Here is a 144,179-nt window from a genome sequence, read left to right as displayed (position 1 = left end):
TAATTGCCCTTCACCTTGGGGAGGATCATAAAATTGGACCTCCAGTGTGGACAGCATACATTTTGAAGCAGAAAAAGTTATATGCTTCTGCTCCTATCACAAGCAACTATACCTTCTGAAATTTTTTACTGAGGAAAGAACTAATCACTAAAATATTTTTGATGATTCACCACCATCCAAGGATGAAGTCTAAGCCCCTTAAGATGGCAAATGTCCTTTGTGATATGAATCCTGTACACTTTGCTTCTGTTGGTATTTCTTTACCAGCAGATGTACCATTGACATCTCCATTACTAAATATTCCTAAGCATGACATCCATTTTCATCCTTCTACTCCCTTCTTCACGTTGTTATCTATGTATGGGGCCTTTTTTTTTCTCTTCAAAATCATCTGTCTGAGAAGCTGCTAACCTTGTGAATTGAGACTCTGTGAAGACTTCCTTAGTTTTCTAAAAGCAGATTCACGGCTCCCTTTTCTCTAAGCATAGATACAGTATTGTAACTCCCTCCATCACCCAAACTCATAAGTTGCTATAAGGATCAATCAAATGAAAATACATGAAGGTATTTCTGAAACAATCAACAACAATAAGATTATTTTGCAGTCATTAGCCAGCTGTGTTCTATAACAATCCCTTTGTCATTGACATATGATGTTTTCATGATGTATTACCATTATTTATTTAATTCTGCCATTGCAGTCCTCCTCCTTTTGTTCTGTCTCTGGGAAAGCAAAGAGTGGACTGTTAATCAGAAGAGTGCCACCTGGAACAAAATTGAAAGTGTGGGTGCTGAACAAAGTATTATTAACAATGTGGGCAGAAGCAAAGATCAGAGAAAAGTTTTCTTCCTAGAAATAGCTCCTGGGCCCTCCTTCACCTGGTTTGCACCTCTAGGTGTTAGTGATGTGAATTTCAAAATATAGGAGCAAAGCATTTCAAACCTTTCCTGTCTCTTTAAGTAAAGGGGATCCTAAATGTCTAATCATGTCCACACCATTGTGTAGATCCATTCAATATGATAACTACATATTACCAGGTCTCCTGTTGGGTGAAGTAACAAAACATAAATAAGAAAAAGCCTCTGATTTAAGAAGTTTAATTCCTAATAAATGAGAAGGAAACAGACCCAAGATGACACTGAATCAAGCAGAATACATTTCATAGTACAAGCAAGTATAGCAAATGACATAACTAACAAAACCCACAAGGTCAGAGGCAAGGAAGAGGTCAAGAGAAGCTTTCCAGGTGTGAAAACATCCAAAGTATAGTCACGAGTGTACTTATACAACTTTTAACCACAAACTTCTTTTTATCCATCCCTTCCTTTAGAGCATATGTTTTATGAACTTATCACTTGGGAAAAAAAAAAGGTTCTAAATTTGGAAAAAAAAATACCATAACCCATATTTTGAACTACCAGATAATGCTTCATTTGTCCTCTCTTGCTTTCTGTCTTGCTCAAACTTAAATAAACTTGAGGTGTATTTAAACCAAACTTGAGGTTATATTTAAACTTATTACTGCACATGTTGCTTTTTTGACCAAGAAATTTCTAATAACCAATTATTTTCAATAGTATGGCATTCAATGTCAATATCATTTATTTATAGGTTAAATTAATTTTAATTTAATTTCAATTCTAAGTAATTATCCACACCTTACTATTTTCATTTCTGCATTTAAAAACTATCAACTCTTTCTGGTCCTTTGGAAAAACTGAAGATTCACTTAGGAAGAGAGAAGATCATACTAAGTCCCATTACCATATTTAATATTGCCATAAACAGACATTGAAAAGTGAAAGCCAGAACCCAAGGCGGCATAAGACCCTGACAAAAAAGGTCATTTTATGAACAATTTTGGTCCAATTCTTAAGGTTCTTATATATTTCAAAGAATTTTAAAACATCCTTCTTTAGAACTGATTCAATAAACACAATTTATCTCTACTGATTAATGACCTATCAATGTAACAGACAGGAAATTGGAAATAAACTTATAAAAATTTTGGAGGAAACTGATAAGATAAAACCCAAGTGGAAACTAACACCTCCAGGAAAAATCCTCAGAAAAGTAAAAGATGACCCTCATTTTGTTGCTTCCATTTGGGTAGCTGTCCTGGGGGCATCCATATGAGCTTGTCTGATGGCAACTTTCCAGATCAATTTTAATATAAAACCCCTCTTTTGTTTGAATCTGGTCACCAGTCAAGCAAGCAAAGCCTCTTCCCTGGCTACACACTGGCCCAGCTTCAAGTAGTAAGAAACATGAGAAAACAATGAGGCTAAACCAGAATGAGAGCCAACAATCACAGCGAGTCTCCCAGGGTGAAGAGCTAATTTAATACTGCTCTTTTACAACAGGCACAAGTAAATAGTTTTCATTCATGCTTTAATTAATCAGATTAATGTAAGCACTAGTTGGAGGGAATAAATGTTTGTCCTTTCCATTCTTGTGTGTTATGATTTGCTTATTGGTAACTCAGCTCCATTTCAGATAGCTTAGAGGAATAATTCTGCTTATTCAAGCATGCTGGCAGAACTGGTTCCAACACAAAATATCTCTGCATCTCAGAGTATGGCTCAAAGGTATCTGCAGAGAAAATATCATTTCTATTAAATCAGGCAGGAACATTTGTCCCAAAGAGATGAAGTAAAAGAGCAATCTCTTATAGGGCCCACATTGGAGGTTGTAAGAGACTATTTCCTTATGCAATGCTATTCTTTGTGCAAAACACCTCAACCCTCTCTTAATCTCCCCCTAAGATTGGGGAGCAAGAGTCAACTCTTTTTTATCTTGCCTTGACTACCCTAGCCCACATTGCTTTTCTTCTCTAATGTATTTTTGTGTTGGTTTTTACTTAAATAATAGAATAATACTTCCATGTGTGCTTATGCTAAAAGTGCATGTTTTGAATAGGGCAATTCTTAGGTGAAATCCTGATACCAATATTTACTAGCTCTGTGACCTTGGGTACTTTTTAAAACCTTCCTAGTATAGTTAATGCTTTTGTGATATTCATCTGTAACTACCTTACAAATTTGTGAGGATTAAGTAAAGAAAAATGTAGGGTGTCTAAAACAGAATAGACGCTCCATTAATGTTATTATGGTACCTCAACAAGTGATATCATATAGAATATAATAAAGAAGCTGCATTCATGTTAAATATCTTTTTGGTTAGAGAAAGAAATACATGTTTTAGATATAACTGGTATTCAAATTTTATGCATTTCTATACTTTTCCAGTAAAACTACATCCAAATACAGTCCCCCAAACCTCTTCTGAAATATTAACAGATTCATTTACTTGTTCCTTATTTAAAAGACCATTAATTACTTGAACCTCCCCCTCAAAGTACAAGGAAATCAAAGAATGCCTTACCCTTCCTATTCTCTGCTCTATGCAATTCAGTTTCATGTCAGCCTTTCTCCATCCCTTTTATAGGATCACTTTCCTCATTGCTGTTACTCAGTCCTTGCCCTAGGTTTACTTTCTTCCTAGAGCAAAGAGGTAGCTTCTAAGAACTCAGAGTTATAGCCAATGAAAAAGTGAAGAATTGCTTTTCAGAGTATTTTCCTTTTAAACTTCTAAATCTCTATGTCAAAAAGTGGTCCTTTTCCTGAAAAAAAGGACTTTTAGGCATCCACATGGAAAAATTGGGGAGATTCATTCATTTTATCTCTCTCTTTCTCCATATACATTTATAAAGAGTTGGGGTGGGGTGGGAGAGATATTGCCCAAACCCAGTGAGAATAAGGTCCTAAACTAAGGCAGAGGCAACAGAATATGAAGAAGAGCAGGTATGATTAGATAGACTGTCTGGCTTTGAAGATGGGTGCCAGTCTTGATTAAGAAGTCCTTGGGTAAAGAAGACCATGGCATAGTATGAGGAAAGTATCAACACTTCACTTTAACCTAAGCCTTGTAATATGGGTCTGGGCAGAGAGATAAGGAGAGGAGGTGACTTCCTAACAAAGTAGGAAAGTAGACCTCAAACTATCTCAGTTTCTGAGAAAAATGAGTCAAATCTTACCAAAGGAAAAAAGAGAGAGAAGGGAAGGGAAGGAAAAGGAAGGGAAGAGAAGGGAAAAGAGAAAGAAGGAAAGAAGGAAATGAAGGAAGGAGAGAGGGAGGGAGGGAGAAAGGAAACAGAATGGTGAATAGAATTGAATATGTCTCTGGATCTAGCTTTAAATTTAGGATAAGGTGGATCAGGTTTAATAAAATTGTACCTGAAAAAGAAAAAAATGTGATATTATGGCTACTCAGAATACATATTAAACTAAAACTTTTTAGAGGCCAGTCTGACTTTTTTTTATAACATTTGATATTTATGCAAGGCAAATTTAGTTTAGTTAATGAAATAGGAAGCACTTGGGTACTATTTCAGATGCAAGGACCAATGGGTAAACAACCTAAAAATTACAAGTTCTCATATGGTAAGTTGTTATTGTTATTTCTAATCAGAGGTGTATCAAGACAAAGGAATATGCTGCTCTAATCGTGAGATTATCTGTGACAGAGCATTTGCTACAATTGCTATCTGAATTGGAGTCAGGGAGAAGGGCTGTCCACTTGTTTGATTGTTCAGTTGCCCTTAAAAAATTGCTTACAGGAAATAATCCTTCAAGGAACCACTTCTAGGGAATAACAGTGTAGTGATTTTTTTTTTTTGATTTTGAAACAAGCCACCTCCCTTCGCTTCACCACCCTCTTCTGGTATTAGTAGGAACTAATCCCTATAGCAGACATTTGCTGTTCTTGCACCCTGTACTCACCCCTCACCTTCTCATACCTGTCTCATAACTTTTCACAAGAGAATTTTCCCACACAAACTCTCATTACCAGCAACTTGACTGACACAGTCACTGCCTTCGGCTTCTGGCAGAGATGTGTAACTGAAGCCTGGTCAAGACCTGGTTCTCCTCTATCATCAGGTCTGATTCAAGATTGGACATGAGTCCTAGTCAAAGCCACTGGATTGGAACATAAAATCTTGGAACTACTCAAAGAGGAGCCTATTTCCTTTTCAACAGGACTATGATTGTAAGGAAGTAAATGGGGGCCAGCTTGGAACAAGAGAGGCCAATATGCCTATAAATAAAGCCAAAACAAAGTAAATGAGATTGTTAGTGGAGAAATTATGCCCAGAAGTCACAGTACCCTGAGAACTTTCCAGTTCTGTGAACCAAAAGCCTCTCTTTTTGCTTAAGCCAGTTACATGTGGGTATTTTGTCATTTGAAAGTAAATAGTTCTGATTTTTACATCACTGTTTCTAAAATGTCTGCTTTTTGGCAAGGAAAAAACAAAACAAAGCAAAACAAAACTGAGCAGTCTTTCCTATAGACAGCCAAGGCCTCACACAAGAATAAATAAATCATAAATTGAAGCTGGCTTAACAAATATCTTTTCTTTCCAAATGATGTTGATTATTAATGTAATCGATCTAACTGACTAAAATGCATAAATGGAATAGCACTGTATTAGAAAAACCTTTTTATTTGCTAAGTGTTCAGGGAAAACATTACTGGATATGTGATAGCTCTCAGAAAGTAGTTTTTAATTTTAGCACTTGAAATTCTTGCATTTAATTACAAATTTGGCTTATTAACTGACAATCTTATTTTATTTGCTCTTATCCATCATACTTGTCCTAGTTTTTGCTAATATTTAGGACACACCCTATGAATTAAGCTTTTAAGAAAATGCCTTTAATCTTTCCTGTTGATATACATATTTAAAGTGGCATAAAAATTGTCTTGCAGACATAATGTGTTACCTAAATGTAAGGTTCCTCACAGGTGGAGGAACCTGTGAAAGAGACATAGTAGGAAACCTTACCTTGTCACTTTGTTTATCTCACTCAGATTTATGATTTACAGAATGGAGTTTCTCAAAGCTTTCTTTTTAAACAGTCAACTTTCTGATTTGATATAAATATGGGAGCGAGGAGACAGGAGAGAAAGTTGGAATTGTCTACAGCCTAGATCATTAATCTTTCTCCAAGTTACCAAAACTGTAATCCCAACTGACTTTGTATTCTAGCAGGTATTTTCTGTCTATGTCACTAGAGGTGATTCTCATTCACTTCCCACATGGGAGAAGGAAAGTGTTCCTGTTGGAGGGATGGACTGGCTGTGAAGTAAAAGCTATGAAATTTATACATCAGAAATAAAAACAAGGGCTGGGGAGATAGCTCAGCTGGTAGAGTGCTTGCCTTGCAAGCACAAGGCCCTGAGTTCAATCCCCAGTACCACGAAAAAAAAAAAAAAAAGAAAGAAAGAAAGAAAGAAAAACAAAAGGCAAGAATATCTTAAGAGCAGAGGCATGACCTGTTGAGCTGTCCAGAAGGGTCTGACTCTAACAACTAACAAAGAAGCAAACTGTGCTTGCTTTATTTATAGCAGTACAGATCAAAAGGAATGGGTAGAAACTTTTTTGAGGAGAAAACAGGATAGGGTGGGAGTAAGCAGGCTGTTTGACTCTAGCAGGTCACTCCCATTTCTGGTACTTGTACTTGAACCCGAGCAGTGAGTTAGCACAGGATACTACTGACTCAGGTGTTCTCAGAGGGTGATATCTGACTGTGAGTTCAGAGGCCAGGCATTCCTGGCTAATGGCTCCAGCTGCGACAGGTTGACAGGTTCTCGCACCAGTCATGGATGACTTCCCTCAGGTGATCAAAAATTTATGCAGTTTTAATTATGTCAGTCTTTCAGGGCTGGGAGGTAGCTTAGGAAATGAAAACTCTGGTGCATGTTTATGTCTCTTTCTTTCTCACCAAATTGTCCACTTTTAAGACTCTTTATAACAGTTACAATTAATAAATTAAGTTGAGAAATAAAGTTGATTCTCTAAATGTCTTTTTTGTTTAAAATTACTAAGAAGAAAGAGTTCTAAGTTTGAAAATTTGTATAACAAATTTCTAATTAATGAAGAAAAATTCATGCTACTTAATCTTAAAAAATGACTGTGAGCTGCATTATTGACAGTTATCACCATTTATATCATGCTGCTCATTTGTGATGATATAAACAGTGCTAGTCCAATTAATCTACAAGCACACAATTCAAACAGAGGTGCACTGCAAGGACAAGATCATTTGATCAATTTTACTGATAGAAAATTCAGTAGATAATAAGGATGTTGGAAAGTAAATGACACAGACTGTTTTTGTTGTTTTGTTGTTTGTTTTAAACAAGAAAGGTAAAGCAGATATTTTAAATGAAAATTCCAACCACGTTACAAAAATCAATGGATGCATGTATTCCAAAGAAGATTCCAGACATCCATCTTCTAATGAAGTGTCACCAGTCTCAAAACCTTGCATCCTCCACAAAGTAACAAAATTTGGTATGTGTTGTTAGAAATATCAGGCAAAGGGAAAGGCTGTAGTTATGATTGGAAGACTGAGGACAAAGGGAGATATGTGGGGAGAGGGGACTCAAAATGGCTGCATTTCAACCACGCGGTTTAGATTAGAGCAAACACATTTTTGTTCTACATTAGGAAAGTCAGACTACAGGTTTAACTTTGAAAGAAAAGAGAACATTAATCTTACAGTGCACACTAAAGGGGATTTGTGAAGAGAATTTTTTTGAGACCTCTACATTTTTAGTTCTCAACATATCCTCCACTAAAAGAAAAAAGGGAGAAGAGGCATTCTCTCCTTAAGGGTGGTGAAAAGGGCTTCAGTATGATCATTTATTGAGCCTGACACAGTTCCCAGTATTTCAACAGACACAGGACACAGAGGAATCTAAAATGCTGCTTCATACAGGGTGCTTTTGTAAAGCAAAAAGATGATGGTTTCTTCATTGAGATTGGTGACACCCCTGGAAATAGGCAAAATAATTCAGGAGTTTTCAAATGGTAAAAAGAAAGTCCATCTGGAACCAGTTCAGTTGTCCATCTGAACAGGCAATGAGATGTGAACAAATAATTTGCTTGAAGTAGATGACCAGAAAACAGGAGCTAAGGAATGCAGTTTTTTTGTTTTTGTTTTTTGTTTTTCAGGAAATATAATGCATTGTTTCTTACCAAGGGAAGGGTAGTCAAATAGTCTCAACTATTTCTCTAAACAATAATTCATGAAGGAAAGAATAACATCTAAACATTTGTCAATTGCTGAAAAGACAAAGTCATCTTACACATTTATCATCCAAATAAAAATTTTTCTTTTTCCATTTCATCTCCTTCCAAATTTAATTCTACAAGGCCAGAAGCTAAGGATGGAATGAAGAAAGAGAAGAGGTAGAATTTTAAGGAGAAAGAGGAGAGGATTGCATTCCTATTACCACAAAAGTCAAGGAAATTTTTAAGTTTAAATCAAGTTCAAATTTTTTTTCTAAATAGGTCAATATACTTATACCTACTGAATTGAAAATATGTTTGTGATAAATGAGACTATAAGATTTTATGTCATTTAAGAGTGACCTCCCAAAAAATGATTGTGCATATCTGAGTTTGGACCATATGTACAGACAATACTTCTACCATGCTTGCTTTAAAAAATGGTAGAGATAAAAGTAGAGTTGTCTTGGAGATTACACTGTGTGAGTCCTGCTTGTTTATAGCATTATTTGGCTCTGCATATTTTGTAAACAAATTAATGGTCTGGTATTTACAGTGTCACTGTATGTATATGGATACTTATTAAGGTTCATGAATGGGAATTGTTGCATATCACTTGTTCAGGCATTTTAGAAGGTACCCAGCTATCAATGAATGGTTGTCTTATTTCAAGGGCTTCCAAACAATAGAATTGTATTATCCAACTTACAGATGACTAGTAAATATAAAGAGTCAATGGAGGGGCTGGGGATGTAGCTCAGTTGGTAGAGCCCTGGGTTCAATCCCCAGCACCTCAAAAAAAAAAGAGTCGATGGAAGCCAGATGCAGTGGCATAAGCCTATAATCCCAGCAGCTCAGGAGTCTGAACAGGAAGATCATGAGTTCAAAGCCAGCCTCAGTAACAAGAAGAATTATTAAAGATGAGAGCATAAATAATTTGCCTAAAGTCACACAGGTTTTTTTTTTCATAGCAAAGCCAGGACTAGAATTTGGCTCTGTGGGAGTTGAGTGTATATGTCCTCTTGACTGGGACACATTTTGTCTGCATGTCTGTGAGGTCATTTCTGGATAGACTAACATTTGAATTGAGTAACTGAGTAATGCTGATTGCCCTATGCTATATAGATTGGCCTCATCTGATTCACTGAAGGCCTTACTGGAATCAAGAACTGAGTAAAAAAGATTTATCTCAGCTTTACTGTCTTTCATCTGGGACACTGATTTTCTCCTGCCCTGGGATCAGAAATGGACTAGAACTTACATCATTGGCCTTCTGAATCTTGTTAGCTGCAGATCTTGACTCCTTAGCCTTTATAATTGCACAAACCAGTTCCTTCTATCACCACCCCCAGCCATCCACCCATCCTACAGGTTCTGTTTTCCTGGACATCCCACACTAACACAAGGTCTTTCCAGGCTCTAAAACAGAGATGTTGATTTCAAATACATATCGGAAATTTTCTCTAATATCTTATAAAGCAATAAGTTTTAGTTTCTAAGAGTAGTTTTGGAGGTTTATCAGAGAAAAATTGGTGATACTTAAAGACTCACATGGGTCTATAATTATCTCAAAATGAAATGTGCAATTAAAAAAAATCCAAGGGGTTTTGTTAGTTGGATTACCAAGATGTTATTCTCACTTTAAAAAGAGTTCCCCAATCTCCCATCTGTAACTACCTCTAAAATGCATTCGGTTCATCGGTGAACTGATTTCATTTCCTTCTCTAAAAATGGACATGTAACCCAGGTTTGGTCATCTGTAGCCTCACGTTATCCTGGTTCCTGTGATTAGTCAGGGTTGGGTATTTAACCTAAACAGAGGCCATCAGAGTTTTTCCCAGGATTTGTTCTGGAACACTTGGTAGTAAAGTGTATTCATTCTCATTATTCTTGAATCTTGTTGGATGAAAACCAGGACATGCAGAGTATACCTTGTGCATATGCCTAATAAAGAAGGAAGCATAGGGAAAATCTGGCCAGTGATGGAGAAAAACATTCCAGTTGCCATCATTTGAGGACCTACACACAGAAGTGTCCAAAGCACCTCTTGCTCCTGAAAGTTTTAGTTCCATGAGGTTTTTATTGATTCTTTGTTTTAAGTCTTTTCCAATTACAGTTCTATTGCTGATAGCCCCCAAAGTCCTAAAATGTACCTGGTGTCGATATAGCCATGCAATCATCTTTGAAACTGTTTCCCAGAAGCACTCGTTAATGCCTTTCACAGAAACCCTTGTATAAGATCATTGACTTCAAAACATTTTCATTTTTAAAAGCTCCTTTATTCCATTTTCAAACTGTTTTTATTGCACAGAAAAAGAAGGGATGATTTTTTTTTTCTCTGTGGAAGAGTCCTAATCAAGTGCACCTCCACGTGCATACGCGCATTGTGTTGAAATTGCTGAGTTCTCTAGTTAGTCTCCTTCCACAGCCTGTGAGATCCTTGAGCTCAGGGATGGTATTTCATTCTTATTTGTGCCTCACCACCCATCAGAATGGGTGGAACACATTAAGCTTTCAATGATGTTGAGTAAATGAATACCTCAAACTTTAATATTTTTGAAATACCCAAACTATTATCATTATTTCATGAAGTTTCAGGTGAGTTTTTCTATCTCGATGTGCCCCTTGTGATTTTGTATTTTTTCACCCAAAACACTGAGAATTTTTGTTTCTCATAATAATCAAGTGTCACAGATGAATGACCAAATTCTAACCCTGAAGTGTCCACAACTATAAAAGAGAACTAATCAGGGCCTTTGTTTTATTTATGTTTGCAAACCTACACAGATAAAGTGAATGACAATCTCACTTTAACCGTGGCTGTTACTTCTGCAGTGATCTTAAGAGTGAGTGAATAAATAAATAAGTGGCTAGATAGAGTAAATCAGTAGCACCTATCTAAGGCTAGGAAACGGAAGGCACTCTTAACACAGTGAGAATAAATCAACAACTAATATTTATCCAAGTGCTCACAATTGTCCAGTCAACGCAGAGCACCTGCATTGGTGTTACCAGCATTTAACTACTGTGTAAGCAGGCTGCCAGGCCCTACTTAATTCCAGGAATTGTTTTAGAACCTAAGATCTGTGTTTGCATTATCTGCTCTTCTATTTGGCTCCCTCCTGAGCTTCCCGTAGCCCCTGCCCGCCCACCCACTCAGTGAGTCTGCCTGGGGCAGAGGCAAACCACTATGCTAAGTCCATTTATTTCCTGCATGACAGCCCACTCTCATCCCACCTGCTCCACTTGAGATTTAACAATTGAGTCCAGGTGTGTAGTGACACAGAAAAATGGGACCAAAGCCAGGGCCACCTGTCTAGCTAGGTAACAGAGGGAAAGATTTTTCTAGACGACTACACATCGTCAATTTGGCATGAATTATGTGTGTAGCTGGAAGAACACTTTTCAAGGGAGGCAAAAGTACTACTTTTTATCCAAATGGAAAGTAAGAGAGGAAAAAACAAAACAAAACAAAACAAAACAAAACAAAACAAAAAAACCCTGTGTAGTTAGAGTTGACCTATTGCAAGAAAAATAAAGATGCAGTTGTCTGCTAAAACACTTTAAAAGATACTTAGTGCTAGTTATCAAGGAAGATAAAATAATTTTTTGGATCTTTTCATACAATTGAGTAGACCTATGGTAAATAAATAGTTTTTCTCCAGAGAACCAAATTTTATATGTATAAGGTTTTCCCCAAGTCTTTCTGTTCTCAGAGCTTAAAACACTATAACACAATAGATATTTCCCTATAGGATTTCTACTTCTCTAACAATTATGCCATTGCTACTCTTTCCTTTGGGTAAATAGTGAAAATCATTATCCATAAACTCTGTAGTTTTTTTTTTTTTTAAATTAATCATCTCCACATCTAGTAATTAATTTTTTGGTATGACTGTTCCTGCTGACAATGGCTCTTAATTTTAGCACTTTCTTTTTTTTTTTTTTTTTTTTTTTTCTAATTTCATGATTAGGTCTCAGGTTAAAATTGCCATAGCATTACAAAATGCATTAGTTCTTCTGTTATCAAAGATATCATTTTTTTCTCTCAGAGATCCTTGACTGTCATTTCATTTCATGATTTCGCAACATTCCCTTTTGTAATTATTTACCATACAAACTATTGTGTCCAAGAGACCATATGAGAAAACTTAGTGATTATAATGATAAGTAAGATATTTAAGCTATCATGATATTAGAATCCACTAGGAGATATATTTAACAATTATTGTCATATCCATACTTAATAAATGCTAAAAGGGAGCAATTAAAAATGTGATTGGGTTTAAAATAGGGGAAAAGTGCTACTAGGGATATGAAAAATAGGTAGCATATACAATAGATTATGAAATTTATTATCCTTTATTACTAATCATATTATAAAAAATTAAACTGCTCAAAAGCAGAGAGTAAAATGCATTCATCATATATAACCATTATCAAGATTTTATGAAACTTGATTCATCTTTTTTTCTGAATTATTTTAAAACAAATTTCAGATTTTCATGACATTATATCTCTCTATTATCTAGAATGCATTTTAAAATGTGCACACATTTTTCATGTAAATTAACTCTAGTTTTCATTTAATAATTAGTCCATATTCAAAATTCAAGTGTTTTAGATTGACTAAGTTTGAGAGTTTGAGGTTGACTTTATTGATTAACAACAGGAGACTGGAGCTTCTTAAAAGTTTTGTTTAGGACAATGACCTGCTGAGAATGGTGTTCTGGGTAGCATCTGTGGCAACAGTGGATTTCATTTGGGTGACCAATCAGGAAATGATGCAGTATCTACTCTAAGAGCCGTGAGAACTTCGTTCTGATGATAGCAGTACCACACTGCTGGTTAGAGAACTATTGTGATCAGAACTTGATCAGATTTATGAAGTGTGAGAAAAGCGTAGGTGATGAAAACATCTCCAGCTTTTCATTGTTATATAGTTATAGTGCTATCATTAAAATAAAAATACATAAAAATATAATGAGGAATATTTATTGTACACAGTGCAGTGACTGTCCCTGTATTAAGTGCTCCACTTTTTTTTCCCACTTAATCCTCACAAGTTTATGAGCTAAATGTTGGTGTTGTCTTTATTTTAAAGTTGTAGAAACTAAGACTTCAAGCAGTCAAGTTAATTTGCCCAAGGTTACATAGTTGGTGAATACACAATAATTAATAACAATGTTACCGAGGTTTCATTCTTGAAGAAAGGGAGTTCATGGAAGAGCTGGGTTAGGCTGAAAATGGTGAATTAGTCCATTTCACATAAGCAAGCTTTTAGTGAGTACAAAATTTCTCTCAAGCACAGGACACTTAACAAAAGCATATGATAAGATCTCACTTAGTTGTAAAACTTCTAATATACTTGTTAGAATAAAACTCCAAACATAAAAGTATACACAACCAATAAAGAGGGGTGGTTCATGTTAATTTCATAGTGAAAAGTTCCTTTGACTTTAAGACATGTTATTGATCAGAAAGGATTGGTCCTAGAGCATTAATGCATGATGTCAAACTTGATTTAGACCCTGGGAAGAAGGTAGTGATCAGGCTGCGCAAAGGCAATAGTAGAAATAAATAAAGGTAGAGAGGCAGAAATGAGCAACGGTTGATTATGATTCAGTGAGTAAACCAGGGTGGCTGGTGGAAGAAGTAGGTAAAACTACATCTGAGTACTGGGGACACATTTAACATGTATTAACAGGAGTAAGACAGGGTTGTTTCCAGCATGATGACCAGTTAAGTTTTAGACATGTCAAGTTGGTGGCAGTGGCATCATAACAGACAGATACTTCTTTGGAGACCCATTGTTGATGATCAGAGGGTAAAAATTCAGGCTGCAAGGAGACTTGAGAGACATAAACTAAAAGCACTTGCTGAAGGCACAAGACAGGGTGCTGCTAGAGCAACTTCCAAGGTTAGGAAAACTTTCCTCTCTCCTGCTCTCCCTCCCTCCCTGTTTCCTTCCTTCTTTTTTCCTCCCTCCCTTCTTTTTCTTGTTTTCTGCTTTTATACTGAGACTTGTTTGTAGTCAGAGGAATTTATGCCATAATCGAATTAGTGATTGCAGAAATGAGGTTGGAGGAAGGTTCCATAATAGAGCAAGTTCTGGGCAGCAATGGAAGAACTAGATTCCTGAAACATGGTGGGAGGTCAGAAACAGATGAATGATTTCATCTTCTCTGACTCATGGTTTTCCTCTGAAAGCTCTTTTTTTTTGTTGTTCCTACTAATTGATCTAAATGTCGCTGGACATTTCTATTTGGACAAGCACCCCAAACACATAAAGCCTTACACTAAACACCTCATCTTCACACAAAACTGATCTCCCCAATGATTTATTAATCTTCATTAAAAGCAAAAAGTCTCTCTCTTTTCCTTGAGTCCAAAACCCAAGGGTCATCTTACTCTACTTTCTGTTCTCACTCTCCTTCTGAGCCTCAGAATCATGTGGCTTATTTTTACCTACTCAATATTGTGATAGAATTTGAATTCATTTTTAGTATGAAAAATCTACTTAATTTGAAAGCAACTACTTATCCCTACTCCTTAATGTTTTAGCAGAATGAAGGATAATTTCTCCAATCTCTTGTGAGGGTTCGAAAAAGAAGCTTTCCTTGCTCTTAATGAAAGGAGTGTGGTTTTTTTTTTTGTTTGTTTGTTTTTTGTTTTGTTTTTTTAGATGTCACAGATTTTAAATAGAGATATAATGAACTCTGAAAAGCTGTTTGGAAAAGCAGTTTGGTGGAAAGAAGGTGTGTGCCTGGGAGCAGTGGTTAAATGCTGGAGGGGTATCCCAATTCAGAAAATTACTCCAAATAATGGGAAAAGGAATAGGTTTGTGTAACCCTGAGTAGAAGAAAGAAACTTCCTTGGAAGATCTCTGGAGAGATAATATTATTTGACCAAGGAATGGCTTCATGATACGTGTTAGGAGATAGGACCCTAGACACCAATTTCCAGCTTCATAGGAAATCATAGTATGTAGATCTCACATGAAATTTCAGGGTAGACAAATCAATGAAAAACTGAGAGGTAAATTGTTTGGGTAGAAGACTAATATCATTAGGTATGACTTTGGAAACTTCACTTGTGGTTTGAGGAAGAGCAATATACATCTTAAAAATAATAACTAGGATATTCAGTGAATTTAGTGGGGTAAGGGTATGAATATCCAAATCACATGTGTTTGCAGAATTTAAAAAGTGTGATATTTCCTTCATGCCTAGGTTGTAGACTCTGACTTAAACTTATTACCTACATCAAAGTTGATGCCATGGAGAGCAAACCCTCCATTTCTGGGTTACATTTTCAAGGCAATTAGTGGCCATTCAATAAAGCAGATCCCTACCTCATATTTTGGTATTTGTTTCTAGTCCAAAGGAAGGAAACCTGGTCCAGATGGGACATCAAACAAGAGAAAGAAGATGAACAAGGAATTTGGAGAAAACACAGTTTGTAGCAAATACACCTCAATACTGATCCCAACTACCATAGCTGGAAAACTGTAGAAAATAGTAAGTTACAAAAGTACAGTGTGAAGGAACACGAAGGAGAGCCAGGTTCAAAAGAATAAAGAGAAACCTAGAGAAAAGAGAGACAAGGAAAGATTTCTGCAGAGATCCCTTGAACTGGGACATAGACTGAGAATAATAGATATTTGATAAACTTAGCACTAATCACCTTAACATATCGTTTACTAATTTATATGATAATTGTTTTTCTCTACCTTCAAAACATATGCTTCTTAGAAGCAAGGTATCTTTGTTTCATTTATTGAATATTCTAAACACCAAGGATACTTTCTGGCAAACAGGAAATGTTTATTAACGATTGTTGAAAAAACAAATCCTTGTCACCTATGCAAACATCTGACCAAAGACTGAAATTCTCACTTCCCTTTCATGTTTGGGCCTTACTGAAGACTCTGGAGCTTTGATATGTTGGGTGGAGGTACCCTAGTAATAATCGAAGTTGAATTACAGTTAATACATTATTTTTCCACACACATGTAGATTGAAATTCACACTTATGAAAAGAACTCAATAATTTTATTCAAATATATACACTTTTATCCATCACCACTTCCAACAACTCATATATAATATTTTTCTCCCAGGTTTTCTCATTTCTTTTCTTATTTTTTGTAGTAGATGCAGTTCTTTAATAATTAGTCCCTTACTTCCTCTCCAGCTTCTTCATTAGTATCTCCCAAATTCCCTCAGCACCCTCCATCCTTCCACTCTTCTTAATAACTCCTCTCTTTGCCCATAGTGCATTATAAAGTTGTCTTAATCAATGTACTTTTGTGAACCTAACAGGGTGGTCTTCTGAAATATGAACACAGAAATTTCAATTATGATTAATCAGATTAAAAATAATTCTTTCATTTTTCTCCACTAAAAAAGCAAACTTATAAACTGTGAGAGACTTTTCGTTGTTGTTAAATGTGTCTTTTAAATAGAAAAACTGAATAAAAAGTACATCTTTCATAAAATATATATTCAAAACATTACATCCTTTAGACTCAAAAGTCATATGGTCTAAAAATGGTTTGCCTTTTTATTGTTTTAGTATTAAATAATGCAAAATAAACTAAAATATAAGTCAAGCTATAAATAAAATGCAAGTCAATATTTTCTGAAAATGTATAGACATATTAAATAAAAATTTTAACTCTGCTCATATTAATTTTATCATGTATAGATGTGAACATTGATAGTTACTTGCAGGCACTGAATTTTAGAAGATAGAATGAGAGATTGTATAAATGAGTTATCTTAAAATACTTGTTTATAATTAATGATGATAGATACTAAGGCTTCATGGAAAAAAATATTTTTTCCGTTTGCTTGAATGATCTGACAGTCTGACAGTGTCACACTAACAAAGTGTGTAGGGGAAAAAAAGGCCTGTTGCTTAGTCACAAAGCCCTAGAGTGGAGAGCATGTGCATATGGGAAAACAGATCATCTGGCGACCATTCCTGAGAGGAGCAGAGAAGTACATCTCCCAGTACCTGCCCTTAACTGCTTCACACCAGTGAATAAAACCCCATCATAAATAAAGGGCATTTACAAGTACCTAAGAATATTTAGTCCTTTGAATGGCTGAATCATTTTCACTTCTAAAAGCATGTAAAACTCTATAATAGGCAGTAAAGTTAAGTTGATACTTGCCCAGAGGTACAGGTTACATGGGATGTTATGCTATTGATAAGGTGGAGCAAATTGTCTATTTTTCATAAATAGAATAGAATTTTGATCTAACTCTCTGTTAGATGACAAAGATTTCCTTGTTACTGACTTTCTAAATGGGAGTGGTAAGCAGCATAATAATATGTAGGTGGTGACACAATGCTTTCCCACCCAGAACAGATATCTTGAATTCCTACTGCTACATGTCAGGAATTGGATTAAGTAATTAAAAAAAAAAAAAAAAAAAAAAGAAGGTATCGTGCTTGCTCTCAAGGAACTTGTTGTGTTGTGTGAGAGAGTGTTGAAGAGGATGGTGGAAAGCAAATATGGCAGTATGTGCAGTGTCATCTGATAAATGCCACCACATAATGCTTGGGGAATACAGTAGAGGGTATCTTAGTCATTTATGGGAAGAGTAAGGCAGGATGTCAAGTTTATTACTCTGAGTATTCCAGAACAAATAGTAGTTGGCCAAGTGTTGGAGAGAAATGGTAATGAGAATGGCAATGAAGGAGAGTAATTTCAATAAAGATAACAGCAACTAAACAGGTGCAGTGGTTCAAGACATCTTTACAAAACTGCAATTACCTAGCTGACAGTTGAAGCACAGGAGCTATTCTACACTGGAAGTCTCATGGAAATTATGTGTTACCGATTGTTCTTTTATAATAAAGGTTTAAACTTTTTGATGATACTGAATTCAAGTACATCTAATAAATAATATTTTGACAGTTATTATATCTGGCATATTTGAGTCCTTGATGTATAATCATATTATCTAGTGAGTAGGTTTTAAACCGAAAGTTATCTTGATTTTTATACCAATTTTTACCACCGTGCAATTTTTACTTTTCTGTATCATTTTCCAAATGAGAAGCGTAAAATATATCTATATTTTTCAAATTCTAAAGATGTTATAAAGAGAAAAGATGCAATAAATGCAAAAGCATGCCATTGCCCTCATCAGACCATTTATTCCTTTTTATAATCCATGACAACTTATATATTAGTCACTGAGCAAAAATAAGTTAGTCTCAGTATTTAGCATCAGGAGATTCCAATCTAAAGTGCTCAGTAAAGCTATAGAGGTATAGACAGCATAAAGTAAGCCAATTTATGTTCACTTAGCATAAATGCAAGCACAGTGGCAGGTAACTTTTTCATCAAGGTGACAGAATACAGAAAAATAGAAGCTGAGTATTAGTTTAAATGAAGATGGATTCCAGGGTGGACTCTACTTAAAACAGCAGAAGGGATCTGTTCTATATTCAGCTTGAAAAAGGAATAACTGAGGGACACATGAGTATAGAGGGTATGAAGGTACATATTTAATGTATTTTACTATCTTAAATTTACTTTTAAAAATTACACTAATAAGAACCGGGTGTGGCCATGTGCTCCTGTCATGCCAACTACCTAGGAGACTGAGGCAGGAGGATCATGAGTTTGAGATCAACCTGAGCAATTTAGCAAGATTTCCAGCCTAAAAAAAAACAAAAATCACACTAATACACTAATGTATAAGTGCACAATTTTGAAACACAACAGAAATATATAGACAAAATCCTGGAAATTCTGGACCTTTCAATTTCATTCCCTTTCCCACCTCAAAAGTGACAAATGTTAAAACATTGATGTATGTGTGCTTTTGTCATTAGAAAAATAATCCACATAAAACAAAAGTATCCAAAGCGTAAATATTTGGCTCAATGAACTATCATAAATACCTACATAATTACTCCTCCAAGTCAAGAAATTCTATCATACCAATCCCAGAATTATCCCTATCTTGACCAATCTTTGCCAAAGACTATCTTATCTCAAGAGAAACCAATATTTGTACTCCTAATATTAGAACACATTTAACCTATTTTTAAGTTTTTTTAATTTTTTATATAGACACAATATCTTTATTTATTTATTTATTTTCCTGGTCCTGCTTTTTTTTTTTTTTTATTGTAAACAAATGGGATACATGTTGTTTCTCTGTTTGTACATGGCGTAAAGGCATACCATAGTTTAATTATTAGAATCACGTTTTATTTATGTCTGTCTCTTTTCTTTCTACTCCATCTTATGTTTGTGAAAATCACCATGTCTCACTGGGTATCTGTAGTTTCTTCATTTAATCTCTGTATGATATATCATACCAATATACCATATCTGTATGGCACAACTATACCATAATTTCTTTATCCATTGTTCTATTGATGAACATTTGGGTTCCTTTTCAATTCTGCTGTTTTCATTCATGCCACTATGAACATTCTTGCTCACACACATACATTTCCATCAGCTATTTGCCTAACACATCCCTTGCTCATAGGGTACACTTGTGATCAGCTTTAGCTTAACAATGCCAAACTATTGTTCAAAATGATTGTACCAATTGACACTCTCATCAGTTTTACAAGAGAGTTTCTGTTGCACCATTTTCTCATACATAGTACAATTGGTGTTTTGAATTTTAGCCATTCTGGTGGGTGTGTTGACATACTTTATTAGTTCATCAGGACAGTAGTGTTCTTCTGAACACCATTTGGGAACTAAATGGTCTAAAAAATAGGAAAATAGGGCACACATCAGAATTTATTCACAGGGTCTATAGATATAATGAAAAAAGCACTATTTGGCTATGAAAATTTTAAAATCAAAGACCTCAAGGAAACAGAAGTTGAAGGGATGAAGAAATCAATCCAAAGATCTTAACTGGAAGTGTTAGCTCTCTACTGTTCTGAGTATTTCTTATTTATGAAAGATATGTTTATAAAGTACAATCAGATCCCACTAAATTTCCAGAAGCTTTATGTATGTAGCCAGTAACTATTTTCACCTAAGCCTCACCAGGATCCACTTACTGAGGACTTGAACATTAGCTTGTGATAGCATAGCTACATATTTCCATATTTATGTGTGATTTCCATATTATGTACCACAGCCACGGTGAGGTTAGCATTATAACATCACCCTTCTGGTCACTTCTCCTTTTTTCTATTTTCCTATTCAAAATGACAATTTCTGCCCTTCTAAAGTAAGTTTCTCTAACAACACAGAGGAAAGGTCTCTTTGCTGGCATTTACTTATTACTCCTTCTTGCTATGAGGTATACTGACATGATAATTATAGCTTTTCTTATTTTGTTCAATTCAATTCTTATTAAAATGTGTCTTAATATTAACCACCCCCCAAAATTAGCTCCCCAGAAGACACAATGGGGAACTGTTTTGAGTATCCAGCTTCCCAAAAGTGGGTGTTAGAATGAATATACTACTAAATATTACTACTATTGCAAAATTAGTGTGCAGTGCTTGGGACTGAAAGAATTAATGAACATTTAGTTAAGTGATGGTGAACAGGAATAATTTGTCAGTGACTAGACAAAAAAATGTTGAAGTCCCTAAAGCATAAATATCTCTTATAATAGAAAACTTATACAATGACTCAATAAGATGTCATAAATTTGCATTAAATGTATGGGTAGCTATGGCCTAAATTATGGGAACTTACTTCTTTAAGATTTTTCACTTCTGGTAAATATTTGTAATATGGGAGTTGTCTCTCTCTCTCTCTCTCTTATAATACTTGTGCATTCTAGTGATATGTGAAATACTGACTGGTATGTTTTTACTTCCCTCCATATTTCATTGCTTCTTCATCTGTACCTGTGGATTACATATTTATAGGTGAAGATTCAGTGAATATATAAAAAGCATTTACAATGGTGACTGATACATGCTACTAATAAATGTCAATTTTGTTACTATTTTTACTATTGTGAATATTTACAATATTACCTGAGGCTTTTTTCCTCAGCCCCCCAATGTCCAACCCCAAATTCTAGCCAAATACCAAGACTATTATGGTCTAAGTGAAATTGTCATTGGAAAGAATCAAAAAAATCGTCATATTCTTGTGCTTTAAACTTCAAATGTTCCAATATAGATAGTAGGAGTTGAATTATGTTCCCTCCCTCTGAAAATATATGTTGAAATCCTAATTCCTAGTACCTCAGACTATGCCCTTTTGAGAAAAAGGATCTTCACAGAATTAAGCTAAAATTAGGTCATTAGGCTAGACATGGTGGCTTACACCTGTAATTCCAGTAACTTGGGAGGCTGAGACAGGAGGATCAGGAGTTCAAAGCCAGCCTCAGCAACAGTGAGGTGCTAAGCAACTCAGTGAGACCCTGTCTCTAAATAAAATACAAAATAGGGCTGGGGATGTAGCTCAGGGGTCAACTGCCCCTGAGTTTAATTTTCTGTACCAAAAAAAAAAAAAAATAGGTCAGTAGGGTCAAACCTCATTCAAAATAACTGGTACCTTATAAAAAGTAGAAATTAGGGCATAGTGATAGATATTCACAGAGGGAGGACCATGTGAAGAGATGCAAGGAAATCACACATAAATATGGAAATATGTAGCTATGCTATCACAAGCTAAGAAATGTCAGAGACTATCAGGAACTGAAAGAGGAAAGGAAGTATCTCCTTCCCCTTTCATAATAGCATGTGTCTTCGGAAGTTTGATTTTGACTATCTAGCCCCAGAGCTGTTAGACAATAAATTTCTGTTCTATGAGTTACCCAATATGGTACTTTGTTATAGCAGCATAATATACTGACACCTTGAGTATAAGATGGAAAGATTTAAGAGGAAAACTGTGGATCCAATTCACTACTACAAAGAAAGAAGAAATCCAAGCAAAACCTTCTAAGGCTAAAAAGGGAGTTTGTGAGAAAGCAAAGGAGTCTAACACAAGTGTAATCTCTGATAAGGGACCTGTAAGTATTTTACTCACTCAGTAAAAAGCTGGAAAGATAAGAAGTAGGAATTTTTTGGGTAAAGCAAAGATTGCACTTCACTTGCATAAGCCCACAGAGTGCCTTACATTCCTTGGGTTGGAAACAGAACAGAGATGGCTGCCTGGGACAGGGAGACCAGCTTCAATCAGCCAATTACAACCTGGAATGACACTGGAAAGACGCTATTTGTTTTTCTTCCCTTCATTGCCAAGACCAGAAACAAAAGTTACCTGAGAAGAGGAGCTGATGAAATCTGAGCTAAATAATAGTTGCGAATTAAGGATGCTACCATGTAAAGATGAATTGATGATGCTTCTGGGGCCAAATGGTGTGTGGATGCATTAGTAGATGTGGAGGGGTGGTAGTGCCCACGGATCAGACTGGATTCTAGACCTCAGTGAATGCTCAGATAGGAAGGGAAGGGCCAGGGATCACACTGTGCATTCTCCATATATGTAGGTTTTCCTGAACCTAGATCAGCCTCCATGAGAAGAGGTGGAAAAGAAAAATCATGTATGGGTTTAGTGTAAAGCTGAAATCATTGGGAAGAGCCTCAAGTGATTCATTTTGACTAGACATTATTTTTTTTTTTTTGCCATCAAGCAAAGTGTGGGCTATAATTTAAAAGTAAGTAAATAACATTTCTCAAGCACATTGCTGAAAATATGTTGTCAGCTATATTTGTCTCTCTTTGTTACAAGTAAGCTCCTTAAAATGACAGACACTGTATATTTCTGGCTTTGTCTTCAAAGCTAATAAAGTTCTTGACTTAGTTGTTGTCTATTCATGCAGTTGTTCCATCAATACAAATGCATTTAGTTAATTAATGTAAATTATAGTTGTTTGTTGAAAGTAAATTTGAAAAGTCAAATTTAAAAATCGCACTTGGATTGAGAAATCTCCTAACAGATAAACTATTTTCACATTGATTATGTATGTTTCAATATCCTTATAAAAATATGTTTTTAAAGTATTTAAAAACCTGAATATTAAAATAGTCTGAATTATCTTCTGTAGAATGAATTCCAACAGTTCCTTGTGTCATACAAATACACCATGATAACCAATGATCTAAATTAACTAGGCTTCCCCAAGGTAAAGAATATTTTTGTAATTTCTGGTAAACATATTATCAGAAAACAACATAAAAAGACTAGCCCTGAAAATTTATTACACTTTTTTCTAAAAGTCTGGTTACAAACTTTGAAATAATTCACTCCATGAAGAGAAAATATTTTCAGAAGACCAGAGCAGGTCACAGGAGAGATCATGTAACACTCTACATGCAAGGTGTAAGTTGGCCTATAAGTATCATTTCTGAATAGAAATCTGAAGATTTTTTTTAAAAACTATTAGTAATTTATAGGTGAAAGAAGTTTCCAAATTTGTAAAACTTAAAAAAAAAAAAGTGCAAGAGGTTTGGAAATAACTGAGCATGCAAAGGGATCTCTTTGTGCCTTCTCGGGTGTGGTAGACAGGCCACAGATTTTGCAGCTTGGGAAGTTTTACTGTCCTTCACCTCACTGCTGTCATCTTGCACACTTTGATGATTCACAACATTTCCACACAGGTTTACCTTCTCCCTAGATGGAGAATAATGGGAGTGTTCTGTCTTTTGTTCGATTTGGCAAGTCTGCCAGTAGATGGCGGTACCACGCTGGGTGCTGCCAGCCTTTCTTTTTCTTTCTTCTTCTTTTTTTTTTTTTTTTCAAAGCTGTTTTCTGATATATGTTGGGTACCATAGAGTGAATCTCAGAACAGGAAGCGGAGGCATAAGCAGAGAGGATTCTGGAAAGGTCTCTTTGTTTTCTTGTCCATAGAGAAAGCAAGAAAAAAATTTGTAATTAATTTGCAAGTCTGTGTGGCCAAAAATCTGAAGAACTGCAGGGGAAGGCGTGTTACTGTCTAACCATCTTGGATGCTGGGCTTTGTTGTGCTGTGATTCCTAAGGCTTTCTATCAGGTAAGCTGGCAAAACATATAATTTTTTGCACCATAGACTCTAGCAACCAGGTAATTTTTTCTCATCTTAAAATCATCTTCATGTTATTTTTAATCCAGGGTTTAAATATAAATTACAAGAACCAAAGGCATCTTTTGATGTGTAAACTGCTTACTATTCTTTATCTCTCAAAGGAAATAGAGCTTCTGTCTAGAAATGGTGATTTACAGTACAGACTAGGCATTAATGATTTTGTGTTTCTGAAACATGCTGATGTTGATTATTCATTGTATTCTGAGAAAATGTTTTATTACACAGAAAACTAACCTAATGGATTTCATGGCTGTATCTCACTAATTTAAATGTCCAGTGTGTCCAGTTTCTTTAAACATCAATATACAGTGATATTGGAACTATCTTTTTTATGTTTTAGTCTTTTATTTAGTAGCTTCGGAGATACCATGCGTATAGGAGTGATAACAATACAGAGGTGGTTGGCTGTTAGAAACACACTATCATTTTTCTCCAAAATCTGTTTTCATAGAGCAAAGGGGATCACCAATAGTAACCATTAAAAAGAGATTTAATCTTCTATAATAAAATGATCCCTATATGTTCCACAACGTGCTGTTTCTTTTTCTTTTAATATACTCACCTTACGTTAAATATATACCTTTTAATTCACTGATTTAAAGGGTATTATATCTTCTTGGCAAATTGTCCCATAAGCTTGATATATTTCTGTTTATTTTTCTCTACATGGATTTAGTGATTGGCTATTATTATTATTACTATTATTGTTAGTTGCCAGGAAGAGCCATTTGATCCTAAAGGACAATAATTTATCTATGGTCTATATTTTCTGTAGGTGTCTTTAAAATATTTTATACCATAACCATAAGTGTTCCATTCAGACAGCAATTACATACTTAGTATAGAAAATTGTTGACAGAAAATCTGTGGATATTAATTGAAATACAAGTTTTTTAAACAATAAAGGCTTTTTAATGTATACAACAGGTAGTACACTGTCACTTATGAGGACAAAGATAAAGGCATACAGGCTTGTAGGAATTTGCATGGAAGTGTCTCATGGCATTTGCTCCAAAGAGTGTCTGCCCTTTATGAAATAAAGACCTGTGATTTCAACCTCGGTTTCTGGTCAGTACTAGCTGAAAGGGCCTCAAAAATAGAGGTGTCTGGACTATAATTTCTAATAATATGGTAAAAAAAATTGACATCTCACTTAGCAATTTACATTGAATGGCACTAACACGCCCCTTAAAAGCATTTAAAACAGTGGTTGCTTCTGTGCAAAGCCCTGGTCTTGTGTATTTTAGAACTCCTACTATAGGACATAAAGAAAACTGTTTCTTTTGGAAAGGGTTCTCAGAAATAAAGGTGAATTGGCTTGAGGGTATTGTGCTATACAATATACTGCCCCACAGGTGACTGATGTGAGTAACTTTGTTCTCTGTAAACAACAGAGCTGGTTGATTGAGGTGGTTTACATTTATGAATGGGTATTTGCTTTCTGGCCCTGAATGTTGCCCTTTTTTTCCTTAGTTGCAATGATCTCTTGTTTGTTCATCTATACGTGCAGTCATGATGTAAAAAGCAAATGCACCAGACTCTTCGCAAAATGTGCCCCGTGAAATTTTTATAGAAATGAAATTTGCTTTGATTAAATGACATATAAAACAAATTTGAGTATTTTATTTTTTATAAGAATTTAGTGGTGATTTCATTTGTAAGGTCAAAAATGATATTGTCATTTATTCATATAACAGAAAAGGTTGAGCTCTGAAGTGGAGCTCTAGGGATCTTGTTCTAGTTCTGCTAATAAGGAGCTTTGTTGCCTCAGAAAAGATACCAAGTATCACTCAAGTATTTTCCTTCCTGTAAAAGATGGAATTGAAATCAAAGATATATAAGGACCCTTCATTTTAAAATTCTTTAATTCAAATTCATCTAGATTTTCTCCAATTGATTTCTCCCTTAAGTATAATCTAATACACCTCTGTCTCTCACTGAGTTGCAGATTACAGTGTAATAAGCATGAGGATAGAGATGTTTTCATGGTCCTTGGTCAGTTCCTTCTGTATGGAAACCAGTGGGAAGCAATATGGAGAAGTGGTTAAGTGAAAGAACGTGGCGGGTTGAATCCTTGCTCCAGTGTTTAAACTTTCTGAGCTTCTATTATATCATCTGTAAAATAGTAATAAAAAGCCTACTTACAAGAGTGTGGATATGAGATCATGTCTATTCAGCGCGTAGCATAGAGCCTGGAACATGATTACCGCCTCCTTCTCTCTGTCTGCACCTCCATAAACACCCCAAAAGGAACAGGTATCATTGTTAATGTTAGTGCCAGTGGTAAACTATCTTCTGCCACAACCGGAAGGACAGAATGAAACTGCCAAGAATTTCTGTAGCTGAACAGTGAAAAATTCTCATCCTGGAAGACTGCCCTTGCTGAAACAACAGCAACAAATTTGTCACCTGTAATAATGCCAATTAGTGGCAGCATTCTGGGCACTTTTTGGAGAGTTCATAGAACTCTCGTAATACCTTCTCACAGACATTTCTTTGTGCCCAGAGATATTATTATGTACTCCATTCCTATGACTTTTTTCTTTTTAACAAAATAAAAGCAAGGGAATTGATTTCAGTTTGCCTCAGTAGATATACAGGTTCTATAAAAGGCCTCTGGGACGATTCACAGAGGCAATTTAAGTTTCATCCAAAATCACATTTAAATGCCAAATAATTTCTACTGTGAGCATCGGATCACGGAACCTCAATTCCAGAAATGTCTTGACTATGTAATCAACTCACAAACTCTTTGCTGCTTAAATTGCACTAATGGTACATTAGAAAGTAGAAAGGTGAATGGAGCCTGATGAAATTGTTGATATACTGCAAGATCCCTGTTTCCTTTCCAAAGATTTTCTCGAAGAGCAGCTCCATGCTTCTGACAGCTGTGTGCTACTGGGATCTCTGGGAGCTAGAGCTGGGATGGCCTTTCAGCACCCCAGGCTTCCTAATCCTTCCCTTCAACCACCCTGGGCCTCTTTAAACAGACTCAAGTAACTGTGCTGTCAGCTTCATCTTCATGGCAGCTCAGATGACTTAATGGACTCATGATCAGACAGATTCGAGAGACCTGAGAGCTCGGGAGGCTTGGAAATAGAAGAGTGAGGTTTCGGTCAGACTAATGCTATGCTTGGAATTTGCTGCTGGTCTCCTCCATTGGTTCTAGGTCACTCCTAGCTTTTGTAAGTCCTTATTGTTACAGTTGAAGTTAACTGAAAGCATCCTTAAATATAAGAATGCAAAGACAAAGCCTCCTTAAATATAAGAATGAAAGTATCCTTAAACATAAGAATGCATCCTTTCACTAAAGAATGAACTTGTGATTAGACAGTGAAATTTCTTTGCGCTAGTGGCTGTGCAGATTACTATTTTCTGGTCACTCATGTAGAAATATTGTGAACTCATTGAAGGTTGGGAATTAATGTTTGACTTGTCATCTAAAAACATATTATTCATTTCTACTTAATTTTGATGGTTGTTTTTACTGGTTTTCCAAAACAATGAGGATTAATAACCCACCTATGCCTGAAATATAACTTACACCTCACATCTGTATTTTTAGGTTCTATTTTTTTTTTTTACTTTGACTAATTTTAGTTCTAAATTATCTTTTTTGTCCCATAAAATTTTGTCCCATAAACAATTTTCCTGGAAAATCAATATACCATATGACATCTAAATTACTAATCTTAGAGTGATTGTTCTTTGAGGTAGTCAAAAAATTTGGGACGGAAGAGAACCAGGCATACTGTTGCTTTGCCCTATAAGTGCTTGTATTTATCTTTGACCAAAAGGCTACTTTTGCAGTTTGGCTTTAACTCACAATATTTTTCTCTCTGGGGTGAAGTTAGCACATTCTTTAGTTACATTTTAATGAGATATAACAAGTTTTAGACACCAATTTCAGAGCAGAATAGGGCTAATTTTCATTTACTTAATAATACAGCAATAAATAAAATATTTCTCTCTTGCTACACAAAGACATACTTTGTTCTTTGAACTGCCCCAGCTCTTTAGATATTGAAATTTGAATCTAGATCTAGACATATAATTAGACACAGGAGAATTCTTTAAAATGAACATGAGTGCTTGTTGAACTGGATACCACAAATTTCAATGTGCCAAGTATTTATTGATTGATTTTTTTATGCTCCCTCTTTTTCTTCTCTGAACTTGAAGTGGTAAAGGACCTTATGGAAAGAATTTTCAGGAAGTTTTTATCTAAGATATGCAAATAAAGAACAACTGCAAAATAGCTTACAAGCAGGTTGACAATATTAAAATGCAGTGTATATAAACATACCAGGAAATGATTGTTGAAGGGAATTTTCAGAGACTGTGTGAGTTCAGATAACTTTGGAAAGTCTGGAGTTATTTCTTTAATAATTGAGTTAACCTTTCAGAGACTGTATATACTGATATCTTCATGTGATTAAGCTCTGTGCTGAAGCAAAGTAGGAGAAATGAAGGTCCCTGAATTATTGAAGAGTGGTTTAATATTGTTTTATTCAATGGGTGAATTCAAAGATGGGAAGTCACTCTTTAAATAACTTTGGTCATTTTCTGCCACGAAGTTCCCTTTTGGGAATTTTAATCTCCTGATAATCAGAATATACTTTATTCTTACTTGAGTTGTACAGAACATCTTGTCCTTTTTCTTTCCCAGAAGCCTGAACTAGAATAATTCACTAAATCACAACTCTTACTGCTAAGAAGCCACATTGTGCTTCTAGAGTAGAACACCAGCATATTGGTGCATGAGTTTTAATGAACTGTGTTTTGTGTGCTTAGCCTCAGTTTGAGAGTTGGTCACCTATTTGTTACTTTCTCTGTCTCCTTGGTGCTTCTGCTTGTGATGTTTACTTTTCTTAAGTTATTTTTGTCTGTCCTAACCAAGATGGCCAAAGTATTTTGGGCATTTTTCTGTACATGGAGTTTAGGATTGGAAATGACCTTGAAGAATAAGTTCTAGAGTAAACAAATCCAAACTCCTACAGGGCAAAGTGAATTAGGGGACAATGAATGGAGCTGCTCAGGTTGAAAACTGAAGAACCAGAAAGTTCATGCTCTTCCTAAAGACAGGAAGTGCCCTCTCAGGACTGGGAGGTTTTTGAGTGCAATGATTTTTCCAAAAAACCTGAAAAGTCCAGATTTTCAGTAGAATGCTGTTGATGGTTGTCATCTATTTCAACTTAAGACTGGATAGATCTGATGCATGATTGCCTATAGACAGAATCCGGTCACAGCATGACCAGTTTCTTTTTCTCAATCCAACCAATATTCTTGCCAGTGAGCGAAAATAAACTTCATGTAGAAGAAATGACTTGACCATATTTGGAGACACAACTCCACTGGAACTCAGGTTTTTTATCTAGTCCTCTAGCCTCAACCTACCGCCAACCCTTTCTCCATCTCTTCTTTTTTAAATTCCTGAATAATCCACACATAAACTCCCAGGTTTCTGTTTTTCCTGCTAACATTTCTATCACCATAGAACTTTAACATCGTAGAGTCTTTCTTTTCTTTCTGTTGCCACTGATGCTTCCCTCGCTGTTGATATCTTGTGCCTGATATATTAGTTGGTTCCATATAATATATCCACACCTGCTGTGTTCTGAAACTATTGAGATTTATCTTTAAAGTTTAAAATTCAGAGGAAACACAAGTCCTTTGTGAAATTGGAAAATATTGTTGATAGAATATTTACATATTCTCCAGACCTATGTGGCCTCAAAGTTCTAATACTTCATATTATCTTAATTATTGTCAATAATGAATACAGTTTAAGTAAATTCCTTCTTGCTTCTTCTATTTATTTACAGTATGTTAGGCAAGTGGGCTACCACGAATTTACATTCCCACCCAGTCTACTAAATGGTCTCCCTCTCCCTCATTCTCTCCCTCTCTTCCTCTCCTCTTTTTTTTTTTTTTTTTTTTTTTTTTTTTTTTTAATGTAGTGCTGGGGATCAAACATGGGGCTTCATGCATGCTGGGCCACCAGTCCACCATTTAGTCACTGGGTTATACCACCAGTTCCTCAAAATCCTTTCTTATTGTTCATTTGTAACAATTGCTTTAAGTTCTACTATCAATCTCCACATATTTCATAGAGACTATTAAATTAGCATTGGAACAAAAGGCAAAATTATAATTCATGATCATATTGTGAATCTTCCAGTAACATAAAACCTGGGTAATATCTGATAAGACTACAAATCAAATACAAGTACTTGGAATAAGAACTTCCTTGATCAATAAATAAGGAGACAGAAAGAAAAAGCCAATTGATAATAAGAAAAAAAATTTATAAAACTTTAATAATCAAAGTGACAGGAGGATTAAAAAAAAAAAAAAAAAACAGCTTAAAGGAAGAAAGATACACAGACATGCCCAGAGAAAAAAGAAAGAGGTGCAACACCAGGAACTCATTCAGAGGGGCCCACCACTGAGGATGTGCATTTAACCAATCCACTGGAGGAAGGCGGAGAAAAACAAGAGAAGCTAATGAAAATGTGGCTAAAGAAGTGAAAGATAGTTGACAAATCCCTCTTGAAATAATTTCAAAATACTCAGAGTAGGCATCTGTTAAGTAAAGGTGTTAAGATACTTAAGAAAATAACAAAAAATACACTCATAGGAAGGAAACAACAGAAAAGAACAAGTTGGAGTTTATTCTATGTTTAGCAATTTTGTATTTCAAATAGTTGATTTCTTACACTTAACCGTATTGAACCAGGTGCTTTTTATGGCAAATTTTGCAAAGTAACCATACAAACAATTGTACATACTTAAGAAAGCATCGGTAAATTTCAACGTATACCATCAAGGATTCACCCTTGTTTTCCTTCTGTATCTCATAAATTGGCTGTCTTGAGAATTAAGTCTTAAATAATCAAACAAGAGCAAGTCTATTGAAAGACAGTCTGAATGTCCAGGTCATCCTGAACAAAACACTTTATTTCCAGTATTTTTAAACTGCAATCTTTGGAAGATGTAGAAAAAGGCAGTTTCTGTAAATTGCAATTTTTTAAAAGCCAAAATGCATTTTAAAATACATTTTCAGAGAGTGATAATTGTGAGATGGAAGTGAATTAACCTAGTGGCTAAGTAGAATTAATAATTAATTTCACTCTTTAAAAGGAATTCCATCATTAACGTGAGTCAGCATCTTCATCTCTTTAAGGAGGCACTTCCTGGGTTAACACCTCGGTTGCTTTTCTGTGTTGGTTTCCTGCAGTCCTTTCCACAGTTGGGGGGAAACCATGATAGCCATTAATAAAACAATTCTTTATGTCCTTGAGAGTAGATTACATCCTAGTCTTTGCTCAGGGGATCATCATTTAATATTACCATTTAACTAGCCTTTCTTTACCAACGCTAACATTCTGTTCATCTGGTCAATAAAATTATCAACATATAGACAAGATCTATAAAATCTCAGGATGAGAATATCTATATTTTGGAGCAGGTTCCTGGTTCTTTGTTGGCAAAGAGAAGGAACACAATATCATGTTGAGGACCAGTCTTATGATAAATGTCTGTGACACAATGCTTGGTTCTCAAACTGGGACCAATCATTCACTTAAAAAAAAAAAAATTACACCCTTCCACAATAAATAAAATATCTGAGCAGGCCACAGTGAAGAAACAAATAATATAATGGTATGATATTAATAAGAATGAAAGCCTGAAAAGGATCAAATAAGCATAGACAGGGAATAGTTCATTATTGATATGACCATTCCCATCCACCAAAATGGTGACGACTATAGGAACAAACTTGATACTTTTAGGGAGAGCATTGCAACTTTTTATCAATACATTTTGAGAAAGAAAGCATAATAGTTAGGAGTTCATTAGAAGTGGCAGAGTAAATCCAAATATGATGCAGTGCTTCAGGTAAATTAACACAACAGAGTGAAGAACCAGAACAATGGTCAACTACCTCTTATACATTAGTAAGATATGATTTTTCCTTGGTACCTTAACATTATCCTTTTAAGACACATTTCTTTTGAATGTCCCACCAAAGATATCACAATGGTGCCAGTTTTCAGACAACACCTGAAACCAATTTAATCAGAAACTAAACACTTTTTCAACAATACACAACTCTCAGGAAAGTTTGGGGAAGTTTTACGCATAACAAAATATTTTCTACTTAGTCTCTTAGCTTCTTTCTGAATAAAAAATTTGAAGACTAAATATTTAAGACATAAAAGGGGCATCTGATGTGGGAACTCTCTGTACTTTCCAATCAATTTTTCTGCAAACCTAAAATAGCTCTTAACAAAAGGACTCTATTAATTTTTTAAAAGGGGGGAGCACTTGAAGAATGAGCAACTTCAATGTCCCATTTGCACAGGCAATTTTATTAGAACCCTGAATCATCCATGTCCTTGAGGAGACCCCTGGCACTTGGTAGGGTGTCTGTGCTCCCTGGCTTCTTTTCCCTTCAGCTCGTCTTAGTTTTCTCCTCTCCATTGCTGCCCTCTCTAGCCAGCGTGTCTCACTTACTAGATCCTCTACCCTTGGAAGGGTGGAGATAGGCCAGTCTTCCTGGCTTTTGTTAGCAATTTGGTTGCTATAATCCCTGTTTAAAATAAAATTTTGCATCACATGTAATCTTCCCTTACCTGTAGCATTCTGACTCTCCTTTGGCTTCAAAAGAATTGAGCATTGAACAGCATCCCTCCTGCCTTTATGAGAGGAGACCTTCCACTCTGCTCCCTGCTGCAGTAAATGGCATCATCACACCTAAATCAGGGCAGTGCGCGCAGTCCCTGGCTCTATTTTGGTACCGATGATACGCTCCACGACTAAAGGAAAAACACAGACTCTCTGGGTTCTGAATTCAGATCTGAGCAAAAACTCCCCTCCCCCTGCATTTTCTTTGTTTCAACAGGCCTTATTTTCAGGGGATTTAACCAAGTGTCTGGTTATAGTTCACCGAAAATCACACTTAAAATTTTGTGTTTTTAAAAAACTGCAGTTTTCGTAGTTTCTAAGATAAGAAAAAATTTAACAATATCATTTCATGAGGAAATCATGCATACAGAATTGAACATCTATAATTAGAAAGAAAACAAGGGATAGTTCTTTTCAGCAATTATTCTTCAACCTGTGTTCTATTCAAGGTGCTCAAATTATTTTTTCATAAAAAATAAGTTGAAGTTTGAGTTGCAAGCACCCAGTTTATCAAAGTCTTCTCGATTTGAAGATATCCTTTAATAGGTATAGCCCTCCCACCTCAGTACCATGATTGGTGCAGGACCCAGTGATCTTTGTTCAAGGTTCAGGGTATTGCCCTCAGGCTCTTCTCCATGGGGAGATAAACACAGGAAGTCAAGTCTGAACACTGACCTGGAGTTTCAGTGATAAAAGAAGCACCATAAATTAGCTGGTCAGTTTCCCTCTGTTCTCTTCATTTATTGCAGATGTGGACACTAAACACCTGAGATCTTGAGTGTTCAATACATCACAGTCAGTGAGAGCTGAGTCTAGTCTAGAACAAAGGTTGCCTAAATTACAACTGGTTTCTCTTACAACCAGTTTCTTCCTCCTCTTCCCATCTTTTTTGTTAAATCTTCTTTCTAAACAGCATGGGACAGGGCATGATTTTCTGATGTGTCACCCTGTCTTCTGGGGCACCTCTCAAGGTGACCCACCTATTCACAGAACATGCTTAGTAGACAAGGCCTCCTCCTGTGGTTATGGTTGGGTTTCTACTAATGAAGAATCACATGATAGATGAAATCCAGAATCTCCTACATCATCCTGTGCTCCAGTGGAGTTTGCCACCAGCACTGATCTGTGGGCAGTGATTGAAACCTCTCTGCTCCTTGCTGCATAAATCCTAACCCTCTCAAAGGAGTGCAGATATCTCATGGCGGGGGTCAACACCCCATCTTGAAGAAATACAAGTTGTACCTCAAGATCTCAGTTCTAAATTTCCCTCAGGTTGCCAAGTAAAAAAGGCAATCAACTCTCAGCACTCAGTTGTGAAAACAGTGGGCTGTCATTTTGATTACAGTCAGTAAACAGTCTGTGTTTGCCTGGAAAGAAACTGCCTAAAGCACACGGTACCAGCAAGCGGGAGGAGAACTACAGCTGAGGGTGACTCCCAGGGCTTAATCTTATGACTTAAGGTGGGAAAAGGATGCCGGATTGGCTATTGGTCTGAGAAGTCTGTTTGTTTTCTATTTGTCATAGTGCCAATTTGCTTCAAAATAGAAAGCTTCCTATAATTCTGTTATAGTCAGGTTTAAATGTGGAGTTTGCTTTACTGCACACACATAGAGAACGTTTGCTTATGGGCAGAGGAGTTTTGTTTTGTTTTTTCCTTTAAACAGGAGCTGGGTTTAATAGACTTAAAATCTCTTAAAGTGCTATATGGCTTAACAAAGATTATTGAAAAAAGAGACATTTCTTCATTCAAAATCCTATAACCAAAGGACAAAAGCAATAATCTTACAAAGCAAAATAGAAAGCTGTCAATCCAGAGGGAGCCCCCTCCCTTTTGTAACATCTAAACTAGGGAATTGCCTTTTATAAATCATGCATTTGTTCACTCGTGGAGGAGGGTATTGGAAGATATATACAAGATGAGCACCTCCAATGGAAATACAATGAGACCCACATATGTACTTTAAAATTTTCTGGATGCTAACATCAAAAATAGGAAAAGGAAAATGGAAATTTTAATTTTATTAGTGATGAATTTTATTTAAGACAATATGCCCCAAATAGTATCATCTCAAAATTTGGCACCAATACACATTCTAAGTACCTGGTTCCTACATGAGGTTAGTGGATACCATATTAAACAGGAAATTTGTAGAATTTGTTTTAGGTAATTATATTCAACAGATTCCTAATAATTTCCCTGCTTACTACAGTGAGTTTTATCTTCAAGAAATTTAATAGTAAGATATCTACTCAATAACAATAGAAACAGAACATTATAAAACATGGATGAATTTTAAGGACATACAAGTATTCCAGGAGAGTTCAGGGGAAGGGGAAATCACTTCTGACTTGGAATTGGTGTATGATGGACCTTGGAGGGTAGGCAGGATTTTAATAAACAGTGTTAATATTATAGGCTGGGGGAATATTTTGAATGCTAGAGACTGTGGACTTTCAGGGAATGGCAAATACATCAGTTCAACTAAAAAAGAGCATACAGGCAGAGCATGAAAGATGTCGTCAGAGAATATAGGTAAAATTATTTTAGAGACTGGTCACTTTTTCCAAAGAAAAATGTCATTGGATTTGGAAGCAACATTTACTAGCCTTGCGGCCTTGAACAGGTTACTTTTCCTCTCTGAACCTTAGGGTTTACTTATCTGCAAAATGAGAACAATCATATTTATTATGTATGGGCTGATCAGGGCCTGGCATATAACAAGTGCTGAAGCAAAAGAATTATACAACTATCTTTGAGGTAGACAGAATTTTGGGGGTGATTTGGTACTTTACTGCTGAGATATATTCCCAGCCCTTTTCTATTTTGAGACAGGGTCTTGCTAAGTTGCTGGGGCTGGTCTCAAACTTCCGACTCAGCCTCCTGAGCCACTGGAATTACAGGCACGTGCCATAGCACCCAGCAAACAGGATTTTTAATGTATGGATTTTGATCAAGATTAAATAGGAATATATTATTAAGGCATATAGTACTTATAGGGAACTTGACTTTCTTGTCACTACATTGAGTCATTTTGTATTTTATTGACCTAATGATTGCATTGTGCAAAAACTAAGTTACCTGATTTACCTAGCCAATTTCCTATTAGTGGACATTTCGGTTTTTACTAGAGATTGCTATTAGAAAATATGTTCCCATAAATAGATTATATGACTTTCAAAAGGGGTGGGATGAATATTCAAATGGTAAATCTAAACAAAAACCATTAAATTATTTGAAAAACCAAAATGAAATATCTCAATAAGTCAAAAATATTTGTTGAGCACCTACTATGTGCCAGGGACATGGGATTCACTGATGAACAAAACAGGCCCCAAAATACAATACTCCAGCCCCTGTGAGGTTTATGTGCCATCTAAGAGAAATAGAAAGTAAATAATAATCACTATAAGTAAATGATATGGCATATAATATAAGTGCTTTAGAAAAAACAAAACAAGGTGGGAATTGGAAGGGAAACGAGCAGGTCTCATGAAGAAGGGACATTTTGTCAGAACTTGAAGGAGATGAGTGAGTTGATCATTCAGCTTATTAGAGAAAAAGTATTCTGGTGAGAAACCCATGAGTACTTCCAGGCATAGGGGACAGGACAACCAGAGCCAGTGGGTAAGGGAGGAGTAGAGGAGTCAGGCAAATTCAACTAGTTAACTGAAAGGTAAGTTCAACTAGTTAACTGAAAGGCTGGCTCACAGCGACTTGCAGGCAACTGTAAGGATTTTGGACTTTTTTCTAGGTAGCTACTGGGGGCTTCTGGGCAGAAGAATGACACTGTTTGATTATGCTTCTCCCAAGATCACTCTGACTGGTGAGATGAAATTAGGTAAGATGGGAGTCAGATTGAAAGCAGGGAAATAGAAAGCTACTGCAGGCCTCTGTGATATACTGCCACAAATCACTTCAAGGTTCAGGTTCAGAGAAGTTACATCAAGGACATTGAATGAATGAATAAATGAGACTGTAGAAGTCATGATTGTCATCCTTGAGAAATAACTAAAATGAGAGCAATATGATTGATATGAATGTTTCTAACTGCAAAAATACAAAATGTTGAATTCCTTAAGCTAGTGATGGTGGCAGTGGGGATCCTGTGCATCTGCCCACTGTGCACTTGATAGAAATGCAAAACTGAGCCCCACCCCTAGCTCCTGACAGGCAAGTTTGGGGTGGGGCTAGGAAAACTGTGTTTTAACAAAAGTCCTCCAGGTGATCCTGAAAAAAAAAATCTTATGACTTGGGCTTGAAATGGGAGGGAGTTTTTGCAATCCTTAGTACCCATTGGAAAGAACAGTCATTTCTGTGTAGAGCCTCACACTCCAGTTGAGGTCTCATGCTCCAAGCTTGATTATATCTTAATAAGATTTCTATCTCATTCTTCTTTAAAAGCAGGCCATGGCTGACATATTAATTATAGCATAAAGTGAGGCTCTATAACGCAGTTCAGAACTTCAACATCAGAATGACTTGAGCTACTTGTTAAAGATTCAGATTCAGAGGGCCAGGGCAGGACCCTGGGATCTGCATTTTTAACTAGCTCTCCAAGTGAAGTTAGTGTAGATGGTACATGGACTACAATTTGAGAAAGGATGCTACAGAGGGAAAGAATACAGCTTACTAGAAATGTTGTATGAGGACTTTACATTATCAAAGTTGAAATTAACCTCTAGTGTAAACAGAGGTTCTAAGAGAACATAGAAGCATATTGGGTCACGAGGATTTTATTCTATTTAAGGAAAAGACTAAACAAAAACAATGCTGCAAATTGTGTGTGAAAAGACAAGCTTATTTCAAGAACTAAACTGAAAAGAAATTTGCTTAGAACAAAGCATCAGGGACAGTCAGTAATATGCTCAATAGATATCTTACATTTAATTTTGCGAAGACTTACACAATATTTAATCAAATCGGGCTTCTACCATTGGCTAAAATTAAACTCAGTTAACCGCATTTAGAGGGTGTAAGATGATTCAGAAACTTTGTTTTCAGGTGATCTATTATGTGTATTGAATTTAAGGAGCCCCCCAAAATGGTTAGTTTGTCTTTGAGATTAGAATTTCATCATTTAAGTAATTTAGGGGAAGTTCTTCATTCCATAGTTGAGGAAGTGGTAGCTCAAAGAGCATAACCAAAGTTTTACTCTAAACAGGGTGAGTGATAAGCTGCAGACTCTTGAACAAAGTTGCTTTACTTTAATTTTTCTTAATTTATTCTAATTTTTATCATTAATGCTAGCACTAACATCAACAATTAAATTTTCTAGAATTTTTGAATGTTTTTACACCATTGTGTAAATCAGTGATATTCTTAAGGACAGGAAGAAAAGTGTCACCTCTCAAGCAATTCAGAACCTTGTGGAATGCATTTTCAATGTCTGCTGTCCCACTCCTCCTCATCATATTTGGCAAATGGATGTAACTCATATTCCTGAATTCGGTACTGTAAAGTATGTACATGTTTCTTTTTCCATTTTGGATATCCAGACCTCCCTACCTCACCCACTTCTGTATCCCCAGTGAAAACCTCCAAAATACTTAAGAAAATATATTCAACATGATGTTTTGGTTATTTAATATCTCAATGCATGTCAGGCAGGAGGGCAAAATATTTAAAATCCAGTTACTTGTGTTCTGTGAAGCCTAGGAAAGTAATGTTTATCAAGCTTGTGATTATGAAATAGAGGGTACTAACTTATTGAATGGATATAAATTTATTTAACAATCCAATACTCAGTCTTTGATTCACAGGTCTGTCTGATGGTGTGTTAGCTTTCTATCACTGTAACAAAAATACCTGAAAGAAGCAACATATAAAAAGGAAGGATTTATTTTGGCTCGTGGTTTCAAAGGCTTGTCCATGGACACTTGGGCCACTGTTTTGAGTCTATGGTGGCACAGTACATCATGACAAGAGGGCAAGGCAGAGGCCTGTTTGCCTCACAGTGGAAAGGAAGGGAAGAGAGGAAGAGAAAGGGTGGTCTTACTTACCGTTTTTAGAGTAAAGCTTTGGTTATGCTCTTGGAGCTATCACTTCCTCAATTGTGGAATAAAGAACTTGCCCTAAATTGCTAAAATGCTGACATTCTAATCTGAAAGACAAGCTAACCATATTACTTTCAAGGGTACAACCCCAATGACCTAACTTTCTACTAGGCTCCACCTTCTAAAAATTCCGTGGGCTGGGAACCAAACCTTCAATGCATGAGCCTTTGGGGACATTCCAGATCAAATCTATTATAGATGTGTATAATTGCTAGAATTACTGTCATTCTACAAGAAATAATAAGTGTTATACTATTGTTACATCTAATAATGCCATTAAAACCTCCAGTTTTTATGGAAAACCAATTTTATGCCAATTATTGTTATGGAGCTGGGGACCTCTGAGAAACTGAGGCAGCATGAAGACTCCCTCTTCAAATGCTGATTCTTACGACCAAGTCAGAAAGATTTCAGACATGTTGCTCAGAATAATAGGCATGAGTTTATAAAAGGGATAGGGAAAAGGAAAAGGGGACACTCTCAAGGGAGAGAGTGGGTTCTCTCAGAGAGGAGAGGGATAATGTGCTGCTCCTACACGCCAGTTTTATTGGGATCTCAGAGAAGGTTCCAGAGAGTCTGGCCCAGGTTCGCCTTTTGACTTTTGACTGACAGCAGGGTGATATCAGACTTCCCAAGTCCCCACTGTCATGGCAAATCTAGGTCACCTTGACCCATGCTGACCAGATTCTAATTGAATTCTTAATCATAAATTCTTACAGATTTAATGGTTAGGAATAACTATCCTTATCTGCCAGAGATTCAGGATCTGGTCACAAAAGTCTCCTTCAAGGAAACATGGGTTCCTCTTATCAACATTATTTGGGGCCTGCATTTCTCCTGCAGTGAGCAGGTAGTTTACTGAGGAATGTGACATATCCTGCCCATTTAGTCCGGGCAGTGAGTGCTGCAGGTAAATTGCTTCTTAGAAAAGAAAACATGTGATGGGCTGGGGTCGTAGCTTAGTGGCAGAGCGCTTGCCTAGAAAAGAAAACATGTAGGGGTCAGTACAGTAGATCCCTTTTAGAGAATTATTCTTTTTTTAAAAAATATTTTAGTTGTAAATGGACACAATTCCTTTATCTTATTTATTCATTTTTATGTGGTGCTGAGGCTCAAACCCAGTGCCTAATACGTGCTAGGCAAGCACTTTACCACTGAGCTACAACCCCAATCTTAGAATTATTCTTTTAACCTTGTGTTCCCACCATTCACATCTGTCTGTCCCCTAATATTATGATATAAGTAAATTCACACATACATGTGTACGTATGCATATGCATGTAGTAGTTTAAATTTTTCATCTAATGTTAACTAACCTATTTTGCTAGACGCAGTTCCCACTGACATATGGGGAACTAGAAATCGGGCTGGTTAGAAAACACATTCAACATCATGGCCCTGGTCGCTGGCAGGCTCATGTCTGTGTTACCACAAAGTAAGAGGTGCAGGGTTGCGGGGGAAGGAAGCAGATGCCAGGTTATGATGTCACTTCACACTGTGATAAAGTGACTCTAAGTTGCTGAAGGACACTGACAGGTGTTAATAATATTCTGTCTCCGGTGACAGAATAGAGAAAAGATTGGTAGCTTAGGGGGAGAGTTCCTCTGGGGATAGAGATTTTAATACACTTTGTATAAAGTTTAAAAACTGAGATTTAATGATTCTTTTTTATCATAATAAACGGTCAAGGGAGATTTGTTGGTGAGAATCTATGACCAATTAAATTTATGAGTATGGTGTAAATGAATTGAAGTAAATATTATTTTAAATATCAGTGGCTGATTTTTGAACACACATATCTTGTCTTTTGAAATCATTGTTCTTGGTTCATCTGTACTAAGCCATGGCTAATGTTAAAACTGAGAGGAGACTGACATCAGTTGTTATATTCAGAATAATAATTTGATTCCACTTAGCATGCTGGTTTTTTAGCATGCTAAAATTTTACTGTTAGGAGCTATTGAATGAAGTTTGCTTGGCTTATCTTCATAAGCTAATAAAATTGGGTTTTAGGTGGGGAGGAAAAGGAACCAGAATAATGATCCATGGCACCAAACTGGAGCACATGTTCCCCTAGTCTGCTTCTTTGGTCTTTGAGGTATTTGAGGAAAAGAAATAAAGGGGAAGAAGAAAGGACAGGCAAGGAGAGCAGGAAGTACAAACAGAAAGATGCCCCCATGTGATAGGAACTTACAGAAACTGCTTTTGCTAAAAGAGTGACTCTTTAGGTTCACTCAGTTAGGCCTACAGGTTCCTGATGGGTAAGTAAAAGCAGGATAGCGCTTGTCATCTCTGCCTTCATATTGGATCAGGTCCTTACTCAGCTCTGCACATACTCATGTTAATCACTTGAAGAGTGTTCATCTAAAATCTAGTAATACACGGTGTATTAGCCCTAAATTTATCTAACATATCTCATTATGCCCCAAGACTGAGGCAAGATTTGCAGCATCATGTTTCAGACTCCAGTCATTGCCCTACTCAGTCTCGCCCCATTAAGGTTAAGCAGAAGCAGTCATCTCCTGGGAACTGAATTGCCCCCTTCCAGAATCATAGGTCTAATGCATAAACATCCTGACTAGCAAATGGAAATTACCCCCTCAAATGGTAGGGACTTCTCTGAAGCCATCTCACAGAACCAGAATAGAAAATGATCTACCAGACCACAGTTTGACAAAGACTGATTATGCATTCCTCTCGTCCCCTGCGCTAGTGCTTCCTCTGTTTAAACCTACAGCTCTCATCAGAAACCATAGACGGGGCTGAGTGCTTGACCTTGCTTTGCTTTCCCAAAACAGTCAGGGTGATTAAATTTCCTTCCCGGCCTCTCACTGTTACCTTTCTGCTTGGTTTTGCAGGCAGGTGGCTAGATCTGCTTTGTTAGGACCACCCCACAGCCTACTAACAAAGAGTGCCTGTACACTTTTTTAGAAAGTAAATGAATCAAAGCAGTCAAAGAAAGGATCCTGTCAGTGGATCCTGGCTGGCCCCATGCACCTTCCTTGAGCATGCCGGGCACAGTTCTCTGGAGGGTCAAATATCCTGCTCTGCGCTAGCTATCCTTTCTTCCTCAATGGCTATAAGTAAACAAAGGACCAACAGCCAGAGCACCCTCTGCATTCCAAATGCCAAGGATGCCGGGCTAACTTGACTATATTCTCTTTGTACACAGATCATGGAGCAAGAGAGCTGAAGCCGAACCATATCAGAGTTGGTCAGCGATGAGAAATCTGTCAAGGATTCATGGCAGAGCGGTTTATTGGAAGAAAAACGCAAAATCTCTTCTAGGGATACTGCAGAACAAATGAGATAATTCCCAGAAGAGGCCTGGAGCTTTGCTGAAAAAGGTGCTGTGACTATCAGAGGTACCTAAACTGCTACTTGGCCATAAATTTGTGTTTGTGGAAAGTAAATTGAAATTTCTATTACCAACAAGGGCAGCTGTACCAGGACAAAAAGAAGGTAGAAGTGTGATTCCTCCCCGCTCCTCAGTGTGTTCCTCCAAACAGGCAAACAAATAGATGGAGAGTGGCAGATATGACCTCGGGGAATGGAACCATGCCAAAGGCTATTGATGCAAGAAAGAGATTAACCCAGCTTTTTATTTCTTTTCTTTTAAGAGGGACATTCATGTTGTGTATTTAGTGAATTACCTAGGATTGTATTTACTTTGAATTTTATTATATTTATTTGGTAATTGGATCCGTAGCTCACCTGCTTCTACTGGAAAAAGGACCTCCAAGCTTGTGGTTAATATTTGGTTTTGAGCTGGCTTCTGGGCTGGCCAAATTTTTGAACTGACCAAAAAGTACTTATTTATTTGGTGTATCAGCTGCCACTAACTAGAAAAGCTGTCTAAAATTGTCTTAGTCAAGAAGGATGTTTATTGAACATAACAAGCAGTGCAGAGGTTGTTTGGGTCCAAGGGCTGAGCGATCCATCAAGGGCCCAGGGGTAAATCTGTCACTGAGATCTACCACACTCAGTGTGTCAGCTTTGCCCTCAGAATGGCATCCATCTGGTTGAACCTCAGTTGGCTGAAATAGTGCCATTTCTTATACCTTGATGCAAAAAGGTCCAGAGGATAGAGGATACTGTCTCCTTCTCTCTCTCTCTTTCTAAGGAGTGAAGAAACCTTTCACAGACATCCACATGACAGAACCCCTTTACCCGCCACACACACCTTGCATTGGGTCACATGCCTATTCCTTAAGCTCTGATCACAAGAGCTTGGAAGAGGTGTCCAGAGTGGAATAGAATGGGGAACTCAAACACACTATCTACTTCAGTTTGCAAACATACAGTAGAAAACTTTAAGAGCCAATGCCAGTGATGTTGGTTTGTCTATTACACTGTTGGTTTAGTTATTGTCATTAGTTAATAGTTGTCTCCTCAAATCTATAGTTTATATGTTAAGGACAAAGAGAAAATATCAACCTCCAAAATCTGCTTAGTATTTCCAAGAAAATTGTTCTGAATACAGAAATGAACTTGTGTTGTCTCATTTTGTTAATTTTTTTGAAAGATGTATGACATGTATCCAGGTAGAAGAAGGCAGAAATAAACCCTCTTTTTTGCGGGGGTGGGTACCAGGGATTGAACTCAGGGGCACTTCACCACTGAGCCACATCACCAGCCCTATTTTGTATTTTATTTAGAGACAGGGTCTCACTGAGTTGCTTAGTACCTCACTTTTGCTGAGGCTGGCTTTGAACTCATGATCCTCCTGCCTCAGCCTCCCAACAGAAATAAACCCTCTTATCAAATTAATAAATATCCATATTTTGATAATCACATATTCAACTGGTATAGAGGGAACAATAGATAAGAAAACCTAGATTTCATTTGTATTTGGTCATTACATAGGGATATTCTTGCTAAAGTTTGCTTTATTGATGGGTTTATTCAAGCTAATAGTAATGCCAAATTTCTTGTCAACACACTGAGAGGAAGAAATGTGCGATATATAAAAGCTGGCCTAGACTTAGTTTACTTTAAATAACTCCAAAGTGTTTAACATGCATGTGAAAATATATCTATCAGATGTGGATTTTATTTTTGCTATTAATTCATTCCTGTTTGCTTTGTCTTCTACATTAAAATGAAGGTGAGGGCTATATCACTACACTTCTTAACTTAGATACTTTATGCCCGACATAGGGCTCTATACATAATAACCTTCCAATAAGATAATTAGCTTATCCTAATTCCATTTCAGCAGACACTACCTAAGAATCTTATTTCCTAGGCTTAGAAATTCAGGCTTTTTTCCCTGTACTATCCAGGTTTAAATCCTGGTACCTCAGTTTATTAATTTTGTAATTTGGACAAGTTATTTAACCTACCAGCACCTGCTTCTTCATTTGTAAAATAAGAATAATAATAGTATCAATTTCATGAGATTGTAATGGTGATTAAATGAGCTAATATGAGTAAATTACATGGGAGTATTGGAGACATAGTAATCATTCAACAGAATTTTGTTGATTATTATTCTTTCATCTTTAAGGTCAACTAGTTATGAAAGGCACACCAACCAGATATTATTTCAGAACTCTTGAAATACATAAAGTAGCACTTAATATGCCTTGGAGTATGTCCAGTGGTTGTCATTACAATGTGCCGAATCCTGTGTGTATGTTTTCAATAAAATATAATGCTGTTGGTCGCATACACTATCTGAGAATATATGATAAATACCAGACAATGATTAGTCCTAAATGAAAATCATATTGGAAAAAAATTGTGTTCTTTAGTAGAAGGGTAGTTAATTGGTCCATCTTATCTTCTAGATTATGCCCTTCCTCTGACAGTCTGTTGTGTTGATACCAAGAAAAACACAACATCTTTCCCTTGGCAGTAAACCACATTTTTTCTAACAACTCACTCTGCCATCATAAGGACAAGAAAATACATCATGAATTTTTGTTTCTTCTGATAACTCACATGTGTGACATAGAGCACCTTTCCATCCTTGAAGATGACAAATTCACAGCTTTCCAACATAATTTTGTTTCTATGGGAACAGACCAGACCTAATCAATTTTGTCTGCAATTTAATCATAAAAAATCCTTGGGAAGGAAAGGGAGAGATTGCTAACAGGTTACAGACCAATAAAATTTGCAAAATTGTCTGCTATTCTGGAAAATTAGGCAAGATGAGAACCCACAGGTCATATAACTAATGTGAGAGAAGGTACTTGCCAAATATTTGCTATGCAACTTTTCTCAGATTCCAATTCATTAACAAATGTTAGTGTTTGTACTCATTGTATTGGTTAGTTTTACATACTTTCATAAGTTTATGATACTATTATAGAACACTGATATGTGAACCTGGAAGACTAAATATATATATATAAATCTATTTTTTCCTGTAGTTATTGACATATAGCTTAAATCTTCAGATTCAAATCATACATAGCACTATTCAGGACAAATATATAAACTTTAATAGGAAAAGTCAATGAAGCATAGAAGGTATAGAAAATGTTTTGCCTCAAAGCAACAATTTGTGTTTATCAGCAGATATTTCAGTGAAAATTACTTAGCTTCTTTGAGCCTGTTCTTCATTTATTTTAAAAGCAAAGAGTGACTAATTGTCAAATCCACTATATGCCTTTTAATTAGCATCCTGGAAATTCCTCTTTTGGGGTCCAGGTAATCATTCTGACTGCATTGTCTAATATCTTCTATGTTTCCTCTCTTTAAAGCTTGACAGTCCCACAAGGTCTACCTATTCACCTTTCCACTTTACTCCTAGGCAATGTCAGAAGGATTCCCAGCTCAGCTTCAACCCATGACCCCTTAATCAACATTTCTCCTGCTCAGACAGCTTCCCTGCATCTCAGACACATATTTTTAATTACCTACCAGATATCCCACAGGTATCTTAAACTAAACAGGTCCCAGACAGAATTTATTATTATGCTAACAAATCTTTTCCTCTTCTCTACTGGGTTAATGTCAACCAGTGCTTTAAGCTGGAAACCCAGAAATGAGATTAACCCCATAACACTTCTTCATTCTTTGTATCAAGTCAGTACAAAATCTCATTGATTTTCTACCTCCTATGATCTTGCCTTGAATACACTCTTCGGTTTCAGTTTTTCCTATCTTTCTGATGGCCTACTATCTTCCAGGTACTATGTTTAGCCAATAGTGCACTTTCTCATACGAATGTCGTATTGACTGCAGAGAATATGCTTTCATTACTATGAGCATCTCCATTACCCAGTGAGGGAAGTTGAAGATTATAAAGGATTTTAAAGCTGCTAAAATGTAGCACAGCCAGGGCTTGAGTCCAGGTCCAATGCCAAGTTCATGGCTATTAGCACCAGAGCGGTAGTCAGATCTTCTTTTCTCCTTTACACCAACTGCTTTCTTCTAGGGCAGCTGTCCTCCAAGTGTGGATTTTAAGCAACTGGAGGTTCCTGGAGCCCTTTGGGGGAAAGAGCTGTGACTGACTAAGTTATTTTTGCAATAATACTAGGATACTACTGCCTGCTTTCACTGTTTGGGCTTTTGTACTGGTAGTGCAATAGTTATGGGGGTAAAATAGCTACTGCTTCAGCAGGGGCATCAAACTGGAGGAACCATCCTTGTTTACTTCACTGTCATACCCTCTAAGAAAAAAAAAAGTGAGTTCACACGTGAAATCTCTGATGAAACAGTAAATATTAATTTTGTTAAACTTCAACCCTAAAGAACACACATTTTTAGTATTCTGTGTGATGAAAGGGAAAGAGTACATAAAGTATTTCTGGAGCAGACTGAAGCACCATGGTTCTCTCAGAAGCAATTCTGTGATTATTGGAGTCAGGAGCTGAAAAAGTAGCTTTATTTCTTTATTTTTTTCATGGAACACCATTTTCACTTGAAAGAATAACTGACAAACGACGGTTATTCAGACTTGGATATTTGGCACATATATTCTCAAAAATGAACAAAGAAAAAGCCTGCCACTTCAGGAAAAGCAAATGACAACATTTGTTGTCAATGTTAAAACTAGAGCTTTCAAGTGGAAATTGGAACTTTGGAAAACTTTCACCTGCCACTGGGAGCCTGACAGCCTCCCCAGACATTATGGCTTTCCTCATGACGTCACTGGTGATATTAACAAATGTGATTCTTGGGTGTTATATAATGAAATTTGTCAAAACTTGGAAGATATGCATAACAATGCACTGATATCTTCCACATGACCCATGCATGATGGTACAGAATCATGCATAATGAATTAAAAGATGCATTCAAAAAGCAAGATTGATCAAAAGTTTATTGACATGGTTTCAGATTCCACATTGAAACCAATTTAATAAACTACCATTTCTAGAATCTTGATGTGTTATCAAAGAAGAATATTACCTGGAAAGGAAATTATTTTTGTTCCATGTTCACTAATAATTTTAAGAGTTCAAAGGGACACGAAAACCAAAGAAAACTATTGCTTAAGGACTACACCCTTCCTGCCCGCCCTTCATACTGCTGCCATCTTTCAATCTTCAAATTGACTATGTCACTCTTCTTTCATGGCCTACCCTAGTGTGTTGTACAGACACTTGGTGACCTCTCCCACCTAAATTTCTGGTCCTATTTTACCCCACCCCCTTTTGTGTAGGTTGGTGTACACCCATAAAGAACTGCTTGTAGTTCTCTACCCTTTTCCTTGTCTGTGTCCACACACATATGGCCCCCACTGCTTCGTGTGTTTCTACTGATACGTCTTCCTACATCCTTTCACCCACTCCTACCACCAACAACCCCTGTCAAGTTCCATGTAGCAAAACCTACTCCAATATTACTTTCTCAGGGAAACTCCCTGAACCATAACTCTTCTTTCCTTCCCTTGGCAGAATAAATTGAACCTTTAATGACTTCAGATAATAACCAGCTGTACATAATTGTATTATAATAATTTGTAAAAGCCTCTGTCTCCCCCATTGAACTGCCAGCTCCATAGGAGAAGGGACCTTTAAGGCCTGGTTCAAGCAGTTTAGATACATAACTATACTTCAAAATTCTTGAATAAACAACCCCAAGGTTTTTTCCAAGTTTGAAATGCTATAGTTGAGTCCTATAGCAGATATCTTGAACCACAGTCTTTTTATTAATTAACAGAGGGATGCATTTGATTTACTCACACAGTCATGCAATGTAGGTTTTTTGTTTTGTTGTTGTAATTGTTGTTTTGGTTCTAGGGATAAAACCCAGGGACACTTAACCACTGAGCCACACCCTCAGCCCCCATCTTTTAAAAATGTTTTATTTCAAAGCAGGGTCTCACCCAGTTGCTTAGGGCCTCACTAAGTTGCTGAGGTTGAATTTTAACTTAGGATTCTTCTGCCTCAGCCTCCTAAATCACTGGGATTACAAGCATGCCCAGACCCTTCATTTGTTAATCAAAAGAATCATTTTCTTAGATTTTTTTCTTATCTTTTTTGTTCTTGAGAAGATAATTCTGGAGAAACTTTGGTATATTAAATATGATGTATTTTAATAAATTATAATGCACATATACTCATTAATAATATATATTCCATACCAAGGCATCAGCATGAATTAATTTTTAAAAGTCTGCTTTAATATGAATATAAAGTTATGTAAGAGCTCTGTATAATAAGCTCACAAAGGACAAGAAAGAAGAGAAAAAAATTAAAACGGAACTTCCAAAGAACCATGACAGGTTTCTGAACAGCAAAGCTATAGATGAAGCTATGAGAAACTCTACCCACTGAGTTCTTTAAAGTCACAGCCTACCCAAACATTGGAAAGTCCCAATTTCCCTTGTAGGGAAAAAGCTGAGAATCTGGAACTAGCCTGTCTGCTCAGGATTTAGAGACAACAATATGAGAATTTCACAGAGATTTTTTTTTTTTTTGCTTCCTTTTGACCAAGAATCAAATTGTGTATTCTATCCCTTGATAAATGAATAAGAAGGCAAATGGTTATTTCTCTGACAATAAATTTTCATGATCTTATGATGGTATCTTTGTCTACATCATTTTAGAGAAATCATAATCTGCGAAGATTAGTAAGAGCTTTCCATGATTGACACTTCAAATCTAATTTTATTTTGAAACCTTAGGAATGAGGAGACTTCAATTAAATGAAATAGCATTCTTTTATCTCTGTCTCAGAGTGTTGCCACCTTAGTGATGAAGTTTTTTGTTTTTTTTTGTTTTTTTTTTTTTTTTGCAGTGTTGGGGATCAAACCCAGGGCCTTGTGCTTGCAAGGCAAGCACTCTACTGACTGAGCTACCTCCCCAGCCCTTTGTGATGAAGTATTTTGATGATGCTGAGGTTGTGCAAATTTCAGTGACAGGCAAAGTGTCTTTGGCAGGCTCAGTGTTAACCCAGATCACCCATTCCAATTTCTGCATGTTCTTCAGTTCATTGTCAATAAAGAGACCAAAAGCAGTTCAACTAAATACTCAAATACAAAAGCAACTTTTCTTCTTTCCTAAGAAAGCAAGTGTGTTACAGAGAATTTCCATAAGTCAGGTTTGTCATGCTTCTTTAGCACTTGGAAGAATCACAGGCATTTAGATTGTGACAGGTGATGAGAGACAGGTGGATTGCACATCTCTGGGTATTTGAGATTTGCAGAAAATGCTTAACTGTTCTGTACTTGAAACTACACAACCTTGAGTGGGGTTGATCACAGTGTGGTCACTGAAATTGATTTGAGATGGTGAAAACATTAGTTCCATGGATTTAGAAAGTATAAAAATAATTTTTTTTTAGTAAAATAAAATTCTTCTCAGGCATTCTGATTCATATGCTACTTGATAATGAAAAAATATAGAACCAGAAAACATGAATTCTTTTTATAAAATTAACAGGGAAATTGATGTAACTTTTTGGCAGGCTTTATACCATAATATGACAATGTCATATTATAAATAAGACACACCTAATATTAAAAATGCTTTCTGTCATTGGAAATCATAACCAGTAATATATGTAGTAATAGATATTGACTAGAAATTCAGATCTAATCTCAGGAAATACATAGTAACCTATATACATATTTTTTATATTACTAAAGAATTCAGAGTTTCTCATTGTAAGTTCAGTACATGCATTCAGTGAACTGCCAAAAATTAGAAGGTCACTCAGGGATAAAGTACTATGGAGACTGGAATAAATGTGGGGGCTGGAGGGAGTTGGTTCTGGATGGGGAAAACATCACAATGACTTTAACAATGATTTTGATACCATAGTTTGCAGATCCTTTTACAAGATGATTGATGTGCCCATCATGTTTTGTTGTTATCATTGTTTTCTATTCCCTGTCTTTATTTTTTAGATGTGATTTTTGTCATAATGCAAAATAAAATAACTGCTACTTATGATTCAACATTCATGTAACTCATTTCCTATATTTTCAACAGACCTGTCATATTTCCTGCAGACAGATATATTTTTCCTTCCATGGGAAACTGAGCAGGGTCCTCCACCTGTCTGCTTTCTCTCCTTTCCCAGCCAGGAGTCAGGCATGTGTGAATGTGCCCCTGTATTCTGCACTTCTCGGAGCCTTCCTGAAGCTCCAGGGTCTGTTGTGGTCCCAGCACGTCAAGAGCTTGTTTAAAGGAGAATGGTTTGAATTATGAGAATGCTTGAAGCGATGAGAGAAGAGAAATGTCTGGCAAAATGAAGATAATTCAATTATGATCATTCACTCTAATACAGTGATTATTAACTCCAGAAACTATTCTAGACAATACATCAACTAACTTGATTATTCTTTGCGATCCTGGGTGGTCAATTTTCCTATTATTCCTATTTCATAGATGAAGACTGAAGCAATGAGGAGGTGGTGTTCCTAGATCACCTATCTCATAACGCTGGCAGAGCCAAGGTTTAAATCAGAGGGAGGAATCTAGCTCCATGGTCCATTCTTTTAGTCACAACTTCAACAAGAAGAATCAGGAAGAATATTAAAATTTTCTTGGAATACTTGAAGGGTAGCAAACTGGAAAATGAAATAAATATTCTGCATTGCCTCAGATGGTGCCCCAGAAAGATCCAGGTGAAAAACTAAAAGAAAAATGAGTTTAACTTAATAAAAGCCAGGAAATACTAACCAAAGATAGATAAATTATTTTTGGAGGCAGCAGCTTCCTGTTGCTGCTGTTGATCAGATAGTTTGTGGTGCTGTAGTCAAAGATACTGACAACCAGAGCAATGGTTGAGTTAGGCAAATAATTCCTTTCCTATTCTGATATTTTGAGTCAGGCATCTATCAAAATAATTGCATTGTTACCAGTACTTTTTTATTTAAGGAGTTAGTAAGTTGTGAAAAAAGAAGTGTGTGTGTTGGGTGGGGGGGAGGATATGGGCTTTTAAACAATTTTATTGACAAGTTACTATCAGTACTACTCTTTTGTCAAAAGTATACTGTAATACATTTTGGCAATAATCTCAGGATAGGCTATTTTTAAGATTTTTATCTTTCAGTTAGCACATAAAATTCTACATATTTATTGTGTGCAATGTAATATTTTGAAATATAGCAACATTGTAAAATGACTAAATCAGACTAATTAACATGCAGAACAGAATTTTGGTAGATCTGGGAAGATGAATTATTGAAAATTAGATCAAATGATGATGTTTCCGAGTTAGAGTTTGTAGTACACCTCTGAAAGCATGATTTTTGGTCATTTAAAAATTACTTTAAAAATGACATTCTGGTTGATTTTTTTGTCCCCTCTTTGCCACTTTCTCTCCTAACTTTCAAGCATTTTTTTTTCATTTATTGTAGGCAATTCTTATGCAAGAAGCTAAACGTAATTAAATGTGCAGGATGAAAAGATGGCACAGGCACTGCTGGTACCCCCGGGACCTGAAAGCTTCCGCCTTTTCACTAGAGAATCTCTTGCTGCTATCGAAAAACGTGCCGCAGAAGAGAAAGCCAAGAAGCCCAAGAAAGAACAAGACAATGATGATGAGAACAAACCAAAGCCAAACAGTGACTTGGAAGCTGGAAAGAACCTTCCATTTATTTACGGAGACATTCCTCCAGAGATGGTGTCAGAGCCCCTGGAGGACCTGGACCCCTACTATATCAATAAGAAAGTGAGTGTTGGTTTTGTACCTCCAATGAGTCTTTAATTAAACACTTAACATTAACATCCTTTTCTGGGACTTATATACATAGGACACCCATATTTTTTCTCCTGTAAAAGATTGTATAATACTCTTTAGGGCCACTTACTTCTATGCACAGTATAATAAGCAGAAACATTCATAAGAAATAAATAATTGATTACAGCGAGGAAATATGAATAGATAACCATATCTACAATTCTCAGTAATTGAAAAAAATAATAAAACTTAAATTTGACTCCAACAAAGCTGAATATCTGCTATTACTAACATAGTTAAGCACATAATAGACAACAAAACAGTTGTGCAAAAGAAAAAGAAAAATATAAGTATGGGCCTATGTTGTGCTTCTTACTTTTAAGTTCTTATTTGGCTTGCGGTTTCTAGTGGACGAGAAATAATCATCAACTTAACACCCTCCTATAGGCAGATAATACACGAAGATGCAGTTTCACCTGGACATATATTTTTGTTTTCCATCCGCTAACCTGGAATAGGATTAGGAGTTAATCTTAACCATACCAAGATTCTGATACTATATTCTAGAATACATATATATGCTTAAAATCTTATCCTGAGGGGGAAAAAAATGTCAAAATTAGAAGAAAAATAAAATCCCCAAACTAGAACAAAGAAAATTTTCAAGTTTTCTCCTTCTACACATGATTTAAAGCCACAGTTGTGAATGCTAAATTAACCACACATTTTTGCAAGAATTAGCCAGTTCTGGAGTTAAACCAGGTTGGTGATATTTTATAGGAAATATTAAAAGAACAAATGGAGATGCTAAGCTTTCTACTGGGCATTTTGGCATCTTAAAACCACAATTTGTATATTATCTTCACATGCATAAAAATATTTCAATGTAGAAAATAAGTGTAAATTAATACCAATATGAGTTAGTGACTTATGGCTAAAGGAAGATATTGAACACCTCAATTAGTCAAAGCAGACTCTTTAAAAAGCAATGATTGAGAACATTGCATTCTTTAAGCAATACTCAATTTAAAGTTACAAAATAAATGTTGGCTAAAGGAAATGACAATCATTCAGATGCAGACTAGCCCCATGCTTTCAATAAGTACTTCTCAAACTTGCCAAATAAACACTTCACCTGAGAATCTTATTAATATGCAGATTCTCATTCCACAAGCTGGGGTGGAGCCAGAGAGTCTCCATTTCTTTCTTTCTTTCTTTCTTTTTTTTTTTTTTTTTTGAGATTCTCCATTTCTTACAAACCATCAGGTGATACCCATCCTGTCAGTACATGAACCACACTTATAGCAAGACTTTGAATGTTTTATTTAAGGTCATAAAAACAAATGGGAACAATTAAACAGGTTCTTTCTTTTTGCCTTTTTTAACTAGTTTCACAAAAGGTGGTATTAATTACATATGTATATACTTCTGAAATATTTTTTTCAGCACTGTATTACAGAGTTGATAAAGAAAGTTCTGGAATTTAGTTACTGTATTATTACAAAAGGTGATGACAATGAGGTATGAAACAAAAAAAAATTCTCCTCTGAGAACTATTGATCAAAATTATTTGAAAATATATCTTCAGGAGACAGGGATATTTTTCACTCTGACATGATTAAAAATATTTCCTACTTAAGAGGAAACTGGTCAACTTGGTGGGATCGTGGGAGAAAAATAAGGATAAACATCATCCAAGGGAGACAGATCTCCCTTGGACTGAAAGAGCAAGGCCAGCTCATTATGGAGGGGTTTCCCTGGGCTAGCCTAATGGATGACATAAAGCATTCTACATCATTTGATTAAATCACCTGGTTTTGACTCAAAAATCAGTAAGGAACTTCTGCTCATAATTCGTTTTTCCATAGATCTGCTGAAAGGAAAGAATGTTCTGATTATGCCATTGTAATTATTTTAGTCCATGTGAAAGTAATATATCTCCCTGTAAATAGATTGGCATCTGATTTTATGTGTCAGGCTTTCAAGTTTGGTTGATGTGAGTCTGCCACTAGAAAACAGGATTGTTCTCTTTATGCTGACAAAACCAGTTCTTACTACTTCCATAGCCAGGAACCAGAGTTGGGTCATAATTTATTCCCAGCTGTTGTGACCCTTCCTAGGAGATCTCTAGTCAGGCTCTGTATTATTGGCATCACTCCTGTTATACACAAAGTATTGATAGAGATGAAGATTGAGGTGCTACTAAAGAGAGAGTGATGCATAGAAGGAGCTAATGGAAGAAGCTAACAGAAGAAAGTATAGAATTTAAGATTATGACATGAAGCTATGTTAATTATATGAAATAATGCAATCAAAGAGCATTTTAATAGTATAAAGCATAATGTGACTTCTGCCATTAATAAGTGATATAGTTTGGTACCCAATTTAACCAGATGGATAGCATCACTGTATGTTTTCATGGCATGTAACTTGATCATGGTGATACGATGAGGTTAGTGACAATGATAATAATAGCTAATATTTACTGTATTTATACAGTGTTGAACAATACTTGAGTGTTTTAGCTCACTTAATATTCTGTGCACCATTGAAGTGGTTACTATTGTTAGCCTTAGTTTACAGATGGGGAAGTAAAGCCAAAAAAGGTAAATTAGCTCACCAGGGTCACACTCCGTAAGTGCTCAATACAGGATTCAAATCTGGACAGTCCAGCTCCAGAGCCAGAGCTCCAAATCACTAACTGTATAGAGTATTTATTAATATAGTAAAAGATTTGTTAAAAATTGGTTGTATTGTGTTTTTAAAACTCTAGCATGGTCCTACTCATTGAAATGTAAAGCTTATTCTTGCTTTGAAGTAGCAAAAATTTTAGTGAATTTATAAGCTGTGCATTTGCCTGGGAAAAAGGAGTAAATAGTATTCCAGAGTAGAAAACAACTGGTTTAATATAGTTCCAACTATAGCACTTACCATGTAGTAGCAACATGAACTAATTTTTTCTAAAGGCACATCATTATTTATCACAATTTGGAAAACTGACTTTAAAGTTGGCACTAATCCACCTAATCATCTGTCATTGCCTCAAGTAATTTCCAGTTTGTGTACATAGTTTAATAACATCAGAGCCCCAATTTTCAAATGTTTTTCTTGTAATTCTTACATTATCTAGGACATTGGTATTTTATTCCTAATTTTTTTTTTTTTTTAACTCAAGGTTTTATGTTGGGTTTTGTTCTCCAGAAATGAACTGGGATTATGTTCTTAAGGTCTGCCCTGTTCCAGAACATAAATTTAATAAAGATGCTCTTGGCATGTTAGCCTAATTCCACTAGTACTACACAGGCTAATCCTGCAGGAATAGCAGAGGGTTCCATTTTTAAAAGGGACATTTAATTCCTGCTCACTCTGTTTTTGGAGATATTTCAAAACAAAGTCCTCTTCTCATGTTGCAAGTGAAAATTTTCCTTTTCAGGGAAATTGTTTGGAAAAAAAACATGAATTAATGCACCTTAAATTATAGTGAACTTTTACATGTTACTACTATCATTGAATGCCTAAATCAATCTTGGTTGTTTAACTGTAATATTAGATGATCTAATCCTGTGAAATCAAGACAATCCTTCTATACTTCAAGGGAAGTCTTCCCAAGGTCTGTTGACCCTTGCAGATAATCCTAGTAGTAATCCTGCTAGTAAAGGTTAGTTTACTAGACCTATTCATAGAATTTATGGAGTGCAGTTTATTAAAAATGGTTAGTTAAGTAATGGTTGGCACCACAGTCTTTAAAGAAAAAGGGCAATGAACAGAGAACATGTTTTCCCTGCTCCTTATATTCACAATACAAATATTTCTGCCTACCTGTTCAAACAGAGCATATCATCAGTAAACATGAATACTTAGGATATAGCCCATAGTTAAAGGGTAAAAAACATATTATCAAGTAAATCAATATAGAGAGCAGATATCATAAAAGTGAATAGCATCTTACAGGTTAACCCATATTCAATTAAAACAAGTGTTTAGTTTAAAACCACGCTATTAAATACTGCAGGGAGAAATGGAGAAATAGATTATAGGTTCTTTGTGCTCAATGCTTTACAACTGCTTCTAACCTGGTTGTCCCTAGAATGAAGGCTAAAAGGAAATTGCTATTTGAATTCTGGTTACAAGCAACATGCAAAAGAATGCAAATTTATATACTAAGACTTAGTGGTGAAGGAGGCAATTAAGGAGTGGTCAGAAACAGTGTGATTTATCTGGAACGATGTGAGGAAGGAGGTGAATTTGAAAGCTGAGGACATGCCCAGAGAACAGGGTTTATCAACCCCGAACACATTTGAATCACCCAAGGAAAGTGTCCCAAATACCCACATCTGTGCCATTCTCCAAAACTTTTGATTCAATGGGTCTGAGATGAGACTTAAATATCAGCAATTTAAAAATCTCCCCAGAACATTTTGGCAGGTAAGCTTTTTTAAGAACCACTGGTTTTATAGTGGGTCAGTTTAGGTGGGACCTTACTGTCAAGTCTGTCCTGGAGATGTCTTCCTGAAATGGCAGGGAGTTTGATTACATGACCTCTCAGGATCTGCCTTCCTCTAAGATTCTGTGACACTCATTTTCAGAGTCAGAGGGAGAGTTTGACAGGTTGTGAGTAGGATTGAAGAGTGGATTGAATTGACTGGAGTAGAGATGACTCTTGTAGGAGAAAATAAAAGATGATCCAAGAATGACTTGGTCAGCAGTCGCTGGGCAGCGTAGTTTAAATGCTAGGTTAATAATTATAGCTTTCAGATCATAGAACTTTAGCTGTGGAATGCCCTTCAAAGTGATGTTTTCAGGCTAATTTTCAATGCAGCTGTCCCTTCTCAGTATTAGCTGGGAAGCTGATCCCTTCTCAACTGATATGCAGAATCAGCAAAGCCAGGTAATTCAACCCACTTGAACATTTTTAAAAGAAGAGAACTACTAAAGAGACAATAGGAATCCACCACAAATTTTGGAGTTAAAAGATTTGATTTAATTAAAATATTTAGAAAAAAGAGTGTTTTAATAGCAATGTGTACAGAATAATCTGAAAAGTTACCAAAAACTGGAGACAGATGGCAAGCTTTAAATAGAATTGAAATCTGTAAAGCTACATTATAATTTGCTAAAAAATTTTGTGTAGGATTATCAGTTTGTATCAGCAAGTTGGAACCTTAGAGACAGATTAGATAATAGTAAAGTGTATTTTTATCTATAATTTTATTTTAATTTAGGGAGAAACACCTTACATGTATACTTTACATGTCTATAATGGTTTAAACAAGTAAGTTTGAATAAACAAATCAGGTTTAAAAAAAAAAAGCCAAAACAAGTTCTTGATGTGTATAAACTCTTCAAATAAGCCACATGCCTAACAATTTCTCTCTTATGTTTTCTTTTTCAGACTTTTATAGTATTGAATAAAGGGAAGGCAATTTTCCGATTCAGTGCCACCTCTGCCTTGTATATTTTAACTCCATTAAATCCTGTAAGGAAAATCGCTATTAAGATTTTAGTACACTCATATCCTTTTTATGTGAATTGTTCAAGTGCTATTTCTAACAGAAATTTTTAAAGAAAATGTCTTCTTTCAAAATGCTTATAAAATGTCTTTGAGATTAATAGTAGCATTGTTAGTTTAATTGATTTATTGCCTTTGGCTTTAGCATAAAACTATTTATATTTAAGATTATTATAGAATTATTATTATTATTCTTGAAGTGATTTGAAACCATTATAATGAATGTGTAAATGAACTACATTTGTATAGTAGGTATAAGAGCCAATCTCCTTAAGACTTTTATCAATCTTTTCTTTTTAAATATTTTTTTAGTTGTAGGTGGACACAGTATCTCTATTTTTTTTTTTTTTATGCAGTGCTGAGGATCGAACCCAGTGCCTCGCATGTGCAAAGCAAGCACTTCTACCATTGAACTACAACGCCAGCCCAAGACTTTTATTAATATTAATTAAATAATATATAACCATTGCTAGTCCATTGTGGTTAATATTATTATCTGTTTTACTAAATGTTCAAACTCTTTTGGGGCATGGGCATTGATCCCAGGGGCACTTTACCCCTGAACTACATCCATAGTCCTTTTTTTTTATTTTTCATTTATTTATTTTGTCAAATTCCTTAGGATCCTGCTCTGCTTCTAAGGCCTTGAACTTGTGATTCTCCTGCCTCAGCCTCCCAAGTTACTGGGATTAGAGAACTTTGCCACCTTGCCCTGCTGAATGTTTCAACTTTTGTACCTTAATTGGCTGTGTATATTTAGCACCTGAATCTATTCTCCTCCTTTCCGTCTTTAATTTCTCCTTTAGTAAATATTTATTAAACTTTCATTATATGCTTCTGTATCTGGTTGATATTATATCAAAAAGTTGTTAAAACTATTTGTAGTCTCAGGACTGTAGCTCAGTAGTAGAGTACTTACTGGTATGCATATATACACATGGCCCTGAATTTGATCCCCAACACTATAAAAAAAAATTAAAAAACCTTTTTACAATGTCAGTCAAAAGTATATGTGCCAGGCGCAGTGGCGTATGCCTGTAATTCCAGTGGCTCGGGAGGCTGAGGCAGGAGGCTCTCAAGTTCAAAGCTAGCCCCAGCAAAAGTGAGGCACTAAACAACTCAATGAGACTCTGTTTCTAAATAAAATACAAAATAGGGCTGAGAATGTGGTTCAGTGGTCAAGTGCCCCTGAGTTCAATCCCCAGCACCCCCCACCAAAAAATAAGTATATGTGAAGGGGAAGAATGTATGACTAGGTGTAGATTCCAATAAATATTTAAGAAATGATAAAATAGAAAGGTGATTTGTTTGAGGCATTGTTTAAGAATTGGTATTCTATATAGGCAAATTATATATAAACTAAAAGACCAGCTAACCTAAGAGACACAGCAAATGGGGCTGACAACCTTTTGAAGGGCATTTGAATTCTCTTCTTCTATGGGTTGATATTGGAAAGTAAATTATATTTTTAAAATATCACATATTTATCTCAAAATAATCATAGGCTTCTTACAGTGAAGTTGGTATTGAGATACCAAGAAAAATGATTACAGCTAATTCTTCACAATACTTCTTATCTGATTTGGAATGATGTGGACCAGATGCAGGAGAATAGCTAGATGACCTCTGGGTTTCCCTACAGCTTAAAGTGAAAACCAAAACCTTAGCAAATAATATTACCATATCAGCACAAAACTTTATTATGTTATAAATTATAAAGGAATGAGTTACATTTCTACAAGGAGTATCTCCCTACAGTAGAGGTCTCAAAGTGATCTTTGAATATATTGGTCTATATTTCCTAGGCTTTGTATATTGCATTCATTAACCTGTAAATTTATGGAAAATTTTAATCATACTTGAAGTGCAATGCTTCCACTTATATCATACTATAAACTTAAAGAAGGGTGAGTTGCCCTTCTACTGCAATTTTACAAAACTGATTCGAATGAAAAATATTTCCCATTTGCTTCAAATATTAAATTCAGTTTTGTAAGTAAATGATGAAAAATTTCAAAAAGAATAGACCAAGACCATGTGACAGGCTTTGAACTTTATTATTATTTTTATAATTATCTTAATGCTAATAAGTAAAATGATTTCCCAGTTACCTTGTGTTGATAAATTCTGGTGTATGTGTGAGTGTGTGTGTGTGTGTGTGTGTGTGTGTGTGTGTGTGTTTTGGATCATTTTTAAATAACCATGAAAACAAACTAACAATTATTCCTTAACTATAATCTACCTTATTCAGCATGCTTATCATGTGCACTATTTTGACCAACTGTGTATTCATGACCTTGAGCAACCCTCCAGATTGGACAAAGAATGTAGAGTAAGTAGGAATAACTTCTTGGAATGAGAAATGTACACATGTATTCTTTAGCAATCTCTTTGTGGTTATCATCTGACTTAACATTTCCACTTTTTTAAGTGAGACTAAATACTTCTAAGAAAAGTTATTTTCATAACATAAAAGAAGATAAGGGAGGTTCTTTGGGGGAGTTTTTCTTCTTTGAGTTAAGTTTTTTTTTTCCAACAAATTCATGATAGTATCTGTTTAAGAGAGGTTATCAATTAGCATCCATTTGATAGGAAACTAAATCAATCATTTAGCCTTACAGTTAAGAATCATTGTTACACATTATAAATATAGTACAATGATCACCTGAGTAATTTGATGAATTATTTTACATTAGTATATTGCCATTATTGTTATATTCTGGTTAAACAGATACAGGTGTCTGACTCTTTATTATTTTATCAGGCATTTTGATTATATATTTTATTTTTATATCTGGGTGTTTGAGTAACTTAGACATTTTATGTGGCTAAGTTATATGTAGATATGCTGGTTATTTAGACCAGAGCATTTGTGCTAAAACCCCATAGATGTGTTTGGTAAAAGAAATTAAATGTATCCTGAAAAAGCACTCCAAAAGTAGCAGAGTTTCAAGGGAAATATACTTAAAGGCAAATGACTGAAAACTTTAATAAAAAGCAATGACAACACTTGCTCAGTTTTCCTCCTAACATTTGCATCCAAAATCTCAGCCGCTGGGGTCCTTAGCAACCATATCCTTTCTCCCTTTGAGACAGAGACCCAGGGTACATCTATTTTAACATTTGTGAAAACATTTGATTCAGTATTTTAACAGAATCAATAGGAAAAGCCTAAGCCCAGTATTTATTGAGGCCCCTAAACCAGCCTTTACAAGCACTAAATGAAACACTTCTATTGATCTCTCACTTTAAGGTACTTTTTATTTCTAGAGATTTTCTATTTAAATTTGAGGGGAAAAAAATGTTCCTCATTGTTTCAAAACATTAATATGAAGTAACACAATTTCTGTATCATAACATTATCCCTTGTCAGTCATATATGAGATCATTTGTATCAAAGAAGTATTCTTTTTAGTGAAATGGAAGGTATTTAGGTCATACAGATTATTTATGTATAGTTTAATACAATGGCCAGGTATCTGATTTATTAAGTGAAAATTTTTAATATGTTCTCTTTATTTTTATATTTTTAAAGTAATGTTGGATGGGAAATAAGATATTGAAGCAAACACTATCTTTTTTTATTTCTAACCATTTTTGAAGATATCTATGAGGATTTAATGTTCTACTCTAAATCACTGGTTTTCTGTAATTTAACATGTTGAAAATTTTTAAAATATAGTAGTTTGAAGATGCTTTGTAGAAGTTCTTATCATAAAGAATCCAATTCTTTTGTTGAGGCAGGCCATTTAACAGAACTCTCAGTTACCATTTATGATTTTGGAGTTAACAAAATAGACATAACTATATAAAACTTTTCTATGTGCTTTCAAAGAAGAAATTATTTAAGCATTTAAACATATATAAGTGTCATTTATTTATATTAAATTAATGAAAAATAGGTAAAGATGATGTTTGAACATATATGTTGCCTTTTAACAGAACAGTATTAACTTAGAGACATTATACCCATTATGAAATAATTGACTTTACAGAAGTTTTGACATAGATTTTTCAGTTAGAAAACTTTGTGCAGGTTTTCTGATCAATTATCTTGAGTAACTTGATAGCAAGGCGTCAGGAAAATAAGCAAAATAGTAATGGTCACTGCGAAAACAAACAAAAACCTAGAGTCCAATGAGAGGAGAAGATAATTCAATTCTGAGATGAAAACAGAAGTCATTGAAATCAGATAGGTATAAAGATAAAACATACCCAAAATAGCCTCAGGATACTATAGTATAGTGAGGAGAGTATTATGCAAGGCAGGGTCCTGTTATATACCCCATAATCACAGAAGGAAAAGAAAAAAAAAAAAAAACCCTATCACATGGATGGAAGAGACAACAAGATCAGGAGCCTAGTGGAGGCTGAGCCAAGAAAGATCCAGGTCTCCTGATTCCTACATACCTGTCCAGTCTAGTTGGTTAATAAGCACTTCTGAATACCTGTCCTGTGTAAAGTTCTTTCTCAAAGTTAAGTTCTAAGACTCTTCCATGCACTACCTACTCTAAATGTTCTCATATTTTCTTATATTTCCCAAAACAAGAGTAGAAGTGTAAACTAATCTCTCTCACTCCTAGTCACTTCATAAATTGCCTAAGCATAGATAAGGGCATTAACCCCTAACATGACAAATAGGACATGCATGTAAGGTGTCTCTAAGTCCTTTTAAAAGGCCAGTTATCCCTCCAAATGGAAATGTCATAGTGATTACATTCAGTACACAAAGATCCAAACTAAGGTGCAAGTACACATAAGGTTGGGATTGTCAAATACATTTCTTCCTAGTAGTCAGTCACTTAATAATTAAGCAAAGATGGGAATTATACTTATTGCTCCTGAAACAATTGAGTTGTCAGGGAAAATGGAGGAGAATATACTTAGGAAAATAAGATGTGAAGCTTTTTACATACATTTTTCTCTGGTTTCTTTGTTCCCTCATATGAGAGAACTTTCTGCAGAAGACATTTTATAGATACCTATCCTAACATTCTTCACATATATCACACCAGTAGACTGGAAGGTACAATGAATTTTAATAAGAGTAAATCAAATCTTTGTGACTCGGGTAAAGTATTCTTAAAAATAGACTTAGATTGGACTTTTAAAGAACACAGTGTTTACAAACTAGTACTCTCAACTATTTCTGGAAGAAACAGAAACAAAAATAACTTCACTGTCAATGCTCAAAGGAAAAATGAACTACATTGGACAGCAAACAAAAGTCTTCCATCATTTTGGAGGCTAAAATTGGAATTTAAGCAAGGATTAAAAAATTTGGCCCAGTGAATTGAAGAGAGATAGTAGCTGATGAAAAGTTAAAGAATTTTATTTATCTGTGAATTTTGGTAACTGTGTAAATACAGACACACACAACATACTAGAGAACTGAATTATTTCTTGTGACTATGAATATATATATATATGTATGTATTCACAAATACATATGGAGAGAGAGAAAGAGACAGGAGAGATGGGCAGTTTTATGACTTTATTCCAGACCCTTTAGTGACAAAAAATGCAGTATATTTTCCATATAAGACATGTAAAATAAACCTAAAATGAATCTAATCATTAAGATTAATCATTAATCATTAATCATTTTTGTACAAGTGAATCCAAGCTATGTTGCCTGTGGGGTTCTACTGTCCAATGAAGAAGCCACCAGCTTCATGTTGCTATTGAATTTGGTAAATTTAACCTCTGAAATGATAATATTTGGGATACATTGATGTACACAAAATATAACATGGAAATTAATTCCACTTGCTCCTTCTCACTTTGTTATTTGGCTACCGGGAAGTGGCACATTACTTTATGACTTAGGTTGTATTTCTGTTGGACATTGCTGCTCAAGAGGATCAAGTTTAGTGATTATCCACAAAATATGTGAAATTATTTTTCTAAGATCCAAATAGTATAACAAAAACATATTCCTGAAGAACATATTCTCTCTTTACTTTAATCTTTTACTTAGCCTTATAAGACTAAGTAAACTACAAGATTCTTTGATATAGAAATAAGGATCAAAAGTTCAATGAATTGAAAAAAACACACACAAAAGGATTTCACATACTTGAAAATACGTATTTTAACAGTTCAAATTAAATTATTAATTTTGGTTTGGATGCTTTTCCTAGGTACACATTCACTGGGATCTATACCTTTGAGTCATTTATAAAAATCTTGGCAAGAGGATTTTGCTTGGAAGATTTTACATTCCTTCGTGATCCATGGAACTGGCTGGATTTCAGTGTCATTGTGATGGCGTGAGTAATTTTTAAAATTTGTTAATTTCAATATAATGGTAATAGTTACAGCATAAACTAGGATATTGAGACATAGCATAAATGTAGAGTTTCCACATTAGTTGAGTTAGCTATATGCCTCGTGTATTTTGAGAATACATATTGCAAGGTAAATAGATCTAGTAAATGAGCAATAAATGGAATTACTTTCATGTCACAGTGTTTATCTTCATCAAAATGAAGTTATTCATTGACTAAAATTTAATAGGAACAACTGTACTTTGATTGGTTTTGCAAACAGAAGTATCCATATTAGTGAAACCTACATGGAAATAAAGTAACAATTTTTTTTTTTCTTTAAAGGCACCTTTCAGCATATGGCACCCTGAGGTCTTTGACAATTCTGTTTGTTTAACTCAAGGGGCTATATATGCCAAATCCAGCATTAATTATTTATTTAGTATGACATTTTCCAAAACTATCAGTAACTCTGATTTAATTCTACAGGTATGTAACAGAATTTGTAAGCCTAGGCAATGTTTCAGCTCTTCGAACTTTCAGAGTCTTGCGAGCTCTGAAAACTATTTCTGTAATTCCAGGTAAGAAGAAACTGGTGTAAGGTGATAGGCCCCTTATATCTCCAACTTTTCTTGTGTGTTATTGTGTTTGTGTGTGAACTCCCCTATTACAGATATGTGACAGAGTTTGTGGACCTGGGCAATGTCTCAGCATTGAGAACATTCAGAGTTCTCCGAGCATTGAAAACTATTTCAGTGATTCCAGGTGAGAGCTAGGTTAAACACCGAGGCTGACTTTAAATACACTATAATAATATTGAGGTTGATATCAATGTATACAATTAACCTTCTTACTTATTGTTCTTTTTTGTCACATTAAAGAACGTTAAATAATGTTTTGATGTCAGTTTAGTTCCTCAAATTTTAGAAATTTCTGCTTCTTTGTAAAGTCAGCCTTTGAGTTTAACAGAAAATTGCATGAGACATCTATTAAAAAAAATACTGGTTTTGCACACTCTCTCTTCCCCCCTCTCTCTTCTCTCTCTTGCATATGATGCAAAGTTTTGTCTCTTGCATTCTGATGAAGCTTTGCTACCATGGCTTTACTGATTTGTATTTTACCATTCACAGCAGATCTATTTCAAAAATAGATCTTCTTTTATAAAGGAGAAAAGATTATATGGAAAAGCATGCCCATAGCATGGGATTTCTATATCTTAAAATTCTTTTCTCCTCCAAATCACTGCTACTTGGAGGCTAATGTACAGAATGGGATGGAGGGAACCAGCCTCATGAAACACAGAATCTGAAAAGAGAAACAACTGAAACTTGGTCTTTTACTTTTTTATGGCAGCACATAAAACTGCACAAGCAAAACTTCCTGCCTAGATATTCAAACTTTGATTTTGAACCTCCAGAAAGCACACTGTTCATATAGAAAGTCTGCTCTTCATCTACTTTTTAGATCATCAGGCTGTCCATAAAGCTTTGGTGTGTACATGGCCAAACAATATTTTGTGGGGAAATAAGAATGTGTGCAACTTATGAGAAGAAATCATGGTTTATGACTCTCTTCCTCAGTTGACACATAGTTATTTCTCCTCAGGTTTGAAGACCATCGTGGGGGCCCTGATCCAGTCGGTGAAGAAGCTCTCAGATGTCATGATTCTGACCGTATTCTGTCTGAGCGTGTTTGCTCTAATTGGGCTGCAGCTGTTCATGGGCAACCTGAGGAATAAATGTTTGCAATGGCCCCCAAGTGATTCTGCCTTTGAAACCAACACCACTTCCTACTTCAATGGCACAATGGATTCAAATGGGACATTTGTTAATGTAACAATGAGTACATTTAATTGGAAGGATTACATTGGAGATGACAGTAAGAAGTATTACCGCATATGTTAACCTTAGTGTCGCTGAGTGAGTTTGCAACTGTAGACAGTTGAGAGTGTGTGAAGCTACCTTTGTAAACACATTTTATTGATGAGCATGTTGAAAAGAACTGAAACAATCAAATTTGGGGATTTTATTTAGTGTGAATATGACTGATATGAAATGAAAGAGTTTATTCTTCATATTAACAGGTCACTTTTATGTTTTGGATGGACAAAAAGACCCTTTACTCTGTGGAAATGGCTCAGATGCAGGGTAAGGAATATGATTTTTTTTAAATATGTAGGCTCTTGTAAAAAGAAAGAAATTTGAAAAAATAGAAAATGAAAGTTCAGAAAAAATACACAAGTATACTTACATATAAATAATAAAAGCATGACTGAGTACCTAGCAAAGGTCTTGTCTGACTTACTGAATTACCATTGGCCCTAAACTCACAGCATTTGAAAAATGTTTTCCCCGGAATTTATACTCAGAATGTACCTAAAGTATTGCTCTAATGAGTGAAGGCCCACAGTTTTTTCTATAAACCCATTGGGGTTGTTTAGGAAGAAGAGGGAGGGAACACACCGTGGGCATATTTTTGTTGATGTGAGTTTGTATTGGTGATACCAATAGTAAGTGACTTACAGGCCATAAAACTGAAACATACTTTAAGGCATCTTAGAAAATAGAAAGTTGATGTGAGCATAAAAATCTAAGAGCATCAGTGGAAATACATATTAGTCTTATAGATAGAGTTTTGGAGAATTTTTTTCCTGATAGCTTTACTACATAAATATAGTCAATAAGAGTACAGGTTCTAGAGTTCAAATTCTAACCCCACAGTCTGCAAGCTCTTTAAAGTTGGAAGTGTACTAAACTCTTAGTACTTCAGTTTATACATCTCTAGGAAAAATAATACAGCCCCCTCTTAAGGTTGTTGTGATGAATAATTAATGTACATAAAGCATTTGTACTAGAACAGGCTCTATCACAAGCACTGTAATTTATAATATCATAAGCTTATAATAGGATTGTAACTAATGCTATTATTTATTATTATGGTTAACTTAAAATGCTAGATAAATGTTTGGATAAGGTTGGTTAATGCATATTTTATTCCTATGAAAACATAATAATCACTTCTCTTTAATGAGTACCTTATGGGTTAAGAAATTTGTGTGGTAAAACTGATTTAAATGTCACTCTATTTAAATGTCAAAATTCTAATGATATCTACCCAGTTTCAAGACTTCCTACAATGTCACAGTAATAAAAATAGCATGCTATTGGTGAAAGAACTGGTATATAGATCAATGAAACAGAAACAAAACATCAAAAATAGACAAGTACAAATATAGTCAACTAATTTTTTTACAAAGAAGCAAGCAAATGTAATTAAATGGAATAAACAAAATATTTTCAACAAAAGATGCTAGAACAATTAGAAATATTCAAAGAAACAAAACTAGAACAGAAAATATATCCACAACAAAATTTACTCAAAAGAGATCATACACCTAAATGTAAAATGTAAAACTTCTTTAGGAAAATATAGGAGAATCTATATAACCTTAAGTTTTGTTTATTAAATACATAATCAATTAGTATAGTCCATGAAAGAAAAAAGTGGTAAGTCGACCTTATTAAAGTTAGCGTCTTCTGTTCTACGGACACATCCTTAAGAAAATGAGGACATAAAGCACATAATAGAAGAAACTATTTGCAAAATCCAAATCTGATAAAGGACTTACACTCTAGAGGATAAAGTCATTTCTCATGGTGGTATGGACTAATAATCCTGAAACTACTATGCATGTGTGCTGATATAGAACAATTAAGCAAATGGATAGTAGATAGTGGGAGGCAGATTTCTCACCCTAGCAGTGACAAGTTTCAAATAAGCAAAGGGAGGAGTCTAGAATGATCCTGTGGTAATGGATTTGAGTTGGAGACATGAGTATGACCTCAAATTCAGTTTAATCTCAACACAAATGGTTACATACAGAAATGTTTATGTGTGTATGTATGTGTGTACATCACGTTAGCATATATGTGACCTCGTTCTGTCAGGTGAGAAGCACTAGAAGCAAAGATAGATGACTTAGTAGCAACAAACACCCAGCTGACATCTGACCTTGGTTTCTAATACCATGCTCCAATAAAAGGAACTGGGAATACTTGGAGAAATGATTGATTGAAGAACTGGTGTGGAAAATAAAAAAGATGAACCTATACCACCTTGTAAGTTCAGAAAGAACAAAAGTGCTAAGAAACAAATAAATATAAACAAAATATGCAAACATGGGGTATGTCAAACTAAAACAAGTATCAAGTAAAAAAGTTTATAATAACCAAAGATGGAAAAATTGAGCAAGCAAATATTATTAAATTTTAATTCAAAGTACAAAATGAATATCCACCAACTGATGTGAATAAGTGATCAAATAAATAAATAAGGGATAATGAACAAATATCCCATGCAGAATTCCAAATAAATTTTATGCATATTCTGCCTTTGAAGAGATCATAACTATGCATTCCTTAAGTGTGGGCTGCACATTCTGATTTTATTCCAAAGACTGCAGTATGAAAGAGGAAGAAAAAAGTAGATTTACAGTAAAAAAAAATCTACAAACACTACATCTAGTAAGGTGATGAACATTATCAACAATGATAAATCATATTAATTCAGTACATGCTTTTAGCATGATAAGAGGATAATAGTACTTTAACTCTGTATTTTTCCACCCCCAAATCAATAACTCCCAAATAACAATGAAATAAACATAAGATAAATCCTAACTTAAGAACGGTCTACAAAATACCTGACTTGTGATCAAAACTGTCAAGGTCACCGGAGAAAAGGAAAGTCCGAAAAACTAACACAACCAAGAGAAGCCTAAAAAGACATGATGATTAAATGTTTGCGCATCCTGGAACAGAAAAAAGATGTCTGGGAAATATTGATAAAGTATAGACTTCAGTTAATAATAAAGTATCAATATTAGAAACTGGGCATGGGGGATGTGGGAGGTCTGTACTATCTTCATAATTTTCCTGTGAAAATAAAATTGTTCTAAAACATAAATTTTATTTTAGATAATTTTACAGAATTGACTAATTGAAATAGCTCATTAAGTAAATAGTTTTCTCACCCTTTGCCTGTTTTCTGACTTTTAGCTTTTAATTATTAGTTCTTGCCATTTTGTAAAGTGAAGAAGTATGATAGTGTCAGAGGTAAAGATCTGGGGTAGCTACCTCTCTGCTGTCCTAAATGTCTGTAGATATGGTTCACTCATGCCTAATTTTCTTCTGGTTTTCCTAATAAGCTTTATTTGATGAGTTTCCCTGTGAGCAGTCACCTAAGCATTCTAAAAATGAAGGCAAAAAATAATTCATTGTAAATAATGCTGGGTTATGACAATTCCTACAAATCAAGATGAATTGTACTTGATATAATTTCTATACTGACCTCACTATCAACTCTCTTTTTTACAGCCAGTGTCCAGAAGGATACATCTGTGTGAAGGCTGGCAGGAACCCCAACTATGGCTACACAAGCTTCGACACCTTCAGCTGGGCCTTCTTGTCCTTATTCCGTCTGATGACTCAAGACTACTGGGAGAATCTTTATCAGTTGGTAAGATCCAAATTAACGTGAATAGGATTTGTTTTTCTGAACATACATAAAATGGTAAGTTTGGATATTTGTTTAGAATACTCTGGAATACAGAGTAGGGTATGGTATAAAGTAAGTGTGCACAGAATCCTCACTGCTCAGTCAGTTACATAGATGGAGAGCTGCTTATATGAAAGGCATTCTGAAAAAAAAAAAAATAACAGAATGAATCAAACACCATTACCATATGTAAATATATGATTACACAAATGGTATGCCTCTACTTTATGTACAGAGAAACAAGATGTACCCCATTTATTTACAATAAAAAAAAGAAATTAAAACTTGTGACTAGCTCCCAGGTGTGCTCTGAGTTCAGCAATATTAAAATATGAAATGTTGACAAAAAAGAAAAGAAAGAAGAAAGGCATTCTGCTAAGGGCTGTGGCAAAAGCAAAGAATGCTCATGACTTTGAGTTTATAACCTCATTGTGGAGATTGGAAACAGCATGTGAAAGGATTTTAAAAGGTCAATTATATAAAAATTTCAAATTAAAGCTATAATTAATTGAGGCTAGAAGAGGAGGAAAGAAAGGTGTCTCCTCCAGAAAATGTAGTTGGGTGAGGAACCCAACTGAAAGAAATGAAAGACCCAATGCTCTCAGTTATACTACCACTCTCCATTATTCACCCTTCATTTTAGTGTTACTCAAATATATACCCAAGATGCACTAATGTGAAATGTATTTATAGCAAATGCACTACAGTCAAACCTCTGATAATTTGATTATTATTTGTGTATACATGTGTGCTTGTGTATTTTTAACACAAAAGAAAATTGATCAAAATAAATTAAATATTAAAATGCATTCATCTCTTTATTTCTAACTGTGATGATTAGATGTTTATTTGGGGACACTTTTCTGAAATACCAATAAATTATCTCTCTTCTGTCCTAGACATTACGTGCTGCTGGAAAAACATACATGATATTTTTTGTCCTGGTGATTTTCTTGGGTTCTTTTTACCTGGTAAACTTGATCCTGGCTGTGGTGGCCATGGCCTATGAGGAACAGAATCAGGCCACACTGGAAGAAGCAGAACAGAAGGAAGCAGAATTTCAGCAGATGCTTGAACAGCTTAAAAAACAACAGGAAGAAGCTCAGGTACAGAGTGATTAATAAGTAAAGCTTTTTTATTGTTTTAGTTATTTAGAAGGAATATTATTGTATCATAGGGGTTAAATTGGAGCTGGCTTCTAATTTTATGCATAGAAACTACTGTTAGGAAAGAGAAGATTATTCAAACCTAAAATTGTTTCTGAATTTGGAGCCTAAGAGCATTTTCGACACTATATACATCACCAAGAACTTAACTAGTAGGTAGGTAAGGCATTAGGGATAAAGTGTACTATGTAACTAGGGATAAAGCTCTATGGAAACTGAGGGAAGAATCTAATTTTTAGTTTAATTTGAAAATGAAGTAAAACTGGCATTTCCCACTATTACTGTTTTACCTCTAATTTTCCCATTTTCTTCTGAAGTTAATTTTTTAATATTAAGGAGATGACATTATGTATACCAATACTTAACCATTCTTTGTGATTTCTTTATTGCAAAAGATGTTTGCTACAGTCCATATCAAGATATTAGGAAGGCATCTGAAATTAGATACTAACTTCAGATTGTTATTAGTATTAAAGTTTATTTGGTTAGAGATTTTTGTTTCTTGGGTGCTAGATACTTTTATATTCCTATCAAAATTCTTGACCCTTGTTTTGGGACTTAGTTACACCATTCATAAACAGTTTGATACTTTTGCATCTTCTCACATTTGAAGATTTGCTAGATAGGACGAGTAGCATTTAATCTAAGGTTGATTATTCAACACGACTGAGGGAAGCCATTTCCAAATACTCTACCCAATGACCCATTTAAAATGAAGTGTTTACTAGTGTAGCTGGTAGGAACAGGCAGGTCCCATTCTCACTCTATGTGCGTGGTAGGTGGCATTCCCTGTAATCCTTAGTGGTAGGTGGCATTCCCTGTAATCCTTAGCCTTCAGAAGCTGCCTAATACACATGCATTGATGAATATTTTTCTCAGTACTCATGAGGGACCTGAGAAGAGCTCCAGAGTTCTCTGTCCAGTCCCTTCCTTTAGGATGCCTGTCCTGTGAACTATAGCCACTTTAGTGTCCTTGGACTACTAGTTCTGTCTCCTCCACTCATGGAGTCTGCAGATACTCCTTCCTTGTCCAGTTGTCTGGAAGTACAAGGCCTTAGGTTAGAAACTCACAGAACTTGGCGACTGGCTTTCACATTTCCCACCATCTTAGAGTCTCCAGCCTGGATGTCCAGTCTTCAGAGTCATCATTTTATGTATTTCTTCTGTATAACTCGCTGTTTCAGTAGAGAAAGCTGTTCTGACCTTTGTAACTCTACCTGGGCCAAAAGGAGGAGTCCAAATAATATTTTTATATACTGACTTTTTAGAAAATTTTTTTGCTGGATGAATGAATTTAGATCTTTAAATGGCAGTATGTAAAGTTTAAATTTTTAACAATTATGAATTACTTTGAAGATTCATAGCATTGGGTTTTTTTTTGTTTTTTTGTTTTTTTTTTTTTTTTTGAGACATTTTGGTAAAACGGATTTGGCAGTGAGCAGCTTAGCTAATTCCTGACCTCAACCATGGGTTTAGCACCTGCTAAACTCAATTCAGGCTTTTCTATTTGCATCTTACCTTTGAGTAAAAAGTTGCAATATGATTATACTCTATTGATTTTAGAAGGAAACTATGGACAAATTTGAAATATTTAATAACCTCATGCTTTCCAGAAAGTTCTATTCATAGTTGAATTTTTTAAAGAGTTTTATTTCATCTTACTATCAGTAAAAGGCATTTGTAAGATAGCAAAATAATTATTTAGAGAGTAAAGACTTTTCTTATTTCCAAGTTTTAAATAAATGTTATAAGAAATAATACTTATACATTGCATGTAATCATATTTTAAAGTATTAAATTATCATTTAAAAATACAGACAAGTTCATGTGCTTAAAAATGCTAAACAGAAAACAGTACAAAAAGAGTAGGCTTATTCTAAAATGGAGCCACTTTAATGTAAAATATGACATCAGTTAAAAAGAGTATCATCTTTTTTAATTTCGAAATAAAAGTTCACTGTCAAATAGAATTTTAAAGAACCCAATTATCTATATTAAACTTTAGTCAGCAAAACTACATTAATTCTATGTATTTAATAATCATTTATTAGATTCCAGTGACCAAATCTTGATTTGACTCAGCTTTTCCTTTAGAACATTTAAGTTGATCCCAGGAAAAATGTTTTAATATTTATTGGGATAGCACAGTAAGAAATCAATTTTAGTTCCTTATTGATAACACAGGTCACAATGACTGGTGGACAGCCAGTGTTGAAACTAGAGGAGGGAGTTAGAAGCAAAACTAGTGCTGGAGGGAAGAGGGAGCTAGAAAGACTTAGTGCACTCCTGGAATTAATCATACTGCAATGTAGTCTAAATCTTGCTCACCACCTCTGACTCTTCAGTACTGACTCCCTAGCTAATGACTTCACGAAGTCTAGCATCACTTCCATTTTATTTAATATCATTGAGGGTTCCTGTGTAGTTTTAATCATTGTGGAGACATGAAAACATGACACGTATAGCTCAGGGGATTCACAAATCAAATGCAACTCTGAAAGATGGAAAAAGACCAATCCTACAAGGAAATAAATACTTCGCTGGAGATCACTGAAATTGTGTTTAGCATTTATGATCTTTAAATGCCAAACAGTGACCAACTTTAGCATATTGCATTGCAATCTACATAAATCTGACTGAAAAATATTTAGGAGTAAGCTGTAGGACAAAACTAGAAATAATGGCATTTAAGAGATCCGATATAATCAGAGGTCAAATTGAAACAGGTATACTGAATGTCTCATGGTTTTCAGTGGGATTTAACTGAGTTTTACGTTTAATGAAATAGGTATTAATTTTTTTTTTTTAAGGACACACAGACATGGGAAGTTTTAGAGCCTATTTTGAGCCACAGAGAAATGTAATAAGAAAATGTGCTTACCTGTGGAAGTATTAAGCACTAATTTGTTATTTGTTACAACAAGAATTCAGGAAGTTGGTTGTGAAAGAATCACTATTATTTTAAATAAGCAGGACGTTGGCGGTGTTGCAGGTACACAGACACTATAGATGACAGGAAACATCTGCCTTTCAGGGGGAATCGGCAAATCTCTGGAAGTGGAACTAGTGACAGATGTGAGTTGATGAGTGACAGAGAAAATGTGTTGTGTCGGAGGTTACCTTTGTTGCCTTAAAAACCTGTTTTGGTTTTTAGTTATTTGAACTGCTACTGAAAATAGATAGGGAAATGATGTCTTATGCAAAACAAATTCCAGACGTGATTTAAATGAACATGAATTTCAGGATTACGGTAAAGGAATAGTACCAACACTTCCTTTGTTTCTAGGGACAAACAAGTTGATAAATGATAGTTCTCTGTGTTGAGTGCATGTGTCTGTACAATGGAGAAAGGAGAATTAGGGTCACGTTTGACTAAAATAAAGGGTACATGTTGACATTTGTTGGCTCCTTCAACAAATGGCATATATTATGCACCTCTATGGATCAAGCACTTTGTGACCATAACTTGGTAGAGACAAGTGCTTCATTTATTTACCTTGTTATACTTATGCAGTCATGTAATAAAAGATCTTTAGTATTTCTCATCTTTTTGCCATGGATGATATTAGAAGTATTAGTGACAATCAAGAGTCACAAAGAAAGTTGCCTAATGCTATGCAATTTTATAAATATCTGAATTGCAAATTAGTATTTAAATTCTAGGCATTGTCCTATATCAAGTCTTTGATCCAAGTTTTCCATGTGAATACAGCACTCAACATAGAAAAATATCCGTGTTACATTTCATGTGTTGCTGAGTTCAACACATCAATTTAAAAAGCACCATATTTAGTACTACAGTTAGCTCCTCTGAGGTCACGTTAATTTTAGAGAATCCGTGGGATAGCTCTTTTACTTTCAAAACATTTTTTATTTCATTTGAGATGACATTCAGAAATAAAAACTGCTTAGGAGGATTTGTTTCTTTTCAGCAAGAAAGAAATAAAGCACAAAGTGTTTCTGAGATTGAATGAATGGGGTTTTACCTTTATCCCTTCCTAAAATGTGTTGCTATTCTATAGACCATTCTTTACAAACTGTCCTCTTTTATGAGATCTTGAAAAGTCAGGGCTCACGTGTCTCCCCACATCCCCCCTACTGCCAGTGTCTGGGAAAATTGACAATAAGTTGCTTTTGAAGTCTTTATGTAACAAAAATTTACTGAGCACCTTTTATGTCAGGTTACATACCAGGCACTGTGTATAGAAACAATGACAAAATTCCCATCTAACTTACAGTTCATGGGAAAGACACACAAAATGGTAGATAAATTAGAGTTGTTTGTATTTAGTAATGTGAAAATTTTAACCAGTGTTTCCATAACTTAATTACTTCCACTTCTCTGGTTTTGTTTAAAAACTGGAACATAATGAGAATTCAGCTTTGATATACATCATATTGTTTCATATCCTCTCTAAGTCATGGCTGAATCATTTCCAGTCTAAACATATTCTTAATATAGAAGAAAGTACAAAACATTTGCCATGTTAACCTCAGAGCTGGCTGTGTTTCACTAGCCAGTACAGAAATTCAAGTTGCTTAGCAATGCTTACAACTGAAATGTAGCCAGAAAATATTTGAGGAAATTCTCATAATCTCTTGAAAAAACTTTCAGGCATTTACTTACTAATATGTTAATCTATAATAATAATAATTAATAACAATAATAATAAATTGTAAACGTTTACATTTTAGAACAAAAAGAGATATACAATAAATTCTCTAAAATTAACATGACCCCAGAGATGTGAACTATAGTCCTAAATGTAATTCAAATAAGTGATGGGGGAAAACTAGCCAATACATTCCCACTATTATCATCTAGAGGTAAAATGGTAGATACTATAAATGTTTTGAGTTCACAAAAAAGAAAGTCTTTTGTCTTGGATTTAAAGGACAATTACATATTGAGAAATAATCCAAATGGCAAAAATGAAATAGTGATCAGGGGAGCAACTACTACTAAGAAAGCATTTACTTTTAAAGTGTTGAAGATACAGACAACACTTTACAAGAGCAAATGTCCCCTAAACTGAAATTGATCTCAATACAGATGAACAAGGGCAAACTTTACTTGCCTTATTGTATAGACTACCATATGGATTTATGCTGTTTATCACACAAGGGTCATTTTTAAGTAAAATCTCCTGGCAAAGCAAAATAAAAGGCCCAGAAGCCATAATTTACACATAGAGTTAGTAGTCTCAAATGACAACACTTGAATCGTAGCTCACTGGCTTCCAAGTTACACATCTGAGCAATGCCTGGTTCTGTCTTACACAGGCAGTCGCAGCTGCATCGGCAGCTTCAAGAGATTTCAGTGGAATAGGTGGCTTGGGAGAGCTCTTGGAAAGTTCTTCAGAAGCATCAAAGTTAAGCTCCAAAAGTGCCAAGGAGTGGAGGAATCGGAGGAAGAAAAGACGACAGAGGGAGCATCTCGATGGAAACAGAGAAGGAGACAGGTTTCCAAAGTCTGAATCAGAAGACAGTGTCAAAAGAAGAAGCTTTCTTTTCTCCATGGATGGAAACCGGTTGACTGGTGACAAGAAGTTCTGCTCCCCTCATCAGGTACAGATGTCTCTTGGGAACTCCGACCTGTTTTGTCATTGATTTGCCTTCTAATTGCCATATTTCATTTTGGTGCATCTTTGTCATATTTAACTTGAGTGACAGGTTTCTAACATTTAATACAGTTATTTAAATTCTTACCATAAATTCTATAAAAGGGATTTTTTAAAATTAAACCACTAATAACTTTCAAGGTAATCCTCTTTAAACATTTTCATGATTTTGAGACCATATCTTAATCGGCTTTTTCTTTTTCTCTTTTTTTTTTTTTTTTTTTTTTTTTTTTTTTTTTTTTTTTTTGGTACAACCTGCTTATCAGACTTTTCAGTTGGACAGTTTTGGAAACTCTTATTAGACTTTTTCATTTTGAGACCTCAGAAAACCTGATCTTTTTCATGTGTGGGTGTCTGCCTTTATCATCTGAGGCTATGACTGTAACAGGTGCATGAATTTTGAAAAGAAATGTCTCTGGATTTTGCTTTTGCCTTTATTCTTTGATGGGAGAATTGTATTGCAGGCAGTCTCCATTACGCTGGCCTGGGGTCATGCCATGATAAATTAAAATGAAATTATGGCCTAAATGCTTCTGAAGAGATGACATTGAAAGCAGTCGCTTTTTTCCCCTTAATTTAATGCCCCCTGCACAATCCTTTAACATATTTTCAAGTCAAATAGGAAAAAAATAGTTTCAATTCTTTGTTGTTAATACATCCTATAGATTCCTTCATATAAAGAGTAAATTGTTCTATGATAAGTACAGTTAGGGCTAACTAGTACTCTCTCACATAATACAAATGTAAAATATGGTATTTAATCAGTGTAACACTTTTGGGATCCATCTGAAGCCCTGTAGGGAAGTCAGTTTCTCAGACAAAAATTTTTTGAATTAAAGAGTCACCCTTAGCTATATGCAGACTGTAAAAACAGCTTCTTGTGAGGCTGAAGCAGGAGGATGGCCAGTTTTAGGCCAACTGGGGCAATTTAACAAGACCCTGTCACAGAATTTTAAAATTTGGTAGGGTTAGGGATGTTCTACCAGTGGTAGAACACTTGCTTAACATGTGAGACTTCCATACCCAGTAGAGGGAAAAAAATAAAAGAATCGCCCTTGATATTTTGGCATTCTTAAAACTCTTGGGAGTGATTAGAATTAGGAGCATTTTACAATATAAAATAAATGATTGATGGTATGAATGTTTGTGTTAAATTTTCAATTCCAAACTAGTTATGGACCTTGGTCAAGTCACTTGTACTTTGAAATTTTCTCCATGCCTTAGAAGGTTACAGAGTATAAAGCAATGTATGGAAATTCTATGTAACAAAGAAAAAGTCTCTTATTAAGATGGATGAGTGAATTTCAAATGAAGAAGCTAAAAAACTTGAGTTACTCAATTATAAATGTATATGCATAATGGTAATATTTACATGAGCCTATTTATGTGCTTTTGAAATAGTATTATTTCTCTTATCAATTAGTTTATTTAGTCAAACAACAAAAATTTATTTTTGCTTTCCATGTAGCAGGAATAGTGATCCTGGATATACCTCAATTAACAAAGAAATTCAATTCACTGACTTCATAGAATTTTATTCTAAAGTTTAACAAGCAATCAACGAAACGAATAAGCTAAACACGATGCTAGAAGGCAATAAATGCTATGGGAAAAGATTAAAGCAATATGATGGGAACAAGAGTAATGATTGGAAGTAAAATTTTCAATAGGGTGGTTTAGGAAGTCTACCTTGTGAAAGAGACATTTTGGCTAAGAATTAGAGGAGGAAAAGGAGGTAGCTGTCTGATGGAACAACGTTCCAAGCTGATGAAAGTGCAAGACCCTAGTGTGGCAGCACACCTGTGATGCTCAAATAGCAGTTGGGAGGCCTGAGCTGCTGGGGCTCACCCAGCTGATAGAAGGTGATGGAAGAGGGAAGTTAGCTGGAAGCAGGTTTAACACTGAAAAGAGAATCAGTATTCACATATGGCATATGTAGCTCATTTTACATTTATAGGTAGGTAGGTAGGTAGATAGATAGCTAAATAGATAGATAGATAGATAGATAGATAGATAGATAGATAGATAGATAGATAGAATTTCAAAAGCAAAAGACATAACCAATTAGTATTGAATTTATAAATCCCAGTAAAGACAGGGAGAAGGCATTAACACGACTCATAGGCAGGAAAAAGTCACAAGCAATTTACAGTTCTGACTTTGTAAACAGAAAAGGACCCTCTCTGGTAGGAACAAGAATCCTTGCACAAGATGGACAGGGCATACTGTTTAAAACAAATACATCCATGAAAAATGTCAAAGCAGAGAGGCCATAAATGATGGGCACTTTATCCTCTACTAATGTAAATTTTAAGTGTCACTTTACATTTGTTGTATTATTTTATTTTTAAATAAATAATACATAGTCATGATGAAAAATGAAAAAGTATTTAAAGATGAGAGTGGAAACTAAATGTCCCCAAAGACTTTGCTATGTTGCTTGAGAATACCGAGGCATTTTATTTTAAACCAGAGGTTTTGCAGTTAAAATCAAATACAGTTATTTACTTAATAGAGGTAATGAAAAATATATACATTTAACTTAAAATGCTATGTAAGTATTTCCAACAAATATTCATTTCACATGTTTCTACTAGAACATCTTGAAATTTCCTCCATCTTCTTTCTTCTTGGCTTTTCCCAACCCACTTTGGGTCTAACCCTACTGGCAGGATTGTGTCATACAGCCTTAATTCTGAATTTTATTTTGCTCTTGAAAATTAGGAACAAGTTTTTACTTTCTTAGAACAGGTAAAAAAAAAATTTAATCCCTGTAACTTCCTTCTTTGCAAGCCTGAGGCAGAGAGAGATGGCCTCTGTTCAGCATAAAAGCTTTTTTCTCTGAGAAAGGGTTCCACAGCTGTGGGTATTCCCTTCAGTCGGTTGCATCTTCTAGTGTGTTATTTTTGGTTTATTTTCTCTGAATACTATTTTTGCTATCTTCTTTTTTGGTCTCTGTTGCCTTGAAAGCTGTGCTCACACCCATTATTATACTTTCCAAAGAGTGAATAGAAGTTTCAAATAAACTGAAAGATCTGGAACGCCTCTGAAAATACCCCAACATAAAAACATGCAAATTAAAGGCATGCACCAGATATGTTATAGATGTGAAAACATATCAAATACTCCCAACCAATATTACACAGGTGATTTTCAATTTTCAGAGAAGGTTTTATAACATAAGTGAATTAAGATGATTACACTGAACCATCCAAAGGATTAATATAAGAGATAAGATAATATAAGATGAGACTGTATTTCTCTAAATGTAGAGTGAGGTCCATCTGCATTTAGAATCACCTAGAATGTGTGGTAAAAATTCAGATCTCTGAATCCTATCTCCAACTGGCTTAGTCTGTTTTATGTTGCTATAATAGACTAGTTGAAGCCTGGATAATTTACAAATAAAAGAGGTGTATTTTGACTCATGTTCAGGAAGCTAGGAAGTCCAAGAGCATGACTTGGACATCTGCTCAACTTCCAGTGAAGGTCTTGTGAGTTGAAGGGCAAATGGATGCATACAGAAGAGAAAAAAGGGGCCCAACTCTGGTGACAGCTAACCTATTCCCACAAGAAAAGCATCAATCTAGTTATTACAGTTCTGCCCCCATAACCCAACTACTTCCCTCTAGGTCCCATCTCCACATAGCCACATTGAAGAATTAAGGTTCCAACGCATGAATTACTTTTTATTAAAGCAGCACAGTTATACGTAGTAGTTGGGTTTATTTGACAAAAGCATTCATGCAAGAAATTTGATTTCAGTTCTTATTTCCCCCAAATTTCATCTCCTACTCCTCCCCCTATTCTCCTTCCTCTACTCTATTGATCTTCTTTTCACTCCTTTATTTATTTATTTTTGGTAGGTACTTTCTACATATGCATACAGATGAAATTCCCTATGATACATTTCTATATGCATATAACATGATTTTGTTAAGTTCATTTAGTATTTCCTCCCCTTTTCTATCCTTCCTTTCTCCCTCCCTTTTGATCTCCTTCTTCTACTGCACTGATTTTCTTTATGTATTTATGATATCCAATCCCCCCACCACCACATTTCCCTTGTTTTGCGCTAACTTTCATATATGAGAGAAAATATTCAACCATGGATTCTCTGAATTTGGTTTATTTCACTTAGCATGATGTTCTCCATTTCCATCTGTTTAGTGACAAATGCCATTATTTTATTCTTTATGACTGAGTAAGACTCCATTGTGTGTATATGCCATGTTTTCTTGATTCATTCATCTCTTGACTGGCATCAGGTCTGATTCCCTAATTTGTGGATTTTTGCTGCTGTAAACATTTAAGCAATGCCTGAACTTTTGAGACACATGTTTAAATTATAGCACCTATTTTCTCAATCACACTTCCAAGAAGATGAGGTCTAAAAATATATATTTTTAAACACTCAAAGAGATTCAAACATAAAGTTTCAAAACGCTAGTTCTGAAGAACCAATAATATATTGATAATTTAAATTGAGTGAAGAGACTAACATATTAGTACTGTTTATTAATGGGGAGGTTTTAATCTCCTGATTGCTTTGATAAGAAGTCAGTTTCACTACTATTTAGCATTAGGTAGACACTTCTGTAGAACTGAGTATCACAGAGACACAGCCTCAGGTTAGACATGCTAAAAGTTACTGGTTCCTGTGGAGAATTTAACCAAATCCAAAGAAATAGAGCACTTTGTGGTGAATAATATCTCTCAAGAATATCACTGGGATAGAGAGCAATAAAATTATTCTGCTGCTTTGGAGTCTGGGAAAAGCCATAAAAAATAAAGCTAAAAACGGGACCTAAGAATATCAGCCTTGCCTAATTAGGCAGAGAGACCAAAAATAATCTGATAGAGTCTTCTTTTCCTATGTTTTTCCACTAAAAGTATTTTAAGTGCTTTTACACTGAAGAAAGGAAATGTGGAAGAACGTTTGCTGCTGGCATACACATATGTATGCATACATCTGTGTGAGTGTGTAGGTACATAGCCCGACTGCGAAAAGAAGTAGGAAAGGGGATGGGAGACCAAGCAGAGGGAGCAACGAGGAATGTCAGCATTAATAGGGAAGTAAACAAATAATCTGTACAACAAATACAGACGTTTTTGAAAACTGTCACCAAGAGTACAATAAACACAGTTATTTGATGCTGCTAGTTTCAAATTCACTCAAAAAGTTAAAGAAAGAACATTAAGCTAAATCCTCATTTTCTGGTATTAAAAAATTAATTACTTGATTTATTTATGAATATCAGTAATAAAAACATTTTTATGGGCTGGGGATGTAGTTCAGTGGCAGTATTCTTGCATAACCTGTGTGAGACCATGGGTTTCATCTCCAAGACTAAAAAAAAAAAAAAAAATCACTTCTAATCAACTAGTTCTTTTCATTATAATTAAATTATTGAAGTGAAGTCAGAGGAATAAGCTATATTCTACATCACCCTATCACCCTTTTTGGTAAAGTCATGTTATATGTCTTATTTCTTTAAGCTGGTGTTAAATTTTAAATAAGAATAGTAATGCATGTGATAGTTTAGAAAATCCTCTCAACTGTGTCTGGTATGACATTTTGTCTCTCAAATAAAGTGAGTCGTTGGTTGCCATTTGAGAAACTGTTAGGAAACTTAGAAGACAGCATTTAGGTAAAGTTTTGTGACTTATTCCTATGTGAATAGAATCAGATCCACAGATCTTCAGTTTAGAATCCAGAAAAGAGAGTGGAAAGATAATGGTATTTTTTCAATACTATAATTATCAAAACATAAAATGAATGATACAAGTATTTAAAATTCAAACCAACAATCTCCCTTGAGCCAAAACCTATTTTCCAAGTTACAAACCCTTCAGATCATAGTGCTACTTGTACCCAAAAAAGAATCATTTATCCTCTCCAGCATCTGAACCCTTACCTATTGTAGCATGGTTACATAATCTCTCATTCTAGAGAGAAGTTGTGCACTTGGTAAATTGCAAATCAGGATTCTTAGCCAGAACAACACTTATATTTTCTTATGGTCATTAATAAAAATATCAAATCACATGTTCCCTGTAAACCTGGTTGCCTATATTTATGAGCAAGATTACTCCAACGCATAAACAAATAATTTCTACACTATTTATTAAATAACTGTGTCCTACCCCACCCCTTGCTCCCAATTCCTTTCTTTCTTGCTTTCTCCTCAGTCTCTGTTGAGTATCCGTGGCTCCCTGTTTTCCCCAAGACGCAATAGCAAAACTAGCATTTTCAGCTTCAGAGGTCGGGCAAAGGATGTTGGATCTGAAAATGACTTTGCTGACGATGAGCACAGCACATTTGAAGACAGCGAGAGCAGGAGAGACTCACTGTTTGTGCCTCACAGACATGGAGAACGACGCAACAGTAACGTTAGTCAGGCCAGTATGTCATCCAGGATGGTGCCAGGGCTTCCAGCAAATGGGAAGATGCACAGCACTGTGGATTGCAATGGTGTGGTTTCCTTGGTGGGTGGACCATCAGCTCTAACGTCACCTACTGGACAACTTCAGCCAGAGGTGATAATAGATAAACTAGCTGCTACTGACATCATACATCAATTCAAAATGATCAAGGCCTGGGCAGTTTAGCCTGTTTCCCCAAAATGAAAGTACTTTAAAATAATACATGAATGGAGAACAATAGAATCTTGAGAACAAATTGAATTGTATGCAACCATTACCTTTCAAATGCTTTAGGTTAAAAGAACTTAATTTTTAGAGTCTGGAATGAAATCCAAACCTACAAATTCAGTAGACTTCCCAACACAAAATAATAAGCACTTTGATAATCAAATCTACTATAGACATAGATTAGATACTTTCACCCAAAATTATAAAATGACCTATTTATTTGTATTCTGAAAATTTCCTATTCTAAAAATAATTAAATATTATATGACCAATATATTGATAACGAGCAGTTTTCATACAACTGTCAATATTATAGTGCAATTTAAAATGACTCCAAAATAACATGTGTTAATTTCTTGTAGGATGGCATATAGAAATAATTGAAGAAATCTCAGGAAAGCACACACATTTCATTGTACATCTGTGTTTGTGCATGGAAAAGAATCGGCCCATATATGTTGATGTTGTCAATATAACCTCGGAGAAAATAATTCAGCCTTGAGACTATATAAGCATAGTATTTATCTTGGGGGAATATTGATCTGACTGCTAATCATTGCAATAAGCTGAAAATATAATTGGTATTGAAATAGTATTTTAGCATGCTTATAAAAATTTTCCCTGAAAACTCTGACATGTTAATTCAAATATTTTGTCACGTAGTTGCCTTATATAATTTCATCCAACTGGGTATCATCTGTAATATTTTCTTCAAAGAAGTGTTTATAATATAATAATAAATTCAATATTTTGAAATTGCATGCAGCATGATTTTCCAAAGAAGCGCCATGTGTTCTTGTATTATCTTTTTAAAAGGGTGGTTTGAGCCATCAGTATTTGGTTTGCAGGGCACCACCACTGAAACGGAAGTCAGAAAGAGAAGACTAAGTTCTTACCAGATTTCAATGGAAATGCTGGAGGATTCCTCTGGAAGGCAAAGAGCCATGAGCATAGCCAGCATCCTGACCAACACAATGGAGGGTAAGAAACAAAATCAAAACATTCCAAGAAGAACCCTAAAAACTTTATCTCTTCTATGTTCCACATACACAGCAAGCATGATATTCCTCCAAAGGATGGCTGACATGAACGCTTGTTGGTTTTAACACAAAGGAATGGTCAGCGACTATTACTCCCTTGTGTACACTTTAAACAAGGCCCTACTTCTTGAAATTTGGAGCAAGTTACATAAGTACTGTACTTTTATAAATCAATCTTATAGATAAATTATGACATGTAGCTTTTTGAGAAAATATCAATTGCATTTCATATTTGTCGTGTTAGCATATTGAATATCCAAACAGTCCCATAATAATTTTGTAGCAGACTTCATTCATTAAAATTACCAGTTATTTGTTTATGCATGAAGCTAGAATTCTAAAATATATGAATAAATGGTGGTGTACATTTGGCTCTGAATCTATAGTAAGAAGAAAGACATGTTCTCATTGTGTACAAGGTCAACATTCATGTGAGGAGAATCAGAGGAAACAATAGTTCACACATATTAATGAGGATTATAGATTTAGACAATATTCTTTAAAAGGCACTTTTACAAGAGACAATAATCTTTTGCTAAATTTAATATTGCTGTTATGCTTATTTTGACAAAGAAAATACAGAATTTTCTCTTCAATCAGTTATTTTGGAAAAAAAGATCAAATTCAAAGTGTTTATTTTTTGTGTTTAAAAGAGAAAGTCTAACTATTTAATAGGACCATCTTCTCAAGTTTATTAAGCTAATATGAACTTCTACTCCCAAGTAAGCATCAATTTTGTCAGACAATATGTAATCTACTAGTAACAATAATTCATTTTTATTATTATTTACTACTCTTCTTTGTTATCTCCCTAGAACTTGAAGAGTCTAGACAGAAATGTCCACCATGCTGGTATAGATTTGCCAATGTGTTCTTGATCTGGGATTGCTGTGATGCCTGGTTAAAAGTAAAGCATCTTGTAAATTTAATTGTCATGGATCCATTTGTTGATCTTGCCATCACTATTTGCATTGTCTTAAATACCCTCTTTATGGCCATGGAACACTACCCTATGACTGATCAATTCAGTAGTGTATTGACCGTAGGAAACCTGGTAAGTTCATTTAAAATTTACTTATTTCCTTTGTAGGGATGGGAGAGATAGACAAAATGGGGTGAGGGGACATATGTGCTGTGTAGAACCCCCCAAATTATATCTCCTTTCTTCATAGGAAGAAACAGCTAAAGGAATGTTTCAGAGAATCTCAGATATACAATCTAAAATTTGTCCACTGTCAATGCTGATTGTTGAGGCTAATGTTGGTACAGATTGATCATGGTGTCTAACAGTTTTTAACTCCTCACAGTCTTTAGAGTATTTTTTTACTGAAAATGTTTGTCCAGAAAACTCATGGGATCCTGGTTATCAGTCTGAAAGGCGATAGCATTAACACACACAACCTTTAAAGAAATCATGTCCATTGGAGGAATGACCAAGGATTGGATTTCTTTTAAATGAGGGAAGGGGCAGGCATAATTGTTTCAAGTTAAACTATCTAATGAATTGCTTAAGTGACAATCGTGGAAGAAATTAGTTGGCAAAAATGCATTTGTAATTTAGCCATATTTTGGATCCAAATTACTTGAGCATACATCTTTGTTTGTGTTGATGTACATTTCCTCCTAAATTTACATGCAAAAAAAATTCTTGAAATGGATATACAAGTATGACTACTGTAACCCCTCTGTGTTAGGCAGTTTGCTTAGTTTTAACCTTCAAAATACCACATGCCTTTTCCTAATAAAAATGACTCTTGTTTATAATTGAACACTCTGATTTTAGTACTTAAGACTGTATCTTAAAAAAAGCTAATAACCGAATTGATATGCGATTTTGTTTATTTTATTTCAATGGACTTTTAGTGCCTAACACCTGGAAATGTTTCAGATAAAGATGTACATGATAAGCAATTCCCTTTATAGTTTCTGGCAAGTGTTTTATACCTGGAGTACATTGTTACCTTGTGAATTGATAGGGTCATGAATGGTGATGGATGCTGTTCAGTCCATTAAGCCCTAAGGCGATAGTATAATTCTTTCTGATCCAAGGGATCTGATCAGAGTTTTGAGGTTCAGGAACTTCCAATTGTGATTATCCAGGGTGCTTTTAGAAACATTCTCTCATGCCTGAAGAAGATGCCCAAAGAAAATAACTTATTATTCGTATCAATTTTGCATTGGAAGTCTCCATCTTCTTTTTAACAGAAAGTCCCTAATGAGGATAGCACCTCCAAAAACAGCATGGTCCTAAGGCTCTTAATAACTGTGGGCTTTTTGAAAATTATTTAATGTCTCTGAGACTAAGGTCTCTTAATCAATTATAAAAAAATAAAACCTATTTCATTGATTTTAAGTAAAATGTCTAATCCATGAAAGTGTAAGTTTCTTTCCTCTGATTCCACCTCTCTCCTATCATCTTTTCCCTACTGGTTTCAACACGATGGTATGACATAGAGTGGACATATATAATCAAGATCTTCCTCTTTACCAATTCAACCCAACTTGGAGGGGTGGGGAGACTGACTCACAGAATGGAAAGAAAAGGTGAATCACCTTTATAAAGGGGCTTTTGCAGTTGGACTTCAGGAACAGCTTCACTCAAGTTCTTGGATATAGCCCAAACACCGACTGTGTTCAGCTCCAGCTCACAGGTTTTACATCTTATAGCTTCTGCACTGGAAAAAAAGATTAGATCTCTTTTTGAGTTCCAATTCAATGACTTTCATGATAGAAGTGTGTTGGACATAGTTTAGTGACTGCCCACCTCTGCTTCATCAGCCTTTGCAGAATATGAAAGCATGGCAGCACTGAGGAAGTGGAGGAAGAATTCCCAACAGACTGGGTGAAAGGAATTCTGGGCAGACAATTGCATAAATCTGTATCTTAATAAGTCACTTCAACTTTTCTGCACTATTAGATTCAGGAGAACACCTGCCATGTTCTCCATCTTTTTAGCATCTGTGATGCTGAGGGTTTTTTTCTGATTATTTTAATTTCTCCATCTTTCCAGTAACTCCACCCCTGCCTCTTTTGTCTTTTGTCTGTTTTTGAACTTTTCTTCTGATGTCTATTAAAGTATGCTTTTCACTCAATAATTCTAGGAATTATCTACTCTAGTGATATAACTTGTTCAAGTCCTTTATTTATGACTGTTTATAGATCATAGCTCAAGGATTGCTTTAGATGCAGTCAGGGCACAGCTGGAAGGTCATCTTTCCCCTGGCTTATTAAGAAGGACTGTCAACTTCACTTCAATTTTATATTACCTAAACTAGTGACCTTCTGGCTCCAAAGGTAGGGATATTATACTATGGCTTACTTTTCCTTTATTTCTTATATAAACTTGATATAAAACCCTATTACTTTTTTCTTTCAAAGTATGACTTTTTAATTGTAAAACTACTAGTAAAATAATATTTCTGGTATTAATACCCATTGTTGCCTGAACAGCCAAAACAGCCCCATCAGAAGAGCCTTATCTGCCCATCTCTGAGAGCTAGGCTGCACAAATATCACACAAATGTTTATATATTTACATGTAACAAAATATTTCTGTTCATTGTTCTCTGCATTCATATTTGGAATGTTCTCACTCATCTCATCTCAATTCTTCATATTCTTTAAGGTCCAACTTGAGCCACATCTTCTCTAACATGACTATTAGTCCATATAAACATTCTTTTCTTAACTCCTAATACTCTCATATTAAAGCATGGTTGAATTTTATGCCTTGAGTTTGGATTTTCAAACCTCTTATATATTACTCTATGGCAGAAGTCATGATACAGTTTTCTTTTGTATCTCCCACTGTGCTCACATAGTGGTCACTTGATAAAGAACCCACTGGTTGTTTCTATCCCAAAAGGCAGCCTGGGGTAGCATATTTTTGTGAAAGAACACAAGGTCTTGAGCCAGGTGAAATTGGGTTTGAACATAGTAGCCCATGCTTACTAAAAATATGGGTTCTGAAAAAGAGTCACAAACAATCTGAGTCTTTGTTTTCAATTGTTGAAATGGATGTACTAATACCCATCTCTGAGTGCTGTTGTGAAGGTCGAATGAGGTAATGTGAAAATACCTAACTCTGTGCCTGGCATGTAGCATGTGCTTATTAAACAGCTTCCTTCCTCTTATATATGCTATTAACCTCTTGAACCTTTCTTTGACATACTGATGGAAAATATTTCTGCTCTAACTCTTGTGTTTTTCCCAGAATATTGGTCAGTTAGGGAAACTGAATAGGTGAAGAATATTTTGGAAATTTGTCAAAATAAAGCAGGAAATTGAGGTTTTATGGACTTCCAATTGGAAGTTTTATGGACTTCCAATTGAGTATGAAACACAGGATAAATAGATGTTGGATTTTAGGATGACCAAGTGGAAAAACACTAAACTAAAGCACAAAATCTGCATCCTAGTCCAAGAGTTAATGCTAGTTATCTGTGTGGTCCTGAACAGGTCACTTATATCCTTGAGTGTGTTTTCTTAAAACACATAAGTAATGACTGTGTTGGACTAGGGGACTTCATTTCCTCTCACTTCTAAAATTCCATGACTTTATGGTGGTGACCTAAGTAATGAGGTAGTAGAGTGGAACAGGGAACCGATGACTAGTAGATTGTTGGTAATAGAACCATCATTAAATTTAGGTTAGTATTGAGGACACAGGTTCATAAAGATGGAGAAGATACATGTCAGGGAATAGACTTGAGTAATCTAACTATGAGAATAAGAAAATTTGTAACCTGTATATATCACTGTGGTCTGAAACCTTATTATAATTAATAATAATATATCAATAAATCATAGCTTAATTTTCAAAGTAATTTGACTATAATTAAATCTTATTTGATATCCGTAAACTTTATAATATTTACACATATGAAAAATAATATATATTTTATATAGAGAGAAAAAGTTGGAAAGTATTTCATGTACACTTAGCCATCTTCAAACTATATTATACAGTTTAGGTGATTGTATGATAGATTTTGTGGGGAGTTTCTAGTTTGCCCATTCAAATATATTTGAACTTCTGTGGACTAACTTATTGTTGCTCCAATGAGTTCGTACTGACTTACAGATGAAGACATAAAGGTTTTGGTTGAAGCAATAACAAAAGAATACAAAAGAGTTGGGAACCCTTTAGTCTTAAAATAAAGTCCCCCTTTTTGTATCCTATTCTTGCAATACATAAAAATTCAATCAGTTCTCTACTGATTGGGGTGATCAGATTTGAGTATCTGCAGACATCAAATTTCCACTGAGTTTCTCTAAGAAAACTGTGTTTTTGTGGGAATTCATGTTTTTTGGTTTCAGTCATTTTAAAACTCATCCTTTCTCAGTTCCTCTAAAAGCTAGAAAGAGTCCACCAGTCATAATAGGTTAGATAACCTCTTCATCTTAAAAAATTCCCCAGCTAACCTGACAATACTAAATCTAGACAAAAATATATCAGAAACAACCCCAATGATTTGGAGGACTAAACTGAAAGCATTCAGATTGATCTAGGTTTGATTTTGAATTGCAAATTGTAATTACAATATTTTTAAAGAGAAGTTGCGTGATAGGATTATGTTTTGGATGAGAGAGAATGAATTTGCAGTTTAGGTTTTTAAATGCAGGAGAATTAGTCATTTCAGAAGACCTGAGAAGAAAACCTCATGATTTTCTGTAGGAAAAGATATTTGAAGATCATTAAAATAGAGACTATCTAGCTCACTTTAATGCATTTCTATCACTAGGGTGCCTTGTTCAAATAGTAGCTACTTCTGAAACTTTTATGTGAGAAATCAAATTTGTGTAAGTTAGAACTTAAATTCACAAGGGAAAATTACTATCAGAAAAAAAAAATCCCATGGTAAGTTATTCTCATTCATAAAATGACTAACCACAGTTAAGCTGTTTTCTGGGATGGCCATTTCCCTTAGATCTTGCTAGGATTAGGAAAATGTGATGTTAGCTATAATTATACTTTTATAAGAGTGGGTCAAGATTTTTTAAAATTAATGCGGTATTTTAGAGCATTAACTAATTTTAATACTGTTTTCACAGAATTTCTTCAAAATCTGATTTACTTTGTACACTTGACTTTGTGATCATAAAATGCAACCTTAACTTACAGAGAATTAAGAGAAGTGCTTTAAAAGACTTCTTGCAAGAGTAATTCCATAACTCTTCATGTCCTTGTGCTTCTTCACCTATGGTTTTAAGTTAAAAAGCAAACAGTGACTTTGTTTCATTGTTTTTCTTTATATTATCAAATATACATTTTTATCTAGCCACTCAAATAATTTATTGATCTTAATTTTAGGCATATGCATACCTAGTATGTACTCCTGCTGATTTCAATTAAATCTCCAGTTCTATGCTCTATTAATTCGTTAACCTTAATTCTGAGACACACATCAAAGATTATTATTATAAAATATTTATGGTAAATATACTCTTGTTTCTGGAATGTTTATAAAATCATAGAAATAAAATGCTGTCTTTTAAAGAAAAACACAAAATCTAGAACAAGATATATATATATATATTAACTAATTTTTATTAACTTCCAATAACATGCAGATTTATTCCTGATACAAAATTATTACCCCAAACCCCAAATAAATTTGCATGTGGAAGTATAGTGTACCAAAAGAGTAATAATTCAGTAGCTCTTATTCAGTATCAAATTTAAAATGTGAATGGTGAAATGTTTTAACATCTATATTTTTCCTGGAAATCCAGTTGATTTGTTAACTGAACCAAACCCACTTAACAAATTACTACCTTGCAGGGGGAAATGTTAAACTTGAATTGATGCTAAATTTAAAATTTAAATAATTTTTACTCACTAGCATTCTTCTTCATAAAATCCTGAAGCACCAGTGATTTTCAGTGCCATTCAAATGCTGCTCTTTATTTTACTTTAGGTCTTCACTGGGATCTTCACAGCAGAAATGGTTCTCAAGATCATTGCCATGGATCCCTACTATTATTTCCAAGAGGGCTGGAATATCTTTGATGGAATTATCGTCAGCCTGAGTTTAATGGAGCTGGGTCTGGCAAATGTGGAGGGATTGTCTGTACTGCGATCCTTCAGACTGGTACCTGCATACACTACGTTTACACCGTATCTCTCATTTGAATAACATATTATGAAATGTGTATTTACGACTTATTTCAGCTTTTATAATGGTGCTATAATTTACATCAATATGTGATATCCTAAGAAAATACATAAGCATTCTCTTTAAAGCCAAGAATAATCTATTTTCAAAGAAAAATAAAAATGGTTGAAACATTTCATAATGATGGTATATAAAGAACACTTCGAAAGCATATATTGTGTTTTTTAAAATTATGTTTTAAATTCATGGTTCATTTTTTTTGCATCACAGAATGTAAATAAATGCAAATAAAAATTTGGGGCCTGAATTAATCTTAGATTTTATCAACTCTATGACATTAGTAGGTACTTCTTTTGAACAAGATTTAGAAAAATATTTGATGCCTTCAGCATTTTAAATAGTATAAAGACTTTTCTGAATTATAGAAAACAAATTAGATTAAAAATATGTACGTTTTTATTAGAAATTAAGTATATATGTACCATTTTTCAAATTAAAAGGAAGACTACTTTTTCATTAAATTAATTTATTTCACTTTTATCTTATAATGGTCTATGAAGAACACATAATTAATGGTTTTGATATTTCTTTTAAGTTTCTAAAATAGAGTCTGAATGTGACATTAGTTGATAAATTTTAAAATGTCTCCAATCAAAGTAGCAATTTATTTTCATGGGGGTATTTTTTGATAAATCAGAAATGAGTCTTAAAATTTTTTGTTTTTAAATAATACAACTTGATTTACAATTCTAATACTATTGAGACTATTTTTTCTGGATTTGAAGTTGAATTCATTTAGTATGTTTTAAGTTTCTTCATCAGGTGTGGGTTTACAATGTGACATAAAACGCAATGTCTAACTTCCAAAATTACATTGCTATTACCACTAAGAATATCTTTTCATTTGATTACAGCTTCGAGTTTTCAAGCTGGCAAAATCCTGGCCCACACTGAATATGCTAATAAAGATCATTGGCAATTCCGTGGGGGCGCTGGGAAACCTCACCTTGGTGTTGGCCATCATCGTCTTCATTTTTGCCGTGGTTGGCATGCAGCTCTTTGGTAAGAGCTACAAAGAATGTGTCTGCAAGATCAATGAAGACTGCACGCTCCCACGATGGCACATGAATGACTTCTTCCACTCCTTCCTGATCGTGTTCCGCGTGCTGTGTGGAGAGTGGATAGAGACCATGTGGGATTGTATGGAGGTCGCTGGCCAAACCATGTGCCTTATTGTTTTCATGTTGGTCATGGTCATTGGGAACCTTGTGGTATGTATCTTTTGCACATGCTCATCATTAACAAAAATATTAGATAGTAGATAAAGGAGGCCAGAGTGACAAATGTGATTTTCTGGTAAATGGCTTAGTCTCAAGTCACCCTACTGGCCCTCTGAGAATGGAAAGTTACTTTAACTTCTCCAAGGCTCTGGATCCCTATCTATTACACTGAAATAACAAAACTGAAATCACATGATTGATGTGAGAATTAAATGAGGTCTACCTAATGAAAGCTCAGAGATCATAAATACCAATTTTGCTTTTTTCTTCTTCTTCTTCACATATGCATTTTTATTATTAAGACTAATATTATCCTAATGTTATTTTGATAAAACAATCTCTGCTGTACCTTAAAATATAATTATATATTCTATTTGAAGTTTCTTTTTCCATGTCTATAGTTCATATGTTTGCCTACTTAGGGACATAGGTTCATACTAGCAAATTCTGAAGACAAATTCAGTGAAATAGAGCGTTATATTTCAGCTGTGGAGTATAGTTATCCAAAAAATTTACCAGAGTACTAAATATGTTCTTCCCTAAATTTACTTTAATAAAGGAAAATAAATTATTGCCCTTTGATTTATCATTTGATTTATTCATATGTATGGACACTGGCCATATTTAAAACACTTTTAGCAATGACTTAAAAGCATTAATGTGAAAGTCCAATTTGTAAATGTGTGTGTGTGTATGTGTGTGTGTGTATATGTGTGTGTTTTAGTGCTTACATTTCTCAGTCTTGTGTAGACAAAGTTTTTCTTTGCAGAATCCTACTAGGTCTTCCCTTTAAGGACACATTTCAAATAAAATTATTCAATACTAGTGAAATACCCATGAGCATGAAAAAAAATTTTCTCCAGAATAGTAAATTAGAAATTTTTAGATTCTCAACAATATCTGATCCAGATAAAAGGAAATGAGCTAGAATTCTTGCTTTGCATTTGTCTTTCTATGATGTAACCATAGCTGGAACTCAATAATTACATTTCAAGTTAAAAATACTCCTATAAGTAAATTTCCTTTTACATAAGAAATTAGGAATTACTCCTGTATTGCTATAGTTTATCAGTTAATTGGATAATTTTTCCATGTATCCTAATGACACTCTGAGAATTAATATTTCCTCATATTTTCTCAACCAAAAAAGAGGGATGAAAAAGTAATTTACATTATATGGGTCTAGTCTAAACCTTGGAATAATTTTAGAGTTTTCTCCATCTGTTGAGCTATTTGAACATATAAATTTCAAAGTATGTTTGATGGGAAATGTGTTGAGCCTTATATAATTTGCATTTAGAAATTTCTACTGTTACAAAAGTCTGTGACCATTGAATCAAAGGAATTTGTATTTCAAGTATATGGTTTGTGTAAAGATCAGAAGGTTATTAAATAAATAAGTTTATATACATGAAGCTAAACATTGCTTAGACAAACTGGTAAGATGAAGTAAAATGATTAAAATCGAAGTATTTTTTTCTCATTGGCAAAATCCTTAAACATGGGGTTTTGACTTCTCACTGAAAAGTCTGAGTAGATACAATTTAAGTCTTAGATCTCCTTTCTTAGTGTGCTCAGTGAGAAGGAAGAGGTGCCTGTTTTATCATTTTGCCTTTACAGCAGGTAGAAGATATCTGGTCCTTTAAATAGTGTGTGATTTCCACATGGTGTCTGAAATATAATAAGCATTCAAGAAGCATTTGTTAAAATAATTTTAGCCAAGATCTGAGTTCCCTGTTTAGCCTGTTATTTTTATATACTTCAATGCTAATAGAACTTTTTACCTTCTTTTCTTTTAGGTTCTGAACCTCTTTCTGGCCTTATTGTTGAGTTCTTTCAGCTCAGACAACCTTGCTGCTACTGATGATGATAATGAAATGAACAATCTCCAGATTGCAGTAGGAAGGATGCAAAAGGGAATTGATTATGTGAAAAATAAGATTCGGGAATGTTTTCGAAAAGCTTTCTTTAGAAAGCCAAAAGTCATAGAAATCCATGAAGGCAACAAAATAGACAGCTGCATGTCCAATAACACTGGAATTGAAATAAGCAAAGAGCTTAATTATCTTAAAGATGGGAATGGAACCACCAGTGGTGTAGGTACCGGAAGCAGTGTCGAAAAATATGTAATTGATGAAAATGATTATATGTCATTCATAAACAACCCCAGCCTCACTGTAACAGTGCCAATTGCTGTTGGAGAGTCTGACTTTGAAAACTTAAATACTGAAGAGTTTAGCAGCGAGTCAGAACTAGAAGAAAGCAAAGAGGTAAGAATGCTTATAAGTTTTGATTGCATTTCTTGTAAGAACCATACAGTATGGTTATTCAGTATTTTTATCGTGTTTATGTGCATTATTAAAAAGTAATATTGAAGTTGCTTGTGTTCAGTGGTAGAGTGCATGCTTAGTGTGAATGAGGTTCCAAGCTCAAAAAAAGTAATATTGAAATCATATGGTAATAGAAAATCACGAGAAATTGGGAAGTAATAGAAATTTCAACTTTCCATAGGAAATCGACATTCTGAACAATCAGTGTGGTCACTTTCTCATTAGTTGGAAAGTTTGGTTAAAAATTTAGCCTTGTAAAAACAGAGTACTGTTTAATAAAGTTGACTCTATACTACATTATGCTCTTGCAAAAATTGTTTTTTATAATTACACCAGTGTCATCTCCTTCCTCTCTATATTAGGCTTTGTCATGATTCTTAATGTAAAAGTATTGTGTATTTTTGTTCACTTCTTTACTCACTTTGATAGAGTGCTTTATTTATGAAAGTATTAGATTTACTAGGAAAGTTCAAGTAGTACTTGTTTTATTTGCCCAAAGATAAGCACATTTGCACAACAAAGTCTTCCAGATTAACTTAAAAATACTAAGAACTTCTTAGAAAAGTGTCACTTGAGGATTATAGTTAAACTGTAGATAGAAAAATCTGCTGTTCTTGTCATTACTAGTTAGAAAGGAAGGAAGGAAGGAGGGAAGGAAGGAGGGAGAAAAAGGAAGGGAAAATATGCAAACTTCAATGGTTAGAATTCACAGGGTCTTATGATAATAACTTAATGGTATTAATTCTTCAATTCTGTGCTGTGAAGAACAGGATTAGATTTTTTACTATTATTTATTTATGATCTTCTTAAATACCTCTTGGAAGAGAATCTAGCACAGATGGAGTTGTAAAAGGCATGTTTTAGCTTGAGGGTATAATGTTCACACCATGGGAATCAGACCAATGATGTCTGATTTTGTGAGCATATTTTGAAACTTCTTTGTAAAAATAAGTATATCAACATATTTGATCTGAATTCCTTATAAAAAGTAACTGACAATGTTACAACTCATAACTTTCTTTTTTTTACAAGCACTTCAGAGCTGCTAAAATATAATAGTAAATGTTTAAATATTTTGAAAAAGTTAAAAGTACATACAAAATGAGATAGCAATGTTCTTTCTCTGAATTTCACTTCGTCTGCTTGATGAGTTCACTTCTAATTTATATTGTTCATTCTGGTAAACTAAGAATTTATTTCTAATTTTATTTTCCATTACCTGATGTAGATTTCTTTAAGAAGAAACACCAATTAATTAACAAGTATTTATTGACCACTTTTTGTGAATTAGCAGTCTATTGGATAATAGGGGTAAGGAAGAGTTAAAGAAGAGCTTCATAGTTCTTCAGGGAAATCTTAACATCTTTGAGTGAGTTAAAACTTTTCACAAAATTATTGAAGACCTTTAAAAGTTTAGTACTGCAGTACTGCATATCAAGTTCTAGGTGTTGAGGACTGCAAGAGTAGCTGCTGAATGGAAGACATAAAATTAAAATAGGCCTCAAAGTTTGGGTCAAATACAGACCAATAGAAAACAAAAAGCAGAAACTCAAAAAAGGAAAGCCAAAGTTGAGAGTGAGCTCTTGGTATTAAAGAATGTGAAACAATCACCATGAATAAAGTATTGGTGGAGAAGATAATATAAAATATGTTTAGATGTGCCAGGTAGTTTCAGATTATAAAGTTTTGAAGTAAGACAAAGTTTGGAATTGCCTGCACAGTCAATAAGGAATTTGTTCTGAAAGAGAAGAAGGAAGTAGGAAAGTGACTGGAAACATTTATTTGGTATCAAAAGCAAACAGTTTTGAGTGAGAGGTGAGAGAGATTATTTTGGGGAGTGCGGTAGTGCTCATTTGATAATAATGAGATGATGATGTTCTGGGCTAGGATCATGAGTAATTATAACTGGTGATTTCACAAACCTAAAGAATATAGGAAATCAGAAAAATGGCAATGCTACTGTATGAAAAGATTACAAGTTTTTAAAAGTTACAAGTTTTAAATGGATCAGAAGATCAGCCCTCCCACACCCAGATAGTCAACCAAACTCATCAAAAAATAAAATTTTAAAAAACAGCATCTGTATCGAACATGAACAGACATGTTATCTTGCCATTATTCCCTTAAAATACAGCATAACAGCTCTTTATTTAGCATTTACCTACTAGGTATTAAAAGCAATCTAGAGATGACTTCAAGTATAAGGTGGATGTGCATGGGTTACATGCCCAATACTAAGCCCGTTTACTTAACGCACACCCACAGATTTTGGTATTTCCAGGGGGTCCTGAGCCAAGCCCCAGGGATACCATGAGATGATTATGCTGAATTAGGGGGATTGGGGTCTGGGTAGGAGGTCAGGGTTAAAAATATATTTGATGGTGTAATTTTATATTTGTTTCCCTGAAAACAAAAGTACTCAACAAAGAATTAATTATAAAGCAAAAATGAGAGAAGACTAGGAACAAAATAGGATAAGTAGCTTAGGGTCAAGAAAAGATAGAAAAGTCAGAGTTAAAGAAAACTTTTGCTAGATTAAGGTTTTGTAACATCACACTTATAAAAAATAAGTATCTTAATTTCCTTCTACCAAATAGTTGGTTTTCAAAATACTTCAAAACTTCTTAAGGTCCACAGATATTTCATCTTAATGACTCAAACCACCTATTTGGAATTTTGAGATGCAGTCTTTTCCTAGTTATCAAGTCCTGTGAAACATTTATTACCTCAACAAAAAATTCTTACTGGGTGAATTTTAAAACTTTTCTATTCTCGTTCAAGCTAATTTTGAATACATGGAAGCCAATTACAGAACAAAATCAAACTGTTTAAAGTATACAGATATATTAGTGGAAAAATCATCAAAGTACATTCAAAATTATGTTCTTATAAAGTAAGGATAAATTTTCAAATGATCTTGCACAGTAATACTAAATTCAATAATAAATTATATATGGGTGATGTGCTCAAATTAGTACCAAAAATATCCCAAACAAGTAATAGGGCAATTTTCATGTGTGCCCATATACAAGACAAAAAGCAGTGTTGAAAAATAAAAGCTAAAGATCAGCAACTTCTAACATTATAAAGTAGACTTAGATAAATTCCAGCTAAAAACAATTTTGATCTCAAATTCCAAAATCTGATGACATTAAACACTGGTCACATTTCAATTGTGCACTCACTTACGTTGTTAGGCTTTTTAAAAATATCTCACACGCACAAACACACACATAAACAGTAGATTTTTGGTTCATGCCTCTTAGATTTTTGACCATACTCACAAAAAATATTGAGCTCTGCTTTGGAGAGCACAGAATATTCCTTTTCTTTGCAGATAAAGTGAGCAATCACATAGGCTAAACCCAACCAAAGTACAGATTATATATTTCTCACTTAAAAAAAATTAATTAAAGAGTACAACCACAAGAATCTGATCCTAATTAGAATAAGTTATACTCCATGTATTTATAATATGTCAAAATATACTCCACTATATGTATATAAAAAGAACAAATAAAAATGAAAAATAAATAAATATGTTTCAAAAAATTACACACACTTTCTGATTTAAGAAGAGGCAATAAATTAACCCATTAACTTATATGGTATGTGAAAATTCCAACTACTCTATTCTTTCCCTCATTTTCAAATAGTCTGCCTGGCATGTATAGCATGGGATAAATTATCCCTAGGAGTTTTTAGGGATGAAAATATGAACTACTCTTATTTTATAAATTACATAAAATGTATTATAAAAGCATTTATATTATATTTGTATATATGTATATCACTAACATAAACAGGCAGGTATGAAAATAAATACAAAGCATTGCATGAAAAAAATGTAAGACACCCAAAGGAATGGATTTAAAAATAGTAATTTTTTTTTTCTTGGAAAACTCGTAGTTATACAAATCTTGTAACAAACTCTATTGTAGAAGTTTGTTTTTATAGTCTTAAAGTTCATATAGTCATGATTTCTTAGGATTTTTATGTAACTATATACTTTAAAATGTAGTTCTTAAAAGGTCATTGATTTGTCTTCCTAGGTGAAGGATATAGAATAAGTGCTTCTAACAATCATATTTGAAGTTGAACTCCAAATTCAGTCTGGCAATGTCATCCTGTGACCTTCGCTGCTTACCATTCTTACTTCTCACAGGGGTAAAATCAAGCTGGAGCCATCAGGAACGCAGCTCTGGTGTTTTTTAACCAGCCAGAGGCTCGTGCCACCACTTTTACCCAGGTTACCCAAGCAAGTTGCACATGTACAATCACTTTCTAAATGATTTTGACTGGCCTGCATGCTTCTCGGCTCTGTTCCTTCCCCTGCCGTGGCAAGGAAGCGCTAGACTCGCCCAGCTGCTCTCTGCTGAAACGTGTGATATCACAGCATGGTCAGGCGAGATGGGCAGTCCCAACATCACATTTAGTTCTGCTAATGAATTTCCCAGTTTACTCTTTTAGACTTTTAAAAGCAATAATTGCATGCTCTATAGGATCTATAATATCTATTTAAAAACATGATAGGAATGGTAAAGATTCAATATAATCAAAGACTTAAGAGAGCATGCATTATTTTTTATTTCTCTGCTTTTATTTCATCAAACTAAGACCACAACCTTTTTGTTGTTGATGATTCAGCCCTTATAAATAAATTTTACTACTAAAATGAGTCTCACAGGTTTTTTCCTGATAGTACTGCCATTTTCATATCATTATATTCAGATTCATGAATATAATCTTTAATTTGTATATTCCAGATGGAAATACTTGCTTTCATGTTTTTTGGAAAGGCTCTGTAAAAAGATTAGGGAGATCGTTGAGTTTTTGGAGAAAAAGGGCCATAGTCTGTTTATGCATTTGGACACCACATATCTTGGATTTTCAGTAGGTTAAGAAAGTTGTTAATTTGGGTATCTGCAAAACCAGAGTGATCCTTGTAAAGTAATTAAAAGAAGGAAAACATCATGATGTGGAGGGGAAAAGTTCATTACTTCCTGATCATTAAGTAATTGGTTTAATGTACTCACTTTCAATTTGGAATTTTTCCCATGTATGTTAATTTCTTCCTCAATGTTCTACCCAAAACTGAGTAGGCAAAAAAGAAACTTGGAGAATTTACTACTTTTGATTATAATTATGGTTTTATTAGTAGTAAAGGGCATCTCTCAAGATTACCGTAGCTTAACTAAGCCTTTAGTTAACTTTTTAGAATCAACTTTCTCCTGTTGAGAGCATTTGCTTACTAGAACCTTAGCCAAAGTGCAGGCTCTGGGAGGCAAATTATGAAGCAGAAATAAAAATTTCAAAAGTATTGGACTTTCCCAGGACTTTTGGTACAAAGAATATCTAATTAGAATTTGGGGTTGTTTCTAGGTTTAATTTGCACATATTTTCCTCTTCCATGGGGAAATTGAGAATTAGCTGTAGAATATAACAAATTAAGAAAAAAGATTATTAATAAAAGATTTTTAAAAAGTCCCTAATCATTTATGCAAATTTTATCTAACACTGTGACTTAGTGTTAAGAGCACAAAAGCATTATTATTTACTAAAGAAAATCTGATTTATTTATTTATTTATTTATTTTTCTTTGCAAGCAGAATAGAATTAAATGGTACTGGCAAATTACACCATATTCATTGCAGGATGCCATCCTTTTGAAGCTTTGATTGGAACTTTGAGATGCTTGATTTAAGTCCTGAGCACATGCCCCTCTGGAGAAGGCTCGGTGCTATTTTGACTTTGAAGAACAAAGGGAGGCCTCTCCATTCCTCTGCTATGCTGCCAGTGTCGCCCAAACACCCTTTCTGAGAGGCAGGGATGGGTGTGTGGATAACCATTTACAACCCTTTCCACTGATGTTCTTTTACCCTAGTCTTCAACCACAATGTAATTATTTTCAGTTTCACATATCATGTTCCTATCAAGCTATTTTTAAACAAAAGAAGCACTAAGGATGTTGTGCTGTGAACATATGTCAAGGCAAAACCAAATGGTGGCAGTTTATATTTTTAACCATTTGGTAAGTGGTCAGAAAAATAGAGATATTGATTTTTGCCATTGTTTCTGCCTTAGACAAGCAACCAATTGGCTGGTTTCAACAGAATGGCTGCCTGTTTTGCAAGTGAAATATGATAAGTCAAGATATGGGTATGCATATCCAAAGATCAGACTAAGGCCCTAATAGTATGTGTGATCAAAAGACTTTCCTCTTCTACTAGTTAGACAAAATCCAGAATATTTTGAGAGAAACGGCTAGATTTTTAAAGGCAATCTGTAATGGCTGAATCTTTTGTCTCTTGAATCATGCAGCAGTTTGTGAGAGTCAAACATTTGAGAGCTGACTGAAAATAAATGAAATGTGAGCGCATTTCAGTGGAAGTAGGCCAGTTGCTAACATTCTCTTCTCTCTCTGAAAGATGAATTTCATTATTTAATTTGATAAAAATCCAAGCATAATATTCATCACAAGGGGGAATTTCTATATAAGGTCATGTGATCTGAGAGGGTGAGAAAATGGTCTCATGGCCTTTTTAGTTGTGAATTCTGTCATGTTTTAATGTTGAGATAACCCATTCCTCTGAGTGGTACTTGTGGCAAACTTCTTGAACACTTCATATTCAGGTACCATGTCTTTGAGTACATGGTTCTTGGATCAGTGAGCAGCTTCCACAGCATTGCGCCGGGCTTCTGCTACAGCCAGGCATGTTTTCTGTGGCTGAATTAGGCCTGGAGAATGTTGCATCTCAAAACCTGCTTTCCAGCGTGCATTTGTAGAGCCTAAGTTATCATCCCTCTGTAGACTCAGTAGTTTCTACAAGGGATGGAGGAATCTAACCTTTAAATGCCATAAAATATTAGAGGGCTTAGGGAGAAAATAGTACAAGAAAACAAGTTTGGGCTTGTACTATGTGGTTTTATATGGAAGCTTTTTGTTGTTATGCCTATATTCACAATTCTATTTTAACTACTTCAGAACAACTACTAATTTTAGTTATTCAGTTTAGTCATTGAGTTCCTTAATGTGGTAAATTTCATTTCAGGTTTCTTTGCTTTTTTGTATCATTATAGTATCACAGCTATGGCAATATAAAGAAAGTAAGTTATTCTTTGTACTTAATTATCAGTTATTTGCTTTTAAATCAGTTACATGCCTTTATATGAACTTGGGAGTCATTTTTGGTGTGGCTATGATAAGATTATAACAAAATACCCTCCACTATAGTATGAATGCTAAAGTGTTAATGTTTAGATTAGAAAAATGTGTGGAATTAGTACTGATTGCTACTATGTCAATGTTAAGAATAGAAAATGCTTCAATAATTTTCAATTAGTAATTTAAAAATACAACAGTAAACTTTTATGTAAGCAGTGATTAAAGTATAACAAGCAGTATATTGGTCACTTGATGTAATTTAATAACTCAGTTCAAGCTTTAATTTATTAATGTAAGTAAACTTACAACTTTGGACATTTTTTAATTGTTTAGTATTTTTATAACTTCATAGAATAAAATATACATACTTCCTTTAATAAAAATGTAGCCTTGGAGTTGAAAAAACAATGTAATAGCATTTCTAACTGAAATGAAAACATCACTGAGTCTAATTCTCCATCTCAGAAGAGCTGATTCTATGTCAGCCTTCATGGGAAAGGAAGCCTCACATGAGCCCTTGCTAGGGAAATGAGCTCTTGCCTACTGTCTTCCAGACTTTGGCTCAACCCCCTTCCATCCCCCTCCCCCAGCCACTGAACTTTCCTTGGAGAGCCTTCCAGAGCCTAAGTTTGAAGCTATACTTATAATCAGAAAAAAAAAAAACTTCCTGAATAACAGCAAAATGATTCACTGTATAAATGGGTCCTGCTTCTTGGAGAAGAGCAGAATGGGGGCAAGGCCTTTCTCTTGTCTGTTTTCAAAAGACACGCTGTGCCTCATAATGCCAGGCAAATAGAAGTGAATTAACTGAAAACTGTTTCTCTCTACTTTAAGATGTTTGAATACATAACCTCCAAAGCTATTTAGGATATCAAGATTATTTACATCCAAACACGTTAGCCACATTCACAAAGGTTTAAAATCTGAAGACTACCAATAACAAAATACATTCAGAGGTTCCTAACTTGATAAACAGCTGATTTGATCACATTCAAGTTAATGGCTCTTGTTACTTGTGCTATGAAGCACTGTTTTAGATAATTATTTTTATTTAAATATCAGGAACCTGTAGACTATATGACAGACAATTATAATATGAAAAATTAAACATCTCACCATTAGATTGCCAGTTATAGTACCAATTTTGTTACAAAAATGGAAAATGAAGGGTGAGTATATTTTCTAAAGTTTTCAAGTTGGAAAGAATTTGTGTGTGTGTGTGTATGCATATAATACTTATTACTTTATTCCTTCTTTATTGAATGTCAAGGCTTTAGAGAAACATTTTGGAAATATGTTTTTAACAGTAAAGTATTAATTAAATAATTTCTATTCAATAATAAAATTCATTTTCTAGTACAATTACATGGAGTTCTATTATAGTCGTGACTGCATTATACTTTATCAAAAAGGACAGATGAAATTATGTAAACATTTTAATTCTCTTCATAAAAGTAATATAAAAATGCATTCAGGCATTCATTTATTAACTCCTCATGAAACTTTTTGATGTCTATTATATTGGTTATATACTAGATCTTTTGATACATAATATTTGCGTGTACTTGGTATAAATATTTGGTCAAAGACCAAAACTACAATGGGCTACGTGTACTACAAAATTTAGCACAGACAAATCATACAAGGAAGAAAGACTTCAAGAAGGTTGTGGACCATGACCAAGTTCAGAAGACATTTTTGAGTTTGGATTAGTCCAGAGGAAGAAGATGAATGAATCATGAACCTTTTTATAAATAACTTCAAGATAACTTGATTTCTTACTGGTGTTATTTATTCAGTGGCTATTATTGCTATTGCTCCTCAAAAACCAACATGCCCAACTTATAAATCATCAGTGAAATTGGGAAGGATGTTAGTTACTGAAACCAAGCAATCATCGGTATTTTCTTGATCACCCAGTGGCCACTACACCTGTACCCAGTAGTAGCTTTCCTAGGCCTTTCCTAGAAGAATAAAGATGCCCTGGCTGTACAAAGCGGAAAAATCCCAGGAGAACAAAGTAGGTCTTGACTTTCCCATGTTTCCAAAAAGCAGAGGAATTTAATGGTAAAAAAGTTTCATGTTATAACAATCCTAAGAACTATCAGTCAAAAATGATGACCTAGCTTCTCTTTTTAGCATACTCCAGACTAGGAAGTACTGCCTTATGGAGTTATATTTTGATTTAAGAGTCATTTCCATAATATATTTACTTGGATGTAGTTAGTGTCACCTTCAAAATCACACCACAGAAAGTAAACTCTTCAACTTCAGTTTACATCATGAAATAATAAACCACATTAGCATTATGAGTTAAATAAATCAGGAATTTTGAGGCAGATTTTCTCCTATATGATTTGTGTTTAGGGAGTCATTTGGGTCTTTTAAAAATAGCCCATTTGTGTACAATGAATCAAAATACATTGTGCTGTCATGTATGTATTAAAATAAATAATAATTTAAATAAAAAACACACTACCTCTTTCAGAAGACTAGGACAGAGTGACCTAACACTTAGCTGCTGAAGTTAATGTTGAAACCATTAACGTATCCATGAGTTATTCTTTCATCCTAAAAGCTTCTCATTACCTCAGTTGGGCTGTGTGTCATGTCTTTGTGCTGGTTTTCATAAAACATTGCACATTCATAATGTCTTCCCAAGCGATCTCAGAAAACATTAGATATTTATTCTTGTCACATTAAAGTGACTCTTCTAGCCATTTGGCATGTCACAATGATTTAAAGGAAAAATTCACACCCTGATCAAATGTTGAATTCAGAATGGACTTCTAATGAAAGTCTATACAGATCCTAGACAATGCCATTTATGAAGAAATTTCCATTTCATTTAGAATTCTTTGGCAAGTGTTGAATTCATTTATGCAGTTCAAAAAGAGAGAGAGAGAGAGAGAGAGGGAGAGAGAGAGAGAGAGAGAGAGAGAGAGAGATCCATCATTCTTTGCTAGTAAAGTAGGGATAAAATTATGTAAGCCAGAGAAAAATATAGCTCAAAGTTGAAATGTAATGACTATGACTAATGTTAATGTACTGCCCTTCCTTTCTAAAATTACAGAAACATGGACAGTACTGAAATTTTCCATCTGAAGAGGTGGAAGTTGTGATTTGATTTGACACATTTTAATTAATAGAATCATTAGCAGATGTCAGTATATCAAACTTTTATCAAACTCTTCTTGGTTTGGCTAGAGTATTAATGTTAACAAGTAATATAATATGGTATTTAAATACAAAGTGAGCTCACAAAACAAGTTAATCAGTATAACCTCTCCTTACCAAACCATCCCCATTAAATGCTATGTCTATTTTTCTCTTCCTTCCTTCCTTCCTTCTTTCCTTCCTTTCTTTTTCTTTCTTTTCTCTCTCTCTCTCTCTCTCTCTCTCTCTCTCTCTCTTTTCTTTCTTCTGTCTGAATTAGGTCAGTAGTCACATTGTTTTGAATAGTAGGACTTCAATTATGTTAAACTATTTGTAAATAACTATCTGTAGCATTAGTAGAATCAAATGCAATCATTAGTAGTTTTTTACACTCTGACAGAACATTAACTAATTAGATGAATAAAAAGGGAGAAAATTCATATCTTTGAAATGGGATTATGTTTCCAGAAATTAAATGCAACCAGCTCATCTGAAGGAAGCACAGTTGATGTTGCTCCACCCCGTGAAGGTGAACAAGCTGAAATTGAACCCGAGGAAGACCTTAAACCAGAAGCTTGTTTCACTGAAGGTAAACAAACTCTAAGGTCTCCCCTCCTTCCTTATAGAGACTGAACATACCTCATTTGAAGGAAATATTTTAAAGAAATATTGAAGTCATGTTCATCTATTTTCCTCTCCTCTTCCAAAAACAGTTAAATCTGTCGATATTTCTAGAGTATACTATAGCAGAGACTATGCCTGAACAAATAAGAGGATGTGAAATGAGATTTTGTCATTGTTGTCCTTCCCATCCTTCAGAAAACTGGCCCTGTGAGATAAATGGCATTCTGCAATGTCATGTCACTGATATTGCAGTCCCTTCAGAATGCGTTGGCAATGGTTAACTTACAGATGTCTCAATAATCACATCTCATGCCTTACAGTTTCAAATGCGGCTAATTTGTGCTCTGACCAGAGCTGTTTGGGGATGTAGCTGTGTTTTAGAGCCTGGGCAGGGTGAGCTATATTTGTTCTCACAACAACCAGCGTAGTGTCTTGCATACAAATCAATACTTATTGATTCATTGCGATTGGATTAATCTGATGAGTAGAAGTTCAGAGTTAAAGCATAACGGTGGGTAGAACTTAGAAAAAAATATGAAATCCAGGAAGAAGACAAAGGAATAGAGATGCTGACTGACAAGATGAGTCCTAGATGTGACGAAGAAAAGCACTGAGGCTGAAATATATTAGTTTGAGAAAACTGACATTGGCGGATGCCTGGGAAGACAGTGGGATTTTCCATGCATGAAAAAAAGAGAGTGAAATTCCAGGATCACATGAAAATATAAATAAACATCTTGAACATGTAGTTTTGTCCAACCTGAGAAATGTGCCCAGAACCTATTTCCTTCAATGGCCTTAAGACAAAGAGATCCCGTTGAGTGTTGAAGAATGAAAACAGTTTTAGTCAAGCAATATGGTAAAGTTGTTTCTTGAATTCTAAGTACCTCACTGAAAATATAAAGTCTGTAAATGATTCATATATAAGAAGGGATGTTGACCATTACTAGGAAATGGAGCAACCAGTTACCCTATAAAAAAATGAACTGAGACTAGGGTAGGAAGTGATCAAGAAAGTTTATTTGTTCCTGTTTAAGATTAAAATATATATTTTTTTACTTACAGTATTTAATGTTTCCTTTTAGGATGTATTAAAAAGTTTCCCTTTTGTCAAGTAAGTACAGAAGAAGGCAAAGGAAAAATCTGGTGGAATCTTCGGAAAACATGCTACAGCATTGTTGAGCACAACTGGTTTGAAACTTTCATTGTCTTCATGATACTTCTCAGTAGTGGTGCTTTGGTAAGTAAAAAGCATATTGACAAGAATCAGGTTCTAGTGAATTTGCATGTTCTCTAAAATACCAGAAGCATAGACTGTGTTCAAGAGTCAAAAGTGGAGGAAGAGTTATGCCTTGCAGACCTGGGCACCAAGAGTTTAATTATGCAAAATTCCATTCCAAACAAATCAGAACCATGAATCAGCCAGATGGAATTTCTGCTCTGGTGTTTATCTGACAGATGTTTTCCTCACTGATAAACCATTTAGAGATATTTTGTGGCAAACACCATCCAGTTATCCCTAATAATAATTTTAACATTTAGGAACTAAGTATATTTGGCTTTCATTAACGAATCAACTCATTCTTCCAATATACACTAGATCATTTAGGGAATCATAAAAATTAAAGTTGGAATAAGTCAATTCTGTCTCCTAATAATAGAACCTCAGGTTATTTTCTGAGTTCATGTTATTCATTAAAAGCATGTTTTTGTAGCTGTAATTGAGGTAGATCCTTTAGTGTGAGAAGCAGGAATAAAAGCCCACAGGAAATCATTAAAGAGGTAGACATTTTCCCACCTTTTTCCCAAGTTAGTTTTAGCCTTTAGAGTTTATCTGATGTTCAATGCTTGTGATATTAGTCAATACTTCACAAATTGTTGCTTCATACTAAATTATACTAAGCAATTTTGCAAGTATTTAAGGTAAATGAAGTATTCTTGCTTCACAGGCTTTTGAAGATATATATATTGAACAGCGAAAAACTATCAAAACCATGCTAGAATATGCTGACAAGGTCTTTACTTATATATTCATTCTGGAAATGCTTCTCAAATGGGTAGCTTATGGATTTCAAACATATTTCACTAATGCCTGGTGCTGGCTGGATTTCTTGATCGTTGATGTAAGTATCCTGAATGATTATTATGAGATTATGTTTAAAAGAGCCAAGTTTGACATTACATCTATATCTAAGATTAAAACCTTGGCACTGAAAAATCATTTTCACTAATGCTGACACAATTGTACAGGTTTTTAAAACTATGATAAATTAAAAAACGAGGAATATCTCACACATGAAAGTAGAGGAAGTTCCCAAAATATAGACAGTAGTAAGGAAAAACTCAGAGAGGGTTATTATATATTATGACAGCTAGCTCTTTTTCCTTTTTTTCTGAAAGTTAAAGACCTCAAGGTAAAGAACAGCTACACAATCTGATAATTGACATCTAAGCACTTAGCTTATTAACAGCTCAATTAAAAAAAATCTCCAGGAGGCAAAGTCAAGACAGATTTGGGGCCATCAATTGTGGGAATTGTGCTCTAAGCCCTTATTAGAGTACATGTGACTAGATAATGTTAAATTAACCCATTTACTGTGTCCTTTCAGCCACATACCCACAGAGACAACAAAATGTGTTTCCATTTTTAAATCAGTAGTTAGATATACCAGTAGCTAATCAGATATTTACCATGCAAAGGGTTAGGTGTGTGTCTGCTCTAAATCTGATTATGCTGGGTGAGTCGTCATAGGAACATGGCAATTATGGAATCTATCTGATTTGAAACCTTTTTTTTATTCCAAATGATAGAGAGGCACAGGTGGAAAATGACAGTTATCTGCTTCTTCGTGGTCTGGGATATTCCATTGCATAAGGCTTCACAGTCTCCCAACAAAGCAAGGTGCTTCATACACTGTCTCTAGCTGTTTCCTAGCCATCATAGAACACTTATTTTTAGCTCTAACACTTGCCAATATAAATCAATGCCTGCCATATGTGTGCATTCATTCTTTTTATCAGTTTTGACAAGTCTGGGTCTATCTGATTCTACTCTTTCCTCTCACACATATTATACTCATAACTCTATAACCAAAATATATTTAACCCTTTGAATTCATAAGAAATCAGCTGCTGGACTGGGGCTATAGCTCAGTTGGGTAGAGTGCTTGCCTTACATACATAGGCCATGGGTTCAATCCCCAGCACCACCAAAAAAAAAAAAAAAAAAAAAAAAAAGAAAGGGAAAAAGAAAAAAAAGAAATGAGCTGCCAAGTCACTTTTAATAAAGCATAAATGACCTATAATTTCCATGCCTGGCTGTTCATGAATAATAGTGGTGAATCTAAATATTATCCAGAAAAGCTGTCCTTAAAAGGAGGTTCAGTATTCTCATATTTTATAGCTAAGATAGGTCTTAAAGAGTGTCTAGACTTTATTCTAGATATCAGGAAACGAAGCCTCAGTTTAAATAATTTTCCTGAAATAACACAACTAATAAAGCTGACACTGGTGTCCATGTTTCCTAATTCTCAATTCAGTTTTCATTTTTCTCCCATTAGATTTCCAGTCTAACTGATCTAATATAAACATATTAGGTAAATGTTAGGTGCATGTGCGTGCATGTGCGTGCGTGTGTGTGTGTGTGTGTGTGTGTGTGTGTGTGTGTGTGTGAATGATACCGGCTTTGGATTTAACATGTGTAATCATTTTCTCCCTGCAATAAGGGAATACCAGGTACATTCAATAATCCCCACTAGTTCAAGATTTTGTCATGTATGTAGATCATGTGCAAAGATTTCAAAATGTGATAGAACCTCTCAGAAAAAAGTACACATAAAGGTTTTGAAAGTGCAAATAAAATATCTTAAAATGGCTTCATAATCCACAGGGTACATTCCTGGAACTAAAGCCAACAACTACAAAAACCTAGAATGAACCAACAACAACAAAAAAATTCCTTTAAATGTATTTTTCAAAAAAAATACCTGCTTGAGACAGGTATCTATGTAAAAAATGTAGCCCTTTTAATCCCCTACTTAAAAGTAAAACTAGATTGTAGTGAAATCTTTCTTACTTCCTAAAACTTATTCATGTAATCAGTCAACATGTCTGAGTGCTTAATAATAAGCACCCTATCCTTTTCCAGACTGGAGATATGAAGAAAACCGGGCAAGCTCTAATAGAACTTACTTACGCTCTATAGGGTTGGAAGTGGAGGAAGATAACAGCAAATACGTAAATAAATAAAACCTAACAATTAGATTACTGCTTGAAATAAAATAGGGTGATGGGATAGGAAGTGATTGTAGGGTGGGGAACAGGAGAACAGAGTCAAACCATATCCTGAAGGTGTCTCTGGAGACGATTTAGGTAGAGGAGGTCATAAAATACCTTGGCTTTGAAGTGGGAGGAGCTGATGACATTCAAGAGACAGAAGGAAAAATGGTGCTCTTGTGTGTGATAAAACATGAGTGAAAGTCAAAGAAACTGAATTATAAAAGGTGCATGGAGGCCGTAGCAAGAAGTTCAAGTCTTATTGTAATGTATTGTATATTGTATAGATTATGTAATTTATTACATATTAATTAAATTACATGGGAAACTCTCAGGACCAGATAAGCAGAGATTTAATCTACTCTTTTAAAATGATCATATTTGGAGAAAGGAAAGCAAAGAGTAGTAGAAGCAGAGACACCAATTGTTTTAATAATCCAGGAAAGAGACGATTTTGTCTTAAATAAGGTGAAGAGGTTTACTAATGAACTTGATGGGTGGAGTGAAGAGAAGGAGGGGACTCAAAGAATAGATTTTCTTTCACTTTGAACAAATGGGTAAAAGGTAGAAACGTCACCTGGGGTGGAATATCAGAAAGCAGGTTTGGCGGGGTAGTTGGATAGTGGGTGGGAAAGAGATGCATTAAATTCGAGATGCTAAGACATTCAAAAGGAGGTGTTCAATTACACACAAGTCTAGAACTCAAGAGAGAAACCAGGACCTGACTATGAATTTAGGGTTCATCAGGATATAGATAGCATTTGACACTAGGAATCTGTATTAGCCCTCCTAGACAGAGCCTGCAGATTAACAAGGACATCCAGAACCAACCTGTGGGGCCACATTAACACTTAAAAGTTGGGCAAAGAAGAAAGAGAGAGTAAATTAGACTGAGAAGTCCTAGTTAGATGCCTGGTGTCACAGAAGCTCAGAGAAAATAGTAGGATTTTATCAAAGGAAGAGAGAACTTTTTTCCAAAGGCCGCAGGAAGGTCAAACAATGTCAGTACAGAAAATCGACACTTGGATTTGGCAAAATGAAGATCATTGCTGTTGTGGAGTTTCATAGAAGTGAAGGGAATAGAATGGTGATTGGAAAGACAGAGAAAAGAACAGAGACAAAGAAGTGAACGACAAGTGTGGTAATAATCTTTGGAGTCCAGAAGGACAACCTAATCCATGCCTCTGCCATAATATTGTACTAGATGGACTACTTTTACTGTGTCTGTATAATTCTTTTTTTATTATCCAGAAGTCAAAAATATATTATTTTCATAAAACCTCAAATATGCTGAACTATTCTAGAATTCTGCAAACCATATTCTATAGGTGCTATTAGCCACACAATGAACTAAATACATGATTTAATTAATATTTATTTGAAATTTGTTGGAAACAATCAAATTTCTTGTCCTTATGGAGTTTTACTTAAGTGTCATCTTTCAGAAAATTAAGTTGAGCATCTATCATAACAACTTTAAATTTGGTTTTAAACTGTCCTAAGATGCTGATGTATTCAAAACAAACTCCATACTCAACCAGCATGAACTATTTATTGCACACAGGGGTTCCAGTTTATACACAGCACAGCAGGGCGGTGAGGCAGAAATGAGATGTTTTGCTGCAGGTTGCTGGGGAACTCTTCCTGCCTGTTCCAGGGCTCCTTAGATTCCTGTTGGTTGTTCTGTTGATGTGACCAGCAGAAGAACGGGGACACTTTCGGATCCTAATGCGTATTTCCAACTGCCAGCAACCTCTGGAATCTAATGGTTCCTGCCTTAATTCTTGACATCCCAGAATCCTCAATGATGAAGCTATATTATTGTAGTAGTAGATTTCCTGACCTTTTAAAGCCCTTATCGTGGGAATGCACTCATGAAGAGCCTAACCTAATAATAATGAAAAGTGCTAACCCTGATTTAATGCTGTGTACAGGGGCTACTAAAAAACATTTCACATACGTTAACTCATCTAATCTTCAGAGTTCTATGTGTTGGAAATGATAATTATTCTCGTTTTGCAAATGGGAGAGCTAAGGCAAAAATAAGCTAAGTTGCTTGCCCAAGTTAATATATCTAGTGTCTAAGCTGGATTTTGTACTCAAGCAGGCTATCTCTAATGACTGTGCTTCTAACCTTCACTTTACAAACCTCATTATCAATATCTCCTTTAATTATAAATTATTTATCAGTCCTTTTAACAATACTATGATGTGTCTTATTACAATCACTATTTTGCTACAGGTTTTTTTTTAATCTCTATCTTGTACATTTAGAAATTTAATCAAGTTAAGAGGTGATAGAGTTACCTCTGTCTAGCACTGTGCTCTTTGCTCCATATTTGACAAGAGAAACAGATCCTCTTGATTTATTGTGTTCATCTAGTTACAGAGTTCCCACATTACAATTTTAAACATGGTTGCTGGTAAGTGGTGATGAGTGGGAACACTGAGATGGTGCCCTGCTCACATGTACACACTTCCTTAAAGTAACACTAGAGCTTGTAGGGAGAGAATTAAAAGTAAAAGAACATTGGGGTAAAGGAACTGAATAAATATAAATTATTATTACATATCAATTCTGATCTCTCTCCAGACATACTTCCATGTGAACAGTCTAATGTCTGGTTTGACTTTCCCTATAGATATTTCCTAGAAGTACTGATTCACTTTGTGCATTATTTTGAAAAATTTAAATCTTCCAGTATTATTAATTTATGATAAGAAAAAATTCTTATTGTTCTGGCTTAAAAAGTCAATACAATTAATTTAACTGTAAACTTCTATACCTCATTTTTGAAAGAAATGACTTTCAGCACTAGAGACTTTCAGTCTTCTATGATAGTCCTTTCTTAAACTCTAACTTTCTAATCTCTAACCTTCTTAAACTCCAACATTTCTAATTGCTTCCTAGATAATACCCACTACTACTCCTTCTATCTCCTATGACCCCCCTCGCATCATGCATTTATTCCTGAATCTCCTGTGAACAGGGAATGTTGGTGGTATAGTGGTGAAACTGAGTCGGTCGTCTTCAGCCTGTCTCTCTTTCACCCCTCACAGATTAATAAGCAAGGTGTCCATGTCACCAACTAACAAATGAGTTGGGGGTCTGGTTGCTCTTTTTGAACACTACATCAACACTACTCTGACCAACTGGATCAAGCAGTGACTTACAGTTGTTCTCCCTGCCTCAGTTCATGACCTCATCAAATATCTCCTTTTGGAAGACCCACATGGTCCTTTCCCTTCTTAAAGGCCTTCCCATGGGGTGTGGCTCATCATCCAGGATTCTAAGTATTGACAGTAAAGATGGATAAAGATTTTTATTTTTAATGAAAGCTAACTCTTTACTAAGATATACATTGATCTGTCTTTGATAGATCTTGATTTATTTATCTTCCCAACAAATTATGGGATAACAAAATTGTTATCCCAATTTTTTAGATGAAGAAAATGAAGCACAGAGAAGTCACTAGCTGTTAAGTTTCAATATAACATAAATATATTATGTAAAATGTCAAAAACAACTTTTCTTTGCAGAAAAATAAATCTGAGGATAGGTTTGTAATTTCATACTCCATAAACAGAAGTAACTGTGCTCAATAAAGATAAGACAAGCATTTCCAGTATTTTTCTGGTGATGTGCTTGATTGAAGATGATGTCCATTAAGAAAAACACTGTGATGTGTCTTTTAAGCAGAAAAATGTATAGTAAGATTTTCCCTTAACCCTCTTGAAATTAATGAATTAAGAATTTCAGACAAGGAAATAAATTTAGTGAGATAACCTGATTCAAAGTTCTCATTTTAAAGCAAATAAACAAAAAATGGGGTTTAAAATGTTTATATGAAATTCCTGTGGAAATCATGGCATCTACAGGCCACATAGCAGTCTCCAATGATGCATCTGCCAGATTTTACCCATGTTTTCCCCAGGGATGAGCACTTAGGTCTACTTCCCACTACTGCATTGCACTATTGTAGTGCAATGACCAAGATGTTTACTTTCATAGAGTTCGTGAGCATTGCACACTTTGTAATCATGTACAAATTAAAGACCAACAAATAACTATAAAAACCTAAGACTATTTCTTATTATTTCTTATTTCTTATTTCAAGAGGGGGTGGCAAAGAGGGAAACCCTGAACTTCCATTTCTGACTCACATTGCACAGGAACTGCTCTGCCCTTCTCACAGCCACTGGAAACCTCCATTCCATACCTGCTGTATACATTATTCATCTCACCTGTCCAAAGTCCTCCATCTCCAGTAGCCCCAACGTCCCATATTCAAGAATCCTGTTTCTCATAACTACCTGAACCCTAGGAGCAAACTAGCCGGAAATAGGACCACTCTGGAGTAGAAGTGAGGAGGTGTGCACCTAGCAGTCTGAGGTTCCAGGTGCCCTTGATCTAAGAAATATTGAATTAATTAAATGAGCATGCTCTTCAAATCCTTTGGTACTGTGAATGGGAAAACATCAAATATCAGACATCAAATATCCAACCACAATGTGAATTATGGTTTCTTGGTTCTGATCTCTATTGCAGGTATAGATTCTACCACTAGCTGTGAAGACATATTTATTCTGCTCTCTTGTAGCACTGGAGAGTGGTAGGTGAAGGGACTCAAGAGGGTCCAGCTTCCCTGGACACAGACTTTCAATGGGTTCTGTTTTCAACCCCATCCATTATCTACCTGTTCTCAAGCAATCTGGTGTCCCCAGGTCCAGAGAATTTCCAGTATTAATTGAAAATCTTTTATTTGCTTTTGCAGGCCCCTGGGTTTCTGTTGCTTTTCCTCTGATAAGAAAGTAGTCCTGGCTGTGCTTTCCATAATCCAGGATTTCTTCATCTTATCTCCTTGACATCTCTTCTTCCATCCCCCTTGCCTGTATTTCATTGTTTTCCTCCTGGTTGAATTTCATTCAGTAAGAAAAATAAGTAAATATGTTGTCCAAACATATAAAGTTCAGGTTTAAAAAGACTCTGTGTTTCACGCTTTGGTTAATGACTTTTTATTTACCGTTTTGTAGGAGCTCTTTTTACATTAAGGTGATTTCATACATTGTCTACATGTGACATGAATATTTTTCCTGGGTTTTTTTTGCCACATAAATTTTTTCAAATTGATTTATTTAAGTCCTCACTCCTTTTTTCTTCTTGGTTTTCTCCTGCATATGAAGATCCTCTAACTTCAGATTATTGAAAATATTACCTTACTTTTTCCATTCTTATATTTTTGAGGAGTTTAGTTTGTTTCTTTATGATTAGTTTTTATTTTATATTTTAATTTTTGTCTAATCTGGAAGTTTGGTGAAAGACTGCTCCAGTATAATTCTCCTCCAAAATTTTTTTAATTTACTTATCAGATGTATTGTTTCTCCTCTCATTTAAAATTCTACTCATATTCATATAGACTTTACTTTTTTGTTCATTTATTGTCTATTTACATAAAAACTTTAATTATTATAGATTTATGATTAATTCCATAATGCTGTGGAATTTGTCCTCTCTGTTATTTCTTTTAAACAATATTATTTTGTTATTCTTTTTTATATTTTTATTTGTTCTTTTTAGTTATACATCAGAGTAGAATCTATTTCTTATATTTTTACATTTTCTGTTATTCTTATGTTTGTATAGTTCAAAAATCTCCTATACAAACTTTTAGCAATGTAATAAGAAAAATACATTAGTGGACCACCTGAAATAATCATATTATTATTTATAGTAGTTTTTACTGATTCGTCTTGGATTTTTGAGGTCAACAATATGTATCTGCAAAAAAAAAAAAAAAAAAAAATGACCTCTCTTACTTTTCTGTTTCTTATAACTCATTTCTTTTTCCAAAAAGTGTTAAAGGATAATATGGGTGATGGGTATATTCTTTTATTCTGGACTTAATGGGAATGCTTCAGGATTTCACCATCAAAAATTATAAAATTTTAGACTGAAATATATCATAGAATATATGGAGTTGATATGTACTTTAATCTTTTAACTGCGTATACTGAACTTTAAATTTTTCTTTAGCCATTTTTAAAAGGAAACCATTTCCTTGCTTTGCTCATTAACTAGTTACAGGACTTCCAGGCTCTTCTTCAGAACCATTGATTCCTTCCTGTGTTATTTTTTTTTTTTCTCAGTCTCAGCTACCATAGGAAAAGTGTGAAAGACAACTACACTCTGAAACCTGCAGCATAGATATTTTCATAAATTTACTGGTCAGTGTAGTATGGTTCCCAGATTCATATAAAGTCATACTAAAAATCCAATTGTTGAAATGATTATTGTTAAACTTTGCATATGTTATCAAAGAAATCATTTTGTGTTTACCACAAGAGATGAAGATTAAGATGCTGCATATTGAAAGTTTGGGGACAAATTTCCTGATGTAAAAAAAAATGCTCTGAAATTGAAAACAGAAGACCTAAATTCCAATTTTATGTCTTTTCTTGGAGTAGGCCTTTGACCATTTTGAAACATACAAATAACGACTACAAAAGATCATTGTAAATTGTCCAGGGCCTTGCCAGTATAAAACATTAGCTTCAAACTTTAAGTATGCACACTGAAATCTTTGAAACTTTTGCAATAATCTACCTCTGCTTCTAAGAGATTTAAAATGTGTCATTTCAAAATTGGCTTTAAGGCATACTGATATTTTTACATTAGTTAATCCAATAGTAAAATGAGTTTCTGTCTTATACAACACGACACTTTGACTTAAGTCAAATGCAAACCAAAAAAATTATTTACATTATTGATGAGATTGTTATAATCTTATCAGAGTGATTTGCACAGGAAAATAAAACATTTTAAGCTACTTGATTAAACAAATTTATAGTGAATAGTCTCAAAAGTAGAAAATGCTTTTAAATTCCTGTTATTTTCCTAAACAATTAGAATATGCTACAATCCCATCACAGGTTTACCAGGAAGTCCAATGTTATGCAATTTTTTATCATCTCACCTTTGGAATTTTCAGAAACTCTTGGACATTGCAGCCTGGGAAAAAATGGTAGTAAGTTCTCCTGATTCTCATTGTATCAGGGCTGCCACTCTGGCACTTTGTTCTCTGAGCTATAAAGTCCATTAAAAGCAGCACTGTTTTGGATGGATGCAGTGGTGCACACCTCATAATCCCGGCAACTTGGAAGGGCAGCTGAGGCAGGAGAATCTCAAATTCAAGGCCAACCTCAGTGATTTAGCAAGATACTATCTGAAATAAAAAGAATTGGAGATGTAGCTTAGATGTAAATATCCCCTGGGTTCAATCCCCTGTATAGAAGAAGAAGCAGGTAAAAGAAAAATGTTTCACCTGGCTCACACCTACCCAGTTGCTCTGGAGGCAGGAGGATCCCAAGTTCAAGGTCAGCCTGAGCAAATTAGTGAGACACTGTCTCAAAAGAAATGATTAAAAAAAGGTTGGAGTTGTAGCTCAGTGGTAGAGCACTCCTGGGTTGAATCCTTAGTACAAAACCAATACAAAACAAAATAAAATCCCGAGGAGCACAGTTTCACTAATGTCCAACTTCTCAAACAGTCCCACCCCCATGCAGGGTAGTGACACACAAATGGTGCCTCCTGCCTTTGAACCTCTGTCTTCCTAACCTTCCAGCAGCTACTGGTTCTAGACATGATCTTTCTTTCAAAGCATGAGCTTCCATACTTTGGAATCTTTAGAAATTTGCAGCCACCCCCTTTCAAAACTCTCATCTTAAATAAATAACTTAGTTGGAAAGATGGAAGAAGTCTTCAGACAGTACCTCCAGGAATATAAAAAAGCTGTTAATGTCTCCTGAAGAAGAGTCCAGAACACAGAAACCTCTGAATTCTTTAACGATGTGTCCAATCTTTCTTGTCTTTTGTAGCAGCAAACTCAAGACAGAAATAAATAGCTCCATAAATTATTCTGTCACTGATCAAGTTCAACATTCAAGTCATTTATTATTCTGTTGAATTCTGTGAGATACATTCTAAATTAAACCATGAAGAAAAAGTGGTTCCTTTAGTCTTTAAAGACCATGTGCTTGTTTTGATGTCACCCCGGATACCACATATTCTTGAGCAGATCACTGATATCAACTTCCTTCACAAGATCGTTGAGAGAATTCACTTCGATTCATTTTCAACAGCTAATTTTTTTCACAGAATATTAAGCCCTTAATGACCTTAAATCATCCAAAAAATGCAGTGAACTAACTTTTCTCCAATGTGTCAAGAATAGCACTAGTTGCATGTTTCTTGCAAAAGCTGAGGAAAGGAACATTAAAATCATTTGTGTGTTCTGGGAGGATAAGCTTTTTATATGGTTGCAAAAGATTGAGATATACTTTTTAAGTTATATACTTTTGCTATACATTGAAATATACTTTGACCGTTTGAGTTCAAGTCTTCAATTCTACCTCGTATTCATTGTGATTATTGTTTTCCTTTTTCTTTTTCTTTTTCTTTTATTCTGTGTGTGTGTGTGTGTGTGTGTGTGTGTGTGTGTATGAGTAGTGCTCAACTTACTAATGCAAAGGTGATATTCTTGGAATTTGTTCATGTAAGCAAGAAATTATATTAAAACAAAAAGGTCCTCTATTCTGAAAATGACATGTCTTCTTTTATTTTCAAAATTTCATATATTTAAGTACAATTTAACAAATTTACAAATATCAGAAAGGTGTATGGCCACTTTAAATAATAGGTACTATATTCTTATCATCATAAATCTAGTACATAATTTAGATAGAAATTTTCCAGTAAAAATTTCCCCTTTTTATTTATCTCATACATAACCACTAAAGTATATTCAGTCGGACAATTTTAGGCATGTTAAGAAAAAGAGTGTTTCATCCCAGATAATAAAAAGTTTACATGAACTGCAAGGGAAGACAAGGTATCCAACCAATGGACTCTATTTTATGCAAATACCTCTAGAATGCATAGCCAGATGCTACATAATTTTGGGAGAGAAACATGACTGCTAATCAACTGAGAAAGGATCAATGGAAAATCTGTATTTTAAACTAAGCCTTCAATTATCATTGGCATAAACACAGGTTGTAAAGGGATCTATATCATGACATCCAGCAGGAGGAGTTTACAAATGTTTGTAAGAGTGGGCAAGTATTGCAGTTTCATTGATACACAGTAGTATGGGATGAAGTCAGCAGGTGAGATGATCCCACTGTGCAGAAGATAAAGGTTGCATGTCCAAACCTTCATTCAACATGGCATCCTGTGCCTTTAGTCAATGTGTTATTTATTGGTGGACTAATTAATAATTTTTCCTTTTGTAGGTTTCTTTGGTTAGTTTGGTAGCCAATGCTCTCGGCTACTCGGAACTTGGTGCCATCAAATCCCTCCGGACACTCAGAGCTTTAAGACCTCTAAGAGCCTTATCTCGATTTGAAGGCATGAGGGTAAGACTAAAGCTTTCTAAGATTCATATCAAAATTACATGTAGTCACTCATTTAGATTCAGAGGACTACCATCCTCTTCTGATATTTTTATCACAGAATTACAGAATTTGAGAGCATGAATCTTATGAGTACTAAGTCTAACCTCTTGAAACTGAAGTTTAGTTATACAGGTCCTCCAAAATTGTAGTAGAATCCAGGTTTGGGATCACAGTTCAAGGATATCATTTTCACATCCCAAAACTACCAGTTATCTCCTTTCATTGCCTACATGCTTTGAAATGACTGCTGACTGCTGATTTTAATCCTAGGATGGTTTTGGATTTTTTTTCTAATCTTTCACAATATTTAAGTTTGCTTCTTCAACAAGTACAGTTAAGGCTGTCTCTTCCTCTAGAGATAGCCTATACTCTCCCTTGAATGTATACTCCTTGCTTTATCTCCAAAGGCCTCTGTCTCTTGAGATTACCCCCTTTCTCCCTTGAATATACATCCATTCTCCTAAATAAACCTCTATGTCTTTGATTTAAAAAAAAAAAGTACTGGTATGAATCAAAGGCAAAATGTTTTCTGTGTGCTTTAACTCTTGAATCAACATTAGTAATAAAAATTGATGCTGGGCATGGTGTACATGTCTCTAATCCCAGCAACTCAGGAGGCTAAGACAGGAGGATCACAAGGTCAAGTTCAGCCTCAGCAATTGAGCAAGGCCTTTAGAAATTTAACGAGGTCCTGTCTCAAATAAATAAATAAGTAAATTTTAGAAAAGGGGTTGAGGATGTGGGTTAGCCTGTAAACACCACTGGGTTCAATTGCCAATACCAAGGGGAGAAAATTGTTATACATACAAGAAAACAACATAAATAGGAGACTCCAACAAAATCTGTACTTTCCAAGCTCCAAAGTAAGTTGTTAGGCTAATTTGCTAAGTATTTTAGACAACCCCAGGCTTGTTTTATAGCTCTAACTTCAAAGTAACATTTTCATTGAGGTTTACTTTTTCCATAGCACTTTCATTTTCCTCTCAGTTCTCTTCCTTAGTAGTTTAGATGTCATGCATCTAAACACAAAATACACATTTGCCACACCCCTCTCAGTACTATTCAGCTCAAAGGCGAGCTTTGTTTAATCTGGTTTGCAAATGCACACAGATATTGAATTTCTTCAAGGCCACAGACTTTTATGTTAGGAGGTGGTTTATTTCAGGCAATAAAAATGCTTCAGCCTTGACTACAAAATTTACTCATCAGAGAGAATGAAACCACTCTCCAGACTCTCTAGAAGCATTGTAAGCAAAAATCACTTGGCTTTTAAGTTTATTTCATTGCTACTGCTAACAAATTCATAAAAATTATTATACAATTTTCCATTTCTCAAAACAAACTTGTATTATTACTGACAAGACTTAGGCCTTCTACTTTCATGGTTTCATATCACTATTTCATTTCAGAAGGGAGGTAGCAATTGAAAAACTGAAAACTTATAAATATGCTTCAATCTGAGAATCATTTCATTAAAATATTTAATTCACTGATATGGAATAATTACCATTCCAACATTCAAATAAATGTATCATATGTTTATTTGAAGATAAGAGAATTTGTAGAGGCCTAGAGGTTATTTTACACAAACTTTAGCAAGAAACAACTGGGTATGTATAGGATATATGACCTAATTTAAAAGAGAAATGAAATTAAATTAGTACAGGAAATTTTCACAATTTTGCATTTCAGATTTTGATGTCAGCTTTAAATTCCTTGATATTGATTTCTAAAATGTTGATAGTATTTTTAAATGAAATAATGTCTTCATTTACTATAAACGTTTAACAAAATAGTCCAGCTTGAACTAGATTACATTAGATGATAAAAGTTACTTTTGAGCTCCTTAGAGATTTCAAAATACATTTTAATTTCCTCAGAATTTAATGAGGTGAAAGGTGATTGAATTTCCCTTTCACAAAATCAGTCAGATTGGTCTGATGAAAAAGCTTTGCACACTGAAGTGACCATTTAAAAGACCATGGAAGACAAGTGGGGACGTGTTCAATACATTCATGTTTATAGATGTCTCACCTCTTTTTCTAATTCAATATGTTTTTTAAATGGAGATTTGCCAATAGGAAACAAAAGGACCTTGTAAATTCCTAATTCTGTACTTCCTAAAATGTTACCTGATTTGAGGATACAGATTTAAGACATGTTTATTTGTAAAGGGTTTATTTATTCATTTTTTCAAATCATTATTCAATATTTAATAATCTGGATAATTAAAATGTATTGCTAAAAGATGATTATTTCTTCTGTTGGCATTTAATGAATTTTTTCCCTGCTTTTTTTCCCTAGCATACATTTTCTGACTCCATATTACTATATCAGGTTTTTGTTTATGTCTTTTCACATTTTGGTATATTTTACTTTCCTTAAATTCTTAGTCCTTCAGTTGTGTCACTGTTTTCCTTCATTGTTATGGTTTGGATATGAGATGTCCCCAGAAGCTCACGTGTGAGGCAATGCAAGAAGGTTCAGAGGAGAAATGATTGGGTTGGGAGAGTCTTAATCTAATCAGTGAATTAATCTCCTGATAGGGATTAACTGAGTGTTAACTGGAGGCAGGTGGGGTGTGACTGAAGAGAGTGGTAAATTTGGGGCATGGCTATGGGGTATATATTTTGTATCTGGAGAGTGGAGTTTGTCTCTCTCTCTGCTTCCTAACTACCATGAAGTGAGTTGCTTCCCTCTACCACCTTCTCCCACCATGATGTTTAGCCTCACATCAAGGCTGGAGGAATGGAGCCAGAGGTCAAAGAACCAAGACCTCTGAAACTGTGAGCTCTCAAATAAACACTTCCTCCTCTACAATTGTTCTGATCAGATCATTTGGTCACAGCAGTGAAAAAACTGACAAAAACATTTATCAAATACATACTAGTAAGTAATAGAAGAAACATCTTAGAACTAAAGTAATAATTCACCTACCTTGTTACTTAACTCCTTTCTAATATCCTTTTATAGTACTTTCAATAGTACATTCCATTTCATAAATGAAAGGAATGACTTCCACTTTAACCATTCATAAAGGGTCTTCTCATTTCCCCTTCTAGGTGGTGGTGAATGCTCTGGTGGGAGCCATTCCCTCAATTATGAATGTGCTGCTGGTTTGTCTCATCTTCTGGCTGATCTTTAGCATCATGGGTGTGAATCTATTTGCTGGCAAGTTCTACCACTGTGTTAACATGACAACAGGCAACATGTTTGAAGTTAGTGAAGTCAACAATTTGAGCGATTGTCAGGCTCTTGGCAAGCAAGCTCGGTGGAAAAATGTGAAAGTAAACTTTGACAATGTTGGTGCTGGCTATCTTGCCTTACTTCAAGTGGTAAGTGCTACTGTATGAGTTTTGACTACATTTTCAAAATATTTCAAGTAAGATAGTCTCTGATGTTCTTCGTTTGGGTGGTCAATATTTGACAGTGGCAAGTACATCATAAGATGATACTAAGTTGACTCTAAAGATGTTGTTGTTCACTATATTCCTTGTGTGCAACTTTTAGAATGTTTGCACATAATTTTAAATTTTTCCCTTTTTTAGTATTGAACACTACTCTCATTATTACTTTTCTTTAGCAATCATTGCCAAGAGTAATTTTATATTAAAATGATAATCTATAAATTGTAGTAGTGATAATTTAAATGTACAAATTATTAACCAGATAATTTATTATAGCAATGTCTAAATAAATGTGATTCTACTATGTGTGGAAATATAAATGTTATAGTATGGATTTCAAAATATGTACTGTGTTAATTTTTTTTTACTTAAATGACAGTATATTACCTAATCAATGATTAGTAAAAATGATTAAGTTCTGCTTAAACACAACCATGGGTTTGAATCATAAAGCTCATCTTTTGGTAAGAAAGTGATGTGAGACTGAGATGAAATTTTCATCAAGCAAGTCTCTACCTAAATTTTATTACAGAAAAAAATTAGAACATCTTCTAAGAGAAATAAGTTCAAGATTCTAAATACCAATATTTTTCCATTTAAATTTTATTTTTTAATTCAATTCATTTCAATCTGTTCATAAAAAATTTCATAATATTGTACCAAAAGTTATTTACAATAATACTTTCATATTTTCATCTGGTAAAATGTCATAGTCTTGGATGATGTTTTTATGTAAAACTCAAATATATGTTGTTTACAGGCCACATTTAAAGGCTGGATGGACATTATGTATGCAGCTGTTGATTCACGAGATGTAAGTGTTACTCAAATACTACCTGTTGATAGCTGCTAGCTGTTCCATGATACCTATCATTGATGATTTAACTGAGAGACCCAGAATTGTATGTTATATAAAATTAGAATATGTACCATTGCATGTAGAAATGGTCTTTTGAAGCCAGTATTCTATGATGGTTGATAAAGTAATATTTGGATGATATTTCGGTTAATATGTGTCTAATAATACATATCTGTAATGAAAGGATATCTAACTGCATGAATCATGAAACATCAAAACGACTGTAAGTGAGATTCCACCACTCTACAGTGACTGTCTCTTCCTGTTCCTGGAGAGTATAGGATAAACCAGCCTGTGAAGCAACTTCCAAGAATATGATGATACAGAAAAGCAAGCAAGTTTTTGGGAAATGCAATTTTGCCAATAGAAATAAAAATAATACCTCAGAACATAACTGTTTATGCTGTATTTCCCTCTTAGAAGTTGATGTTCTTCTATTAAAGATATATTTGAAAGAGGCAGCATTTCAAAAACCAAACTGAAAATATTGCCAAACATTATAATAAGACCAATAGGCTCAAAATGTTTGTCCTATTTATATCACTGTTATTTATGTTAAAGAACATGTTACATAAAGAATATGTTACATTGTATAAGACACAATGGGAAAAAGAAGATTCAAGAAAATTGGAAAATTGGAAAATTTTCATGCTAACTTGGAAAAAGAATTATTTTCTAAAATAGTATCTTAAGACAAGGTAAAAGTTGTTCTGTATCAAGTAACAACACTCACTACACTATTCAGTTTAAGTATTTAATATTTTCAATATTATTTAGGTTAAACTTCAACCCGTATATGAAGAAAATCTTTATATGTATTTATACTTTGTCATATTCATCATCTTTGGATCTTTCTTCACTCTGAATCTATTTATTGGTGTCATCATAGATAACTTCAACCAGCAGAAAAAAAAGATAAGTATTCCTCAACTTCTGCTTCTTGCCATTCTGAGTTTCCGTCTATTCTACAACCAAGTAACCAGGATACCCACAGTCATGACTGCCTCAGATTGTGTGTATTACTTTCAGTTTACTACATGTCAGCTAAGGTACAGTCCCAATCAGTGGCTCCCCTCCACTGCAGAGCTGCTATGGTGTCTTTCTTACCCAAAAGTGTGACCACTACTTCAGAACATCCTGGATCTCCTATTTGTCTTGTGGAGGCTTTTAGGAATTGCCTCCATGCAGTTTTCCGACCTCATCTCCTACATTTCATTCTCTGTATCTACTACTGTGCTACCCAGTCATTACCCACCCATAATGCCACCAGGACTTGCTACTCACACAGCTGACTTTTACTGACCTTTTCTGAACAAACCATGCCCTTGTATCTCCATGACTTTATTGTGGTATTTTCTCTTCTGGGGTCTTTGTGCAGCAAACTCTTACTTATCCTTTAAGGCCTAGTTTAAGGGCACCCTTCTGTGTAAAGCCTGTCTCTGAGTCCTTGAATTTATTGTTGACTCTGCAGTACACTTTTTTTTCAAAGCACTATATACCTTTCATCTGCGTTTTCAGTTTCCTGCCCTGGTCAGAAGCAAAACACTGTGTCTTTTTCTTTTTTGGTACTGGGAATTGAACCAAGGGGTGCTTAACCACTGAGCCACATCCCCAACCGGTTTTTATATTTTATTTGGATACACGGTCTCATTAAGTTGCTCAGGACCTAACTAAGTTGCTGAGGCTGGTTTTGAACTTGCGATTCTCCTGCCTCAGCCTCCTAAGTCACTGGAATTATAGGTGTGCACCATCAGGCCTGGCTAGGACACTGTGTCTTATATATCTATGTAATACTGATAGCCAATGCACCGCTTAGCACACAAAAAGACTTGAAAACAAATTGGTGAATAGGACAGTGAATCTGTCAACAGCGAAATGAACTAATAAAACATATTTTGTTTCATGAAAATATATTTGAGATCCTTAAGCCTCCTTCTAAACATAACATAATCAGTTAGGTCCTTGTGCTAATCAGAATTTTGTTTGCTTATAGGTTTTGCATACTATTAAAGTATCCCAAATTTCACATAAATATGAGAAGCAGAATAAATCTATATTTAGCAGGATAATATCTTTAAATTAAAAAAAAAAAGGAAGAATTGGAAATATTTTGGTAAAGGTGCTGTTGTAACACTTGTTGGGATTGTAACAAGTTTTGTACTGTGTCTTTACTTTGGAGGTCAAGATATCTTCATGACAGAAGAACAGAAAAAATATTACAATGCAATGAAGAAACTTGGATCCAAGAAACCTCAGAAACCCATTCCTCGGCCTGCAGTGAGAATTATTCATATTCTTTGAAATTCCAAAGCCATATTGCCATTTAATCTAATTGGATAGTGCTCTGGTTCAGAACTTTTGGGTGATGTCAGCAATGTATAGACCTAATTATAAAGTTTATATTGTAGCACAGTCTGCAATTGCTATGCTCAGTAACAACTACCAAGTTCTGAAAGTGAGAGAATAATGTTCTTTATCTTTTATAAATTGAAAACCTCCAGATCAGGGTTCCCACTATCTGATTTCAAAGCAAGCTTCACCCTTCTGCTGCCACCAAGCCACCCGGCTGCTGTTCATCTGATCTTAAGTGTTACTCTCACTTCCTTTTAAGTAGGTGGAGATTTCCAGGTATCTCATCCCACCTGCCAAGACTTCTCTCTATGCTCTTGGTTCTTTCATTCCTAAGACTAAAATATATTCCTACCCTATTATAATGGAATTACATCAAAATTGTTTGTTGTTTTACTACATACATCAAAAAAAAAAGGAAAAGCTTATTCAGAATGCATACTCTAGAGCTTCATGATAATGGAATGTTAAAAAGATGGGCTATGTTGGCAGAACCATATTCTAAGTCATCTCTCCTTAGAGATTAGTAAAGAATAAGGAAACTGAGTTTCAAAGAAGATAATCGTTGTATCCTAGGTCACAAAGTCTGATTTCCAGAACTGGGACTTTGCAAGATCTCATGAATCCTATAAATTATTTTGCTTTACCACATTTTTAAATGGTAATTGGATATTGTGTGCATGTATAAGTATGTAACAACAAATCCTACCAGTATATATTAATATAATTAACCAATAAAAATGTGGGAGAGGGCTGGGGAGATAGCTCAGTTGGTAGAGTGCTTGCGTTGCAAGCACAAGTCCCTGAGTTTGATCCCCAGGATCGCAAAAAAAAAAAAAATGTGGGAGAAAAGAGTAATTGGAGCTGAAAGGTATTATGTAGGAGACAAAGGGAGATAGAATACTATACACAGAAGGGAATGAACCTGCTTTACTGAAACTCATTTAAATTTGGAAGCAAGTCAGTTCATGACTTTGGTTTTTGTTACGGCATAGAATTTTATGTTTTTATTCAAAATTATAAAAAAATTTCTTTATATATTATACATATAATATATATATTAGTTGTTGGTGGACACAAGACTTTTATTTTTTATTTTTATGTGGTGCTGAGGATCAAACTCAGGACTTTACACATGCTATGCAAACACTCTACAACTGAGCCACAACTCCAGCCCCTAAAAAATTTCTTTAAGTAGTAAAATTTTAGTTAACAACTATGTTAATATAGGACTCTGAAAGGATGTGCTTCCTGAAATGATTATTAATTAGATAAAAAAAAATTCTTAGACATGTAGGTTTATCCAAGTATAGGCAAAAAAAAAAAAAAAGACAGATGAAGAGAAAAACAAATGAATTAGCAAACACATAGACACACAGAAATGGAAAAGATAGAATTGTATGGAAAAGTAATTGACTTATTTTGAAGAAGTAAAATAAGGTATAACTGAAAATCCCTAAAATATTAATAAATGACCTAGGGTATATATCTATATAAAAGTCTGTCTATATTAATTTAATTTATAAGTCTTCATTACTAGTTGTCATTATTTTTTTTTTATAAAAATCATCACAGGAATTAGACTCAAGTAAAGTCTATGTATACCATCAGCCAGTTACCACTATTTTATGTCTTAGTCATCTTTTTCTCCTCATGTATCGTAAATGTATAAATAAACCAAATGTACTTTGTCATAGCCATATGGTAGATAGTAGATATTAATAAGAACAATGAAGCACAAAGTGTTTAGATTAAGTGAGCCTGTTACATATCTCATGACCATATGTAGAAAGAGTTTATCTGCAATTTTAATGGATCATTGTTTATGAAATACATATATTAACCTCCTCTCTCTTCTCTCTTTTTAGAACAAATTTCAAGGAATGGTGTTTGATTTTGTAACTAGACAAGTCTTTGATATCAGCATCATGATCCTCATCTGCCTCAACATGGTCACCATGATGGTGGAAACTGATGACCAGAGCAAATACATGACCCTAGTTCTGTCCCGGATCAACCTCGTGTTCATTGTCCTGTTCACTGGGGAGTTTGTGCTGAAGCTCATCTCTCTCAGATACTACTACTTCACTATAGGCTGGAACATCTTTGATTTTGTAGTTGTGATTCTCTCCATTGTAGGTAAGAATGTCTTAATTACAGAGGTACAGTTATAGTGAAACAGTTCTCCCAAGTCCTGCCAGCTGTTTAATGGGGAAATTAGGTCTGAGAGTAATAGGGTATGTAGATATAAAGTTCAATGCTAACAAACTGAATGAAAACTCTGAAACCTGGGTGTATGGACAAAACTGATAGTTGGAATCGTGTTAAAAATACTGAATGGGGGATGGATGTGGAGAACAGGAAACAAAAGTCATCAGATATCTCCTAGTCCTAAACAAAAATCACAAACTGAGTGAGGGGGTTTCTGAAAAGTTATTGAATAGAATAGAGTTAGCATCACAAGAAGCACTGAAGAAATGATCAACATGGACAGTTGATCAAAAGTAAGAGTGATGACATCTGAGACTGCCCTTGAAAGAAGGATCGAGTTTTAACAGGCAAAAAGAAGGGAAGGGATATCATAGAAAGACAAAATAAGAAACTTCATATCAAATAGTGCTCATTTCCCTCTAACTAAAGAATGTCATTAGAAAATAGAAAACAGGGTATTTAGATGTTTCATAAATCTTTATAATTTCCACTTTTTATTTGTGAGGATAGCGTTCATAGAAACTTGGGGTATGTGATCTTAAATTGCCATGATGATATCTGAGATTATTTTGAATTTTACAAAAGTCCATATTGGTTTATGATATTATACAATCATTGGATGAAACTCTGCACTATTTAATTGCTACAGAGTATATACAATTATTTAGTAAAGGTTTGTATTCATAACATGTATGTTGTTTTCACAGACCATGCAAAGATAAAGTGCTCACATAAGCGCAATATGTTCACTGTTTTGCTCTGTTCTGTATTTTTACACAGGAATGTTTCTTGCTGAGCTTATAGAAAAATATTTTGTGTCCCCTACCTTGTTCCGAGTGATCCGTCTCGCCAGGATTGGCCGAATCCTACGTCTGATCAAAGGGGCAAAGGGGATCCGCACGCTGCTCTTTGCTTTGATGATGTCCCTTCCTGCCTTGTTTAACATTGGCCTCCTGCTCTTCCTGGTCATGTTCATCTACGCCATCTTTGGAATGTCCAACTTCGCCTATGTTAAGAAGGAAGCTGGAATTGATGACATGTTCAACTTTGAGACGTTTGGCAACAGCATGATCTGTCTGTTCCAAATCACCACCTCTGCCGGCTGGGATGGATTGCTGGCACCTATTCTCAACAGTGCCCCACCTGACTGTGACCCTGATGCAATTCACCCTGGAAGTTCAGTTAAGGGAGACTGTGGGAACCCCTCTGTTGGGATTTTCTTTTTTGTCAGTTACATCATCATATCCTTTCTGGTTGTGGTGAACATGTACATTGCTGTCATCCTGGAGAACTTCAGTGTTGCTACTGAAGAAAGTGCAGAGCCCCTGAGTGAGGATGACTTTGAGATGTTCTATGAGGTTTGGGAGAAGTTTGATCCTGATGCAACCCAGTTCATAGAGTTCTCCAAGCTCTCTGATTTTGCAGCTGCCCTGGATCCTCCTCTTCTCATAGCAAAACCAAACAAAGTCCAACTCATTGCTATGGACCTGCCGATGGTCAGTGGAGACCGGATCCATTGCCTCGACATTTTATTTGCTTTTACAAAGCGTGTTTTGGGTGAGAGTGGAGAGATGGATGCCCTCCGAATACAGATGGAAGACCGTTTCATGGCATCGAACCCCTCCAAAGTCTCTTATGAGCCCATCACAACCACTTTGAAGCGCAAGCAAGAGGAGGTGTCAGCTGCTATCATTCAGCGTAATTTCAGATGCTATCTTTTGAAGCAAAGGTTAAAAAACATATCAAGTAAATATAACAAAGAGACAATCAAAGGGAGGATTGACTTACCTATAAAAGAAGGCATGATTATTGACAAATTAAATGGGAATTCCACCCCAGAGAAAACAGATGGAAGTTCCTCTACCACTTCTCCTCCTTCCTATGATAGTGTAACAAAACCAGACAAAGAAAAGTTTGAGAAAGACAAGCCAGAAAAAGAAAGCAAAGGGAAAGAGGTCAGAGAAAATCAAAAGTAAAAAGAAACAAAGAATTATCTTTGTAATCAATTGTTTACAGCCTATGAAGGTAAAGTGTACGTGTCAACTGGACTCCAGAGGAGGTCCTTGCCAAACTGACTGTTGTAACAAATACTCATGGTCAGTGCCTATACAAGACAGTGACCTCTCTGTCACTGCAACTCTGTGAGACAGGGTATCCACATTGACAAGAGGTTGCTGCTTCATTACCAGCTGACACTGCTGAGGAGGACTCAATGGCTACCTAGACCATAGGGAAAGCTGTGCAAAGTGATCGTTGTGACTACACCAAACACCTTTAGTACAGTACTCACGTCCACTCTATTTTTAACTTCCATATCTGCCATATTTTTACAAAATTTGTTCTAGTGGATTTCCCTGGTCCTCAATTCATAGTTTATTCATAATACTATGTCACTATTTTTGTAAATGAGGTTTATGTTAAGGGGAAATTATATAAGAACTCTGTGTTCCTACTCCATAAGTCTCTCAAATAATCAGACAAAAATATTTTGCTTGAGCCAGGCACGGTGGTGCATCCCTATAATCCCAGTGACCGGGGAGGCTGAAGCAGGAGGATCACAAGTTCCAGACCAACAACAGCAACTTAACGAGGCTCTAAGCAACTTAGTGAGACCCTGTCTCAAAATAAAAAATAAAAAGGGCTGGGAATGTGGCTCAGTGGTTAAGTGTCCCTGGGTTAAATCCCAGTACCAAAAAAATTTTTTTAAAAATTTTTTTGCCTGAGAGATGAAATCCTTGCTCAAAACCAGAAAAAGAAATTCTGATGTTCACAGTTTCAAGTACTTCCATTTTCTAGACGCTTTAATTTAAAAAGTGTTTTAGTCTGTTACGTTTGTTTACATCTGAACAGTTATGTGCCTGTAAAGTCTCCTCTAATATTTAAAGGATTATTTTTATGCAAAGTATTCTGTTTCAGCAAGTGCAAATTTTATTCTAAGTTCCAGAGATCTATATTTAATTTTGGTTAAATGCTTTCCAAAAAAAGTAATCTAATAAATCTGTTTTAGAAAAGTATATCTAAAGTACGACTTTAGAGTAGTTCCACTTCCTGCTGCAGTATTGCTTTGCTATCTTCTACTCTTGGCAAAGCTGACCGTTTATGTCAATTAAATACCCTCTTTTATGTAAATAGTTATTTTATCCTGTGGTGCATGTTTGGGCAAATATATACACATATATAGCCCAATAAAGAACTAATATTAAATTAAATATGTACCACAGTTTATGTGTCTTTTGCGAGCTTCCAACAGGGATATAACCTGTTCACTCATTACACATAAATAGTTTGAAGGCTATCACTAATGCATGTCAATATTGCCTATGCTGCTCTATTTTACTCAATTCATTCTTCATAAGTCTTGGTTAGAAGTCACAAGTTGGTGGTAGAATGAAGTCAACCAGCTCTGTCTACATGTCAAGCATAATAGATTGAAGTTACTAAAAAACTCCTTTACTTTCACATTTTTAACTTGAATATCATACAGTGTCTCTCTCAATTTCAATGAAACACACTGCATATAGCCTACTGTCATATTCATATTTTGCTAAAAGTATGTCCAAGACTTGTTAAAATATAAATAATGTAAAAATATGATCAATTTTATTTGTCAACATTTTGTACATAAGAAAATTATTTTCAGGTTGATGACATGGCAATTTATTTTACTTTATGCTTTTGCTTTTATTTATAATCATAATTCCAAACTTTTGAATCCATAAGACTTTTCAATAGATAATTTCCTAAAATAAAAGTTAGACAATGGGTTTTTGAATTTCTTTGTTATAATATATTTTCTACCATTCCAATAGGAAATACATTGGTCAAAAACACAAACCTAGACCATTTTCTACCAACTATGGTTGCCTCAAAATAACCCTTCATTCATGGAAGTTTTTTTTTTAACTCAACTTTTGTAGTATTTGCATATGCAGACTAGGCTTATTTTTTTAATTCCTGCTGCACTAAAGTTATTACAGATATAACATGGGCTCTGTCCTTTTAAGCCATGAACAAAGTGGCAACGTTGTGCAATTACCTAACATGTTATAAATTTTTGTTTTTTGCACAAACCAAAACTTTACTGTTAACTACTTTTACAAAACTATTTATTGTAGTGTATTGATGAACTGCATGCAGGGGATTGCTATTACTAAAAAGAATGGTGAGCTACTTCATTATTGAGCCAAAAGAATAAATATTTCATTTTTTTAATTGTATTTCATTTGTTGGCCTCTGATTGTTTTTATTGTTGGCGGTTTAAAATATATATAATTAATGAAATATGTTATTGATCTGACAATAGTACCTGAAAGTTCATATGAATTTTCCAATAACTTACTATATGATCCAACAAGAAGTTCCTCAGAAGAAGGTTAATTATAAGCATTTTTATAAACTTTTACATGTACAAAGTATTAAGCCCCTATATTCCACTTCCAGGTTTGATAATAATAGTAGCCACCAACAATGGCTGCCAGTTCCAATAAATTCCTTTGGCTATAAGCATTCTAATCACACTTTTCTAGATTTACTTGATGCCATCTCCTATTTTCCTGATGACTAACAAATGTTACATTCTTTGTTATTAAAGGCATTCTGAATTTTATCTATACATAAAATATTAATGGTACAAAGATTAAGAATTTATGTTAACTTTTTCAGTTTCCCTTGGATTTATGTCAGGTAAAAAACAAATTTTATTCTCAATGAAAAATTCATGTTCTAATGTGTATTGGATCTAAATATATATTTCATAATTTCCCCCAAATAAATTATATAAGGTGACTAATTGGAATTCATTGGCTTCTTTCTGCTTAAGCCAATTTGAGATTTCACAGACTCCACAGAGAAGTCAAATATTTATTGATTTGCAAAATCCTTAGCCTTTCTATGTATCCTATTATATAATCATTAGCCAATCTATATGTGAACTATTAATTAGTATGTATTATATATAAATCATCATCTCTGAAAACAGAAGAGGCTTTAGCTGAAAAGAGAGAATACTTTTAATATACCTATCTAGTGTAAGGTTACTATTGTTCAGAATGTAGAGCTGCTGATATATTTGATAGATTTTTAAAATAACTGCTTCCACAAGAAATATCCTTCTATTACTATTATTCTATGAAGGTGGCCATAGAAATAACAATACTATGGAAATGAAGAAACTTAATTTCAACAATAAGTAACACTAAATGACTATTTGGTAAAATAAACAAAGGTTTTTATGGGGGGGGGGGGTTCTTGGTTTTACTTATGTAGCCAAAAAATAATAGCTATGTAAATTTATGTATCTCACTTTCAAATAACTAGTACATAATAATGTAATGTGGGAGACCATTTTTGTGCATTTAAAACCAGATAGTAGTAATTATAAAGGAAGCTAGCTTTAACCATTTCTGTGGAACTGTAAATTGTAAAAAGAACTGGGCTAAGAATCCTGACACTTGGCTCTTAGTTTCAGTTTTGTTATCAAATTAGCTGTGTAATTCAGGCAAATCAAATTCTACTCCTCAGATTCCTCCTTTACCAAATAGGATGTTGATTAAGAATGTTGCCTCTAGTATGCCTTTAATTTTAAGTTCCATATCAAATTGCCTATTCAAAGCAAATAATTTTCTCTATATGGGAATATTTAAAGAATAAAGTTCATATATATATATATACACACATATATTTGTTTGGTGATACTGGGGATTTAACCCAGGGACATTTTAAAACCAAGCTACATCCCCAGCTCTTTTTTACTTTTTTATTTCTTTTTATTTATTTCTTAATTGTTGTGATATTAGGGATTGAACCCAGGGTGCTTTACCACTGAGCCACATCCCCAGCCCTTTTAATTTTGAAACAATATCTCACTGTTGCAGAGGCGGAACTCAAACTTGCGTTCCTCCTGCCCCAGCCTCCCAAGTCTCTGGGATTACAGGTGTGTGCCACTGTACCTGGCTCATCGATATGCTTTTTAAAACATTACTTTGAAAATATTTAACAGAAAAACCCAACATTTGATTTTACTTTAACCCCATTAAGAAACAAATTCTTTTCATCCTTGAAGATTTCCTGCCATAAAGTTGAAGGATGCTTTGAATAACTGAAAGGATGGCTATTACTTTTTCTCTGTGTTGTTACAGATTTCTAAAAGACAAAATCTGATATATAATAAAATAATGTTAAAGTCGACAACTCACTAGTCATTTGTTAAATTGTCTCAAGCCACAAGTGTACTTCCTCTTTGTCATTCATAACATTTGCCACCAACACTCCAAGAAATGGGTTTATGTCCTATCCCTAGAGTACAGTTTTATCACACAACAATAAGAACTCTAGTAATAAAACCTACAACAATTTATTTTTTGACAGGAAAAAGTAAAACTTTGATGAATCCAAACAAGTAATTACTGATGCCTGTAGGACCTTTTGCTGCGTTATTTCTCTTCTCGCCTCTTCTGTCTGGAATCTTTCTGTCCTCTATAATTTTGCCTGTTGTTATATAGAAACATGTATCTGAAACCCTCCAAACCCAAGAGCATTCCTTTTCCCAGAGAATTAATTCCCATATTCTTTTCATGAAATAAGAAACACCCTGCACAATCTTCCCTTCACTTATCCCACTACTGTTATCTGTCATCAACCACCACTTCACAACTCATGTGCCCAGCTTCCAAATCACGTAGTCTCTAATTCTGCAATATTTAGATATCTTCTCTTTCACATGCTACTCTCTTCACCTGAAATGTCCTTCCTTCTCCTTTTTTTTTCCCCTAGCAAAGTACTGTTATCTTTCTATAACTGGCTTGAATGTCTTTGGGCATTAGGAAGCCTCCTCAGACTTCTGCAGGTGGAGTACATCATTTCTCCTTAGTGATCTGAATGTATACATGTGGTGGTGTTTATCAATCAGTGTTAAAATTATCTCCTTATACATTTGTCTCTTCTAATAGATCATAGTGTACTCAAGGTATACATTCATTAATTTCCTGACCCCTCTTTCGTTCATCAACGACTAGCAGAGCATGTAACTTTCAGTACTCAGATATATAGTTAATAAAATTGATTCTTGCAGAAACAAACAAAATATTTATGCATCAAACAAAAATACCAGTAAATGTCTTTGTCTTTACTGAGAATGACATATATATGTATATTATCATGCATATATATTATCATGCATATTCAGATAATTCACTTTTACAACGAGTTGAAAGAAATAAAAAGATCTTGGAAATACTGTATACTGTATGTAACTATGATTTACAAGCAATATCTACAACCTAGCAGAAACTAGGTTATAGTTGCAAACTATATGCAACAAAAAACTTGATTGAATTTATTCTATCTATGAAAGAATAGTTTTATTTAGTTAGGTCCAACTAGAAATACATTGTATGAATAGAAATGTAAGTCAGGTTTTATTTCAATACCTTAATCATGCAGATTTTTTTTTTATTTTAATAGTTCACAGGGATGCTGGTGATACACTAACTCTTAAGATTTAGCTTAATGAGTGTAAATTTCCAGCATATAATCAAATACCCTCTCTAAGCCCTTCCTATCATAAAATATCTGTAAATAAAGAATGCAAGTTTCTTATTAAATGACCGTTTTAATGCATGGATGGATTTATAAGAAAGCAAGCAAATTTCTTGGGGATAGAGAAAGATAAGCAAGCACTGAAGTCAGAGACAACTCTGTGGTCTTCTACTGATTCAGTGATTCAAATTAGTTGGGGATTTAGCTCAGTGACTGAATGCTTACCTAGCACACATGGAGCCCTGGGTTCAAGTCCTAATTCAAAAAAAATTTTTTTAAATAGAGACAAAGATTTGAATCCATGTATGAATTAGAGATTCTGCATGAATTCTGGAGTAATAAGACTATAACAAAAACATTCAAAAAAATCAACATTGCAAAGGCAGATAGGAAACTTGCAACAAATTTTCTATAGCCTTAATTCTGGATTTATGAAAAACGTCTCTCTTGAGACTCAGTCTTAGACTCTGAACTTAGCTAGACTTAAGGCCCATATTCATATCATCAATTTAGTGATATCAATTTAAGATATTGGAAGCCAAAAATCTGAAGTGGGCCAAATGACAGTGGTCCCAGGCTCCTGGTAGAAACTAACTGAAATCTCTTCTGAGAGAACATGCATCGAGCCAGGCCATAACACTTCCTGCAAAGTCAAAGACACGAGAGCTCACAACAAGATGGTTAATAAAAGTATGAGAAAAGGAAGCCGAGACTGCTAGACGGGGAGGGGAAGAACATATGTACAAAGCCTTCAGTTATGAAGCATAATGTTTAATGGTATTAGAGAAATAAAGAGGGATTAAAATATGAAGCATGAATGAAAGTTAATAAAAATGATGAGGTATATTTGAAGAGAAATGTTATACCACCTTAGAAATGAAAGGCTTAATCATTGAAATTAAAATATAACAAAAGACTTAAGTAGCAGGTTACACAGAACTAAAATGAGAAATTGTGAATTGCTTATTAAAATCGCAAAGGTATACGTGCAATGACAAGAAGATGGAATAAAATGTTAAAAATGACTAGAGAAGGAAAAGGGAATAGCCTAATATTTGATAAATTCAAAAGAAGGAGATTTGAAAGAATGACAAAGAAGACAACATAGGCAAAGAAATGAAACAATAAAAAGCTCGAGAAACAAAGCAGTTATGAGAACGTGTAACATAATTGGAGTCCCCAAAGAAGAATTAAATATAGAGCTACATAATTGTTTTTAAAAAACAGTAGAGAAGGACAAGAAAATAAGCTGCTACTCAATAAATTCAGAAGAATGAGATGGAAGAGATACATAGGAAAAGACAGAAAGTACAAAGTAAGAAATTAAAATGACCATGTAAAGAATGTTTATAGTCTTCAAGTTATTATTCAAATATTTTGCATGGTAATGCTCTGTTCTCTATATGGAAAGAACTACGAAGAAATTGAGATCTCACAAGTGTTCTTCTGTGTTCAAAGATGCACTGCTACCAAGAACAGGACAGATATTGACCCAGGAAATCTGGCTCCACAGTCAATCTCTCAATCACTCCATCATATTTTTTGATATCCAGGGTGACATTTCACACTGTACTCTATAAAACAGTATACCCTAAAGAACAATTCCAACACAGAGTAAACTGTCATGGCATTAGTGATAACCATGAAGACATGACAGTATTTATCACAGACCTAAAAACAGATGTTCCTCAACTTGTGATGAGGTTCCATCCCATTAAACCCACCATTGGTTGAAAATATTAAGCCAAAAATAACACATCTAATCTACTGAACCTCATAGCTGAGCAACATTATGCACAGTAAACAACCTTGTGAGACTACTGGGGGCTGCAACTCACTGCTGCTGCCCAGCATCACAAAAGAGTATACACTGTGCATCAGTAGGTTGAGAACTGATCAAAATTCAAAATTCGAGGTATAGTTTTTAGGGAAGATATTTTGTGTATAATTGGGAGTGGGCAACTGGGACTGGGGACTGAGCCCAGGACTTCACACGTTAGGCACCCACCCTACCACTGGGCTTCATCCCCACTCATTTTCATAAATTTTATTTTGAAACAGTATCTTGCTAAGTTTCCCAAAATGGCCTCGAATTCATGATCCTCCTGCCTCAGTCTTGCAAATAGCTGTAGTTACAGGTGTGCTCAACCTTGCCTGAAGTTGAATATATATTGTTTTAACAGTATGGTCAAGTGCAAAAATACTACATTGAACTACTGTAAGTTTAGACCATCTATCCATTGAATTGTTTGTTTGTTTGTTTGTTTTAAAAAAAAGAATGTCGGACTGACTTTTACAATCCAGCTATTTAAAAAAGTTAGCTCCAAATACAGATTAATAAAATTTGAAATATTATTAAAAACTATCAAAATTAATATTCGCATATTTATATTATTAAAGAAAACGTAGCTTTAAAACTCCAAGCTAGTTCAAATTGAATGTACCTACTAAACTTATCTTTAAAACATAGTAAAAGTCAATGAATTACAAGAAGAAACAGGCAAATCAAATCTGCCACACAATAAAAGATTTTAATACACTTGCCTGAATAATTGATAGCTCAAGTAGACAGGAAAACCTAAGAGTATATAAACTTTGAACATCACAATTACCAACTTCATCTACTATACATATAAAGAACCCTGCAACATTTTAAAAGTCTAATGAGGTTTTTTTTTCTTCAAATGTACATGTCACATTTTTTTTAAATGTAATACATGGTAGGGGGAAGTGTTAAAAACTTTCAAGGAATTGTTGTCACACAGACCACAACATGTTCTCTGACTCAAATACTATTCATTTAGAAATTAAACTTTTGCAATTTACTTGATGGCTTAAAAATGTACTTCTAGTTCTCTCCTGAAAATGATGAGGTAGCTGTGAGACCAACTCTCCAACGGATGACTGTAAGTCAGAACAAAATACAACTGTCTTAAGGTACTTAGAGAGTGACACTCACCTTTTAAAAAAAAAAGAAAGTAAAATTAAATAAATAAATCAAAATAATTGGGAAATGACCCTGGGTGAGTTTCTTGATTTTAAAGATTTTGCCTGAGTTCAGGACCCAGTCAGCACTGAGCTAAAATTCATATAGAAACATGGAGTCATTTTTTGAAAAAAATCAAGGGAATTGGAAAGTGACAGAGCCAAAGAAGAGAAGCCCAAATGCAGCATATAAACTGCTCTAGTGGACCCCTGATCTATGCACGTGTGGCAAAGGTTTAAAGTAACCATGCTAAGGTTTAAAGATCCAGAGAGGTTTTAGTGCAGTGTCTTTGACAATGCTCAAAAGAGAAGGCACCAAACATGGCGGCTCTGCTGGGCAGTATGTTCTGGCAGCCTCCGGGCCGCCGCCACCCCCGCCGGGACTCCCGGGCCAGGCTTCCCTTCTCCACACAGCGCCAGGAGCGCCGAGAACCTCTAGCAGCACCTTGGTGGACGAGTTGGAGTAGTCATTCGAGGTGTTGATCAGTGTATCCAGAAGTTTCTAGACATTGCAAGACAGACAGAATGCTTCTTTCTACAAAAAAGATTGCAGTTGTCTGTCCAGAAACCGGAGCAAGTTATCAAAGAGGACGTCTCAGAACTAAGGAATGAATTGCAGCGGAAAGATGCGCTAGTGCAGAAGCATTTGACAAAGCTAAGGCATTGGCAGCAGGTGCTGGAGGACATCAATGTGCAGCACAAAAAGCCAGCTGAAGTCCCTCAGGGCTCCTTGGCCTACCTGGAGCAGGCTTCTGCCAATATCCCTGCGCCTCTGAAGCAGACCCGAGAGGTGTCTGGCCTACAAGGTAGCCTCTTGAAGACAGTTTCACCAAACCTCTCTGTGTGGACGTGACATTTTAGAAGAATTATTTGCCAGGGAATGAGTTGGTGTTAATTTTGTTTCCACCTAAAAATGTCCCTGATTTTTGTGAACTGTTAATTACTTGATTAGTTTATAAAATGCTTATGGCTTGGTGAACCAAGAAAAAAAAAAAGAGAGAGAGAAGGCAAACCATGGAGGTTTATTAAATGGTAAGAATTCCAAAGCAGCTATAATATTATACTCAAAGATTATAAAAGAATGAATGCTCATAATGATCATAATAAACAGACATTATCAGAAGAACACTAGAAACAGAAAAGGAACCAAAAGAATGTAATCAGATATTGCATTATATTTGGTATAATATCTGACATCAAAATTGATTTAGCATATTAGAAATGATAGAGGAGCCAAATGTGGTGGGGCAGGCCTGAAATCTCAGCAGCTCAGGAGGATTGCAAGTTTGAGGCCAGCCTCAGCAACTTACAGAGGCCCTGAGTAATTTAGCAAGACCCTGTCTCAAAATAAAAAACAAAAAGGACCTGGAAGGTAGCTCAGTGGTTAAAGTACCTTTAGGTTAAATCTCCAGAACTGATATTTGAATTCTAGCCCCAATCATCAGAACGAATAAATTTTTACATTTTTGCTTGAACCTGTTTGAACTGGGAGTTTGACGACTTAATCACTAAAAATGTGAGTATCACAGTTACTTAAAAAAAAAAAAAGATGAAAAATAAGCCACCACATGTGGTGGTGCAAGTCTGTAGTCCCAGATTCTTAGAAGGCTGAGACAAGAGAATCTCAAATTCAAGGCCAGTCTCAGCAACTTAGCAAGACCCTGTTTCCAAAAAAATATAAAAAGGAAAAAGAAAGCAACAGCAGCAGCAGCCCAATGGAATGAAAAGAAGGGACTTCTTCAGAAGAAGAAAAGATCAAGGAGTTTAAAAAGAGAAGATACAATACTCAAATGTATATCACTCAATGTCAGTATATCTTAGAAAAAAATATCTATAAAGGTTGGTGTCTTTACAAGAAGATGAATTGCCACTCTTTCTCTCTGAACACATTCAGAGAAAAGACCACCTGAGGATGCAGAGAGAAGGTACCCATCTACAAGCCAGGAAGAGAAGCCTCAAAAGAAAAGCAACCCTGCTGGTATGTTGTTCTCAGACCTTTTGCCTCTGAAACCCTGAGAAATAAATTAGTGTTGGTTAAGTCACCCAGTCTGTGGTATTTTGCTACACCAGCCCAAGCTGACCTAACCTCCAATGGTAAAATAAGAACCTATTAATAAAAATGTTGATATTGAAATCACATTTCAAATCTTCAATTCCTTTTGTATGTATTTTTATGTGTTTTTATGTATTTTTTGTATGTATTGTATGTATGTATTGTATGTATTCCTTTTGTATGAAATTTTAATTTGTTATATTTTTATAATTTAATAAAGCAGGCTATCAAGTAACTATTAAGGAAAGTTTTTTTTAAATATATAAAAATTTAATTGGCAAGAATTATTTCAAAATTTCCTATCATATTTATTTTTTGCAAATTTATGTAAAATTTAATACACTATCTTAATATTTCATTTTATGAATTCATGCCAGCTCTATCAGCCTTTGATTCATTAATTTATCCATTCACTCATTCTCTTAGTACATATTTATCACAGGTACACAAAAGCAAGTTGTGGTGTTTTAGTTCTTAGAGCTGTTCATCATTTTTTTCTAGCATTCTGTGCTTCTTGGTACATATCTTAATAGCACTTCCTGGCCTGCATTTTGCTTAAGAGAAAACTCATGACATCAGTTCTTTATGTAGTCAGTAACATAATATGTTCACTTTAGGGCAAGAATGTTTTACTCCCTTTAATTAGACCCTCAGGAACTCTTTTGCCAGGTCAGGGACAAAGTTTGAGACAATGGTGTTTCCCCCAGCCTGGCTCAAAAATGAGAAGACATGGAGAATCTCCAGCTGATTATGACAAACATGAAGCAGGAATGGGAAATAAACATTTGTTTAAAGCCCCTAAAATTTTGGACCTATTGTTACCACAGCAAAAACTAATCTACCCTGTCTGGTTCAACTGGCTACAGTGGAATACCCAGATGGATAAGGCTTCTCCTCCGTACTTAAAAAGATGTAGGCTAGTGAAATGCCTAAAGAACAACCCATTTTAAAAATTCAGAGTACATTAAATGGAAGTAGTGTCAGAACTTTGTGCTTCAGAAGAGTGTGAAGGGACATAATACATTCATTCCGACTTTGAATATTAGGCATGACTGTAGATACAGGGAATTTAAGTGAAGCTGTGAGAAAAGCAGAGGATTTTCATTGACTAAGAAAGTAAAGAATGCATATTTTTGTTTTCATGCATTCCAAACTGAAGGAATAGCAATTTAAAAAAACATGGAGGCAAGAGTATATGCATGGTATCTTACCAGTTATTATAAGAGATATGTAACCATCTATGACACTTGATGCAGGATCTGGAACATAATCAAGGAATCTGGACATTATTAAGAGTAAGTTCTCTAAATTATGGTTTCTTTCTCATTTCTTTTATTTGCTTTTTTTGTTTTTGGCAGTTCTGGGATTGAACCGAGGTTCTCATGCATGCAAGGCAAGCACACTACCTCTTAGCTATGTCTCCAATTATTTGTTTTAATTGATTAATTAATTAATTTTTTACATTTAGTTCTACAAATACAATCATGCATCTCTTAGTGATAGGAATACGTTCTAAGAAACGCATCATTAGGCTTTTTCGTTATTACACACACATCGTAGAGTGTATTTGCACAAACCTAAATGCTATGCATACAACACTTTCTGGCTATGTTGTGATCATATGGGACCACATATATGAGATATGTATATGAGATCTTTCATCCACCAAAATGCCATTATGTGCCACAACTGTGATTTTAAATTAATTTCTTCATAATACTGCATAAGGTTCAAGTGTCTCTTTCCTCCTATTAAATTCAATTTATCCAGAACCACTTAAAGACAGCTTTCCAGAATGCTCTGTAGCAATACTTTTTGTTATAAATCAAATATCTATATATAAAAATATAATTCTGATCTTTCTATTCTATTTTTTCTATTTTGCATCATATTATTAAAGATTTATACATATTGATATGTAGTTGAATAATTCCTCTCAATATGTTCTCAAAATCATGTTAGCTGTTCTCGGTGCTTGAATTTTTAAAAAACATTTTACAGTGTTTAAAACCACTCAAAATTTTCATTAGGACTGCACTGCACTGAATGAAAATATCAGTGTAGTGAGAATAAATATTTTTTGTCTTCCAATCTATAAATATGTCTCATTCATTTTTTTGTATTTCTCTTAATGACATCCTATTAAAAGCAGGAGCCATGCACTTTACTTATTAATAATAATATGATGTTTTACAGCCTGTGACAATAGTATTTTCTTATATTTAATTTGTAACTTTGCTGCTAGTATATCAAAACAATACATTTCATTATATTGATCATCCAGCAACTTGAGAATCTCACTTATATACCATATAAATGTATCTGTAAATTTTTTGAATTGTCTTTATTTGGATTTTTTATTTTGTTTTAATTTCGCCCCTTCTAAGCCACACTTTCACCCTTTTTCCAGTCTCATTTTCCTGACTAGCATCTCCAGTGTAATGTTGAATAAAGTGATGTCTCATTTCTGATTTCAATAAAAAGTTTCAATATTTTAATTGTAATCACAATATTTACTATAGGTTTGCCTAAATTCTTTTTGTCAAATTAAAAAATTCAGTCTTATGACAAGTTAGTTAATTTTGAAGTAAACAAGAATTGTTAAAATATAGACTAGTTTTCATTTTTATCATGAATGGAGATACAATTTTATCATTTTTTCATTATCGAAATTACCATAAGAACAACAGGTGTTGGTGAGGATGTGGGGAGAAAGGTACACTCATACATTGCTGGTGGGGCTGCAAACTAGTGCAGCCATTCTGGAAAGCAGTGTGGAGACTCCTTAGAAAACTTGGAATGGAACCACCATTTGACCCAGCTATCCCACTCCTTGGCCTATACCCAAAGGACTTAAAATCAGCATATTAACAAAGATACAGCCACATCAATGTTCATAGCTGCTCAGTTCACAATAGCCAGCTTGTGGAACCAACCTAGATGTCCTTCAATTGATGAATGGATAAAGAAACTGTGGTATATATGTATACAATGGAATATTACTCAGCCATAAAGAATGATAAAATTATGGCATTTGCAGGCAAATGGATGAAATTGGAGAATATCATGCTAAGTGAGATAAGCCAATCTCAAAAAACCAAAGGACAAATGATATCGCTAATAAGTGGATGATGACACATAATGGGGGGTGGGAGGGGTTAGTGTTAGGGTTAGAGTTAGGCTTAGGGAGGGGGGCAAGAATGGAGGAAGGAAGGACTGTATAGACGGAAAAGAGGGGTGGGAGGGGTGGGGGGAAGGGAAAAAATAACAGAATGAATCAAACAACATTACCCTATGTAAATTTATGATTACACAAATGGTATGCCTTTACGCCATGTACAAATAGAGAAACAACATGTATCCCATTTGTCTACAATAAAAAAAAAGAAATTACCATTAGATACTACTTTAATTTATTGTGATAAATTGATTTTTTAATGTTAAATTTGCATTTAATGTAGAAACTCAGTTTTATTTTGCTGTTTTTTTTGTATAACTCAATATGTTTGCTAATATTTAGTTTAAGATTTTGCATCTGTTCTTTTGAGAGAGAGCTTTCTATAATTTCCATTTTAGTTTTGCAGTAACCAATAAAGGTTGGTATTTTAGTCAGC

General features: G+C 34.7%; 1 protein-coding gene and 1 pseudogene across 2 annotated transcripts; both read left to right on the top strand.

Moving 5' to 3' along the window:
* Positions 1-51,676: 51,676 nt before the first annotated feature.
* Positions 51,677-133,721, top strand: Scn3a (sodium voltage-gated channel alpha subunit 3). 2 transcript variants are annotated; one of them, XM_047544858.1, is made up of 26 exons: positions 51,677-51,940; positions 57,342-57,460; positions 59,701-59,790; positions 63,602-63,730; positions 64,401-64,492; positions 65,333-65,605; positions 65,811-65,874; positions 69,103-69,244; positions 70,183-70,396; positions 75,737-76,017; positions 82,263-82,610; positions 83,573-83,705; positions 84,580-84,818; positions 90,685-90,858; positions 91,797-92,153; positions 93,962-94,432; positions 105,282-105,402; positions 106,523-106,677; positions 107,387-107,560; positions 119,004-119,126; positions 122,228-122,500; positions 123,333-123,386; positions 124,209-124,346; positions 125,604-125,708; positions 127,649-127,919; positions 128,772-133,721. In XM_047544858.1, exons 1-26 carry the CDS (start codon positions 51,677-51,679, stop codon positions 129,965-129,967), a joined length of 6,000 nt encoding a protein of 1,999 aa, XP_047400814.1. In that variant the 3' UTR covers positions 129,968-133,721. The 2 variants fall into 2 exon arrangements, with proteins under 2 accessions (XP_047400814.1, XP_047400815.1); XM_047544859.1 differs by lacking the exon at positions 64,401-64,492 and adding an exon at positions 64,217-64,308.
* A 5,112-nt stretch (positions 133,722-138,833) lies between these two features.
* LOC124979476 (mediator of RNA polymerase II transcription subunit 28-like) lies at positions 138,834-139,365 on the top strand (annotated as a pseudogene).
* Positions 139,366-144,179: the final 4,814 nt, after the last annotated feature.

The sequence above is a fragment of the Sciurus carolinensis genome, chromosome 3 (genome assembly GCF_902686445.1).
Source record: "Sciurus carolinensis chromosome 3, mSciCar1.2, whole genome shotgun sequence".
NCBI classification, from domain to species: domain Eukaryota; kingdom Metazoa; phylum Chordata; class Mammalia; order Rodentia; family Sciuridae; genus Sciurus; species Sciurus carolinensis.
Note: the sequence above shows the minus strand (reverse complement) of the source record. Positions and strands in the feature narration are given on the sequence as shown.

Bases quoted from the DNA above. Each gene is read 5' to 3' on its own strand.
- Scn3a (XM_047544858.1), top strand. From the start codon at position 51,677: ATGGCACAGGCACTGCTGGTACCCCCGGGACCTGAAAGCTTCCGCCTT. The intron at 63,731-64,400 runs GTGAGTAATTTT...CCCCTATTACAG, and splicing joins TTCAGTGTCATTGTGATGGC to ATATGTGACAGAGTTTGTGG. The intron at 122,501-123,332 runs GTAAGTGCTACT...TGTTGTTTACAG, and splicing joins ATCTTGCCTTACTTCAAGTG to GCCACATTTAAAGGCTGGAT.